General features: G+C 38.0%; 2 protein-coding genes across 5 annotated transcripts in view; one reads left to right on the top strand and one right to left on the bottom strand.

Moving 5' to 3' along the window:
• vav3b (vav 3 guanine nucleotide exchange factor b) overlaps positions 1–36,795 on the top strand; it is a 48,941-nt gene extending 12,146 nt beyond the window's left edge. For 3 of the 4 annotated variants that reach the window (XM_084410216.1, XM_084410215.1, XM_084410213.1), the window contains 19 exons: positions 370–469; positions 603–698; positions 4,157–4,225; positions 6,951–7,037; positions 7,135–7,220; positions 7,303–7,435; positions 11,623–11,732; positions 12,803–12,904; positions 15,208–15,305; positions 16,243–16,265; positions 16,634–16,667; positions 23,606–23,736; positions 25,823–25,888; positions 26,670–26,704; positions 26,812–26,928; positions 27,734–27,821; positions 29,547–29,655; positions 34,063–34,211; positions 35,936–36,795. In XM_084410216.1, the coding sequence (XP_084266342.1) occupies positions 370–469; positions 603–698; positions 4,157–4,225; positions 6,951–7,037; positions 7,135–7,220; positions 7,303–7,435; positions 11,623–11,732; positions 12,803–12,904; positions 15,208–15,305; positions 16,243–16,265; positions 16,634–16,667; positions 23,606–23,736; positions 25,823–25,888; positions 26,670–26,704; positions 26,812–26,928; positions 27,734–27,821; positions 29,547–29,655; positions 34,063–34,211; positions 35,936–35,977 (1,675 nt within the window). In that variant the 3' untranslated portion in view covers positions 35,978–36,795. The remainder of the gene's footprint in view (positions 1–369; positions 470–602; positions 699–4,156; positions 4,226–6,950; positions 7,038–7,134; positions 7,221–7,302; positions 7,436–11,622; positions 11,733–12,802; positions 12,905–15,207; positions 15,306–16,242; positions 16,266–16,633; positions 16,668–23,605; positions 23,737–25,822; positions 25,889–26,669; positions 26,705–26,811; positions 26,929–27,733; positions 27,822–29,546; positions 29,656–34,062; positions 34,212–35,935) is intronic. The other variant, XM_084410214.1, reaches the window with a different exon arrangement.
• Positions 36,796–54,290: 17,495 nt separating this feature from the next.
• ntng1b (netrin g1b) lies at positions 54,291–112,403 on the bottom strand. Its single transcript, XM_084410218.1, is given in 8 exon segments — positions 54,291–54,659; positions 63,940–63,984; positions 64,195–64,221; positions 69,625–69,797; positions 85,766–86,409; positions 111,908–112,183; positions 112,186–112,275; positions 112,277–112,403. Coding segments are annotated over 8 exon segments (1,551 nt in total). The 5' UTR covers positions 112,322–112,403; the 3' UTR covers positions 54,291–54,408.
• Positions 112,404–144,179: the final 31,776 nt, after the last annotated feature.

Here is a 144,179-nt window from a genome sequence, read left to right as displayed (position 1 = left end):
CTTACCCCACTGTCCATTCATTCATTCATTCATTCATTCATTTTCACACAATTTAGTTTGGACACAGTCTGCCAATGGGGTAAGAAAAATAAACTGAATGATAATACATTTTCCAAAATATGATTATATTTGTTTTATTTAATTTACATGACATTTATTGAAAATTCAAACAAAGCAATCATATTGAGGAAAAATGAATTAAATATGCTAGGGGTGACAGATTTTTGTGTAGAATCAAATTTTGTGTTCATCTGCAGAGTTTCCGTTGAATTTCTGCAGGCCTGGTTAATATTTAATATTTCTAGAATGATATTATTAAACACTGCTGATGTGTGTGTTTTCTGCTAACATTTACCCTTTCTGCTTTAGGCTTCTGCTTTATGGAAAATACTGCAGTCATGTGGAATCAGCCATTTCTCTGTTAGACTTCATCTGTAAGGAGAAAGAGGGCGTTCGACTGAAACTAGAGGTGCAGATCTGTTTCATTTTCTGTCATAGTTACAATATTTCATCTCATTTTATAATTTATTATGCACTTTTCTCATACCCAAAGCGCTAAAAGATCTTCTGTGTTTTCGTATTTCATTTACTTTATGTTGCAGGAATGTTCGAAGAGGGCCAACAATGGGAAATTCACTTTGAGAGACTTGCTTGTAGTTCCCATGCAGCGTGTGCTGAAGTACCCACTACTGCTTCAGGTACAGTAACATGCACCTATACACCCACACTATTATCATTATATATTGTCTTCTTTCAAGACTTTGAATTAACACTAGAGGAAAGCATATCACATTTTTGAGGATCTTAACTGCATACGGTACTGTGTTGGAATGAGCCTCTTAGATTGTCCTACTAAAATGTACCACATGGTGGCGCCGTCTGGCTGGTTTTCTCGTCATCTGTGACCACTTCACTATATGAACTTACAGAACTTGTCATCACTGCGGCTGGAAAGTTTTACTCTCCTGTTTTGTGCAGGGAAGACATTTCTGATAGTACAGGTTGCACAAATCAACACAAGAGGTCATTATATTAAAGTCAGCGTGAAACTGCAATCACAAAAAGTTTTACATTTATACTTTTGACGTATTTCTGAGCATTAGGGATATCCAAAAAACATGTGGACTTGTATTTTTTTTTTTTTTTACAATCTATGGTTGGGACTTTTTGATTTTATCACTGGGAAAATTTTATTTTGAAAAGTGATCTGTATATGACATATGTAGGGGGAGAGGGAAAGTTGTCTTCATAATCACATGCATTGTATTAGAAAATATATAATAAGAATAAATAGGGCTAGTTTTGAAGTGAATATATGAGTGGCTTTGAACTACTTTTCCTAAAGTGACCACCGGAGGTGTTATGACCAAACCACAAGTAATTCATTTATTTATTTATAAGAAAATTTCTGTAAATGTGCCAGTATTAGCCAATAGGCTAATTTCTAATTGTGGTCCTTTGTCAAGATGGACATAGTCTATTTTTTCAGTTGTTTTACTGTTAATTTAATAAATACCATGTTTCTCAAAGGGCTCACCCAAAAATGAAATTTCTGTCATTAATTACTCACCCTCATGTCGTTCCAAACCCATAAGACTTTCGTTCATCTTCAGAACACAAATGATCATTTTAATGAAATCTAGAGATTAAAAATATCTCCAATTTGGTAAATGGAAGATCAAACATGCAGGCTTGAAGTTCGAGAACCAATGAGGTTCATTCTTGCATGTCAAGCAATTACTGTTGAGCTTTCATTTACCATATTTTAGTGCTCTATGTATGTTTGCTGATCAGTGTTTAAATGTGAATACAAGCCTAAATGAAATCTGTGTCATATAAATGGATCATGTCTCTTCAGAAGACTTGAATTAAACCACTCAATTCATATGGGTTTATTTTATGATCTCTTTATGAATGTTTTGAACCATGCTTTGGGTGAATAGACTTGCCGTGGAGGAACAGAAATATCTCTGGTTTCATTAAAAATATCTTTCATTTGTGTTTCAAAGATGAAAGTCTTGTAGGTTTGGAATGACATGAGTGAGTAACTAATGACAGAATTTTCATTTTTGAGTGAACTAACCCTTTAAGTAGGCATAACCTATAAGTAAATAATATAATTACCACAGTTACCACACTAGTGCATGCTAAAGTTTTGTAAGCGAGAGGTCCTTCACCACAGGACAAAGATGACATGTGAACAGAAGTGTGTGGACAAGTGTTAGAGACGTGTCGCCACACACACAAACACACACAAAAGCAGGGGCAGGTGACGGTGCATGCTACCCTGTGCTCAAACACATTGTGCCCACTTCCTCTGGAATGACTCAACCATACTCTCTTTGTAATAGCGTAGCGTATCTGACTTTTGTTTTTGTTGCATTTTTGCAATTGTTTGTGATCTGAGCCACCCAAAGCACAGAAAATCAGATTTTTACAAACCCGATCTGAACCACATAAATATGTTGTTTCATATCTAATTAAAATGCGAGTTTGAAAAATAGTTGAACTCTAAACGTTCAGATCATATTTCATGTAATTTTACATCATTTATGATGTGATGCAAATGTAATGTCATGCTGGCATTCAGTGTGTAATAAATGGGACATGAGCAAACAAGAAAGGAGTTTCAGACACTGCATATTCACTATTGTGTAAGTATAGTAAATACAGTCTGACACTTAGGTTGTTTTCAATTCTCTTTTCGTCTTGCATCTCTTGCCGTCGTGTTGATGCATAAGTCATTACAATGGGAACTGATATGGATATTGACTATTGTACGCTGTTTTAACAAATTATTCAGAGTTCATCACTCGCAAAATGACAGTGCAGATAAAAAAATGAATAAATAATTGGTCTTACGAAGCTCATGGTGTCTGCAGAAGCACGGATCACCACTAGCAGTGAGTTTTGAGACCAAAATACAGATGAATGTCTGAAGAGACGAACACTGAAATCTCATTCATTTGTACTGTGGGTAATTGGGTCTCCATAAGCTCCTGCTCTGCATTATACCTCCAATACTTTTAGGAATATACACACACCTGAGTCTAGTTGCACGTGCACGTGCACACACACACACACACACATGCTTGAGCTTCCATCAAAGTCACAGCAGTGGCTAGGGTCAGAATGTAAATCTGGAAAGAGTGCTGAACTTTCTACTCACCTTGTTTACTTGCTGCGATTGGGCTGTTTGTCTCTCTCCAGCAGAATTCGATTCCACTATGAAAACAAATGCATGTTTCTGATGAGCTGCACAGATTTCATACTTGGAACAACACCATTTCTCTCCCAGCGTGTTTGTGTGCTCGTGAGTCTGTTTGCACACAAATCCAAAGGCCAGATTTGTTTATCAAGTTAATTAGTTATGTTATAGCATGGATCTCAAAAGGTTCTGTTGATGATTTTCTCCATACCGTGGAATAAATCTGGTTCAAATCAAAATGCCCATCATCCCATCAAAACTGACCTGGTGCGCTCATTAGAAACTTGGCACTGGGTCTTTCAGAACAAGTCCTTAATGAAGTGGTCTAGTCCAGAGTTTTGATGATGATGATGTGACCACATTCTGTGACACAGAACAGGGCCTGAACATAATTCTGACTCAGTTTCAATGACATACAGGGGTCTCCAAGTTAAAGAAACACATGCACTGGAGTAGAAATATTCTCTTTGCTTTCAGATGGTTTCATCTTTGTAGGCCTCACCACATGATTTGATTTGACTGACAAAAGGTTTTCAAATATTAATAATCAGTGAAGAACATTTGTACGGAGGCCCACAATTGATGTGGGGGAAAAACAAGATAGCGTGGCCACACTTTAACCAAACGAGGGGGGGGAATTAGTAGAACATGGCCACAATTTAACTAAAATGATGAAACACATTAATAAAATGAAATAAAAATGTATAAGTTGTCTTGTTTTCCCCCCGCATGAACAAGAAAAAAAGATTATGCCAAACTGCTTCTCTCTTTTCAAGGATTGCACTGTTTTAATTAGGCTTTTTTTTTCTTTCATTGTGGTATCTGGACAATATCATCATGATATTTTGACTTTGTTGTATAGATTTAATTTTAGAAATTAAAATCATGATCTTCTAAGAAGAGATGTATTTAAACAATTGACTTTTTTTTCTTTCACTTTTCATATAGGAATTGGTCAAATATACTAATGACACCACAGAAAAGAGCAACCTACGAGTAGCCCTTGATGCCATGAGAGTAAGTATCGATTTCTTATGGAATCTACAGCAAAAACGTATAGAAAGTACAGATTAGCAATTTTTTGTCATTATTAAATGCTTAAAGGTGCAGTAAGCGATTTCAGAGAAACACTTGATATTTGAAATCAACCCAAACAACCCCTCCCTTCATTGCTCCGCCCCCAAAAATGCACGAACACACAATGCAAGAGTGGATGTCTCTTAATCATAGCGAGATGATAAATTAACGATAAGGAAGAACAAAAAATGAACATACAGTACAGAAGTACACGCATATAAGGAAGAGTTGATTGTTAGTCACCAGCTCCAGACAAACAATGACACTCAAAACTGTCCTTTTACTATAGCTAACATTACAACAACAGCATATCTTGGTTCTGTGAAACATAGCAAAACCAATGTTTCTCACGAATGGAGCAGAAACAACGCAACCTCGGCGTCAGATTTCAGTCCTTCCCGCTTCTGTCTCACCTGCGCTGGAAAGCTTTTCTAATATTAATGCGGGTTCTAAAGCTCTTGCCTGATCTTAACCCTTCTTTTTTCAGTTATATTCCTCTGACCTTTTCTCTTTTGTAATCTCTCCCATCTCTCTTTCTACAGTCTTTCTTCAAATCTCTCCCATGGGCTTTAGTTTTGTCACTGTCATGAACCATGAATGGCTACTTGCTAGCAGGTTGCCAGTGGTATGTACTTTAGGTAGTACTGTGCAGTTTCATCAATGTTCAAAAGTACACTAGCATATAGATGGCCTCAAAGCTAACACACATGGACTAGAGGTTGAACGATTTCAGATTTTTTGAAGTCGACATTTATGTGATTAAAGTCGAGTCGACTAGTCATTGATGATGCCATTAATAAACAAATAAGCCTGAACCTCGAGCTGAGACTCGAACGCGGGTCGCCTCGTGCACAGCTATGGCATATATGACACAGCCTACGAGGCTATTGCTTCTACATAACAGCTTATTTTTTATCAGTTCTTTTGTCTTTGTGTCGTTATATTTCTCACAGATTTCTGCTCGTTCTAAATCAGATACAGATAAAGTAGCACAGTAAAGATTAGCTACATTTATATTAATGCAGAATTAGTGAAAGAGCGATAAGCGATTTAAACTATTTCTGCACTACTGAATGTTTCTGTGTGCGCACGATCTGCACGTGATGTGCGAGCTACAGTGTATGTGCGTTACAATGCAACAGCGTGTTGGTTTAGAACGGCAATTAACTTATGTGTACAATAAGCTATATAAAACGTGCGTTCACCTGATCAATTTTGAGCATCCAGATGGTATAATCAAACATATCTTGTGGAGGGCTCTCAGAGTATGCATTTATTTGTCATTTTAACTGTTGGAAACTGAGCGTAAAAGTGGACTTCAAAGATTTCTTATCCTGTTGCGCCCTCTGTAGGCCATGATCTGCGACTAGTCGACGTCAGGCTTATATGGCAGATAATTAAATTCGACTAGTCGACTTGTCTGTGCGGCTCCTAACATAGACTAAGGCTGTGTGTCCACCAAAGCTTTTTTCTTTCAGTTGAGACGCTTTGCTTGCTATGATACGGAATATCTGCGGAAGTGTTACTAGTATCTAATTTCTTAGATTGTTTGTTTCTGTGCTGTTTCTATATAAAAATATCAGTACAATGTAAAGTATTTGCTCTGGCTCTTGTTTTAAATTATTTTGTTCCGTTATTATGCTTGTTGTTGTCATCTGTTGACGTTGTACAAGCAGAATGTGATGGTTGTATTTGTCCCGCCCCTTCTCCACTGTGATTGGACGGCTGACAGTGATGAGCGCTGCGTTTTACCCAAAGTTGAACATTCTTCAACTCTTGGCGACCGGTAAAAAACGCAGAGCTCCCATTGAGAACAATTGGAAAAATATGCCAGCCGCGTGAAAAAATGCTTTGGTGGACACAAGGCCTTAAAGCCACAAAACTCTAATTTTAAGATTTCACACTTATACCAGCATTGATTTCTATTTAGAATGTGACATCAGCTCATTCCTGCATGTTCTTGGTAATGTTTTAATATCGATGAGATATTATGGGGTTCTATACGTGAAGTGATGTCAACGCCTCATATCTGTCTCACTGGCAGAGTAGGTGGAAAGCAGATTAATGGTTATGTGAGGATCAGTAATGGAACAGAGGCCTGCAATGATTTAATTTGTTGGAATTATACTCTCAGTGTCGATTGGTTTAGCCAAATGGGAGCGGTGAGAGTTGCTCAGACAGGGACTGAACTCATCTACCTGCCCGCCTGTAAAATGGTGTGTTTAATTTAGACTCATAAGTGAGTGTTTGAGCAGAGGCTTCCTTTTAAAATGGAAATCAGCCGAGATCCACGTCATCCCAGTGGGGTCTTTTGAAAAACCTCTTTTGATATCTGGAGATGTTTATTCTCGCGGATGAAATGAAATAATTTCCTGTGGAGAGATAAATACTGGATATATTTTTCATTAATTTCATAATTATTGTATTACTCATTATACTGTATTATCAATGCAATTTCAGTGAACTGGTGGTTTAAAAATAAGCATCAATTTCATAATGTATTTTTCTACATTTTAATGGTTTGTCTCTCTTTTACCAAAACTGTATTACCATTTTGCTTCTTCTGTTTATTTTCCTGTTTAATTAGTTAATTATTTTTCCATATAATTGTGTGTATATATGATATGCATAAATCTAGGTCATTTTCTTTTCCTTCATTAAACAGGACTTAGCCCAGTATGTAAATGAGGTGAAAAGAGACGTTGAGACTCTGAGGGAGATTGATCAGTATCAGAGATCCATAGAGAATTTGGTAAGTTGTACATATTAAGCATGCCCTCTGCTCCTAAAAACATATTTTACTTACGTCATCGTTGTTTTCCTGTCTGTTCATGAACTTCCCTTCACAGAATCAGTGCTTACTTTCTTACGGAAGACCGAAGGGTGACGGTGAAGTCCGTTTGGTGTCAAATGTGGACAAACGTAGACAGGACAGGTGAGGCTTAAGGCAAAAACCTTTACTGCAGTCCACTCCTGTTTTTACTTTCATGCCATGTCATGACGTGTCGATGCTGCAGACATATTTTTTTGTTCGACGTCGCTGTAATCGTCTGCAAGAGGCGTGGGGACAACTATGAGATGAAGGAAGTGATCGACCTCAATCATTTCAAGATCACAAATAACCCCACCACTGAAAAGGACAGCAGAAAGGTCAGTGAGAAACATAGTAACAGGAGGTTTTAGGCTCAGAAAACGTCACCCAAACATCAAACAGTCATATTGTTCTCATGATCCCAACATCTGCTCATATTCATCATATTGTTCCATTCTGAAGTGTTTTATAGAGGTCGGACTAGAATAGAAATCACTCGAGCGTTCTTGTCTTCTTCACACATGGCTCAACATAACTCTCCCTTAGATCTCTTTTGATCTGTTAGTGTCATAGAATAGTCTTTGCTGATTTTTTCCTCTGTAAAAAGTGTTTATGTCCTCCAGGATACTGTAGGATATTCTAGCGATATCCAAACCATTTTAAGGACGGTGTGACTTACCAAAGTGCTTTTTTATGCAAATTACCTGTGCTGTTGTAAGCTTTTTGAAACCTCACAAGTCAGTAAAATTTTCAAATGCAGTACATAGGAAAAGTTGAGGTCTTTATCATTTCAGATCGACTACACGGTGTAAAAAACCTTTTTAGATCAAATAAATAATGCTAAAAAACAAATGTTCAAACAACCTCCAGGAAGTACTGCTTCTCAGTGCAGTTTTCCAGCTACAATATGCTTTAATTATATATATATATATATATATATATATATATACATACACTGTATGTAAATATATACTGTGTATATATGAGTTGTTTTCCTGAAATGGCCATTTATGCGGTGTTGCCCTTTTTGTTGCTGTCTTTGCTCTCCATGTACATTTCTTATAGGAAGAATGAGATGAAGAACATAATACTGAAGTATTTAAAAACAGTTAATAAAGAAAACAACTTTCATAGAACTATCCGTTAACATCCGTTAACATTTATTAAGCCTTAAAGTTCTGCATAATTAAGGGCGTGGCCACTTGAGTGACAGGTGGATTGCCGCTGCTGTCACTACTAGCCGTTTGTCTGCAGTCTGTCAGCGTCACGTCACCTCAGCTAAGTTCACCTGCTGAACTTGGCTTCTCTGTCGTGTTTGTGCTTTTTTTGTGCTAAATTATTTTATACAATTTAATACACTCATTATACCTTTGCCCACGCCGCTGGATTCCGTTGTTGTCGAGTATCGAGAGAACAACCAGCGCTGGTTTTCCAGTTGTTTTCCTCTGTGAACATGCACTGATGGATGTCTGACAATTTCATTGCTTTTTGGAGTTTTCAGATTTAAAAACGTCTATAGATATAGAGGCTACACTCGTTCTGCGGTACCGTTGCTCTCACGGAACAGATGGACTATGCTGTCAAAATCACTGTCACACGCACAAGCTCACAGCAATATTGTAGCCTAAGTTACTGCATAATACATTTTTAACTAGCAGAATAATACAGCATCACGATACACATGGTCTCACTTTTAGACATGTCTTTTAACTATTATAGTATTTCGATGGGCAAAAACATGAACTTTAACTATTGGCTTTCAGGGGCGGAGCTGCGGGTGGGCCTGGGTGGGCTTAGGCCTAGTGACAGCTTGCCCACCCAGTCAGATCCAGGGAAATAATTGTTTTATTTAATTTCAATTCTTTGTAAATTATTGTAAATGTGATTTGTTTTTTCATGCATTAAAACATGCATCCTAATATTAATAAGAACATGCTAATTCGTCTCTTCAGTTATGTCACACATGGCAGCACCCAGTAGTAATGTTCTTCTTCGCGCAAATATCCGGATTTCAACTAGCAGCGCCCTTTTTATGTTATTACAAAAATGGCTAAACCGCTATTTGTGATACATTTAATGAAGAAAAACGTCTTGAAAATGGCTTTACATCATCAAGTCAGCTGTCACTTTAGCGCAAGGCCCTGTGCGGCCGCACACTTGGTACTGCCAGTAGCATATAGCATTAGCTCCTAAGCCTGAGCAAACGCGATCATGTCGCGCTAGGCGGGCGTGGTTTAAGCAACCAGACAGCTCCACCCACGTCCCGCCTCTTTGCCCATTTTCTGTTATCCGGGAGTGACGCGTGGTGACGCGCTGGCGACGCCTGGCTCCGCCCACTTTTGGCTTCAAAAATGCTCTTTAGAAACCTACGGGTGACGTCGCGGACACTACGGCCATATTTTTTTACAGTCTATGAACGTGACTTGTCAGAACTGACGCTACGCTTGATTTTTCTCACGCATTTAAATTTGTCAACTAGAAAACTATGCCTGTTTTTGTGAGTCAACTGTCATTCAACAGCCTAAAATTTAACAGCCAGACCTGTTCAAGCTGAAAAAAAGCACCAAATTATCAAGCTGTCCCTTAGACTGTAATGGTAAGTGTAACAGATCAGGCTATCGCATACTGTTGCAGACAGATGTTACTGCTCTTTATGAGGGTTGATGGATGGTGATGTATCGCTGCTGCATTTCAAGTCACATTCTGCATGCTGAACCAACTGTTGTAGAAAGACTTGGTTGCTTTTGACAGTAAACAGTATAAAGTCTGTGTTCATTTTGCAGAATATTCCATGTTGTGTGAATCAGAAGTGGCCATATTAAATTGTGTATATATAGAGGTTGCAGAACTGTGTACTTAGATTTTTTATTATTTTCAGTCTGTGAAGGCAGACAGCTCAACCTCAGGTTACCTTTGGTTTTCTGATGTTCTTTTGGGGCTTAGCAATAGTCGTACAGATGTAAAAATAATGCGGACGTGTCTTTAAACTTATGATATTTTTTTCTCTTTTATGCCTTTCAACCAAAAGGAAGGTTTCTTCTGAACAGATGGTCTGGTGAAATCTGTCTCAAGGAGACCTTGGCCAAGCAAAGCCCTGCTGGCTTTTCTGTTTGAAGTGCCTTTCTGCCACTCCTCAGGACACATACACACACTTAATATACTGAAGGATTTTATTCCTTCAACCACAAAACACACAGACATGGCCACATAAAAATCTTTAAGAATATAGTAAAATTTTATAATAACCATCATTAATAAACATTATAACATTTATGTAATGCTCAAATAATGTATACATTTACTTTAACACATTTACTTTTGCAGGAAAGAAAAGCTTGTAATAGTTATTGCAAGGGCTTTAATTATATATATATATATATATATATATATATATATATATATATATATATATATATATATATATATATATATATATATATATATATATATATATATATATATATAAAAAGACTGCTTTTGCTACTTTTAAAGTCTCACCTGGGTTTAATTTATAAATAAATTTGCTGATAAGAAGGTTTTTTTCCCCTTTTATTGAAAAATATGGATTTTTTTTCTGTTCACGTGTACTGAACACATCCTCATATTTCAGTCTTTTGATAACACACGGAACAGAATATTATGCTTTTCATGTTAAATTAGATAAAAGTATTTACTGTATTAAGCTAATTTAATTTCGTAAGTTAACGTAAACTTTGGCAGCTCATTTTCATATTCTCTATTTGTTAAGGATTCTGTCAGGTTTGTTATTAACCTGTTGATAAGAGTTACTATTGCCAGAAATACTTAGTGTTATTTTAATACTATTGATATACTATTATAGTATTTATTAATATTTTGAACTAACTTTTACTTTTATAGTTTTTCATTTAATTTTAGTTTTAGTATTCTTTTTTTGTGTTTTGTTCATTTTAATTTCTATTTATCTTCAATTAATTGTATAACACTTTTACTTTTAGTAATTATAGTATTTCAACTTATTTCAGTTCAGTTTGAGTTGCTAAGGCAACTCTTCTAAATTTCATTTACGTTTTGTATCTAATACTTTTACTTTATTACAGCTCTATTTCAGTTACTACAAATAATATTTAATAGTTTTAGTTTTACAACACTGGCCTGGACAGAGGCAAGGATGGGATGCTGCGAATGTAGTCTGCATAAATGCTATGCCACAAATGTACTTATGCACAGCACACACACATACACATTTTCACATACACACTGAATAGTTGCTGATGAATGTGTCCACTCACCCAAGGTTGCCTCTGGCTGTCTATTACCGTGTAAAATAAAATGAGCCCTTTCCCCCCGTCACCCACCAAGCCTCACCGCAATCTTCAATCACAGCTTTAAACCAAACACCACAACCCTTTAATTTTCCAGTACATCAACTTTTTGTGCCACTTATTACAAAAAGTCTTAATGTAAATGCAAAGATAGGTCTTTACATAAAAGTCTAATTTGTATCTTTTAAGCAGTTATTTTGCTTTGTCTTGTCCTCTGGCAGTGGTGCTACGGGTTCTTCCTCACCCACCAGCAGGGGCAGATTGGATTTGAGTTCCTGTTCAAGACAAAAGAGCTGAAGAAGAAATGGCTGGACCAGTTTGAGATGGCCATGTGAGTTTGAAACTTTGGTCCCAAAAATCACAATTCTGTCACATTTACTCACCCTCATGTTGTCACAAACTTTCTTTGTTCCGTGGAACGCAAAAGGAGAAAAGTTTTGTTTTGCTCTTCTCTGTGCAATTCAATAAAGAAGAACCAGAGCCTTCAAGCTTTAAAAACAGCACAAAAGGCACTGGAAGGTATGAAATTATGAATTGAAGTAATTCACTGATAATCTTCCCCTCCATTGAGCTGTTAACCAAATTGTTGAGATCCAACTTAAGATAACTGTTTTTTGAGAGCGAGTAAATGACCATTTGTAAATTTAAATCAAGTACTAATTATTTAAATGTGAAAATTTGAAATCGGGTGGGTGATCTTTCATACTTTCAAACTGCATTCAAAATAGAATAGTGCACATGACAATAGGAAACATCTGCTTTTTTTATGTTAGAGAGAGAGAAAATGTTTGCACACATCATCTTCTATTCAATATAGCACCCAGCATGATTATATCGATGCCATTTGATGTCAAGCAGCTTACTTCTCTCTAGTACATGGTGACATTCTGCACCTGGGATGCTGTTGAGATTTGATGGCACAGTGTATTTACAAGGGCTACGCTGAAAGAAATGAATAGTGAGAGAAGAGGAGGGAAACTAACGAAAGTTCTGATTTGGAATTTGTGTAAGTTCAAAAGAATACGCCACGCCTCGTGCAGAGAGTCTGAAATGATGTTTCCTCTCCCTCTTGATTTATATGTCACCCTTTAAAAAATGTGTTTCTGTACGCACACGTATACATGTGGTTGACTGCGTAATGATCTGAAAGGTGCATTCAAACAACAAATTACACCTGCTGCATGCACACCGCTCTCTTGATGCAAGAATCAATCTTAGAGTTGTTTGGGCAAAGAGATTCCCCAATGCTCTGATTCGTGCCCAGAATCTGTTTTTGGTTCCTGCCTCCACGGGCCACAACAGTTAAACATGCAGTTTAACTCACACAGTTAGTTTGTCATTTTTCCAATCAGTCAACTTTGCCCCATCGTTTTTTTCCATATTTCCCATTTTCCATTTCAGATCTAATATTCGCCCTGAGAATGCCACGTTTAACTCTCACCTCTTCAGAATGCACACTTTCGAGATGGCCACCACCTGCAGCTCCTGTCATATGCTTCTCAGGTGAGCTGTCATTACACTTCTGAGGCTGCTGTAAATTGTGTGTCAGATCATTAAAATAAAGACCTTATGAAATTGCTTGATGAGCACAGTTTTTTTCTGTGCTTTCTGTGCAGTGACATTGTAAATGTGTATAACATGATTGAAAGTATAGTTTTGGGGGTAGATGCCATATTAAACTTGACACAGATGAAAACAAGGCTGCGAGAGATAGGCCATATACTAAATGGAACCCCGCAATCTTCCTCCGAGTCCACGCTTTTGTGATGTATTGCCACTTTGACAGCCGGGTAAAAGTTTGCTGCGAAGCTCGTGGCCTCTGCAAAAGTGCGCATCGAAGGCGCATATCGGCAGTAAAGGGGACACTAGCGATCACCCTTCTGAAACCTAAAATGACAAATGGGACAGGGTGTGTCCAATACCCTCCAAAATACCACTGTCCTACAGGTTTTGGTATGCATCGCAGTAGCGGCTCCTGACCATAAATTTCGGTAGGGCAGATTCTGGGTCTTAGTGCTAGTTTATATTAAACATTTTGTAAGCTTTATATTCCAATTGCTGAATACGCAGACATACTTTTGGCGTTATTCAGCCTGAGGGTTACGCTCTAATTTTGATTGACAGGCTTTAAGTACACACGATACACGCATAATGCTATCCTAGAATTGCCTTAAAGGGGTCATATGATGCTATTTTCGAAGATCATTATTTTGTGTATTTGGTGTAATATAATATTACCACGTTTTAATGTAAAAAACAAACAAAAAAACATTATTTTTCACATACTGTATATTATTGTAGCCCCAACTTTCTAAAACGCGTAGATTTCTACAAAGCCCCTCCTTCCGAAAAGCGTAGTGTTCTCTCATTGGCCAGCTGATCCAGTGCGTTGGGATTGGCCCGAACATCTCAAGCGGGTGTCGGAAATGTAACGCCCCTAACCATAATGGAGCTTCAGCTTCCAAAGTCAGTTAATAATGTCGTCAGTTTTATCATATCAGTTTGAGCCTGAGTCGGATTCTGAAAATGCAGATGACCAATCCGATCGATCGGATACTCGTATTGCAGTACGCAAGCCACGGTTCAGCTGAACGTGACAAATGCCGCCTGGAACACAGCCAGTCTTGTTCTCTCCCAGGTTCACATCAGGAAACTGCGCTGCACACCCACGAACATTTGGGTTGTACTGTTCTGGAGCATTGTTGTAAATAAATCTTAACCACTGGTCCTAATTGTGTCCACTTTCAGAAGGGCAAATAAAGTGCTGCTTTTGCTTTCGCATAGAAACACACAGAATGGTCTGGTTTAGTGTCTCCACAAAATGGCAGCGACAACACTAATGAAGCCACGCCTTCTTTCTTTGAGCATTTGGGGAGCATTATGCAAATATTTCCACCTAGTGACATAGGTCGGTAAGTGAGGATTCGATCGAGGCGTTTTAGCTAGGTCTGGATCTTCCTTCTCTTTTAGATAGCTCAAAGTCTCCCACAAACAGATTTATTCTTTGTTACTTTGCAGATCTTATACATGGACAAACAGCTACATAACACACTAAAGAAAAAGGAAAACAAGAAAACTCATAAGTTGACCCCTTTAATGTAGTTTTTATTGCCTCTATTGATTTGTGGAGGAATTCCAATGAGGAAAAGAAAGTCATGTCTATTCTCAAAACAAACATAAAACAAACAACAGAACTATATAAAGCCTTTTCACAAGATCATATTTAAACTAAAGGATTTATATTTTCATTAATTTGATATGCTACTGATAATGATAAAGATTGTTGTAAATTTAAATAAATACATTTTTTGTAAATAACAATAATTTACTAAATTATTGTAGAGAGAAACAATGTCTTTAGAATCCCTTTCAGATTGATTTTTTTCCATCTGATGACACAAAAACATTGACAGCCAACCAGAATCCATCCTGCTTTAAAGCATTTAAAATTGTAGATGACAAAACAGCAGAGCTCGCTTATAACGAACAGAAAGTTAACGTACGTTCTTGTGGACGCCAATACAGCCGAACATGTTTATGGAGTTTTTATCTATTGAAAGTTTTTCAGCAGTTGTTAAACAACAGTATAATCCATTGAACAAATTGTAGTGGTTCCTCAAAGCCTTCTTTTTATTTCTGTCAAAAATTAAATATGATGCTACCCTGACTAAGGTCTATTGAAGCTAAATGGCATGGCCTAAAAGTCGATTTAATGGGGTCTGTAATAGTCATGTAAGGTACGTGTATGTAAATCAATAAATGTCAGCGTTGACCCTTGTGACCTTTTCTATCCTCATGCTCTTCAGGGGAATTTTTAACCAAGGCTATCTTTGTACTAAATGTGGAAACGGAGCTCATAAGGGCTGTCTGGGAAGACTAGGAGCCTGTGGAGGGGCAGGTAATGGTCAGTAAAGAGCTTCTCCATGTTGGCATTTCATATTTGACAAAAAAGGATCAAGAGAGAGAGAGCTACAAACACAATCACACTTCCTTAAATAACTTCCAACCTGGTTTCCCGTATACGCTCAACAGAATATTCCCTTACTATAAGAATAAAAGGTCAGAATTCGGGTATGTACCACATCCTCAAGGGACAGTGTTTTTGCATTCTGCTGCATTTCCCTTTTCCTTTATTTTTCAATACAAACATTTTGACCACTGCACTCACGTCCAAAAACATGGTGCACAAGTTAATAGTTAAACATTTTTATAGTACGTTTTTAAGATAATATACAAAGCAAGGAGTATGAATATAGAAACAATAACAAGAGCTAAATAAAAATAAAATAAAACAAGAACATAACAAATGCATAGAAAGGCATAGCCATAGAGAACTTTACATAAAGGTCTATTTTGCAGAAATATCCAGAAAGTACTGCCACACAGTTTGAAATTAATGATGTGAGTTTGGCTTAAAAACCAACAAATAAACGAATAAAAAAACATATACCCTCCAGTCGTATAACATTAAGGATTTCATTCAACTTCATTCAGAGTCTATTGATTTCCAGTTTAAGAGTATTATTATTATTATTATTATTTTGTTGTTGTTGCAAGGATCATATCCAGCAATAAAGATAGTTGTTTGGTGTCTGGGAGAGTAAAAAGAAGTTCACCTCATCTCTAGACCTTGTTTTTTTTTTTTTTTTTTTCATTCCCCCTGTGCCTCACGCTTAAAAAAAAAGCAAAAACGTGTTTTGTGTGAAAATTCCGTTTATTGTGGCTCTCTAGATATATGGCAACTAATTTAAATACAGAATTGCCACAGAATTGTAATTTGTACATGTACAGCCTTTTGCTGACTTTACAGTTTTTCTTTTACTCTCTCATTATGATCTCAGATGTTGCTGTTCAAAAAGCACAGGTGAGATAACCGACATTCATCTTAATCTAAACTGACTGTCCATACTGTACACTTCAAACATAATCCATGCCATTTCCAGACTGTGATATAACATGATCTTCCTCTATGTACATTTGGAAGAAGAGGAAAATTGTTGAGTAATGCAGTCTGAAGTATATGTTTTATTGTCCTTTAAAAGTATGTTTACTGTACTGACAGAATGCTGTCTTAAATAGGAAAGACAGAATCATTGTTAGATCGTTTGTGTCAGTGTGTAAAATCATTTTGACAATATTTTTACCAGTGTTGCTAAAAGATAATAATAGCTGAGTGTGTTCATATTGCATAGAATCTGTTAATGATATTCTCTCTCCTCTCTTATTTCACAGAGAAAGACAACACCTCGGAAACAAGAAGACCCAGGTAGGTGTCTTTGTCTTCAGCATGTTTCTGTATATAGACAGAATAGACGTTTTCAAAACTGCTGTAAAGATCTTTTATGTACTCTACTTCTGTATAGTCTTCTGGGAACTCTGGGAACTTAGTAATTCTGTGGATTCAGATCTATGTGGCGGTTCCAGATAATAACAAAACAGTTTATCATCAGAATGACTACTTTAAACAGCAGTACCTCGCTTTTTTGACCTTTTAATACATTATATGCACTTTTCAAATTTAATTTGTCACACATCGGGACCATTTTAAATGATCTAGTGAAGACCAAATAGTGATCAAAAATGGTGAGAAACGTAAAGAAGGTACATTCATCTAAATTTTGACCTAGTGTTGGAAAAAAAGTCCATGGATCTGTCAACTACATGTTTACTATTGGCAGTCTGACTCAGCTCCTTCCCGCACCTGTTTAAATTATTTATTTTAGAACTAATATCTTTGAGTCCACAAAGCAACAATTTAGCCTGTTATATGAGCCTGGTAAAGTCTGAGACATATCACAATCCCTTTCCCTTGCTATCTCTCCATTCACCTTGGGTCTATTTACGGTCTTATCAATGCAAAAAAAAAAGTCTGTATATTAATCAATAAAAAAAGTGGAAAAAATTCAAGAATTTTAAACTAATAAATACATAATTTATTGAATGAGAACGATCACACAATATAATATGTATATTAATAAAAAAATATCTAAAACTATCATTTAATTAAAAAACACAGTTATACAGTTATAACCATTTATTATAATGTGGACATTCTTTCGTGTTTTTGTGTTTTGTAAATTTTGTTGAAAGCATTTACCACCAAAACATTTTTAAAAAAGCATTACAGAATATTCTGCAAGGATTTACAGATATGATCATTATTAGAACCATGTCACAAATCATATGAGATTAAGTTATAAAGAGATTATATGAGTTATTAAATGTATGTGTATATAAATATATACATATTAATTTATTTATTAATTTGTAATATGTATGTGTGTATATATGTATGTATATATATATATATATATATATATATATATATATATATATATACAGTACCAGTCAAAAGTTTGGAAACACTACTATTTTTAATGCTTTTGCAAGAAGTCTCTTATGCTCATCAAGCCTGCAGTTAAAACCCCTTACCAGTCACCCCCAATTTTGGCAAGTGCTGCACACATGAAATGCCCAAAATAAAAAGGTTACTGCTCATAAGTAATTCTGAATAGAAACATAACACACATACATTTAGAAAGCCAACACTTGAGAGTTTATAGTTCAAGACTCAAAATTAACCAGACTGTTATTAATATTGAGATATATAAGCTCAAACATATTTTGAACTAAAATAATCTGGGATCACCAGTGATCCCTGACTGGTAAGGGGTTAAAAAAAAACAAAACAAAAAAACAAAAAAAAAACGTAATATTATGAAATATTATTACAATTTAAATAATGGTTCTCTTTTTTAATATACTTTAAAATGTAATTTATTTTTGTGATGCAAAGCTGAATTTTCATCAGCAAGTACTCCAGTCTTTGGTGTCTTATGATCCTTCAGAAATCATTCTAATATGATAATTTGATACTCAGTTATTATCAATGATGGAAACAGTTGTGCTGTTTAATATATTTTTTTGGAATACTTTTTTCAGGATTCATTGATGAGTAAAACGTTAACAGCATTTATTCATAAAAACAGCATTTATTCAAAATAAAAACATTTCTAACAATATAAATCGTTACCATCACCTTTTATCAATTTAACGCATTCTTGTTGAATTAAAGTACTAATTTCTTTAAAAAAAAATAGTTATTGTTCCCAAACTTTTGAACGGTAGTGTATATTGTTACAAAAGATTTCTATTCTAAATAAATACAGTTCTTTTTAACTTTTTATTCATCAAATAATCCTGAAAAAAGTATCTCAGGTTATAAAAAAATATTAAGCAGCACAACTGTTTCCAACATTGATCATAAATCAGCATATTAGAATGATTTCTGAAGGATCATAAGACACCAAAGACTGGAGTACTTGCTGATGAAAATTCAGCTTTGCATCACAAAAATAAATTACATTTTAAAGTATATTAAAAAAGAGAACCATTATTTTAAATTGTAATAATATTTAATAATATTACTGTTTTTTTATTATTATTTTTTTTTTTAACTGCAGGCTTGATGAGCATAAGAGACTTCTTTCAAAAGCATTAAAAATAGTAGTGTTTCCAAACTTTTGACTGGTACTGTATATATATTACAAAATTAATAAATAAATTAATATGTATTATGAAGAAATGAATACTTTTATTTAGCAAGGACGCATTAAACTTCGAATTGATCAGAAGTAAAATGAGCAATCACGTTTCTTGTAAAAAGCATTTTGAAAGTAAAGTTTTGCCAACTGTGTGGCAACCTTGTTTTGTGTTTTGTCATTCTCAGAAGTATTACTTGTAAACAGTCAGGAGAGCTTATCATTTTACTCCAAAAACACTGGCACATCATTTTATTTTCAGAATGGTGAAACTTCATGCTCAGCTTAAACAAGTGCTGATTTTCAAAATTGCTGCAGTTTTGTTTTGCTCTTCTGGGACTAAAAAACAATCCTAAAGTGCTGAAGGGGTGTGTTCATGTTGATGGGAGGAAGAAGTGGTCAAAAACAATGCATTATAGAAACAGCACAAAATTGCCCTGCTCATTTTATTGCTGTTTAATTTGAATGATTCATTTCTGATTTAACAGAGTGTTTTGACCAACTTGTTACTTTTAAATGAGCTCAAGTGTTCTGACAGCTAAAGTGAAAGAAGCTCACAGTTGAAGCAGCTTTATTATCTTCATTATCTACATAGTTCTCTGTAATGGATTAAAAAATAAATAAATAGCTTTGGCACATTTGGCCGTATTAATTGGAACATTCACTTCTACAACATTGTACTTATCAGTAACTACAGCTGATTGAGTGCTTTATTGAGAAGTTGTAATATGAACACATATATAAATGGAATAAATGGATTCTTTCTTCAGAAAGTCTAATGTTCACACCAATTTCAGCAGGTGGAACATCTCCTTGGTTCAGGCCGTTGATACATTGAAGATAACAAGTCAAGTTATAAGTTAACAAAGAACACATGATGAGTTGTTTTAGGATTACTAACTGCCACACTGCTTTGAGAAAACTGTACTTGTATCGCCGGCTGTGGTTTTAAGACTTTTGTCACAAATTTGACACTCCCGGTGAATATCATGTAAAACACCTGGGATGTCCTTTTAGTTACCTTCAGGCAATTGCCGCTGAGCACCAGTCAGAGCTGCCAGGGAAAATTCAACGGGCTGTAATGGCAGGAAAACTCCTCTGCGTGTCTGACAGTCAGTAGTGGTCTCATTACACCTTAGTTATTGCTACTACCATCTTATTGTTCATGATACAAAACACCTCAGCTTACATAGGGTATGATGTCATGTAGTAATGTCTGCTGAAATTCAGCCTAGCCATCAGAGGAATACATTTGATTTTAAAATATACTAAAATTGTAATACTATTTAACAATATTACTGTTTTTACTGTGTTTTAATTAAATAAATGCAGCCTTGGTGAGCATAAGAGACTTGAAAAACATTGAACAAATCTTACCCCATTCTTTTGAATAGTAGTGAAAATACATTTACATACACTTATGCATACATGCATATAATGGTCATATTTAAAGTGCCTTTATTATGCTATTTTAAAGTTTCCTAATTTTGTTTTGGAGGTCTCCTACAACAGGTTTACATGCATCAAAGGTCAAAAAACACTTTCATTTTCTCATAATATACAGTGCACATCACCACATTGCTCATTGAATCTCAACCGACTCGTTGGATGAATCAGTCTCTCTAAATCCCTCCTTTCCGTGAGCTTATACTGCTCTGATTGGCCAGATGTCCCAATCTGTTGTGATTGGTTTACTGCTTACAGTGCGTGTCATAAGGCACATTACCATAACTGAACCTCAGCTCAGGAGGCTTCCTCAGTCCTCAGCACTTGTACACATTGTAAAGACAGTAACGATGACGTTGATTTTACCATATCAATCAGAGTGCGAGTCCGATGACGAAACTTTGGAAGAACTAGTTATTCAACCCGAACCTCCATTGCAAGGACGACTTGAGCAGGACGTTTCTCAGTGATACACATTTTGAGGTACATTATGAGATGTTGCAATTGTAATTCCTCACTATCAGCATTAACAAGTGTACATCCATCAACAAATCGATGTGTGTGTAAATTTCTAATTTAACTGCATTAACTGTATCAATAACGGTGCATACATTACTAACTTGAATGATTGATTTAACATAAAATTTTGCAAAACAAATCTGGCTCCACCCTTTATCTTTACTCAAAGTAGTAAGAATGACTGACAATCTGCATTAATAGACACAGTTTTAGGTAATAGTGGCCCACAGCTGATTTGCAGTAGTATTTCAGTAAGACAGTATTAATGTGAGTTAGCCGGTTAGCCGGGGACCTACACAATATAAAATACAAACTACATATTTTGAACACCAGGTAGAAATATATATACAACATTAATTAATCATACTTACAGGTTGTGATTCTGAGGAGCAAGTTAGACCAAATATACTAGTCCATCTTTCAGGAGAAAGCGTTTTGTGAGTCCCGCGTTGAACTCAGAGATTTGAGAAGCAGTCGTCAGGAAAATGACGTGTTGTGTGCTGGTCAAGTTGTTCACGGGCAGACAACGTACAACATAGGCAGGCGTTATGCAAATGTCTTTTCTAGTGATGTAGAACCATCACACAGTAGGATTCGAAACACAAACGACTCGTATTGGCGGTTCAGAGTCGATTCTTTCTTTTGGGAGACAATAACTTAATTTATTGTGCACTTTCGACTTTACAACTTTGTAGAATGTTTACTTTCACAAACAGCTATATTACACACTGCATGAAAGGAAATATTCAGAAAACTATAAAAGTAGTTTAAATGAACTGAATCAATTATTTGAAAAAGCCTCACAAATTTGGCTTTTAAATATGAAAGTGAAGGCAAGAACCTTAGTTTAGTAACCAAAATCATTCAGTCAATTCATTCTAGTGGCTTAGATTTCCATAAAACTCTCCTATACATGTAAAACAACAGTTTTTTACGGTCTGCTTTAAGAACAGGGTACTTGGGAGTATTAAAATAAAAAACAACACGTTTATAGACCGGATACTAAGGCTATTTTATGCTAGAAGAACCCTCCATCCTCTCTCTAAGGCTTCGGGGCTGTCCTGGGTTGATTGTTGGTATGAATCGCACAGTGAAGATGCCTTTAATGACAAAAGCTCAGGAGATAAGGGAGATAACAGCAAACTAACACAACATAGTCCTGACGAGAACGGACAGGGTATGAAGGAGAACGGGGTATAAATACATGGAGCAAATAAAGGGAACTAATGAGCTAATTAATGAGGTGACATGTGAACTTAATGACTAATCAAACGAACTGAGAAACTGGGTCAAACTAACAGACAAGGAAGGCAGAATCAAAACACAAAGAAACACGACCAAAACAGAACATAACTCCCCAGTTTCCCCAGTTTATTAACCACCATACACGAGGCTCTAGAAAAAGAAACCATCTCAGATGATGAACCTTCTCTGTCATTGTTTAGTGCAACTGCCTCTGATTTAGTGGATGGGATTGTGTAAACAATAATTGCTGCTATGCGTCACTTTATTTGTCCTGTGTGAATGAGAAAATTGGACATTTGCTGTGGGTTGGAAGGGCCATCCACTGAGCTCCAGCACAGTGCTGTATAGGAGCAAAATCAGTGGCTGTGTTGCTTGATGTGAAATTAATTTCCATAAACTGTTTATAAGAGGCCACTAAGCATTTATTAATAAGTGTATCATAAACACTTTTCTTAACTGCTTTGGGGGCTATTTTTGTTGTTGTTTGTTTTTTGTCTTTGGGGAGAAATGTACATTCAGGCATATTTTGCCTAATTTCTCTCTGTTTTATAATGCTTAACTCATCCTTTTTCATAGTTCCCTATCAGTCAGTCATGTTCGACGTTACGTCATAATTGAACCGATGAATTGGGATCTCGCCTGAAGCCCCATTCACACCGCCAGTGACTTTGTCGCTGTATGTCGCTAGTCTCTGTACTGTGAAGATGCTTGTGGCGCTTACACAAGATGCTGGAATGCGCATTGATTGTGATGTTTTTCTTAGGGATCCCAATTCGTCAGTTTAGTTCTGACGTAACGTTGAACGTGACTGACTGATAGGGAACGTCTAGGTTACTAATGTAACCCCCGTTCCCTAAAGGAGAGAACGGAGACGTTACGCCTCGTCGCCACAATCCCTGTGTCCAATCCCTCTGAGTGACCAGGCACTGGCTTGTCTCCTCAGCGCAAACTTAATGAGTGAGTGCTGCACACTTCCTTATATACCCGTGGCACGGGGTGTCTATTGGCTTGTTTTGTTACCATTCAAAGGTGATTGGGCTCTCAGACGAGATCCCAATTCGTCAGTTCAGTTCTGAAATAACGTCTCCGTTCCCTCCTTCAGGGAACGTGGGGTTACATTAGTAACCTAGACATTTGTCATTTTACTGTAGTTAATGTAAATGGATTCGCTAGCCATTTGATGTATGTAATCTAAAATATTCAAAGAGAGAATGGGTAGGACTTGATTGTTTCCACTGGGAATTGACTGAAAGTGGGCGTTAAGTGGCAGCGTGAGGTGGTTGAAAAATAAAAGGGTTTGGTGATATTAGCAAAAAAGACTTTTCAGAAGTGACAGAGATCAAAAATATTTTCTTTGGAATTATCTACAAAAATGAAGCATGCAAAATGAGACCAGAAACCTGGTTTAGGTATAGGGCCAATTTTGATTTTATGTTAAATTTTGTTTTTACAGGTTTGCCAAAAATGCTGGTCATCAGAGATTATTTGGGGGTCCCTAGTCCTCAGGGTGGGCCGCCGCTGAATGCTCAGATTGGTGATGTCATAGAGGTCATCTGTGCTGATCCTCACAGCTCCTGGTGGCAGGTCAGATAAAGTACTGCAGTATGTACCTGCATATCTCAAAGCAAACAGGGCACACATAACCTTTTATACAGATATGTTTTGTGACATTCCAACCAAATAACAAATGCATTAACCAGTATTTCCATAGACATTGGGCTGTCGGCCCATTTAGGTTAATTATAAAAAAACAAACGACTTTACAAAATAATCAATTATTAATTAATTAATTAAATTAACTAATTAATTAATATTACTCTGCTCTTATTATTACTATTACTTATTATTATTGAGAAAACTTGAGTAGCTAATATGCTACTGTAAATACAAATACATCTGTACTCAATGCAGAGTTATTTTAGTGTCATTGAGATGCTATTAGCAGCCGAGTGTGAAGCGGCTGGGATGAGAATCAGCACCTCCAACTTCCATTTTATTTAAAGTAATGTTTTGGTTTTAGTTTTTTTTTCTCTTTTTAAACTATAATAGCCCTGACTCAACCTAATGCAACACAACTTTAGTATAACATACAAATGTTACATTGAATAGTCACTGAAAACAATACTTTTTCGCATTGCTTTTGTAATATGCACTGATACCTAAATGAGCCGTCAGATATAGCGACTGCAGAGCACAGTCTTTGTTCAGGCATGTTTCAGCACTGCAGTTTTGTCTCAAGCTTATTGTCACAGACTGTTCCTGTGTTATTTATTTCTGGCTCATGCCAGGCTGTTGTGGCTCTTTTTCTCTATGGTTGATGGTGGCACTAAAACCTCATCTTCCTCCTGGTGTTGCTCCAATCTGGCCGACGCGACTCAAACAGCTCGGCAGGGAATAGACACTTAGCGAGATTTCCCTTGCTTTATGCTGGGCTATTTCTGCCTGATAGCACACAGAGGTTAAAAAAAAAACACCTACAGGTCAAAAATGGATGCCAAGAGATTCACCGAGCCAACAGACTGTGACAGGCAGTGGCTAGACGTGCGTGTCAGCCGTGGTTCTTCACGCACTTGGCAGGTCATAGAGGGGAAGCGAGAAGCGGTACTGTTGAATGATAATGCACATCACTGGTTTATTTTATCTTGTGTGAAACGACACTTAACTCTTAATAAGGCTACTAAATCTTCAGGGTCCCATGACACCAAAGAATGGAATTACAGAGCACTAAGCATCCATCTCCCATGTTACTGGAAGACAATTATCTCTGTCCCGTTGCCAGAACAGTGCAATCGATCACTGTAATTTAATTTGATCCTTTAGGCTGCCAACTGTTTACTCTAATGGGGTAATAAGTTTAATCTTTATCATACGCTTATCTGTGGCATAACAAATATAAAGGGCTTTCAAAAGCTACGGCGAAACATTATTAAGCCAAATAAATCATGAATACAGTTCCAGTTTGGGACTCCAATTTAATTTGTGGTAGAGGTGCATTTTTCTGAAATTCATTTCATACTAGTTAGAGATGATCTTAAAGGGAGCCTGGAAAGAAAAGTATATATTTTTTCAGTATAGTTGTTTGAGAAGATCCTCATTACACCCTCAGTCAAACCTTCAGCCAAACTCACAATCAGTCATAGGCTGCTAAATTTTGGCACCTGGTTCCACCACGTTCACAGTGCATTATAACCTCCCAGCTGTTGTTTCATACTGAGTTGGGGGGAATTGTCTGTTTTTATCCCAAAATATACAGATAATTGTGGCTGAAGCCATGCAAGAAATGAGCCTATTTTAAAACTGGCATCCGGCCTGCGATTGCTCAATACAATTTTTTTGCGTGAGGACATAATATGAAACTCAGTCTAATGTAATTCATAAATCCAAATATGCTCGAAGCAGCAATATCAAACAATGGCTTATTGGCGAGTGTCATGATTCACGAGGTTCTGCTGTGGAAGCTGTATGATTATTCAGCATTAGGTGATGCTTTCATTCTGATGCCTAACGGAGTTTAACCGTGGGTAGGGGCTGAACAGTAATTAACTGTGGCTCTAAATGAGATTCACTGCTTGTTGTGAGCTAATTGTCTTAGATTTATTAAAGCAAAAGGGAGGGGTGAGCATCGCCTCAAGGCAAATATAATGCAATTAACCACCACACTTCCTGGCAGGGCAAAATCCTGACAACGCAAGAGACCGGCTTCTTTCCAAGTGATGCAGTCAAGCCCTGCCCATGTGTAAGTATTTGTATTTGGATGACTTGCATAATCATTTTAATGCTGTTGATTTGTATTTTTATCCGTTTTTTTATTTATTTTTTTTATTATTATTTTTCTACATTGTTCCAAAGGATTTCTTTTTCAAATAAATGCTGTTATTTTGAACTTTTTAGTCATCAAAAAATACTTGAAATGTATCACGATTTCAACAACAACAAAAAATTAAGCTGCACAACTGTTTTCAACATTGCTAAAAAAAAATCTTGAGCACCAAAACAGCATATTAGAATGAATTATGAAGGATCATGTTACACTGAAGACTGGCGTAATGGGATTACATTACTGGAGTAATTTATAAAATATAAATATATATATAGATTGTATTTATAATATGAAGTTTGCGTATATGGAATGAAACTCTGAATATATGGAATGGAATGAAACTCTGAATATATGAAATGGAACTCTGAATATATGGAATGAAACTTGAATATATGGAATGAAACTCTGAATATATGGAGAGTTTCACTTAATATTATAAATACAATAATTTCCTGACTGATATGCCATACACACTGTATGGATGGATAGATAGATAATGGATGGATGGATATATAGATAGATAGATAGATAGATAGATAGATAGATAGATAGATAGATAGATTCACTATCCAGTCAAACTTATCCATTCAAAAATATATAAAAGTAATAATAATATTAATAAATTATATTTGTCTATAATGGTATAATTGGTAGTGTATATATGCATAACATTGTTTGTAATGTGTCCCATGCTCAGGTACCCAGGACAGTCGACTATTCAGCCCAACCCTGGTAAGTCTAAATGTTTAACCACATTTACTCCAATATCCACATGACTCATAAAATAACCTGCATGACTACATGTGCTGAGCCATATGCCCGTTGGCTTGTGCGAGCAGGTTCGCTGGGCCCATAGAGAGGCACCATGCAGAGTCTGAGCTCATGGAGAGAGAGAACAGCACCTACCTGGTGCGATACAGGAGCCGGGAGAGCAGAGAGTACGCCATCAGCATCAAGTACGTCTAGCTATTATATCACTTCATACTGTTTGTTTGATTGCTCAAGCGTGTTTTTATTGCGCATAAAATTGGCGTGACGGATGGTCGATGAGGTTCTTGCACGAACATCCTTTTGCATGCAAAGCTTAGCTTTCTTCATGCATTTCCCTCTATGCAACCCAATACATAATGCATCACAAATTTGCATATAGCTCATTGTGTGGCATGGATGTGGTCAGTGAGTTATCACACTACATGCACAGTGTGGGCTTTATTACCTCAGAACATTTTATAGTTGCTTGTCTCATGCTTAAACCAATCACAGGTTCCCTGTCAAAACATTTTGTCCTCTTTATGTGGGGCTTTAGGTCCTGTGGGTGTGTTGACCTGCGGTCAGAGACTGACAGAACAATTCCACATCCTTATGTTATAGGAAGCTCACATTTAAACTTTAAAGGGATTGTGGTTTTTCTATAGCTGGTCCAATGTCATGGCATAACATGCCACTGGACATTACATCTTCTCCTGCTCATGACATCTTTAGATCCAGAATTAAAAGGATAGTTCACCCAAAAATGAAAATGATTTACTGACCCTCATGTCCTTTTTTGGGTGAACTTTCCTATCTTAGGTGTTAAAAGTGTTTTAATTGCACGTTTAAAGCATTTTAGTATGCACTTGTTTTTAATGTGCTCCATAAATAAACAGATATGTCTTGGCTTAACTTTTGTTGATCAGCCTATTCCCAGGGAAAACTCCTTTGAGATAAAGTGGAAGTACTGACAATCCTGGAATGGTTACAATGATTCTCTGCCATCTGCAGGTACAACAACGATGTGAAGCACATTAAGATCCTCACTAAGGAGGGCTTCTTCTACATTGCTGAAAGCAGGACGTTCAAGACTGTATTAGTAAGTGGGTTTGAGTTGCTCAGAAGCAATGGTCGTCATCAGCATTTGCTCTATTTATCATAACCGTATAAATACATATGTAGGGTGCTATAATTCAATGTCGCTATCTGTGCTGCAGAGTCCTGAGCTTTTTTTATCGTAAAACCAGAACATTTGCTGATCTGCATAATCCTGTATTTCATTAGCATAATTAATAACATGGGTCCAGCTATTAATCCATTAGAGACACCAGTACTACTGCAACCTTGTTACATGTTCTTTTAAAATGATAAAGTTTTCCCTTATAAAAAAATACTGTGGTGACAGCATGTAACAAGGATGGTAAAGCTTTGATGTATTCCATAGTACTGAATGATTACCAATTCATATATCATGGTACTGCAGGGTACATCAAAGAATACATAGTATTGTCATGGTACACATCCATAAAACCATATACGTATGTTTTTGTAAGTGTTGCTAGATACAGATCCTTTTAACTGTGAGCATTTATAAGCAATTTTAGCTGTTCCACTAAGATACACACTAAAATTCCACATCTCACAAAAAAAAAAGAATTTTGCCTATGCAAGGCTGGAAATTGCCACGATTTTGGTCGCATATGATCCCGAAATTGAATCTGTGCGACTTCAAAATTTATTTGGGAGTATTTGTTAAAATGCAAATAATTGTTGTGGTGCTTTTTTCTACAAATGCACTGGTTGACCAAAATCGGAAACTGCCTGGTTTGTTCTTCAAACACACGATCGCAAGCGTCTGGTTTATAGTTTCAATTTGGCTAATCTCTGTTCCGGACTTGCACAAAAACTGCATTGCAATCATTTCCCGAAATGTAATTTGTGTGAAAATATTACGAAGTCTGTTAAACAGGACGTTAACACACAGGCCAGAGATATGGGACACGCTGAACACGGGCGGAAAGAGGAGAGCGCAGACTCACAGCAGAGAAAATACCAAACACAGCAAGATCACTGTCCGTGAGGCTCGAAATATAGGAAGAAAAATAGAAATATTAAATTGGGGTGGGGGTTTACACGAATGTATCTCTGAAGGAAACTGACTGTCTTCAGCATAGTCTTCCGAGAGTGAATTTGCATTTTCATTCAGTCCATCTGTATTTGTTGTGTGCAGGTGTGTCTTATGCAACATAATTTCACAAAGCTAAAGTCAGACAATTTGCTCTAAGTCTTGAAATTATGCAGTCTAATTTAAATTAAAACAACTGCTCATGCTACATTTGTAGCATCTTTGTTTGGCTCGTGATTAAAATGCAGTGGTTGCCTCTAATTTCAAATGGCTACAGATGTTTTTATTTATTTATTTTTAAGGCCAGTTTGGCCTGTTATAGAGCAAACAAACAACTGATAAATTTGCTTAAACAAAGACAAAAATCGGCAGCCGGTATCGGAATTGGACAATTTGCTTGTAAAAAAACAAAAAACAAAAACAAATTGGAATTGGCAATGAAAAATCATGATCAGTGCATCGCTACCACATTCATTTATCTACAAACCGTGTGTTGTTTTTAAATAAAAGGAATATTTTAATATATGTAAATTGTGGTGTTTTGAGCCCTGCTACATGGATTTAACCATTAACAGAAATCAGAGTACCGTGAACATGCAGATGTGTTACATTTTTGAAATATTACCTTAAAATCTCATTTCAGCTGGCAAAAAACTTTGACAATCCCTATAATAAGCTTTTAAACATGTTTCTTTCTAGGGACTGGTTGAATATTACAAACAGCACTCTCTGAAAGAGGGTTTCCGTACACTGGACACGACTCTGCAGATGCCGTATAAGGAGCTCAGAAGTGGACTCAGACCTGTTGGTTAGTATCTACATTTCCCTCAGATTAACTCATTATATGATGGCATTAGTCTCTTAGCCCTGTTCACACTGATAGCGACTTGCAGTTATGAAGTGACCAGAATTCATTTTCAGGTAAAAGGGTAAAATATAAGGTAAATAAATGAAGGTAAATATAATCAAGTAAAAATAATTAAATAAATAAATACACTTTATATATAACTGCAGTATATTACAAGCTCAAAACCATTTTAAACTCACTTGAGGTACATGAATGGGAAAACCCTTCAGCAGAATAGTTGACAATTCAGTTGATATAACGTTAGGGCTTCCAGACACTATAAATCTGCCCTGGCTGACCATTAACTAGTCAAGTTAAATATTCCAGTGGGATTAGTTCCATCAAAATCTTGTGCCAACCTGGAGTGTTGTCACTCATCCACCTCAGTAATATGTTTTGTCCTAGCTTCAAAAGTAAGAAGATTAAACAGTCTTTTTTTCTTTTGATAAAATCAAAGCTTTATCAGGCAAACCAAGGTTAACAAATAAAGTATCCAATACCAACTCCATATCAAAGATATTACTCATTTCAGAAACTATCTTGGCCCAATATATTTGTAACTGATTACATGACCAAAGACAGTGAGTGTATCAATTTGTGTTTTGCACTTAAGGCATAGAAGTGAAAGGTTTATTGTTAAATGCTTGTCTATGGTTTGGTGAAAACCATATGCACAATTTTGAACGGTATAGCCTTAGCACAATTACATGCCGAAATTTTGCATATTTCCAAATACTTCCCCTTTCTTCTTCACTTATAGAGACAACAAAAAGTTCCCTCTCAAAGCAGGTCTAGAATTCAGAACTACATTTACCTCAGATGTAGCATTAGGAACATTATATAACAGACTCACTCACTGACTGTCTGAAATAGTAGTTTTTTTAATAGGAGACAGACTTCTGTTACTGTATTACATTATGAGGTATCTTTCAGGCTATAGTTTTTCAGTCCTCCCTTCGACCCTAGTAGTTGTAGTGCAGAGAATTTCAGCCTTGGTCTGTGCTTGCTCCAGACAAAGGAACTGAGCCATCCATTCACATCTTTTAAAACCCTTTTAGAGAACAGGATAGGGATAATTTGAATTAGATCCAGGATAAGAAATGTTTATTGAGCAGCAAATATTAGAATGATTTCTGTCAGATCATGTGGCACTTAAGACTGCAGTAATGATGCTGAAAAATCAGCATGCATTTATGGATATATGTGTGCGTTTGTGTTTGTGTGTGTGCTTTACTGTATATTGGTCATCGGCCACCCTGCTCTGTATCTGCATTGGGCATCAAAAAATCCTTATCAGTTGACCACTATTATAGTGCACGCAAGAAGGAGGTCAGGTTCAGGTTATCGCTCTGTGAGCGATTTCACTGTTCTGTATGATTAATCTTTGCACACATACAGAAAAGTTATAAAAATAATAAAAAATATATGATTTATACTTTTTCAATCATAAAGAGATTTAGTTAAAGAAACTGCAGTACTGTAACATTCTAAGTACTACTTTAAGCACTGCTGTAATTTATATGCAGACATACAAAATTGTTCCCTTGCAGAACGTTAGTCTTTAGATTAGTTGCCACAATAGAAAGACATATTCTTTGTCAGAGAGTTACGGCCAGTTACGCAGTAACTTCATCCAGCAGCAGGAACGTGTACTAGCAGCCTGTCGACCTCCAGTGTGAACTTCAGAAAGGTCCTCTTTTAATGGTAGGAGGCATAGTTTGTGCTCAGGAGGTATTTTTAGCTATGTCCTGACACCTCTCAGACACTTTTGATTCAATATAAATGTTGAACACTTGGCATGCTGGTCGTTGGGTGAAACTGTAAAGTGTGAATGCACACGTGTTGCTTTCATGGGAAAAACGTACGTCTTTACTCCAGCTCTCATTGCCCAAGATGGCTCCTCAAAGAGACTGACAGATGCTGTGAAGCGAGCCGTACACACTCGGCACCTGGCAGCAGGAAAAAGGCTGTTTGTGTCTGGCTCTGCAGCTTCAGGCAACGCAGCGAGAGAGAGGACTCTGCTAAACAAGACTCAAGTAGCACCGGCAATCTCCCTGACACGACATGACAGTTTGGTTGGAGTTACAGGAAAAAGCCATGATGGATGCTAAGCTTCCTCTCACCTGTGGGGACTTGGCTGATTTTCTCTCTCGCAGTTGAAAGAAAGAAAAAAAAAAACAGTCCCTGCACTGAGAAATGAAAGGGCAACTAGTGGAGACATGGAAAGTCAGCTTTATTGAACAGAGAGAGATGTGTCACGTAGAAAAAGGCTTAGCGAACGAGTACAGCTCTGTTGATATAAAGAATGGGATTGTGGGGATTGTGAATTGGGGGTTTCGCTGATCTATTTGTCCTTTTTTTCGTCAGCATCCTCGGCTTATTAGAGGTGTTTATACTCGACTGCCAATCTCGGTGACGCATCCTTTCACAAACCGCAGCAGAAAATCCAGGCCCTTGATGCATCCTGGGACATTGCTCTCGGTGGTATGCCGCAAACCAAAACACTTACAAATGCGGCAACAGATCAGTGGCCGTGTGTGCGCTGACACGTCTGCAGCCGCAGAGTGTTTGGTAAACACGTTGAACACAAAGGGAGATACCAGTGTTGGGTTTTATACACTAATGTGAGAAAAGTTATTTGCAATACAGATATCGCATCGGTTTCAATCCTGCATAGATATCGAACGTGTGAATAGCTGCACGATTTCTGAGTGTCAGTGTCGCAGGAAAAAGTAGTTGGCTCATCATCTACTGCTTCGTTCCCCCCAGAGGAGATGCAAAGCAGGAAGGCAAACATATTGTGGATCTGACGTTTGCTAGTTTACATATTAGAAAGTCCTGGATGTTCAGATGGGCGTTCAGATGGTAACAGGACTCGCGCTCTATCACAGCTGCGCCAGTGACAGGGCCAGGAGCACGCACTTGGCAAAAGCTATCACAAAACCTAGAGAAAAAAAATATCATCTTGAAAAATATAGGAATGGGTTGCTCATGAAATTCCAAACCTCTATGACTTTTTCTTCTGTTTTTATATCCCAGCCACCTCTGCCCCAGTAGTTTAGTAAGTGGTCCATAATAGTAGTCCATATGGCTGAAGTAGTCCAGATTTTGTTCCAAATCTCTTTGACTTTCTTTCTTCTGTGAAACATGAAAGTAGACATTTTGAGAAATGTCTCAGTGCTTTTTTGTCCATACAGTAAATATTCTACAAACAGTCGATATTCGATTTCTTCTGATCGGGTGTGTTGCTAATAAGGCTGTGTATTGCAGTGTTTGCCATCTCACTATTTGAGGACAGTCCACATGAACTCTCCAGAGCTGCTATGAAGGTTCACTTCTCAAGCATTTCACGGTTTCATTTTTAGAAAAGCTATTGTCATAGGTCTTGTGACAAACTAAAAGTTTGTAAAATGTACTTTGCAAATTAATAATACAAATAACAGTTATAATAATGCAATTTATTATAACCTGACAACCAAAATATGTATCCATGTTTAAATGTATACAGTATACAAGTACCTTATTTGTGAAAAAAATATAAATTTATATAAAATCTTTGTTTTATGAATTCAGCTCATTAGACACAATTTTTTATCATAAATTTATATTAAATGATCAAACAAAAATGTAGAAAAAATAAATAAACAGAATAAATAAAAAAAGAAACAGATTTCAAGCCCTAAATTAAAAGGTAGCTTACTCTGTGGAGTTTACTAAGCAAACCAGTTATGTTTGCATTCATTCTTGAGGTCTAAAAAACGTGGAATGCATTTCCTTCCCCAATTATGATGAAATTAATATCATAATAAATATTTGATCAAATCGTAAAACACTGAGACATTTTCCTAAATTTCTCAGGACTGGCATATTTCAAGGAGTGTGTTCATTCCCCGGTGCTGTGTGGAGTTCTTGATATTAGCTTGTTTATGTTTGTTCTGTTGAAAATGTCTCCGTTAAGATCTCTGGGTTTTTGTGTTCTTATTTTCTTCGCTCTGCTTCGGCTTGGATCCTAAGCTCCAGTGCTGTGTGGGCTTTCCGTTTTGAGTCCCACCAGCTACAGTTTTGTTCCTCCCTCCCCCTCACCCTTCTGGTCAGGTACAGCTATCAGCCACCTGTCTTATTCATTTCCCCCACCAGCCATCTCAGTCTTTTCTCCCTGTGTTTGCTTCAGCTCTTTTGTGTGTGAAAATGTCTGAGTATGATGCAACGCCATTTGTGCCCCGTTTTTTCCTCCAAATCTCCAATCATCTTTTTGCATGTTCACACGTTTTGTCCTACTTGGCATGTCTTGTGAAAACATTTGTGTCTCTCTCACTCTTGTCCTTTTTTTAACAACTTGTTTTTGTCTTACATCCCCCTCTCCCTCAGTTTTGACCCCGAGAGTGCTCGGCATTGCACTGGCACGTTATGATTTCAGCTCCAAGGATACTCGGGAACTCTCTCTGCAGGTGGGCGACCTGGTGAAGATCTATATTAAGTGTACTAATGGATGGTGGAAGGGTGAAGTCAATGGCCAGGTAAGGGAAAACACTCTTAAACACCTTTATTTACTGAGAAATGCTGTTGAAAGTGGATTGGGCTGAGCACCACAACACACTTGTAGCCAATCAGCAGTAGGGGTGCGTTTACACTCATGGTGGGTGAGGAGAGAGAGAGCAAGAGAGAGATTTGAAGAAGGACTGTAGGGATGAGAGACATTACAAATGAAGAATATAAGTAAATATAAGGTCAGAGGAATATAATTGGAAGAAGAAGGATTGGGAACAGGCAAAAGCTTTGGGACCCACATTCATTTTAGAAAAGCTTTCTAGCGCTGGAAACCTGTGTTTGTTTGGGCTGATTTCAAATATCAACATTGTTTCTCAGAAATCACTTAATGCCCCTTTAAAAGCACCAAAACCTCTAGTGACCTGCTTTAGTACTGGTGCTTCGTATTTTCTGCTTTTTTCCCGGAACTTCCACATCATGCAAACTGAACTCTTACCCTTTCATGCGAATCACAGTTTATGGTTTCTCAAAAGGGAACTGCTAGGCACATAGCAGCGAAAAAATACAGTTTTACAGAACAACAACAGAATTATATATTCAGCATAGTTAAGAATCGTGATCGTGATTATAGTTATCAGAAAATTTTAATTTTGTGCATTAATAATACTGTTTTAATGATAAACAAGATGGTTTATGATCTATTGTGTTTAACTGTGTTAACAAATTGAACCTTGCTGTAAAGAGAGTAGCTGTATTCTGTTGTAGTTACAGTACATAAAACATTAGTCAGATCTATACATTTTCATAAAAAATATCATTAAATCATTTCATTAATATTTTTTTTTAATAATATTTGATTTTCTAATAATTTATATGTACACTACTGTTCAAAAGTTTGGGGTCAGTACGATTTTTTTTTAAAGAAATTAATACTAAAGATGCATTACTGTCACTTTTGAGTTTTGATTAATTTATAAACATTTATAATGTTAACAGATAAATGCTGTTATTTTGAACTTTATATTCATCAAAGAATCCTGGAAAAAAGTACCTGTTCCCTCAAACATATTAATGAGCACAACTGTTTTCAACATTTATCAGAAGAATTGTTTCTTGAGCAGCAAATTATCATATTAGAATTATTTCTGAAGGATAATGTGACACTGAAGACTGGAGTAATGACTTTATTTTTATAATAATATATTTTATATTTTTAAATGGAATATTTTTAAATTATAGTTTATCTAATTTATCCATATTAATTACGTTTGACGAATACCTATTGATTTACATATGCTATATTTTGTCGTGATAAACAGCTTTCGGTAGTACCGAGTTTAATGTAGTACCCACATTAAAGGTAAAAGCATTTTGCAAATGTACCCCAGTTCTGAAAGCAATTGGACACAACCAAATGACATAGCAATATAGAGGTGTGACAACATGATTGAAATTTGAGATTGAAATTGAAGTTTAGCCCAGCATTTCCCATGCAATATCACAGATCTTGACTCTCCAAGACACCTGAATCATTCCTCAAGCCATTTTAGATTCACTCTCCTTCATTCCATACGCTCGAGTGCATTAAAGAGAGAGATGATTAACAGGGGGTGATGACAGCATGACTTTTAATGATTCTTCTGCACGTCATTATCAGATCTGACACACAAGAGCTCTCAAACTGCTCATCTAGGATGAAGAGATATGCTCTGTGACTCTTAAGTAATGTTTACAGATGCTTTATAAATTACAGGTGGGATGGTTCCCTTCAACCTATGTGGAGGAAGAGGAGTGACCAGTGCAGGAAGTCATCCTCACTACGCTGTGACAGTGATAAGGCACATGTTGGCGTTAGACAAGAAATGTAATCGTGAATAATGCACACTTACTTGAGCGAAGCACCACAAACACAGCAATTATCATCCTCTAATGGGATGCGGTGGACTGCGGTTGAGACCTGCAGCGTGATGCATCTGAGGCCCCGTCGGCATTGACTGTTTAATTAGTTATGAATGTCCCTCGCTGATCCACATTCAGTCCAGACCTCTTTTTCTCTCACTCTTTCCTTCCCTCTCACCCTGTCACCTCCTGAAATCTTCACACAGGGCCTGGGGCCCCCCCCCCCTCTCTGCCTGTTTAAAATTTAAACTCCATTTCTCTGCTATGCCGGACCTCCCATAAACTCAGGAGTGGCACGCAGAGAGAAAAGCCCTGAGCTGGCCGTTTTTTTCCCCCCTCCACTCGGCGACCTTTACGCTGTGCTTTCAGCTCACCTTGTGCTATAATTGATGAATTCATCCGCCCGTCTGACTCTGCAAAGTTTGGCTGGGGCGAGATGGAGCGCGGTGCTGTCACGAAGCCTTCCTCCCTCTTCAGCCCTGATAACACTTAGCAGCAGTGCTCTCTCGGTGCGCTCGGGGCGCTGCGCGGTGACAGGAGGCCTGCCGTTCAGTGTGATATCCATCTCACTGCACTGTGATCAGTCATCACTCTGTCTGTTTCTGAACCTCAGGTGCTCCCAAGCAGAATGCTGGCACTGATTTGGGACTGACGTCAATTCGTTCTCTTTTCATGCAACTGAAAGACATTACAGTGTTTGCAATGAGGACTAGAATGCTAGACACAGCAAAAAATGGAAGTATGAAATTACAAGTACAGTTCGAAAAAGTCTGCCAATGGAAGATGACAAAATGTACAACCATTTAAAAGTTTGGGGTTAATAAGATTTACTTTTATATATAATACTTTTATTCAGCAAGGATGCAAGTGAAAGTAAAGACATTAGTGAAATTGCAAAAAGATTTCTACTTTTTTACATACTGTTCTTAAAGATTTAGTTCACCCAAAATTGACAATTCAGTCATTAATTACTCGTTTCAAACCCGTAAGACCTTCATTCATCTTCGCAACACAAATGAAGATATTTTTGATGAAATCCGAGAGCTTTGAATTGACGAGAATACTTTTTGTACGCACAAAAACAAAATGCAGCTTTGTTGAGGCTTCTTTCAAAACCATTAAAAAAACCTTATCGACCCCAAACTTTTAAACAGTAGTGTATATCCAAGGTAATTTGAAAAAATATTGTGTCATTTTTCTTCTCAGGTAAGTTTATCTTGTTTTAAGGATGTTTAGATGTTTTTACTGGAGAACAAGATAAAAACACTGAGAATAGGATTTTTGCACTGTACTAGATATATCAGCTTCCCTTGAATTTGGACTTTCAGCACAGATTAACTTTGTTTAAAACATTTTTGTAAGTTCTTTGCAAAGGAAATCACTCTCTAAATGGACAGACATGTGTTACAAGCTGCTTTATATGCTAAAATCCAGGTTATGTCTTTTCTAAAACTATATTTACAGAAATGGCATTTTCACTGCTGTTGTAAATGTTGAAAAAAATAATTGTTTCTTAATGCACCTAACAGTTCATGTTGTCTGGTTTTCGTCAGAATAAATGTAAATTATTGTTTTTTTCACACTGTTTAGCAAGTAAATTTTTTATAGATGCATACAGGGTCCAAATGTAACTTTCTTTCCATACATTTTCCAATGGTGTGTGAGGAAATTTACTGGATATGGCCATGAAACTGTATTTTGTATTACATTTATTAAAATATTTTGTACCATTACAGTGGCATTATTTAGATGTTTTATTTTCTTTATAGATTATTTTCCCTTGTATATTTGTATTTCATTGAGTTGAGTGTTATTGAATATTTTTCCTCGTACTTTTGTTCTGGTGGCTTAGTGTGTGAAATATTCCAGCACACAGAGTTCTCATGGTAAAAATCAAACTTCTGATGGTAAAGGTTTAAAATATGTATTATGTTGCATTTCCTGATAAAGTTATGGCCAAGTTTATGCTACTTTTGGCACTTGGCAAAATCGGCTCTATATTTCTAAACGTGGTACTTTTATAAAAAAGTATGAGATAGTCATCTCTTTCCTTTGATTTGTCGAGTTCACGCGCGTGATCATAGGTACTAAACCTATGCGCGTGAACTCGACAATCGATTACTGTGGACTTCGACCGAAAACAGGATGTAAATACAGGTATGTGCGCTGGCTGAATAAACATCATTTTTTATATATTTCTTTCACATCTACTGCAGTCAGATTCACCCACATTCACTCCGAAGGAATCACTCACATGACCTGTGCACTTGTAATGACACATCAAGGATGTTAAGAGGCTAAAAGCAGGTTTAAAACTTGCCCCATTGAAGTCAACAGGGTGCAAATTTTAAAAAGAGGATAACACGGTGTAGGCAACACCGATTTTTGTCGTTGTTCTCTGTACTGACAGCACTCCAAATGTACAAAAAAATGAGCTCAATGTTAAAATTGACCGGAGTTCTCCTTTAACATGACTGTTATGCAGGATATTTTCATGTCCCCATCATATACAATTTAATATAATAAAATTATATAAATATCAACTGATACAAAATAGTAAACACAAAACTTGATCAAGATGTAAATGATAGAAGTCACATTAATTAAGATATATAAAAAATTTTCTATAACAATTTTACAACAAAAGAAAACAATTCTTGGGAATATTGTAATCGAACCAATTTACATGTTTTCACTTGTACCCTTTTCATTCTAATATATGTTTGTATCCCTTTAATAATACATTTAAGCCACTTCCTCAATGACATCATCCTCCAGGAAGTGACATCACTTTTGGAGGGAAAACAACAGCACAAAGAGTAAGTGTTAGCATGTTTTGTGGGGTTAGTTATTTTATCTGGCTGGAAATATCAACATTTTTAACAAAGATGCTAAATTATTTTCAAGTTGACAACCTAATGTACGATAACTCTCAATCCATAACAATGACTTTAACTTTAGCTGGTTATTACTGTCCTGTTAAGAAATACAACAATCTACCATTGTTTAAATAATCAAGTTATTATTGATGAAGTTTAAGTGGCAAAGATTGAGCAAAATGCATTTTTATCATCTGTACTATACAAAAAAATAAATAAAAAAATGTCTGCAAAAGGTAGTACCGCCACCCAGTAAAGCATGTCACTTTTCCTAAACATCAACAAATGTCATGACTGGGCTTTTATTTAAATGTCATGTGTTTTTTTCCTCAATATGTTTCCAAACAAACTGGGGGATATGTTTGATTATTTTACGTTCTTTTTCGGAATTTCAGTGCACTTGTCACTAATTCCCAACAAATCTCTTAATTCATTTTAGGACTGTAGGAGCTGAGTAGGAACAGTGGTGGAGATTTAACCTGAGGCATGTTAAGAAAGAACCATGAGGTGAGAGCAGCAATGATTGATGGCCAGCCTTGTTTGCCAGAGGATGGAAGCAGGTCTATCTCTCTCTACTTTTGAAAGCTGTGAACTGACAGCAGGAGACTTCAGAGGAAGCGGGGGAGAGAGAGAGAGAGGGAGAGAGAGAGAGAGCATCCCTCAATCTTATGACCTGAAAGTGTCACCTCTTGGTGTTGAATAAGAGACAGGAACGGGTGAAGAGTTATGTGTTATATGGGTGTGACTTACCTCACCACACTGTCTTTACCAATTCAGCAACTGTAGATGGGGAGAGTGTGAGGGAAACTCAATAAAGCCCCTGTATGTCTGATAGGAAGGACGGAGATTGAGCGCCTCAATTACTTTATCAGCACTATTGAGTAATTAAACACTTGCGGATCAAAGCTGTTGAAGGGAACAAACCCTGAGTGGACCACAATGAATCCCCCCCGATCCAACCTTGGAGTGAGTGAGGACGGGTGTCCTCATGCACTCACTGCCCCTTTGGGCTTTGCACTTTGTAATACACCTTCCATTAAACCTATACAGAATCCACGATGCATTGCAAGTGCATAGTGCAGTTGTACATACAATCCTTGAGTTTTTGCATTAACCAACCTCAAGAGGTTCTGGGTACTAACATATTTAACTGTTGCTCCTCTGAAGTTGACCGCAAAAAAACTGAGATTTCACTTTCGCTAGTCCACTTTCGAGAATTCTACTAACTTTGCAACTACATGTAAACCAACTCTCATTAGAATTAGTACTGTTAGGTTTGGTTTAGGGTTAAGTTGGCATGTACTTGCAAGGTTTAGTAGAATATCTGTTGTTAGAAGAAATTAAATTAGGAAGGAATAAATTGTTAGAAGAAATTAAGCCGATGGTTGGCATGTAGTGGGAAGTTCTGAGAGCGTTCCCTGTTAGCTGGGATGAAGCTTAAAAATCTTTGCGAATCTCGTGTCTTTAGTAAGGATTGGGCATTTTGACCACCAGTGTGTGGTTTTTAGACTGCTTGACAGTGAATGATTTTGCAAAGCAATTGGTTTAATTGATTCAGAGTTTCAAAAAGCTTTGTTTCTCCCATCACCACAGTATTTTGTCTACTTTTGCTCCATCAATTAAAGTAGTTCCTAATAAAGCCAAAGCAGAATCATTGCATCTCTGAACAACAAACAGTAGTGGCTTTTCTGTATGAATCAACTTTATTTAATTTTTTTACAACAATTGGGCTGTAAATAATTTATTGGCTGCCATTACAATGTAACCTGCAGAAAGAGTCTCTGAAAAACCCAGAATGCACAAAGCACAAACACAGACAAGTGGAATGATACAAACAGTGAAAAGTCCCAGTGCGGTGTGGACTAAATATCAGCCAATAATATTTAAAGATTGGAACTAACTGTAACGATGTAAATGCAATACCTGATAGAAGTATTTGAGTTCATAGTCATGATTTTTTTTTAAATGCATACAAATAATTTTCAAACAATAAATATTCATGTTTTGTTTTTCACTCTTTATTATCATAGTTTTGGACTTTAAATAATTAATTTGTATGAATAATGGATAGGTTTCGTATAGGCAATGGTAAAACAATAAAATAAATACATTAAATAACTAAAAATGTAATTTCAAGATTTTTCCTGTAATGTTTTCTGATCAGGTTATTAAGAAAGTGTAAACACAAAACTCTTCCCAGGCTTTCTTCTATTGCACAATGAGAGCAGAACTTGACAGGATGTCCCTACATCAAGAAAGTGTCATTTCACACCATCTGGTTTTATTGATTCTGTCTTCACACTCCTTTTTTACACCTGAATTTCCTTCAGGCCTCTTTCTCACTCCAAACATAGCAAGACAGACACACTTGTGTTTAAGTTATTTGAATGTTATAGCTTTTTTTCATATGATTCAGCCCTTGTTGCATTTGCAGACAGTCTCCCTTGTGCTCTGATACCACTACATATTTTCAAAAGAGGATAAATGCTTTCATTCCAGACACAGGGATCTGGGGCACAATATATTATTTATAGTTTCTGTTGGTGTGATACATAAATAATTTGTTCCAGAGGGCTAGTGGGGGTGGGATCGGGGGAGGTGATTTGCAATTTAAGTCCGGAGATGCTTCTATGCCATTGAGGTACTATTTAAAATACAAACGAGTGCTATGATATGCCTTGCTAGCATATCAGAGGGTGGTTGCAGTGCACCGTCTAAAGAGATTCTGGGCTGGAGACACTAACAGATTCAGAATATGCTAAATGGATTTTATAAGCAAGCAAGAATGCTTATGATTGGCTAAGCTGTTTGGCGGGCAATTAGTGATCTTGTAAAGGCATTTTTATACAGCAGGTTTAAGTCTGCCACATAAAGTCTCTGAGCCGCCTCCAAGTTCTGTTTAATGACACAATGGTACATTAAAACGGCAATAAAATATGCAGCTCTGACCTACCTCAGCCCCCAATACCAGGTTTCATTGTTATATATTTCAATTATATTATTATCTAAAACTTAGAATTAAATACATTCATATTTTCATATATTTCTTTCCGCTTAAAGTGCCCCTATTATACTCTTTAAGGTTCCTAACTTTGTTTTGAAAGTCTCCTACAATAGATTTTCTCATAATATACATTGCACAGCACCTCATTTATCAAAGAGTCTGAATACAGTTCGTTTGAAGATTCAGTCTCTCAAAACCCCTCTTTACCGCCAGCCTATCATATCGATCAACAAGTTCAGTATGGAGTACCGCAAGGCTCAGTACTAGGACCGTTGCTTTTCACCCTGTACATGCTACTCTTGCAAGATATCATTAGGAAAGATGGTGTTCGTTTTCAGTTACGCTGATGAAACTTAGCTCTATATTTCTTCGCGGCCTGACAAAATATACCAATTCACAAAACTAACGGAATGCATAGTTGATATAAAAAACTGGATGACTAGTAATTTCCTTTATACTAAATTCAGGAAAAAAACTGCAGTTTTAATTATTGGACCAAAACCTCCTCACGCAATAACCTAGAATACTTCCTAACACTTGATGGCTGCTGTATTACGTCTTCATTGTCAGATAAGAACCTGGGTGTGTTATTCGATAACAATCTTTCATTTGAAAGCCACATTTCTAGTATTTGTAAAACCACATTTTTTATCTTAAAAGCATATCTAAATCACGACATATGCTCTCAATGACAATTGCAGAAATGTTAGTTCATGCGTTCATGACCTTAAGGCTAAATTATTGTAATGCTATACTAGGTGTTTGCCCTTCACGGCTGATAAACAAACTCCAGCTGGTCCAAAATGCAGCACCTAGAGTTCTTACTAGGACCAGGAAGTATGACTATATTAGCCTGGGTTCATACTTTAGATTAGGGTCCAATTCTAACTATTAACTATGACTTTTGCCTCAATAAACTCCTAATTACTGCTTATTAATAGTTAGTAATAGTTAGGAATTGGGTGGGATTAAAGGTCCCGTTTTTCGTGTGTTTTTGAAGCTTTGATTGTGTTTACAGTGTGCAGTATAACATGTGTTCATGTTTCGCGTGTAAAAAAACACAGTATTTTTCACACAATTTACTTATCTGTATACCGCTGTTTTCACTGTCCTAAGAACGGGCTGATGACTTCCTTGTTCTATGAAGTCCCTCCTTCAGAAATACATAACGAGTTCTGATTGTGCCAGTGGTTCCTGTGTTGTGATTGGACAGCAGCTTAGCGCACGTTGCCCGGAAAGGTCACGCCTCTTACCATAACGTGGAGATGCATGTGCTCAGTGTTATTGGTGATTTGACTCCGGGATGAAAATAACAGCGTCTCGACGACATGGCGACAAACACACTCTACAAACGCAACTCTTCCTCTTCTCCGTGGGAGCGCAACAAGACCACGCCCCCTTTTTTGTGTATTCCTGTGGGCAGAGGTTAGTCAAAAAACTGTTCTAGTGACGTCATTAAAGAAGGAAGTAGAGGGATGTAGTCCAAACCGACCGTTCGGTGTAGGCGACTTCTGTTAAATAAAATATCTCGCTTGGCATTGAACTTTGAGCTTTATAATTTTACAGATATTATTTATACTCTAACAACAACATTACACACTAACTAAAGTTTGAAACATGGGATCACGAAGAACGGGACCTTTAAGGGATGTAGAATAAGGTCATGCAGAAAAAGGCATTAATATGTGCTTTATAAGTACTAATAAACCACCAACATCCTAGTAATATGTATGCAAATAAGCAACTAGTTAATAGTGAGTATTAAACCCTAAACAAAAGTGTTACCTACCCCGGTTCTGTCAACACTGCATTGGCTCCCTATTAAACATGGCATAACTTTTAAAATCTTGCTAATTACTTAAGCTCTAAATGGCACATCAGAACTTGAGCGAGCTCTTAACGCATTATAGTCCTTCACGTCTATTGCGATCTCAAAATTCTGACCAGGCAGTTGATAATACCTATAAGTATAGAATATCAAAAATCGACTGCAGGAGGTAGATCTTTTTCCTGTTTAGCACCTAAACTCTGGAACAGTCTTCCTGTTGTTCGGGAGGCAGACACATTCTGTCAGTTTAAATCTTGATCAAAAACACATCTCTTTAACCTAGCATATACACATAGCACACTATCACATTTCTATAAATTCAAATCCGTTAAAGGATTGTTAGGCTGCATAAATTATGTCAACAGAACAACAGTTGACATAATTTAATAATAATATTTATACAATTGAATTTCTGTGCGAAAGCCTTTATGTGTAAATGTACATTTTGTACAATCATGTACTTGTGCCTAAAGTCTAAATGTCACACTTTTTATTCCAGTGAATATATAATTATTTGGGGTACAATAAGGTCTCATTTGTTAACATTTGTTAATGTATTAACTAACATGAACTAACTATGAGCTACATATTTTATATTAACCTTGAATGGAACATTCTGTTAACAATAGAATGTGCAACTTGAACAGCCTGTATAGGGTTTTCAGCTAAATTGAAACCATAAAACAATTATGAAACACAAAACATATCTCAAAAGAACAAAAATGTCAAACATAATGTACAGTATGTATAATATATTTTTGGCCAACACATTGTGAACACAGATACACCTAAATCTACCCTCATTATATGTGGTGACTAAAGTTTTCAATTAGATGTTTGAAACCATCCTGCAAAGCCATTGCTACAGGGAAAACACATTGGTGTAATTGGACTTTTGATTCAAAAACTTAAGCTACATTTTGCAAGAGACTTTGCAACAACATCCCCGTGTAACAACTAGCCCTGGCTTCAGTAAGACAAATTCATTTCAGGAGTGCAGAGGCTAATAACTCTGGCGTTGCTTGGCGATTTGATCAAAGTTTGATCTGGCCAGTGTGGCTTTCTGTGTGATTATACCCTCAAGTGTATACATAACTATTAACAAAACTTATTCATATTCAGTCTTCACATAACACAAAAGTTCAATTAGAACACAAGGCATGTTTTCGTGACACTCACTTCTAAGTGCGTGTTAACTGCTGAATATTTGATGACTGAGTGACCTAAGCGCTCTGCATTATGCATTAATGATGCCGTGTCAATCAAACTCTCTTCGTGATGCCCGTTTGATGAATCATCGCTAAATACAACCCCAGATGTCTCCACTCACCACAAGTATCCTCCTGAACCAGTGGCATCAATCTCAGTACGGAATGAAACACTGGTTTTGATTTTTGATTTATTTATTTTTTACCACTGGTCTCTCTCATTATACTTGCTCAGAAGCATAATGCCTGTTCAAATTCAGGTGGTTTGTTTCCCCTCTTTGACTTTGTTTACACTGATAAATAAGCACTGAACCCTACAATCTTCATTTCTACTCTTCACTACGTCTCCATTCGCCTTCTCTTTATCTTTATTGTAATTTTGCAGCAACCGTGGCTCCATCAACATGCTACACATTGAGATAAAGGTTATATGCAAATGCACTCATTATATCTGATAAGGCGGATGTTGATGAAGAATGTAGTCTCGTCCTCATTTTAAGACCGAAGCGTTCTGAATTCTTTCATCCTTTTGGTTTCTAACCATATGGTTATTTTAGTTCAGCAGTATTGTTATATGCAATAGTGCTTAACTGCAGTTGAAACCGGATTTCTTGTTCATTGTGTGAACTAACCAACAAGATCATTGGATATAACCTTCCATCCTGGGCTGTTGCATAATGCCTGTGGTGTATGGTCACATGTCTTTTGCAGCTTTTGATGTTTTTGCAGAAAACCTGAATTAAAAACCCAGAATTAATATTTTCCACATTTGATAAGATTAAGAATACAGTGCCTTCCAAAAGGAACACTGAAACTTTTTTAACCACCTAAACTGTGTTTCAATTGGTCTGTCATGTACTAATCTAAATTGGTAATCAATCAGTAAAACTGATGAAGATGTTCTGAACAGTCACCAGGCATCACTGCTGTCAAAGGGACACGTCAGACTGTGACATATCTGTCATTATTACAGTATGTAATAGTGTTGCTGGTCTTGTGTTGGCCCAGATCCGGCCCACATCTGCTACACGTGGAATCCACACGTACCAGATGTGGGCCGAATCTGGGCAGACACTATGTTGCTGTCTGGGATATTTACATATGCAATATTTGCAAGTAACACTTTATTTCAATAGTCCACTTCAGACATTCTACTAACTATAAGTAACTTTGCAGCTACATGACTGTCTGCTTAATATTTGCTAACACTTTATTTTGTTGGTCCCCCAATAGATATTCTACTGACTATAAGTAACTTGGCAGCTACAAGTCAACTTATTCTACTAACCCGAACCCTAACACCTAACCATAACCTAACAGTCTACTGAAAGTTTACTACAGTCTACTAATACTCTAATAAGAGATAGTTGACATGTAGTTGCAAAGTTACGTACAGTCATAGGCGTCGATTTTGGTGGGGACGGTGGGTACATGTACCCACCAGATTTCGTCATGAGTCATTTTGTACCCACCACTTTTAACTTAACGGCCATAATAATTGGACTTTGGGTTAGATTTTTTGACAGTTTTCAGTGGTTATGAGGAGCAATATGAGAGAGAAATTTGGTGATCGATGTTTAGGTAGCCTACATTAAACCACGTAAAGCTTTTTCACGTTAGGACATAAAGCCCATGAGAACCGTGGGGAGTCAACCCACAGCCGCTCTGCTGCCCTGCTGAAAATGTGAAGCAGAAACGCTTAATGTCAGATAACATCCATAATAATTTGACTTTTGGTTCGAATTTTTGACCGTTTTCAGTGGGTATTAGGAGCAATATGAGAGAGAAATTTGGTAATCATTGTTTAGGTACATTAAACCACGTCATGTCATGGTACTTATGAAGCAGAATAGTGGGTCATATGTCTAATGCTTTTTGAAAACTTAAGGCTTTCTTCTTCATAAAACGAGTCGGACATCTTCACATTTTTGTATACATTTTTTTACATTAGTAAGCTACAGGACATCATCTTTCCAAAACATGACCTGCGCGAAAGAGAAAAAAAATGAATGCGTCATTGCACCCAGCACTTCTGAAAATGCACTTCCGAATGCGTCTCTGTCCTCAGCACATTTCAAACCAAACTGACGCCCATGCGTACAGTTAGTAGAATGTCTAAAGTGGACTATCAAAATAAAGTGGAACCAAATAAGGAATTATGTTGAAAACCCCAAGTTTTAATGGTGGGATGCCATTATTCAGATTCCAACTTTAACACCTGGTTATAAACATTATTATCCCAATTTAGTATTTTGGGGGTTAAAGTATAACATTCCTCTTACCCTACTATCTGAACCTGTATGACCCTGAATGCCCTTCACTTAAGCACTGAGGTGAGCCAGAAAAACACAGTAGCTGCCTTCACAACAACAGCTGCAATCTGATTATGTTCCCTTATTACAGAAGAAAGGGTGCCAACATCTGAAATATACAGTGCAAGAGGCATGAAAAAAGATCTCAGACGCTCACTAATGGCTTTGACCCTGGTTAGAGTGCTTATAAAACCCTAAAACTGTCTCCTAAATGGAAATTGTATAACGGTGTCACATCTCCCTCACCTCACATACAACTACAACATTTGGAGTTAATCCTTTTAGATTTACACTTTATTGATTTACCAGGATGGGAAGTAACCTGATTAAACAAAACCTAACCAGATTAAATTGAAACAGAAAAAAATGTGTGCATTGTTATGGCTATTTAAAGAATCACAACCACAATTTTCTGGTGGCCATTTTCTGAATCAATTTTTAATAAGACAGGAAGTTATTGTTGCTCACCAGGCATATACCCCGTATATTTTTCTATAAAGACAATTAACTGACAAGTCACCAATGACTAAACTGTTGATTAATCAAGTTTTAAAGTGCCCCTATTTTTGTTTTGGAGGTCTCCTACAATAGGTTTACATGCATCCAATGTCAAAAGACATTTTCTAATAATGTACATTGCAGCATCACCTCATTTCTCAAAGTCTGAAAATGGTTTGTTTGAAGATTCATTATCTCTAACCCCATCCTTTCTGTGAGCCTACTCTGCTCTGATTGGTCAGATGGCTCAGTCTGTTGTGATTGGTCTACCGCTTACAGTGCATGTTAGAAGCGAAACACTCATTACCATATCTGAATTTCAGCTCCAGAGGCTTCCTCAAACATTACACGGTGATAAGAACAGTAACGATGTTGTCAGATTTTCCATATCAATTCCAGCACGAGTCCTAATTCTTTGGAAGTGCATGCAAAGTGGATTCACAGTGCTGAAAACAGTGTCTTCTCGACATGTCGGCAACACAAACCAAACTCTTCCAGGCCTCAGCTACAGTGTGGTAGTAAAAGTAGACGTCATTCACGGGCAGCCATAGGCTGGCATTATGCAAATTTGTGACATTGTTACATAGGAATGTAACAGGAAGTGAGACTGGAATTACTGACGACTCGTTTCAGGCAGTTCAGAACTGATTCTTTCTTTTAAGAGATAATAACTTTATTTGTCGTGCACTTTAATCTTTAAATCTTTGCAGATATTTGACCTTCACAAACAGCTATATTACACACTGCATGAAAGGTAATATGCAAAAGCATAATGGGGGCACTTTAATGGCAGAATCCATGTACTATATATGTCCCACCCTTGAGTCCTTGAAGAGAAGTGAAAGGCATGACACACACTGGGCCAACTGAAGCGAAGCTCCCTGTGGTTACTATCCAGCATGGAAGCGTCCGTGTCTTTGGTATGTCTTCTCCTATGTAGTCATGCTAGCGTAAAACACTTAGCACTGATCTCTTCATAAACCAACACAATCTACCACTAATGTGCACTCAGCATTATTCTTAGTGCATGTGAAGGTGGAAGTTTCAAAATGTAAAAAAAATTGAAAATGCACCATCGTTCAGAAGTTTGGACTCAGTAAGAATTATTATTTTATTTTTTTACCTGAAATTATGTTAAAAAATATATATATAGATATATATATTATTTAGCTAACACTTTACAATAATGTCTCATTTGTTAGCATTAGTTAATGCATTTTTGTTAATTAATAATGTTACGTTATGTTAGTCAATAAAGATGTTCATGTTCATTTTAGTTCACAGTGCTTTATCTAATGTTTACATACAGATCTGGATCTTAAAATGTATAAGTAAATTCTGAAATTAACATTAGCTATGAATAATAAATGCTGCAGAATTATTGTTCATTCTTAGTTCTACCAGAAAGACTTGAGAGGCAAAATACCGTATAGTATACATTTATTAACAGCCCAGCAAGCAATATTATATTAAGTTCTTTGGCGTTGGCCCCGTTCGTAGCTCGTAATCCGAGGGTGCGGAATCTGCATTTCCTGCCTGAAGTTTCCCCAACAACAACAACAAAAAAAGCAACACAACTGTTTTCAACATTGCTAAAAACAAGAAATGTCACTTGAGCATAAAATTATTATTTGCATATTATAATGATTCTATTATAAAGGATCATGTGGCACTGAAGAGTAATGATGCTGAAAATTCAGATTTGCCATTACAGGAATAAATTACATTTTGAAATATATTCAAACAGAAACCAATTATTTTAAATTATAAAAAAATTTTACAACATTACTGTTTTTTTTTTTTTATCAAATAAATGCAGCCTTGGAGAGCATAGAGACTTCTTTCAAAAACATAAAAAAAAAATTACTGACTCCAAACTTTTGAACGGTAGTGTAATGGCTTTTACTCATCTGATGAGTTAAAGCATGCAGTTGGGTCTGAGACCACACTGAAATTCGAAATCTGATTTAAAAATAAAGAAATACGTTTTAAAAAATCTATGAAAATAAATGTTATGACATGAATACGATTTTTCTCGTAATCATGATCGTTTTCTCCGTAGGTCATTAATCAAGTAAATTTGTGACATTTACCATGTGAACTCATTTGTACAAATGCTTTCTTTGCTTCCATTGAAGCACAAATTGATGAAATAATAGGTCTAGATTTATTTTTTGTATTATTATTATTATTATTAATAATAATAAATTAGAAAACGGAAGCTTTTTCACTAGTGGTCTCAGACTTTTGGACCCCACTGTATGTGCCATAAGGGAAAAAGTGAACTACATCTCTCATAAGCTGGTTTTTACTCCAAAAAGTGTAAGTGAGCAGCTGCCTCCACAAAGTGTCACAACCTGCTTTGAATAAGGCATTACAGTCCTGTTCCTCGGAGATGGATGTGGCCATTACTCTCAGGAAAGCATCATTCTCAGTAAACAGGCCACATCCTGGAGAAAAAAAGGCAGAATGTTTTACGGCAGTGTTGTGTTATCTACTCGGAGTCTCCTGTACTTTAAAAAAAAAAACATTGTGCTTCAATAATCATCCATCAAATGTCCACTCATTCTTGATACACTATAACCTTTAAAAGTTTAAAAAAGTTGGAGGAGAAGCAGGAAGGCATAAAAAGATGTTTTACAGCCTTGCTAAAATGAACCTCATGTTCTCTCTCATCTCAGGTGTGGGACATCTTGGCCTAGTAACATTGTCAGGGACAGTCTCAAGTGGGAAGCTCCTCATGCTGTCCTGCACTTTGAAAAATAGGACCTTGAGAACGAGCCATTAGTTTTGTAAGCCATTGAGGATCCCAGAGTGATGTTATAAAGACCATACTGAAAGAGATCTCACAGTCTCTGAGGCTTTTCATGTAATTTTGAAATAGCACTGTAACATTATTTGTCTGAAGTTTGAATGGATATACTCATGCCATTTTGTTTCCAACCGGTGACAAATAATAGCCTCAAAATTCATTCACAGCTTGAGGGAAAGTCGTCGAATTGTTTCACCTTTTTAGTATGCAGAGCTTTCGAAATGCACAATCAGGTACGCATTGTGTAAAAATAGCTGCTAAAATGTATAACAATAGTCTGGGTTGAAAAAGAAGCTGTTTTCTAAAGAGCATGCTGTTATTATCGTAAAGTATGAGGAATGAGGAACGGCATAGGCCCTCATTGACCCCTGATGTCCATCAAAAATAGAGGTGGTAGTTTGCTGGAGGGAGTTTGCATTCAGTCTCATTACAGACTCATTAGCATTCTGACTGCATTTGCATTCAAACCTAATGAGATGCAGTACAGCTTGTTTTTTGGGGGGGGTGCAATGTTTATACTCATTTATCTGGACAATCTTAAATTTCCATCTTGGAAGTGCAAAGTGTTTCTAATTATTTGACCGCATCTATAAAGCTGAGCGAAATGAGTCGAACAAAAACGGCCAACCTGGACCTAATCATCAATGGAATTTACAAAGGAGTAAATGGACATGGCAGTTATTTCTCAAAATAAAATGACATCTTCACTCATGCTTGTCTTTTGGGAGAAAAGTTATTAAGATCAAGGGCAATAGAGGATTTGATTTGATTGAAATGAAGAGGCCTAATCTCACTAATGTAATCTATCCAGCCTCAGACCCGCTTTCCACGTGTGTCACAGACACAGAATGACTTCATTTCCATTTAAGTGCCCATCGTGGACTTGAAAATGATTGCCGTATCACGACTGCGTGTTATGCCTCGCAGTGAGTGACATTCTCCAATCCATATTTCGTCAACACACCTCTCTTACTCATTCGGTTTGTGATTTACATTTGATTTCAGTCTCTGCTGGAATACTTTTATTGCCGTGCCCTTAGATCAAGCCCTGTTACTACTATTTTTATGAATAGATTTCAGTTGAAATTTGAACTATGTCAGAAAATGTGCCTTGACTATAGAGTACCAGCTACTGAGTAATAGTGTAATTTACATTTATGCATTTGGCAAACACTTTTATCCAAAGGCATTGCATTAAACGTTATTATTATTATTATTATTATTATATTTGCAGTAAACGTTAAGTTTTTACAATTTTTTTTTTTTTTCAGTTCATGCATCCCCTGGGTTACAAAAGCTTGACCTGTGCTACAGTTTGAGCTACAGGAATATTAACCAGCAATTGATGGCTACATTAAACACAATTCATCCAATCATTTTCCTTGTGCCAGTAAGATACACAAAGAGAAATCATTTAAAATAGAGCTAAAGATAGTATATATTCAATCTCAAATTAGCTGTTGATCTCAAATACATAAAATTGTTTAATATTATAAAATTTTAATAATTTTCTCAGAGTAATTTATTCCGGTGATGCAAAACTGAATTTTCAGCATCCTTACTCCAGTATTCAGTGTCATATGATCCTTCAGAAATGCTGATGCTCAAGGAACATTTCTAATTAATATCAGTGTTAAAAACAGTTGTGGTGCTTAATATTTTCTGCTTAATACAATAGAAACCTGTTTTAACATTTTAAATGACTTTCCTGTCACTTTTGATCATCGATTGAATGCATCATTGTTGAATAAAAGTATTGATTAAAAGACTATACATTTTGTGGCTATTTGCCATTATATTTGCAACAGTAAAGTTGCAATGTTTGAATTTGGTAAGTTGCCATCACACCAGCAGGATATTGATACTGTCATCTGGTCATTATCGGAAAATAAACCCTGATGGGTTTATTGTGTGATAATGACTGGCTGTTCATGATCCCTTATGTATATCAGTTCTTACTGTACAATCGCTGGTGTGAATGGAATCTGTCTATGAGGCCCATAATGTTAAAATTCTGATTTCATAAAACTGACATAGCGAGGGTGAACAATGGACTACCTGTTTTTCATCCATATACATTTTTAGGTAACACTTTATAAGTATACAGTAATAAAGTACTTACAAATCATTTGCAAACAATTAGTGTATAGTTAATTAATAGTTTGTATATTACATTGTTCATAATATTAATAGGCTATATACAAATAGTGAGATCTAATTTTCACTGAAACTAATTAGCTCATATGTAGAGAGTTAGATAATGTTTTTTATGCTTTGTTAACAACTTATTAACTGTAAATAGTTCTCACTTTAGATTAGCTCATCTAAACTGAGAACTATTTACTCCTAATAACCCATTAATAATCCCTTTAATACGAGCTATAATTAAACAATAATAATTGTGTTAATTACAGTGACAATGAATGAAGTACTCACTATTTGTATATTGTCTATTATTATATTAACAATGTAGCCTACATTAACTATAAACTAATAATTTGTTAATGATTTGTAAGTACTTTATTACTGTATACTTTTTATAAAGTGTCTCCATTTTGTTGAGGTTGTTATGTTATGTAGTTCAAAATTTGCATACTTTGGCAGGTGAAGGTTTCTACGGATTCAAGGCGGATTTTTGTATTACATGTTTGTTCACTATCGTCATCTGTTTGGGAGAGTGCTAACCATTCAATTCTATTCCCTTGCAATTTGTAGGATCTCTAAAGCAGTTGCTAAGAGCTTTGAAAACACGGCTGAGCTGCCGAAAACACACCTGAAAGAAAAAAGCACCTGCTTTCTTGAAGATTTTCTTTCACAAAATGGCCATAAACAGTTATTTTTTATCTTTAATTCACAAACATAGTTGGCTTCAAGCAACAAAGGATTCCTCACCAAAGCCCTTTGGTGAAACCTCCCGTACAGTTCGGTCGGTGAGAATATAAACGCATGTTTTAAGCAAAACGATTAGCAACTGAACGGGGATATGCAACTCCATCAGGGCAATATTAAAAAGACCCAGGCAAAATTCTACAGGTTGTCACAGCGGTGCAAAAAGTCACATTGTTGGTTGGACAAGGTCTCCTTGTTCAAATTCTCATTGTCATGAAATACCCCAGTACAAAATTTCAAGTGTTGTCTCTCATGTTACTGTACTGTATATTTGATCATTTCTGATAAACAGGATACTTTTTTTTTGTGTGACAAACATCAGGGGTATTTTACATGACTTCACATAGATACAGGAAGAAGAGACAGGGTCAGGAAAAGGTAAAGTGTGAGAAGTTTGACAACCAGTCGTGGTAGCGTGTGCGTAAATTTCGGTGACAGTCAACGAGTTCATCTTGATTCATCCTCACGTCAATGATTCGTCGCCAAACAAATCGTATTTCAGTGTCTCTGCGCTCTTAGGATTGAGATGAAGTCTTAATCTGACGGATGGCTTCAGAGCAATGTAACAGTGTATTTGATTTCATCCTAACATTTTCAAAAAAAGACAAAGACAGTCATTAGTGTCAGCGATTGTGTGCTGTTGTTCTTGTTTGTTTTTTTCTCTCTCTTGCAGTTTCTCTAGTTTTTTTTTTCTTCCAGTTTATCCATCATCTCCGGCAAACTTTAATTGACATAATACTGAGTAGAAAACCTTGTGGTTTCCTAAAAAGGAGGGTTTTTTAATATATTTTTCTTCCGCATCAAGGGAGCATTTCTTTTCAGTCGTTGTGTGTCCTCTGACAGAAACTCAGGATTGGAGCCCCTGTTGAGAATGTCTTTGGGGCGAACACTTTCCCCTCAGAGTGATGTAAGGCCCCGGGTGGCCAGCAGAGAGGGGATGAGAGATAGAAGAGCCAGCGGGAGAGTCTGGGCCGCGGGTGGGGGGCGGAGGGCTGTCTGGCTGGATTGCAGCTCCTCGCAAGAGTCACCCTGGCATTGGGTCTTCTCGCACAGTATGCCGCTGAAACCTGCCGGACACTGGCAGCGCTGGTGGTGGTGACACACACCGCCGTTCTGACAGCGCAGGAGAACGTTGTCACACACTCGAGCTGTGGGGAGCAGAGAAAAAGAGAGGTGAACACATGTCGCTTTCCACCCCTCGCCAGGAAACACTTTCCAGGAAAAAAAAGTGCATCCATCAAGATGATCATCAGGTTGCTGTGTGTGTGATTGTTTATGATGGGCGCTGACAAGAGGCTCAGCGGTTACTTTTAAGGACACCACAGGGGATGTTAGTCCCACTGTAATATTGCAGAAGTGATATGATTAATTATAGAGTGGGTAGGTGGGATTTGGGGCAGGAAATATATCGTTGTGTGACACATTTTTCAGTGTGTGACCAAAATTGCAAAATCTCTGGCATTAAGCTACCAGGGAAAGTCTAAATGCTGCACTGCAGGTTACTTATGTTGACTAGTCCTTTTAGTATATGAAGGTTGCAGCAAACACAATCAACACCAATTGTTTATGAACCGTTCAACAATGCTTTGATGCTTCTGTAATGGAATCCATAATTTAATCATTCTGAAATGAAAAAAAAATAAACAAACCATTTATAAGTTTTGAGTTCTTCCCCCCTCCAAAAGTCGAGTTCAAATTGGTGTGCAATAAAATATACGCCATAATGCCAATCCAGCCCAGATTGCTCTAATCTCCCTTCCCTTGACCTGTAAACAACCTCTTTAGTGGAAAAAAATAGGATTGCTCTTCCATTGTACTTGCTTCAATTATCAAGGAAAATATTTGCTTTGGTAGGAGAGACATGACTATTTGCTCAGAAACTGAAAGTAATCACATGCTGCTTTCATTCAGATGAATTTCATCTAGGGTCTCTGAGAAGCAGGGACAGAATTGAAGAAAGAAAAAAGAAAAAAGTACCATCTATGAGCAGTAACCCTGCTAAAAAACCCCATTTAAAGCAGCCCAAGCTTAGGTTTAGCTGGTTTAGAATGATTTCCCAGCCTGGCCAAGCAGGTGATTAGTTGGTTTAAAGGAGAACTCCGGTCAGTTTTAACATTGAGCTCATTTTTTTGTAAATTTGGAGTGCTGTCAATACAGAGAACAACGACAAAAATCGGTGTTGCCTACACCGTGTTATCCTCTTTTTAAAATTTGCACCCTGTTGACTTCAATGGGGCAAGTTTTAAACCTGCTTTTATCCTCTTAACATCCTTGATGTGTCATTACAAGTGCACAGCTAATGTGAGTAATTCCTTCAGAGTGAACACGGTGAATCTGACTGCAGTAGATGTGAAAGATATTAATAAATATGATGTTATTTCAGCCAGCGCACATACCTGTATTTACATCCTGTTTTCGGTCGAAGTCCATAGTAATCGATTGTCGAGTTCACGCGCGTGATCATAGGTAACTAAACCTATGCGTGTGAACTCGACAATCGATTACTATGGGCTTCGACCGAAAACAGGATGTAAATACAGGTATGTTCACAGATCCGTCATTCAAACCATGTTGGTTCAAAAATTTAAAACTGTTGTTAAAGTTGGCATAAAACAGAAGTCTTTTCTTTCCTAATGTGATATATTCAAGTGAAATGGCTTCTCAAGCAATGGTTAGTTATTTTGGTTAAAGATTACGAGGGCACATAAATTAAAAAAAATTTTGATATGCACAGATACATCATTTATAATAAACACTGCAATATTCCATTAAAAAATAAGAATTGTCCATTTTGATTTCATGGTGACTTTAATGATGTTGAAGCTGGTGAAACAATAACTTCTGCTGTCTGATCGCTTCGAAATCAGATTAATGTAAGATTGCTGTAAATAATGAACATGGTATCTGAATGCTATTTTGATGCTATGTTCTCTGCTGTTTTTCATTATTTCCTGATTGATTCCATCACAGGTTTCCTCTTATTTTATACTTCGGGGTTCTAGCGCAATAGTATAATGCGCAATATATACAAATGTATATATAAACGCCATATATACAGTACTGTGCAAAAGTCTTAGGCATGTTAATACACCCCCCCCCCCCCCCCCCCCCCCAACAATTATTAATTGTAATAATCCAGTGAGATTTGTGTATGCACAAGGAGTCTGACAACAGCCGGTATGATCTGATCTCACCATCATCGAGTCCATCTGTGATTACATGAAGAAACAGAAAAAACTGAGACAGACTAAATCCAGAAGAACTGCGGGAACGTCTCCAAGATGCTTGAAGAAAACCTTCCTGCAAAGCTACAGTACTGTGAAAAGTACTGGCACTTGTGTTAAAATGCTGTAAAGTGAGAATGCTTTCAAAAATAAAGTCACAAATTGAATTTATTTAGCCGGTGCCTACTCGTGAACCAGTTCTTTGCGTTTCGACAGCCAAATAACCGGTTCTCGGCCAGGAAAATTGGTTCCAGAGCAGCTCTTTGCTGGACTAGAATCGTTCTTTTACCACGTCATGCTTACGTTGGGGGCTGGGGGCGGGGTTATTGTCGAACTTCTTCTGGAACATAACCTCCGGCGTCTATAGTAATCCAGACGAACAGCACAAATGTTTTCTAAACGTCTTCTTCTGACCCCAATATAGGATCGCAAAGCCAGGAGAAGCATTTGCAGAAAGACAATGTAGTCCGCCATTGTAATTGTTATGCTTGAAGTTGGCGCAAGCGTTTCTAGGAAAGCTAAGGCAACGTACACAGTGACGTAACGACGTCGTTGGCTGGGCTCTCTAGTCAGTGGAAAAACAAACAGGTTCTGAGAAGGTTCGCAAGTTGAACCAACTTTGAACCAGCACCAGTTCCGAACCAGTTCTTTTTTGGTGGAAAAGGGGTATGAGATGTTGTGCTATTTCAGCAATATTACTGATTTGACTGCATTGACACTATTGGATGGAAACTGAACTGAGCTGGATGATGACATCACTGTTTCTCCAGAACTGACTTTTAGATGGATTGAACTCATCCCATAACTGATGAACCTTGCACACTTATTGAACCGAACTGAATCAACACTGAACTGACTTCAGCTGAACAATGAACATTTATTTTTGTCTTTTTACAGCTGCTTTACAGCAGAATGGAATTCTTTTTTTGCATCATTGAATCATTATTTTCCTGTTTATCACTGTAAAGCTGCTTTTAAACAATCTGTATTGTATAAAGCGGTACAGAAATAAAGGTGAGATGACTTAATCACAGCTAAAGGGCACTGTTAGGTCTGTGACATGGCCATAAAAGGTTACTACACATCAAACAGCTTTTCTTCACTATACTTGCAATCCTACTACAATATAAACAAACCGAAATACATCACAGTATTCACTTTTAAGCATTTTAAGTGCTGAGGGCGATTTTAACACTGAAATATCACTTTTTATATCCTATCTCTCCACGAAAAGCCCATCTGGCATGGTTTAACGGGTGCTCAGAAAAGCTCAATGTCCATTTTGAGTGACAACTCTAGAAAGATTTTGCTGGGATTTAAACTTTAAATCTCCAGGCTTGAAGTTTACTTTGTTCACTATGTATGGGATTATCCAAATGCTGACAGGCCTCCAGAGGACCATACAGAGCTATTGTCTTTCCAGCAGCATCTGTACCCAAGATTAGTTTTGAGCACAGGGTGCGGTTTAAGTGTACTCGGAAGACAGACTCGCTGCTGCTGCTTCTTTGACTGCTTCTTTCTTTAAATATGCACACGCACTGAGGGAGCATTGAACACACACGCTCACGTCTGCCCTGGTCTTCATCTTCATCGTGAAAGACGTGCAAGGTCATCCGTCACATGTAGCGTACAGTGGGATGGATTGCATTTACACTTGTGTTGCGCTTTACCTTCTGACCTAAGAAAAAAAAAGAGGTGTGAACCCTGGCCGAGGTCTGTATCTCCCAGGGAGACATATGTGCTGTATTGCACCTTCACAGACTACAGTGACTTTTTCACACGTCAATGGAACAGAACAGGCAGCTCTCGACTTGAGCAATAGTGACGCACGCATACGGCAGAGAAGAGGTTTCAGTGTTCCTTATTGACACGAATAATCATAAAGTGCCATATTTGTCTGGGTTCTGTCACTTTGGGTTCTGTCACTTTGGTCTAGTTTATTCTTGGTTTTGTGACAGAGCCCTGACACTCCTGTATTTTCTTGTCTTTGAGCGCACGGCTTCGTGCACTCTCTTGTCTGTATGCCTTGTTTCACGTTTGGAGCGTGGTGTTCGGATGCCGGCACTCATGTCTAGTTTGGTTTTCGGTTCTGTGCCAGGATTCGGACATTCATGCTTTTTTTGTCCTCTGTTGTGAGCGCACAAAATGAGCATTGGCTCGTTGTATTGTCTACTGTCTTGTATGAGTGTGCGGTTTCGTCCGCGTGTGTTGTGGAACACAGAACATGTAGAACGCGGTTTTGTCATGTTTGGTGTGAGCACAAGTCAAGTCGGTCCTGTTTTCCCCCTCTGGGTATTTTTTATTATTTTTTATTATTTTTATTATTACTGTATTAATAAAAGCCCATTGTTTTCGGCACCTGAGCCCTCGCCTCATCCCTTCACCCCAAACCTGACAGTACTGTGAATTAAACTAAGGATCTTCTTTAGTTTAGTTTATTTTCTGTTTGCTCTTACTGTTAATGTCTCAATTTGGTCACTTTTAATATTTAATCATTACATTCTCCTATCTTCTTCCAATATTGTCTAGATCAGTGGTTCTTGACTGATTTTACACTCAGATTTTACTTTGGACATTAAGTCATCCAATGCTGTACCAAAACTGGTAAACAAAAAAATTATTATTTTCTCTTGCATTGTTTTGTACTTAAAAATGTTATTTTTTTTTTTTTTTTTTTTTGAGGATGAAGGCATGTCACGCAATCCCACATGTTGGTTAGATATTATAGATAATTTTTTTCAGTCGATATTGGATATTTAATTGTTCATGCTCATCTCCCTTATTTTTACATTTAGATTGACTAAACGTTAGATGACGGCAAAGGTAATGTTACCCTTTTAAAAAACATTAATAATACTGTTAAATGTAATCTTTAGCAAATCTCAAAATGACCAGGGCTGCGTTCTCCGATAACGTTGTCTCTTAGCGCGCTACGAAGACTCAAAAGGTATACCTTAACTACAGGTATACATTTCCTACGTGTGTTCTCCGAACTATACCTTAGGATGTTGCTTAAGGTAAACCTTCTTAAGTTCGACCTTAGCAGGTGCTGTCCATGGTGGAGGCGCTGAATAGGTTGATATCGATGCCTCGATGATCGATTGTGCGCTCTTTCCTTCACAGCGGTATAGGTAAAGTATTGAGAAAACAATGTTCTTTATAAAGAAGCATTTTAGAAATAGTACAAACTGTATTTATCAGGGCTCATTGAAATATGTACATGCAGAAATAAATATGAGTATGTGTTTATAATTTAGCAAGTGTGCAATCCCAAACCCTCACGGCCATAAGTGTGTTAATGTTCTCCACAACGTATGCTGAGTAATTTTTTTTACAATGGTCTCTTCTGACATGGTAGTCAGTGGACTAAAGTGTTCTCTTATAAAGTAGTTGACATACACTAACTGGCTCCGCGGACGGCGCCGTCTTTGATTTAAAACAAGTACTCGCTGTCTCGCTGCCATAGCTATAAAGTTTGTGTAAACTCATCTTTCTTTATATAGACTCCTAAGCCTTTTCTGTCAAATGGTTCGCCAGCCGATGTGCCTTAGGATAGTAATTAAAAAAGCTAACAACCATTAGTGTATGGAAACTTTATTAATGAAAACACTTCCATACACTGGGTAGGCTATAACAACTTAAGTATTTTATTTGTAAAATTTTAAAGTAAAGTAAAAATGTAATTTTAATACCAAATCAGATTTTATATTAAATGTTCATATAAAATTTTCTATGTGTAATTAAACTGCGATGTAAAAAAGCTTTTTGCGTAGTGGTGGCCACTAGCGGTATGAACCGTCAGCAGCGATAAGGTATAGCTAAGAGCGCTCCAGACCAACCTTACGAACGTATGACTTACAGAAGGTATACTTAACTAAGAAGGTTTCGGAAAACACGTATTAACGATAAGGTACTTCTTAAGGTACAACTTAAGAACGGGGGTGGGCTGCGTTTCCCGATAACGTTATCTCTTAGCGTGCTACGAAGACTCTTAAGGTATAACTTAACTAAAGGTGTACCATTTCTAGGCGTGTTCCCCGAACCATACCTTAGGAAGCTGCTTAAGATATTCCTTCTTACGTGCGACGTTACCCGGTGCTGTCCGTGGCGATGGTGCTGAATTGGTTGATATCGATGGCTTGAGAATCAGTAATTCTCTAGTGCAGGGGCTGTTTCACTGCATTAAGTTATAAAAGAAGCACTTTAGAAATATTTGAAATTGCATTTATTAGGACTCATTGGATATTATAAAAAATAATCCAAACCATAATAGCCTATAATAGCCTAGCATATTTTAAAATTGTATCATATATTGCTGCCATGATAACCATTACATTTTTTTACGTGCTTTCTTCTCTTTCCCATTTTTGTTCGCTGAGGTGGAGCTGCGATATTGTTCTTGTAAATACTTTCCAGCATTTCAGTAATAAAGGTGTACATCTTACGTACGGTGCTCGGCAGTGATCAAAAAGGATTTAAACAGTGAATTTTAAATCTCTTCTTGTAAACTGGATTAAAAACTTGGATTCAGACAGCAATTAAATTACCACACAACCTGTTTGTCAAAAAACAGTAGGTACTAATTTGGCCAGGGATTTTTACCCGGGTTGGGTGAGAAAAAACACTGATATTATGGATTCGGCCGGCACTAAAATCACAGACTTACCCCTGTAAATGTATAAAATACCGTACGAGCCCATGAGAAACAATTAGCGTCCGAATAGGACTTAACTCACAATAGCCTACAATAGCTTTCACTGGCCTTTAAAAGCACTCTTTAATTAAATTAAATTAATAATATAATATATATATATATATAATAATATAATTAAAAATCTAACAACAATCAGTGTAATGACAATTTTATTCTTTGCATGAAAACACTTGAATTAGCCTAATTGAACACTGTCTGGGTGTATTCAAATTTCAGAATTATATTCGTATAGACCTGCAAGTGATAAGGTAAAGCTAAGAGAGGTCCAGACCAACCTTCAGAACGTATGACTTAAAGAAGGTACACTTAACTAAGAATGTTTCGGGAAACACGTATTATCGATAAGGTAGGCCCACAGCTTAAGGTGTAACTTAAGAATGACGTAGCGTTACCTTTTCCATACTGTTGGGGAAAGTTACTTTAAAAAAATAATGCGTTACAGTTATAGTAACTAATTGTGTTACTTTTTATGGAAAGTAATGTGTTACATTACTTTTGAGTTACTTTTTGCTTTTTAATAAAAAACAAAAAACAGGTCTATTTTTGGCAAATTTTGGTAAAGGCACTTTCACACCAAAAGTGCAAATGCAAAAGAAAACCTAAATTCATGGCTGTATGCAACTCATAAAAATTAAAATAAAAACTTTTAGCTGTGCTGCCATTCTCTAAGAAGTAGGAGAAGAAGATTTGACACTCAGCAATAAAAACAAATTGAAACACAAATGTGATGTTTATCTAAAGTCATTTTTGCATTTGAATTGGATCATTGAATGTCAGCTGCAAAGACATTGGTTAATAAAGTGAGATTAAATACATAAGTATATTTGTGTTCTTTAACATATTTCATTATTACAGGTTTGCGTAATCGGTTTTAGTTACTTGAAAAAAGTAATCTGATTATGTAAGTCACGTTACTTGTAATGTGTTTCCCCTAACACTGCTTTTTATTTTTCATTATAGACAAAATTATACAGAATTTAAGGTAACACTTTAGTTTAGGGTCCAGTTCTGACTATTAACTAGTTGCTTAGCAAGCATATTACTAGTATATTGGCTGTTTATTAGTGCTTATAAAGCACGTTAATGCCTTATTCTGCATGACCATATTCTACATCCCTTAATCCAACCCAATACCTAAACTCAACAACTACCTTACTGACTATTAATAAGCAGTGATTAGGAGTTTATTGAGGCAAAAAGTCATAGTTAATAGTTAGTTAATAGTGAGAATTGGACCCTAATCTGAAATGTGTCATTTTTTGGTAGATAGCTTATTGCTATCGGTCAGACTCTTAATATTTGTGCGACCATACCTCTGATGTTATCATCAAAATGTATTTTTTTTTTTTACTTACTGTATTGACCTATTTATCTAGCTGTATGAACAATGCACTCTTAGTTGCATTGTTTTTCCCCCTGCAGAACAGAACAGACCTGCTTGTTGCCCACCATTTGAAAAAAATCACTAACAGAATCAAAATAGAATATTGTGCCTGTTGCTTATCCTTACAAGCTATTTTAAGTTCCCATAAATCCCAAACTGTCTTTTGTTCATTTGATTTATTAGAATTAACTGCTCTCTAACTCATAAACAATTCTCAAATGTATCTCAGTGCCCAGTGCACAGGTCCCTTTGACATATTTTCCACTACTATTTTCTTCTATTTCTTACAATCTTTCTTTGATTAATGGTTTCCCCACTGTATTCATCCGCTGAAGAGATTATCGAGATGGTGGTCTGTTTAGTGCACATGCATTGATTTTCAGAAGTCTCTAAAATCAATGCATGCGCAGTAAATCTACTACCATCTCATATATTCCTCACATCTTTCTCTCAGATATTTGAGACTAATTACATTGAGAGGTTATCAGAAGACCCTGCTATCCAGGAGGTCATCATTAAACACTGCTGTCCGCTGGCTGCTTACTAACAGAAGGGTTGGACCTTGAAGATGTGGGTGTAGAACAACTAGACAGATTCCCACAATCCTCTGTTTTGTTCTGCTTCTGGTCCTGACAGAAAAGAGACCACTCTCTGTCACTCACAATCAGCAGGGGTCGCGAAAATGAGAAGCCTTCAGTTTTTCAATCCTCTTTTCTTAAACACTCCATAAACATCAAATGTTCATGGGTTTTAGTTCATCCTTAAGCTTTGAGACCATCTAAATGTTAGTGACAAAATATATTTTAGCAGCCTCCGAATAACATTAGCAACTATCAAATCATACTTCATGGCCATGACTTTTAACTTTTTTTCATAAGCATCTCATTGTTATTAACAACCTAACAACAAACTAACCACAGACGATGAGTCACACAAAATTGTTTCTCGGACTTCTTGTCTGTTGAGATTTGAGGCTAGACTGAAATCGCAGAGGAGATCAAAGTAGAAACAAAGGCGTTTTGTTAGTATGAGGCGTAGGAAAAATAAATCTGTGGTTGGTTGTTTTGCAGGCATTAAAACAAATAATTAATTTCTGAAAGTCTTACCTTGATTTCGGTTTGCAACTCCAAGTGAAGAAGCATTTGGCCGAACTTGATGAAATGAAAAATAAGAATCAATTTATTTCTAATTTGAAATAATTAAATTAGAATGAATTCTAATCAATTTTATGTCCATTTTATCAACAGACCCTCAATTAGGATGTTTGAGTATTTTTCAAATTCTGTTATATATTTTAAAGTATCTTTATTGATTTGAAATACAAATGATGTTTATTACACCATTACGAGTGAATAACTTACCAGAGGTGCCAAGATGGTTTGGGATACCTGGGGAAAAAGAAAGAACTCAGGTTACGTAAATTACATTTACAAATTACAGAAGCTTTTTACAGTAAATGAGTCAGATAAATATGTTTAAACTGCGATGCATCACCAATGCAAATCTAAACAAATGATGAAGAATATAGAGCCCGATCTCACGGGAAAACGTACAAATTCTACGAGGTGGCTTATTCGTACGAATTCATACGACCTGACTCGTACGAATTAGTACGTTTTGTGCAAAATCGTACATATTTGACGAATTGGCCAATTCGTATGAATTCATACGAATGACCTACCCCTGACCCCGCCCCTAAACCTACCCATCACGTGGGTTTAGACAAATCGTACAAATTCGTACGAGTCAGGTCGTACGAATTAGTACGAATTAGCCAACTTTTTATCATTCGTACGAATTCGTACGAATTGGTCGTGAGATAGCGTTGGAATATACCTGCTTAAATTCCGTCTCTGAGAAAGAGTGAGAAATATGCAGCCTATCATATCACACATACAGTAGTTTAATTGGTTTAAATAGACATATCAAGTAGTAGAAAATGTATAGGCCTATGTATCTTAGTTGATTATAAGGCTACTCTTGACAGAGAGCTGGTTTGGTTTCTGAGAGACGGAGACAGAACTCGGCTGTGTGATTTGTGATCTTGCTGTGCTTATTCCATGCATTCACGTATCATATCTTACAAGGTTTAAGTCATTTAAATATACATATGGTAGAATTTTTTTTATACATTTTACTTCCATTTTTCCGGGGTAAATCAAGTAAAAAGTACACACTGTGTTAATGAAACAAAACCACATAATTGTACTAGACATGTGGGAAGTTAATGTTGGAAAAATAAATACTCTGAACACCAAGTGAATTGACATACACTGAGAAAGTTAAAAAGTGTTCGGTTGTGCCCCGCTCTCCCCTACATGCAGCCTGCCAGAGTGTTTTATGTTATTTATTATTCATTACTTAGTGGTGCTATTAGTTAACACATTTTATTAAACGATTTGACTTTCCTATCCATCAGATTTGTTTTTTATATTATTATTTTCAACCATCAACTATTATGACAGGCCTGACATTTCAAACCGTTGGACCTACGTGCAGCTCTCCAGTCAGTCTATAGGACACTACTCAAAGAATAACAGCCCTGAATATCTCAGCATGCTACGGCTGCAAAACCACAGACCACCTCAGTGGTTTACACTTTATGTATTCTCCAGTGTTTTCAGCACAATGCTTGACTAGCAACAGTCACTGACAGCTATTTCATTGCCACATTATGTTTAGCCCTCAAAAGATTTCAGACTCAGACGTGGTTGAATTCTTGCGTTCAGCTCTCACGGCACATCATAGGCCTCATTACAGCGTTAGCGACTCAAGGCTAATTGGGAATTCTGCTCACCTGAGCTATGAATGACAAGTCTGGAAAACAGGAAGAAGTGGACAGCTGGTAGATGAGCTCAGTGTGCATTGATTAAACCGACGCACATCTTATTTATCACAAAAGTACCAAAACACACATAATTCTTTGCTTCTCGAGCACCTGTTCTTCCCACATGGGACACAACAAGAGCACAGAATTGAAAATCCGCCTCTGCACGCATAAGACCAAGATCTTAAGGTTCTGCCTGGTTAAGGCTGGCACACATTCATTATAAGTATGCTGTATGCAATGCTATATAATATTTGTGCATAAAGGAATATGATCAATTCCACAAAACTATATTTCATGTGGTTTGACATTATCATTCTATTAATTTCTGCCATTGCTTGTGATGATGTGGCATCGACAACCACTCATTATGATCAGAAAGTTAGGTTGATTACGTTTTTCCTGTCCAAAATCTGGAAGATAAATTAAAAGTAAAGCATACACCATAGTCCATAAAAAGTTAATTTAATAAATACACTCTCTCTCTCTCTCTCTCTCTCTCTCTATATATATATATATATAACTGCAGCAAACATCTAGTGCCATCTGAAATTTTCTTCTAGAATTATCATTTTTATAAAGCTTGTATATTTAAGTTAAGTAATTTCACTTAAATGACAATTAATAGGTAATTTGCATTGCCATTTAAGTGAAATTATTGAACTTAAATAATATACGAGCTGGATAAAAATGATCATTCTAGAAGAAAATTTCAGATGGCACTTAGAGGCTTTTGCATCTGAACTCTTCATATATATATATATATATAGTAATTTATCACATGTAAAATTTACAAGTAATTTAACAAAAAAATGTACACTGATGAGCCAAAACATTATGATCAGTCACATGTGAATTGAACAACGTTGATCATCTCTCAACAAGGCCATATATTAAGGTCTGGGTAGATTAGATGATAAGCAAACAATTAGTTCTCGTAATAAAGGAATAAAGGAATAAAGATCTGGCAAGGCGACTGTGTCAGAGTATCTCTGAAATGGCAAGGCTTGTGGGTTGCTCCTGGTCAGCAGTGGTGAGAATTTACCAACAGTGTCCGAAGAAGGACAAACCACAAACCGGCAACAGGGTGTTGGGCCCAAAACCCAAGGCTCATCAATGCACGAGGGCAACGGAGGCTTTCCCATCTGGTCCAAGCCAACAGAAGGTCTACTGTGGCACAAGTCAAACAAAATTTTAATGATGGGAGGAATGCGTCACAAGTCACAACACACAGTGCATCGCACTCTGCTTCGGGGGCCTTGTAGAGTTCATGCTGTTTTGGCAGCACGTGGAAAACCAGTTAAAGCAGGTGGTCATAATGTTTTGGCTCATCAGTGTATATTATAAATAAATAAAAAACACTGACAAATTTCTTTAAATATTATTTATTTTTAGTCCACTTCTTTAAATTTAGATGCAAAGTTCAAATTTAAATCAAATTCAGGAAGCGAACAGGAATTTAAAAGGCATTCTCATTTCTCATCTATGATGATTAGTAAATGAAATGTTGATGGTGCTAAAAATAAATATTCACCCATTACCCAGTGTACCCCATAAATGGCCTTTTTTATACATAGAGAGATCTCTTCTCTGCCTGGCAGTAAGCACAGCAGGACATTTTCTCTTTCACACGCAATGTTCCTTCCTGACTCTCTAAGCCCATCCCACCAAAGACATGGATTTCAATTTCTACTGAATTATTAGACGCGTGGTCACATGCAGCTATATATCTGCACGAGGAGGGTCCTGCCTACCATGAATCAACATAGAGATAAATTGCTTGTGTGATTATAGCAGAAGACTTGATGACAGATGAAAGCCATTACAGCTTAATTAAATTCTGCACTTTCATCAAATTTATCTTTATGCGAGAGCCATATGTTTCATAACCTCACATGTAATACGAGCTGCGTAGAAGTGGCGTGTCACTGCGATCTTGATCATTTGCAGGGAAGGGGGATGATGCAACAGTCGAAGGCTATTGATTTAAGAAACCTGCAGGGGCAATAATGTTATTCTGATTTCATATGCAAGCCTGTTGCATTGTGAATTTCTTGCCAAAACAGGTGCTAATATTGCTTTTGATATAGGTGGTCCTTGGTTTCCTCTGTTGGGCACAGATGTGTCCTGGTATTGGGTTTTTAATAACTTGCTGTCAGTCTGAGCTTTGCCCCTGCATTATGAGGGTCTTTATAACATGGGGAAAGGCTAGAACAATATTAAAGGCTTTCAAAAGCATGTATACTCATACACCCCCCCCCCCCCCCCCCCCCCCCCCACACACACACACACACAAAAGCACTTCAGGTGCACTAGATCTAATATAGCCATAAAAGATCATGCATGCATTGCTGCACAGTGTTGAGAATGCAAAGGAGAATATTCATAAACCGAAATGTCGCAGCTGCCTTCCACCTCGTGATGCAGCATACCATAAAATGTCCTTTGCTTGTGACTGCATAAGTATATGGCTTGTGTTTGATGGTAGTGACTTAGTTTTGAGTGGACCTGCACTGAGGGGGCCAGAGGGTTCTCCTCCCACCATCTGGACAGTGCTGAGCCTCTCGCTGTCCCTGAGCTACAGTTACTGACTTCATTAGATTTATTAGGGCAATGAGCCCCCTGCCTTGAGCCGAGAACTTAACAGATGTGCCACCACTCAATGCCAAGATAGCTAAGAAGCTAAAGAAGAGGATGACTTCTAGCTCTCAATTTTCAGAAAAGCAACAAAAAGTCCCTAACATAACATTTTAAAGTTTATACCATAAACTTTTTGTCTTAGGAGGCAAGGGAGGCAGTGCCTCCTCTAGAAAATGTATATATTATATTATATTGTATTGTATTTATATTATATTATTATATTGTGATTTATATTATATTATATTAGATATTGGATATAAATAGTCAAATGCTTAAGAGTCAATGATTGGATTATTATTGCACTGATTATTATGTTTCTAGCATGTTATACTGTATGTTTGGCAACTGTTCTTCTAATCCCAAATGAAGGAGTGTGTAGCTTTTTATTTCTTAAACAACCATGTAGGAAGACACGTCAAGGCCATATTCCAGGATGACAATGTCAAGATTCATCAAGCTCAAACTATAAAAGAATGGTTGGGAGGGAGCATGAAGAATCATTTTCACACATGAATTAGCATCTCTGCGTCCAGGCCTTAAATTCTTTGAAAGTCTTTGAGATGTGCTGGAGTAGACTTTACAGAGTGCTTGACTCTCGCATTGCCAATACAAGATCTTGACCAAAAATGAATGCACCGCTTGATGGAAATAACATCACAACATTTATTTCCATCAAGATGTGCATACATTGGTCAAGATCTTGTATTGACACCAGTTAGTTGTCGCTCTGCCTGCACCACAAACTTCTGGGTCTTCAGCTGCGCTTTGTCCCTCAACCCCTTCGGCTCCGTCAGGCTCCACCTTCCCTCCGGCTCCACCTCAGTCCTCCGGCACCCTGGTTCCCCCTCGGATCCATTGTGCCGCTTGTTCTCGTTGGCTCTTCAGCGCCGCCTGGGTCTCTGCAATCTCCGTCTCAGTCTGTCGTCCCTCTGATTTCGTCTGCCAAGTCTCCACCATGGCTTCTCCTTCCCTTGACTCCACTGTGGGCCTTCATCATGGCTGTGCTCTCTGGGTTCCAAACTTATCTTGTTTCAGCCACTTGCCAAGGAAACATTTCTCATTTTCATTTAGTTTAACTTGAAGTACCAAAACACTGTTGTAATAAAAGTCATAATAAAACACTGATTTCAGAAGCCCACCATATGCTACTGGTTTATACACATGCAGCCTACAGGCTTATTGTTGGTCTTTTTTTGTTGCTGTTGTTGCTCTGAAAGTAAAATGTCATTTGGAACAAGACTGAAAAGGTCACGTTTTGGTGCTTGATGGAGCACTATGCTTTCCCATGAGTCATGTCGAGAGAGAGATGGCAGGATGTACTCACAGATATTGGCAGTTCCCTTGGGGATGGGCAGGTAGGAGCCCATGCTCCAGGCTCGGCCCTGGAAGTGTCTCTTGCAGCGTGCACAATCCGGCCCCGTGGTGTTGTGTTCACACTCGCAGCCCAGCTTCCCTTTGTCAAAAACACAGCTGTTGGCATGGAGATTGCACTTGCACCTAGCAGGATGGAGAACAAAACATCATAATAAACGTAAAATGTCAGCCCAGGCTACCGTTTCTATGTTGGTGGCACGAACAAAGAACCAGACACAACGTTTGACGTCTTATACGAATCGTAATATTAATTTCTTTGCGATGGGTTTGGAGCTTCTTAGTGGCATATCCATTACAAATTCCAACCTTTAACGTAGGCTTCCCATGATGCTGCGGAAGAGAGCTTCATTATGCCGTTAAAAACAGAGCTCATTTGACTGTGCCCCTGCGGAGATACTGAATAGAAGCGTGGGTCACATCTGTGACACAAAAGCAGAATGAAAGCCTCTCAGTGGTTGGGCTTTAACATTGGAAAAGGGAAAGAATAAAAGAAGTGGAAAGTCTATCGACACTAACAGCACCTCTTCAAAGTTCCTCTGATGTCTGCTGGGAAAGAGATTTTGACAAAGAGTCACTGTTGTCTCAGAGTGTTTAGAGAGCATTAAATGTAGGAGGAAATCAGGCTTTCTGAAGTTTGGAGTTTATGTCAAAACAAGGATGCCTTCCAAGAATTTTATTTTATATGAAGGTGTCAGTGGTGTTATTATTTATCCTAAATTCCTAGTTAAAACAAAGAGAACTTCAGAGACACTGCGGCGATCACGGATGATTATCTTAGCTGCCACTCGAGATGAGTGGTCTCACTTTCCATATCTACTCTAAATATAATTTGCAGTCATTGATTTTGCCAGGAGACAAAAGGTTACAACCGTGTTGTGTACTTCTGACCTCCGCCTCCCTGTGTGATGGGCAGCGGTTAATGAGATCATTGAGCATTCTGGATATGCTACACCTCTCTGGAGGCTTTCTGTTCGGTATGATATCAAGGCAGTATTTGTTTTTCTGCAGTGCGTTCAAAGGAGGACTTTTGCTCTTTGTAGAACCGCGGCGGTGAGGATATGTGGCTACCTCCTGCTGTGAACTCGAGACAGACATGTTACAGAAATACATCCATTCCAATTGACTTTCTACTTTTCATGACATTACACATTAATGATTAATAACTGCGGGAAAACAACAGAAGAATACTCTAATTTCAGCTTTCATGATGGTCTATTAACGTCAAATGGAGCTACAGTAAATGCACTGACTTTGGATGGACCCGTTAAATGTTGTTAATTTAGATTATTATTTTTTTTTGTAAAATAAAGCATTCAGTATTATCATGTAGTGAACTTCTATGTATGTTTTGGCATTGATATGAATAGGCTACTTTCCAATTTTGCCATTACGGAAGTGCACTGATTCATTGGCTCTCTGGAGTATCATAAAAGGTAGTCAATTAAATATCTTCCACATCTCTAATCTGTGGATGTATCTAACTGCCCTTCATCTAGATAGTAAAATTCCCTAAAGTGGTGTGCTTTGAGATCTGACCCTCGGGTTAATTAAAAACCAGCTGAAACTGGATCATCAAGCCGATGTCACGAAGTTCAGTGTATCCGCGGAGCAGCGGCAAGGGACGTGATGCTTTTGCCGTTGGCATTGTCATATTGAAATTGGAGGGACCGTTGAATATCATTCTGCTGGTGCCGCTGGGAGAACGCCTGGCACGGCAACCGTTTGTGCTGGCAGAAAGATGAAAATCCATTTAATAATTCTTTATTGGCCTTTTTTCTTCTAGCTCTCCCAGAGTGGGCTTTGGCCATTATCTAAGAGTGGCACCACTCAGTGACTCATTTAACTCCACTCTCCTCCCTCCTGTTATGAATCCAAGACGTAAGTGTTTTGCTTTGCGCACTCACTCTCTAAAGATATGGCTCAGGGCGTTATGCTGAGCGGCATTGTCTGTGAGGTGTAGTTCATAACTCATATTCATGAATTTTTGCCACAAAGGGACTTCTTTTCACTATTTGAATAAATGTGAGAAACGGTTTTGAATAAAAATAATCTACCCTTCTTTTTTAACGTTTGAACAGAAGACGTGAGTGGCTTATGTTATGAAATCATATGATGCAATGCTGTCTAAATGTTAGTTCTCACACAAAGGTGTCTGCACTCCCATGCCCTATTACTATGAAACACAGCAACATCTAAAATATATGGTCTGTCTTCAGAGGAAGTAGAAAGCAGACTTTCATGTCAGTTCCTCTTGCTATGTTTCATCCTGACCTTGGTTTCTACTGGAATGTGTTTTCCTTTGGCAGTCTCTCCCATTTTCCATTTTCTCTATGTTTGAGTTCCCTATACATCAGTGCACAGTATTTAAGAGACACCCAATACTAAAATACATCCTTTCTTAATGCAATTGCAGTTTTTTGCCTGGTCCCAAACAGCTGTCTTTATGCCTCTGCTGTCTTTATGCCAATATATTTTTTCTTAGCATCTTTGGTAAGTTTATAGTTTTTTTAATTATTATACTCAATGGGCCCTATCTTGCACCCAGCGCAATTGACTTTGTACACCGACGCATGTATCATTCCTATTTTGCACCCGCGCACAGCGGACTTTTCCCTCCACAGACGCACGTCGGTAAACTAGGAAATACACTTGCGCTCCCGGGGGCGGTTCAGCGCAAAGAGGAGGTGTGTTCCGGCGCAAATGTTCCCTGATGTTATTTTGCAGGTTTAGAAAACAATTCCGCCACTGACCAGGAAAAACACCAATCACCGACAGGGGGAGGGTGTTGTGAGGTTTTGTGCTCGTGCACGGCTGCACGGCTGCACGCGAAGTCGGAGCTAAAGAAGAAGCTGGCTCAAAACCTCACAACACCCTCCCCCTGTCGGTGATTTGTTGGAACACTATTTGTTTTGGTTTTGAGTGGTTGGTGAAACCAATTGTTTTTGTGTGCAGATCTCAGAGCCTAGGCTACCTACAGAGATGCGTTTTTTTGATGGCATGATTATGGGGCGGGCAGCTAGCGGATCGGTAGGAAAGATTAGATGAATGTGATCTTTTTTTGGGGGGGCCTGAAATCACTGATACAACCTTTAAAGTCAGTGGCGCGTTGCGCATGTTATTCATATGCTATTTTAAAGGGACACTCCACCCATTTGCATTAAGCTTTGCATTGTTAGAAACCCAGTCATACTATTCATAGATGCCACCTACGTCACTACAAATAGAACGCCGCCATATTTGCGACCGACTCGCCCGGTATGGCCGCCCAAACTGCCCATTTGAATGAGAGAGAGAGACAGAGATACCTGGAGAAAATTTCTATTTAGGCTCCTCCGATCCTTATTTGTTACCGCCAGTTTTCTTTAGTCCATTATTATCTGCCCCAGTATTGCCCCAATTGGCCTTTCATGATGTAGAAATACTTAAAGTCATAGAGCTTCATGGCGCGCGTTCATGAGAGTCGAGGCGATGTCATGAATGAATCTATGAATCTTCAGCTGTTCGGCATGAATGAATCTATCTAATCCGTCCATCAGCACAGCCAGAGACATCAGCCGAATATCATAAAAGACTGCCATATCTGTCCAAAAGAACAGATGTTCAATTACAGAGAAGGTTTAATATACACAAATATCGAAAGAATCTTTCGAGTCGAATCTTTTTGAATGATTCGGCTGCGATTAAAAGCTATCAAGAGGTAAGCTCACCAGTGATTATAATATAACGACTTAAATTAGTTTGTTCGTCACATAAAGCTATCATATGAATAAATAACGCTATTAATATAACGGACGAGTCGTATTAGATCACTTTTATGATACTTTAGTGATGTTTTTTTTGTCTTTTATTATTATTATTTTTTGCGTGACAGCCCTCAGTAGGCTAACGTTACTCATTCACTTTCATTACATCGACAACAAGAGTCTCCATTAGGCTACATATTCAAAAATGTCCCTTTGTCTTCCACGGAAAGTAAACAAGGATTTGCACATTAAGGTGAGTAAGTTAAATGACGGCAGAATTATAATTTTTGGAAGAACTATAGTCCTTTAATATGCATTTCAAGGCTGAGATTATGCATCGTCTGCAGAGCTAACGTTAACGTTACTTACACAAAATAACATCTAAAGCGCATGTGACAAAGACAATTTATGAACTTCATAAAAATATTTATTAGATTTAGGTAGGTATTAACTAACAGACAGACAGACAGACAGTTATATTCAAAACAACCCCAAATCTTACTAACTTACCATGATAAAATGCATTTTAACAGATCCAACAATAAAATGAAGACAAAACATTATCTGTCGATATCTGTCTGTATAATGTTGGCCACTGAGAGTATAATGGAAATATAATTAACCACAAACCAACATGAGACTTCAAGTCTTTTAAATAAATTATTCTCTCTTCTCTCTTATTTTGGTATAGAATAAAATACCAGTTCAGGGTTCCTCTTTCGGCTGCAGGCATTACTGAGATCGGTCGCAAAGATGGCGGCGCAAAGCTACAGTGACGTCACGTGAACCGAATGAATTGAATGGTCGTGCAACACTCTCTCATTTTCCCCTGAGACGGGAGAAATCCGTTATTTACCTTTTACACTTCATCCTACAATGATAGGAGGAAGTGTAAGAGGGGGGGATTTATGTTGAGACTACAAGCACTAGTTCCTCATCTTTCCCAGGGGGCGGGACCCGTTCACGCTACAGACCTATTACAGATCAGTGGGTGGGACTTTACTCTCTGAAACTGAAAGCAATATCCTCCATCTTGTTTGAAGCTAAGCTAACAGGCGCTGTGGAGACAGATGTAAAGTTATGACAATAGCGGAGGAGAGTGCTCAATATGATATAGAAGAAGAGGATTTCGGAAGTCTGATGCTTGAATCAGGTGTTTGTGGCTACCTTTACAAGCCGCATTATAGCGAAGAGCAGCCGAGGCAGAAGACCTGCCTGCCGCGGACGAGGAGCCCGGACTGGCTCGAGTTAGGGCGGACTGGTGGCGCCGGTGATCTCACTATGCAACTCATAGACTGTAAGATGCAACTACGAACACAGAGATAGTTTGTCTGCGGCAAAGAATTTAAACGATGACGATTTCTCCTGGACGAAATCTCTGAATCAGACGAGGACACGGACGTTTGTGTTGAGAACTATCCTAGTTTCGCACCGCATATGTTCTGACTGAACATCCAGGTACCATGCAATAATTCACCTTTTCGAAAGAAATACAAACGAGGAGTAATGAGTTCGCCAACTAACTAGACATTTTGTGTGAATGTGAAATGAATTTCAAGCTCTGGTGGTAGCTAGCTGTAACGGGGTATGTTGTTACGGGAAGAAGGAGGCGGGAACCGGCGAACATTCAACATATTTTAATGATAAAAATAAACCAAATACAAAATGAAAGTAAAAGCCAGCAGCCCCTCACGGACGACTGCTGGCAAGACACAACATCAAATAAAAATCAGGCCTGTCCTCTCTCGCTCTTCACTGTCGTCGCTCCTCCTTTATGCTTCCGCTCCTCCGTGAGAGATGCGAGACCGGTGCGTCGCGCAGGTGTCACTCATTTGCAATCACGCCACCGGCCTCGTGCCGTTCTCCCACGGCCCTCGACCTCGTCCTGCTCGCCACACTAGCCTTGTAGACGGAAGAGTGATTTCTCTTAGGCAGATATGCGCTTTCTGGATTAGTGGGAGTGGCTTGCGGAGCTGTGCAATGTGGTGCATTGTGGGAGTTGTTGTCTTTCATACAAATGCGTCCTGAAGTTATTTTTTGTCTTTCCTCGGTCACGAAGGCACCAAATTCAAAATGTATTTTACATTTCGACTACATATATGACCCACTTTAAATAAAAAACAATGTTCAAATGGGTGGAATGCCCTTTTAAGGGCGCATGCTTGGCCATAATCAATGTAGCGTGTGCACAACGCGCATACACTTTGATTCTCTCATCTACACAGAAGCAGCAGTTTTCATTTTTGCAAATCATACATTATTACAATAGATAGATAGATAGACAGATAGATAGATACACAATTTATTATTAAAGCATACATCTAGCTTAAACATTTACCTAAATTATCATACGCCTGTTTAACCGAAGTTAATTTGGGTGGGTTTCTCCATCCCCAATGTAACTTCTCTCTCTTTTACAGCCTTGCTCTCCTCGGCTGTGAACCGTTCCTGGCGCACGCCTGGCAAGTCCGCCGTTACAATAGCAATCCGCCATGGAAAAAGCACGTCTGCTCTTAAAGGGAATGTGAGATGTCGCTCTGATTGGTTTATTTCACGTCATGCCCAAACCACACCTATGAATAATGAAGCTACTTCAGACCAACCCATTTTAGATTTGCATCGGACCCGCCCACAAAGTTACTTGAGTTTCGCGCTTGATACTTGCGTTTCAGATCGTTAAAATAGGGCCCCTTATCTTTTATAAAGAAAGCAAATTACAGAAGCTATTGTGTCAATTTCTTCATTATTGTTATTGTGCTTGAATACCATAAGTATATCTCTGAACAAATGCATGTTATATTGCTGTGTTATTACTTAATGGCCTCTGCAAATGAAACTAAATAACAGAGTTATTTTGAAGCTGAAGTGCATTACAGGCTCATCTCAGTCCTGCTGTTTTCTATCAATTGTCAGCCTTATCTTGTATTGTTTGCAAATGCCTAAGGCTATAATGTGAAGTCTTATCAAGCAAAGTTCATTGTTAAAAGATGAGATCATATTACATTTGGATGCAAATGAAAGGTGTACATTGTAATTTATTAAAATGTTTTGAACAAAGAAATAAATACCCAGCTAACAAAAATCTGTTCTAAGAACATGCTAATGTTCATATTAACATAACCATTTAAAAACGTTATTTCTATATGTTCCCAACATTAATGAAACATTACAATAGGGGTTCCTATGATGCATATTTTTTGTCTTCATTATCATAGACAAAAAAAAACAACAACCTTTGTTAAACATTTTATTCAGCAATTTTCTTGACGAGACTCACACTTTTAAATTTGTTCCTTTTCCTCGTGCACATTTACATTTCCCTTTCTCCTATTCTCACTTGTGTTTACTTCTCTACTCCATGCGGCTAGTCGCTCAACAAAAGCTGTTAGGGCAGATGTCGAGAGCCAGGCAGGTTCTCCAGTAACTAAAGTTAGTTGACATACTGTACAAAAGCGAGCGAACCTTCAGCTACATCTATGAAGTTCAGGAAGACGGACAGGTACGGGGTTTCTCGCAACTTCCTTTTTGATGAGATGGCTGTCAGATGTCTCTGTGCCTCCTTTAGAGTTTACATTTGGAGTCCAAGTCTGCTTCTCACTACAAAGACATCTAAGACTCTTCTAATCCTCAAGGCCAGAAGGTGAAGAAAGTTTCCAGGGGTCAAACAGCATGTAAAACTATATGATTTTTACAGACACTGGTAAAGTTTCCTTACTGTACTGTACATGCTCAAAATTATTCTAAGATAAATATTTAAGTTCTACTTACTGGTGGTGTAAGTTAAAAGTTTAAAATGTACACATTTAAATTGTATGTAAAATCATGATTAAAATTGGTAATCTTTAAATTGTACATTTTGAATAATTGAGAAATATTTAATTCAAATTATTAAAAGCATGCATGAACTCATAAAACTTAGAAAACTACATTTGAAAAAATACAGTTCATGGCAGTTCAGCTACATTTTCTTTGGCATTAATAAACTAATTGAAGTTATGCAGGCTTCTGCTGCTCAGGATATACTTTAGTGAAGGGCTTCATGTGGTCATGTGATCATGTTATATTTCCATGAGATGACCCGCTTCATGTAAATATAAAACAGATTTTATTATACTGGCATGGCTGTATTCATTCTCCTAATTTAAAAAATCACTATACCAGCTAACAAGGAACATTTTCAGAACTTTGGCTAACGTTCTGGCAAAATTCTCTCGAAGGTATGATATAAATACTTCCAGTAACATTAATAGAATGTTTGTCCAAAGTTATCTGGTCTTTATTAAAGTTATCAAAACGTTAACGCAAAAACATTATATATATATCGCTCATGGAAGTTTGTTTCCAAACAAGTTGCAATTTTTTTAATGTTGCTACATTATGTTTCAGAATGTTCAGAGAACATTTAAACCCACTGGAGTGGATGCCTATGGATTACTTTTACGATGGATGAATGTGCTTTTTGGAGCTTCAAAAACTCTGGCACTATTCAATGCATTACAAAGCTGTATATGACTCTGATTGTGTTCGGCTGAAAGAAGAAAGTCACAGTAAAACTGATTGATGAAATATTGATTAAACGTACAGAATGTAATTTTTATCGCTGCTAGGGGTCGCTAACCTCTTACAATAACAAAGGCGTAGTTTGATGACGCAACATTTGCTAAGAATTATGGATCTTGTCGTCAACGTCAAGCCGACCAATCTAATAATGTTTATGGATGACTGAATACATCGATGTTTTTATCATGACTGTGATATGAAGCAGTTCGGGATTGCTAAGAGACAGCTATCAGCTCCACACGCGACGCGAGTCCCGCGGATATAAAAGGAATATGGACATGTCATTCTACCGAACTACACGCAAGTGCAGAATTACTACTCACAGGTCAGTTTATTAGACAAATTAAACTAGTGAGGTAACGCAGCGCTGTTTCACTTGGTCTAACATTACACTATCACACTAAACTGCATTTGAATGTGTTGAAATGTATGTGTTAGTTTGTCTGTATGAGACTAGCAGTTAAGCTAGATCAACATTAGAATAACATACAGATCATATTCTAACATTTTATCATTGTTGAACTATATAACATTGATTAGTTTTATGTAAATGTGCTCACCTGTTTAATAAAGTACACGTAGGAGCGGTCGAAGTCTCGGACGGAGCTCTCGGCATCTCGAAAACACCGCGCTGATATTGATTCTCGTTTTAGTTCTCCTTTTTTATCCAAAGTCTGCTTGCCATGGTCCATAATGTTTGAACGAAACAACAACAGCGTGCAAATAGACATTGCGAACTACACAGTTGTCCACGTCTGTCGCCTTGGTTACTATCAGAGGGCTCTGGTTGCTATGGCAGTGCGAGCGGAAACCAGGGACAACGCGGATATGACGACATTGACGGCGACAAAACGGAAATAAAGAAACGGGACGTGTCTTCGAATTAAATTACAAATTTCTCCTGGTTTGAAAGTTGTTGGAAACAGTCGGGATAATGTAAGTACACAACAAAAAAAAAATATATAACATAGATATAGTGATTGTTGCTATTTTTAAAGCAAAAAAGTTACATATTGTGCCTTTAAATGTACAGGGTATTTTCGTCAAAAGACAAAAACTATGACTGAAAAAAAAAAAGTGTAAATATAACACTGCATTTAGACTGTCTATCTATTGTAAAGCTGTCACCCACTATATAATAGCAGCTCCAGTGAAATACCACAAGCCTAGCCTATGTTATTTCTTTATTCAGTTTTACATGATACTACAGCAAATGCATAAGTATCACAATTGCATTTTGACATGCCCAGTGCCTCGGGTGTACTGAAACTTCAATAATGATCCTAAAAGTCATGGCCACATTATTCACCATTGTGATGCTGTTGAAATGAGGATTCCTATTAGGACTGACTGACTCTGCGCGGTGGCCAATTTCCTCTCTCATCTGGGTGGAATGTAATACATCTCAGGCAAATTGTTTGTGTCTCACCTCAAAATGTAGTCGACCCTGGAGGGGCTCTCCAGATTTCAGGGGAAATATTAGGAATTCATCACAGCGTAATTCGCCTACTCCGATTATTCCACTGCAACCAAATCCGATTTGAATTTGTGGCACTCTGGTTGGCATTGCTGGGAGCTACGCCTGCAATTTGTTTCAACGACAGGCCCTATTATAGAGCATTTACTCTGATCTGCATGAATATTATGCTAATAAGGGACTCCGTCCCATCCCTGCTTTGATCAAACACAACCTCTTCCTCATCTTCAAAGCTGCTTGGATAAACAGTGAAGTCGGGACACAGCACATGTGGAAGTATGTGATAAAGTGCTGTGATTATTGATAAATACAGTGGTGGAACGGTTTCTGGAAAATGGGGAGTTAAATGGTGCGTAAATATAATAGAAAAGACTGACGTTAATGTGTTTAATTTTCAAATAATCTAATTTGATCAACATATGCATCTGTATTTACATTCACAAGATCTGTTAAAGAAAACTCACTTAATTTTGATTCCAAAAGCAGCTGGGATAAATGAATAATGTAGTGTTATTTTTGAGATCGTGAAAATGTGTTGATATACAAGTTTACTGCAGTGCCTCAAGGGAGAGTTTATGTTGATGTTTTTTTCTTTTCCAGTTACTCGTTTATTATTGATGATTGCAGCAAAGCTTCTCATTAGGCATTATTAAATATATTAGATGCGAATCAAAAATTATTGGCAGGAAACATGACCAGTTGTGACAAACATTTGTACTCAAAAGCTCAGCCTATGACTTTCAAATCAAGCCTCATGTGAACGGGGCAATTTGCAGTTTAAAAATCTGAATTGCCATTCATTTATGCTTCCGAAGAGTTCACAAGGGCAGGCCATCATCGACTGACACCTTCTGAATAAAATATTACATTCAATAAAATAACTAATTCAATGTTTATGAATTAAACAGTTGTTGATGGCTTCTGAAAAACATTCTGAAATGTTTTTATCTCTGCTGTGGTTGTGCATTAGTGTGAGTTCAGCGAACATAATTCACAAGAAAAATGAGTGTTGAAGTATTGAACTTGGTAGATCTTCGTGCAAGATGCTGTAAGTTGGCACTCTTTGACATGTGAAGCATTTATTTTAGTATTACAACACGAGAGTCTGCTGGGATGCAGCTTTTTTTCAGGGATTTTTTCTTTGGAGCGTTTCATCAGAATAATCTTTCCTCAGATCATGCATATTTAAATTGAGCTAAAAGATTGCAATGGCCTAAAAATATATTTTATTGAATATGAAATCATCTTAAAAGTGGAGGGATCTTGAAAGCCGCTGTTTAGATCATGAGCCCTCGTGGCCTGTTTTTGTTTTGCTGTTAAAAATCTACTGATCAGCAGTCAATGAAGGTATAGTTCAACTAAAGATGAAAGTGTCGTCATTTACTCACCCTTATGTCTTTCCAAACCTGTATGACTTTCTTTGTTTTATAGAATACAGAAGGTGAATTCTGAAGAATGTGATGGTTGCTGTTTTCTATATGCAGTTACAATTAAGGAGAAATGGGCTTTCAAAAAGGATGCAAAAGCATAAATAATAATAAAATAAGTGGTTCACACAGCTGTGCTCAAAAGTTTACACACCCCTAGCAGAATCTGTAAAAATATTAATATACTTTAACAAAATAAGACAGATCATAAAAATTGCACGATATTTTTCATTTAGTACTGCCCTCCAAAAGCTACTTGCATGTTTCCCAGAAGACAACTATCACAAAATATAAAAATAGTCATTGATCATCCATGTAATGTCACAGTATTAAGAATCAAGCATATGTACACTTTTGAAGGGGGTCATTTTTATAAATTCAGCTATTTTTTGTCTTGTTTACTATATGTCAACATCTGTTGTGTGAAATATCTTATTCAGGATACTAAATAAAAAATAACATGCAAGATTTATGTCACGGTTTAAGAAGGTAGCCTATAAATAACTACAGTATTTATTAAACATAAGCCAACAACTCAAAACTATGTGCCTTGCACAAACAATACTGGATACAAAATTTGTGAAGCGAGGAACTGAAATGCAATGAACAGCTGTGATGATTAAATTAATATACATTTTGAATACTGAGTTAACTGTTTGTATGCAGATATAGTTGGATGTACTTAAACTGTATATTCAACTTTATAAAATACATCATTTTCATTCTTATGGTGAACTATCACTTTTATAAATAATGTGTTTGCATGCACGAATTTACATTATTATATTTTCCAATTTGACCGTGTAAAAGCATAATATAAATGCTAAATGTACTCTTGTATCAAGTAAACAGTTTAAGCAAAACATGTTTAGCACATACACATTTTTGTCCAACTTTGCATGTCACCTTAACTGGCATTCAGACAGGTTAATTAATGGTGACTGGTGACAATCTGATGGTTTCAAAATCTCATGCAAACTTGATTTTCTTGTGTTTTCAGGTTTTAATTGTCTTATTTTTCATTCTCGGGGTCTTGTACAGATTAACACACTCAATCTTAGTTTTAAAAATGTTTGAAGGCTACAATTTTATTAGATTTTATCATTAGAATGTGAATGAAAAACAGCCAATTAATTTACAACCTTACATTATTATGGAGCTGCAGTTATGAATGGAGTTATGAATCATAATGGCACTTGTTTGTTTTATGTATTTTCCTTCTATATCTCTCTCTTCTAAAGGGACTTTTGAGGCATTGCTTCAAAACTACTAACCCCATCCAAGTGAATAACAAAAAAAACAAAAAAAAACCAAGCCTGGTCAAAATATCTCCTCTGTAATATTCTTCTCTGTGTCAGAAATTTTGGGGATTAAATTGAATTGAAAAACCCACAGGCAGGAGAAGATATTGGATGTACCTCTATTCCCATGTGACTTGCCTCAGGAACTAATAAATGGCGAAAATATGGTGACTGCAAAGAAGCAGATGCCTCAGATTGTACATTTATTTAATCGTAAACATAAGCTGTTTGCTGAAACATACATCACTTTTCCTTTCTTACCATTACCTAATGAAGTTCTTTTTGCTTTATGTGAAATATTCTTTTTTGAAATAAGTCAAAAGACTTTCTCCCTTGCATTGTTAAAAGAGAAGCTCAAAGAAGCTTTTATCAAAAAATCGGTTCGCCAGTAAATTTTAATTGATGCATCACATTTATGGTCTTATTGAGTGAAAACGGAAAGCAGTATTTTTGAAGTATGATGACTCAACTTTAGCTTTTAATGAACCCAAGATTTCCGTTGAGGATAATTTGGACTAGACTGTGCGAGCCATAGTTCATAAGGAGACTATAGGTGGAGATCCTTCCCAACATCAAGCACTGCACCCTCCATACCTCCCTCTTCTCACAGACTCTCAACACATCAAAGCCAAACAACAGCAGCCCCACATGCCTTCATTAAGACATAGAGCAGCCACTTATCTCCTCTTTGCTCTATTTAAGGTTTCAAAAATGAACATGAGGGGTGCTGACAAACTCATTTTAGATCTGCAATGTTTTTTTTCCCACAAACATATTTTTACATGATCGGACTTCAAAGTTGACAGTCGATCTGAACCCCTTTTTATATATATATTTTCTGGTGTGCGTAATTCTGTTACTGACAAAGGACATTTTGTTAATGAATATGGACGTACAGATATGAGAGTGAATAAATGATGGGCTCTAGGATATTTTTTGTTTGTTTTTTAACATTGTATTGTTTACACTACAGTGAAGCTGTCTGCATCAGGTAAAACAATTTGCCAAATGTCAAACATTTTATTGTTTTGTTCGTTTATGCCTCAGTGATGGACCATGTGCATGAGTTCCCAAGATCTATTGGCTCATTCAACTCAATAAGCAAACAATTCCTGACAGAAGAGGAGTATTGTCTACTGTGGCGTGCATGTATATGACTTCCTTTGAACTATAAAATGAGTTTGAAATATTGTGCAATGGGTCTTCAAATGAAAACGTATCAGTCTAGTGTTCTCTAAACTCTAAAGGTGTGCAATATAAAGGATCAAAAACCACGCGCCACCATCTACATAAAATACCCTCAGTAATCATTACAGATGCAAAGTCATATTAATGTCGCCCAACAGGCACACTTGCATGGTGATGTGTCCCCAGTGGTTATTATTTAATCAGCAGTAAATGGTCTTAATTAGTAGATTAGTCTCTTTCCAATTAGTTCACTCTGTAATTGCCCTAATCTACGACTGCAGTCCTTTGAATCCTAATTTAGAGCTGTGCATTTAGATTCACAAGGGACCTATCAAATGCGTCATTATAAACCAAGTTATTCTCACATAAACCAGCTGCTTATGAGCAATTCCGGCCCAATTTGGAGAGCAGCTGCTGTGTTTTTGTTTCTGTTGTGCCGTCATTTGACTTGTGAAGTCAAGCTGCACTTTTTGCCTTTTTATGCAAGCTGAATGAGACCTTTGAGGTCCATTTAATTTTTTATTGCCCATTGCAATGTCCCTCTTTCAGCATGACTTCTAATTTTAGAGTAGAATGAGAGTGGTCACTCATTATGCTTATTCTGTCATTTGACACAATGTGGAATCCTGCAAAAGAGCCAGACAGACGGCCGTACGCAAGTCGACTTACGCCAAAAGAGTAACCCTTGAACTTGACGCACAACGTAATGACGAACGCGGTTGCCCAGCCCTTTTTGAATCGCGAGAGGCGTCAGAGCTTACGCTACTCCTACTGTACATCCTACGTCATACACATACATCATCAAGTGTTACTCTTTTGGCGTAAGTCGACTTGCGTACGGCCGTCTGCCGGAAGCTAGTTATTTTAGTAGATAAAGTTTTAAATATGGATTTTTTTCTTACACGAACGCATCGCTTCACTTCAGAAGACCTTTACCAGAGCCGTTTCAAGCAAAAATGTTGCCTGGTCTGATGAGTCTCGATTTCTGTTGAGACATTCAGATGGTAGAGTCAGAATTTGGCGTAAACAGAATGAGAACATGGATCCATCATGCCTTGTTACCACTGTGCAGGCTGGTGGTGGTGGTGTAATGGTGTGGGGGACGTTTTCTTGGCACACTTTAGGCCCCTTAGTGCCAATTGGGCATCGTTTAAATGCCACGGCCTACCTGAGCATTGTTTCTGACCATGTCCATCCCTTTATGACCACCATGTACCCATCCTCTGATGGCTACTTCCAGCAGGATAATGCACCATGTCACAAAGCTCGAATCATTTCAAATTGGTTTCTTGAACATGACAATGAGTTCTCTGTACTAAAATGGCCCCCACAGTCACCAGATCTCAACCCAATAGAGCATCTTTGGGATGTGGTGGAACGGGAGCTTCGTGCCCTGGATGTGCATCCCACAAATCTCCATCAACTGCAAGATGCTATCCTATCAATATGGGCCAACATTTCTAAAGAATGCTTTCAGCACCTTGTTGAATCAATGCCACGTAGAATTAAGGCAGTTCTGAAGGCGAAAGGGGGTCAAACACAGTATTAGTATGGTGTTCCTAATAATCCTTTAGGTGAGTGTAGTTTTGTGCATGGAACCTCGCAAAAAAAAAAAAAACTTTATTAATTGATAATCTGCCCCCGTAATCATAATTTGTGTGAAAAAGAATAAAAGTCGTTGGTGTTAAACAACTTATGGAAGCTTGTTTCCGCCACAGAATAAAAAATGAAAAAGGTAATTGCGACTTTTTATCTCACAATTCAGATTTTTTAATCTCACAATTGCGAGTTATAAAGGCAGAATTGTGAGATATAAACTCGCAATTCTGTATTTTTTTCTCAGAATTGCATGTTTATGTCTCACAATTCTGACTTTATAACCCACAATTGCGACTTTATATCACCCAATTCTGACTTTATAACACATTTTATTTTTTCCTTAGAATTGGACTTTATAACTCGCAATTGCGAGTTTTTTTCTCGCAATTCTGGCAACTTTTCTGACAATTGTAAAATAAAAAGTCACAATAATCTTTTAAAATGTTTTATTCTGTGGCGGAAACAAGCTTCCATAACAACTAGTGTTTTGTTTGTTTAGTGCAAAAATGTTTTTGGAGTTTTGCAAAAGTGTAGGTAGAAAAGTTTTTCCAATGAGCCTAGATTGAGTTTGTCTTCTTACCGAAAAATTAATAAAATTATTTATCTCAATCATGCATAAAGGTTTTAATTGTACATTTTATTTGCATGTTATTTTTATACTATTTTTATAGTTTTTTTTATTTTTTATTAATTAATTAATTAAATTTATTTATTTTAGAATTAAGCAAAAATGATAGAAACCAAATGGGCATGTTCTGTGAAATTAAGACTCAGTCTCATAGAGGCATTACCTTACCTGCCCTGCACTTTGATGTCCGAGATGGCGTAGAAGTATCTAGAGAGGTTGTTCTCATCTACCATTGTGGCTCCGGTGGCAGGCCGTAGAAGTCTGATGCGAAGGTCAGTGAGGGTGAAGAAATCCCTTAGGTTCTTGGTGGTGTCCAGCTGCCCATACAGAGAAGCCATGTTGTGCAGTCTCGGACCAGCAAGAAGGGCGAAGCGGTCTTTGATCTCAAAGCGTACAGTTTTGTCGTACTTCCACACATAGCCTGTCGAATAGACCTCAGTGCAGATGATTTCAAGCATACTGCTTTGGGTCAGCTGATGTACAGCTTTTGGCTCCATAGTAAAGGCATCCAAACAGTCAGCTGCATAAAACTGGTACGGCTGCCACGTACGACCGTAATCCAGCGACTTCTCCAAAACTAATTGCTCAGGTCGGCCAGACTCGAAGGTAAGGACAATGTCATCTGTGAGTTCTATTGTTTTGTTCCAGGACAGCGTGATGTTGACCTGAAGGGGCTTCGGATATTTCTTCCAGGAGGTCGACTGCCAGAATGTAGTGGGGTTTCGTCCTTCAGAGTCAAACATGAGCTCGGGCGGGTGGGCCAGCTCCTCGGTTTCAGCGTCGCATTCATTATTACACATGTATGGATTTTCCTGAAACACACACAGACCGGATTTGTTAATTTTGCAGTGAGCTAATAGTAACAGGTTTGCAGCTAGACACTGGCACTCATTTAAGGTGAACAGAGGGAACCCACACTGAGATGTTTGATTCTCCACATGAATCACGATGTTAATGAACATATTCTTTGGTGAAAACACTTCAGTCTCCATTAACGCAATAAGTTGGACGTTTTCCTGAGGTGACTGCTAAGCACGGTGCTCAGAATGGCCATTGTGTGCATTCGGAGTGGTGTGTCTCACGAGAGCTGCTCAGCGGTTACCCGCTCGCTCGCAACCACCCAAATTGCTAATGTAATTGATATTCTTGCTTGTTGGCCAGTTGGAATGGGAGTGGAATTCAGATGAGTGAAGTTGAAGGTACACACAGAGCTCCATGCATTTTTCATGTGTCTGTGTCTGCCCTGCACCGCTGAGCCGCTGTTTCTCAGATCAACTTTTTCATTAACATTCAGCACACCTCTGAGCCATAGCACAAATGACAATCAGCCATGAACTTTGAGGAGACGGCCATTAATTTCCGTCTTGTATACATGTTTGATCGGCCGCAATTGTCATAAATCTTGTTTTGTTTCAGGCACAAACAGCGGCGGAATGCAATTACAAAAGATGCATAACATCTAAAGGCTCTTGGGACAAAAGATTCAGCTTTGTTTGTGCAATAATTTTATCCCCATCGCTGCTGTCAGTGGAAGAACGGACAGATTGTGATGCTTCCTCACATCAAATTAATTATCTACTCTACGTTGTTGGATCAAAATGTGTTTCCCTTGTTTGTTTCATCCAGGAATGTTCACAGGAAGATTTGATCTGAGATTCTATGCTGAGCAAATACTGTTTCACTCAGGCACAAGTGTTTAGTGAGGCAGAAGGATCACATCTACTTTAACAAAACATTCATCAACTGGAATTCATGTCATTCCAAAACCATATACTGGTTTTCATGGAACACAAAAAAGTACATTTCTGAAGAATTTTTACACAATTCTCGCCATACAAGGAAAGTTCATAGTAACCAGGTGCTTTCAAGCAATGAAGATGACATTAAAAGCACAATAACAGTAGTTTACAATGTATGTGTCACATTTCATATGTGTCATATTCAGAATTGATTCCAGAAATTGAAATGTACTAGCAAACAGGATGCAGAATCGCAATTTAAAACAGCCCACTATGCTGCTTGAAGTTGCAAACTGGAATTTGTTATCATATTATTTGAATGTATTATTGTAATCATAAACACACTGGTCTATAGTACAAGGTTTTACTGTTTACTGCACTTTGATACTCTTCTAGTTATTCACCTAGCAAATAATGAATCAGAATATTGCACATTCACACAAAATAGCTGGCTTCCAAGTTGAAAAATAAGGTGTATATAAACTTATACTTGGCTTTTATGTAATTATTTACATTAAAATAAAATATTATATTAAAAATTCCAATTTTACACAACCATGTCTTGCAGGTGTATATGAGGAACAAGATGCAAATTGCCATTCACTTATATTTATTTCAGTAGATTACAGCACACAAGCCTTTCTTTCTTTCTTTCTTTCTTTCTTTCTTTCTTTCTTTCTTTCTTTCTTTCTTTCTTTCTTTCTTTCTTTCTTTCTTTCTTTCTTTCTTTCTTTCTTTCTTCGTTGTAGCTCAGTAGTTCTTGGCCGCTATAAACAGTCATTTGGCAAGAGCAATGTAATGATTCTTCAAAAGCATCTAATTTTGTGTCCCACAGAAAATACATATGGGTTTAAGAACAACATGTGGGAGATGAGGATCATTTTTGGCTGTAATCTTCTTTTTAGTCTTCATGTTACTGAACCATCGGTCCCCCTCTGTGTGCATTTAAAGTAGAACAGATTTACCACCTGCACACATATACTATCATTGATTTCTTCCTCCAACCGCATTACAACACTTACATACCCTGATATAGACAATACTGAGTGGCTTAATGTGACAAAGAGGGCCAGGCCTTCCACTGGATTCTCCTGCAGTGGCTCCCTGACCAAAAGCTGCTGCCTTATCCCGATCAATACGCTCTCTCCTCTTAACACTTGGGGATAGAGTGACCAATGTTGAAGGTGGCCATTGAAAAATCGATGTAGATTATATCCTATTCCAAGTATGGTCTCTGTTAGAGGAGGAAAGACAGTGTAGTGGTGCTCATTTGAATAGCTGACATCTCCATCAGCAGCACTGGACCACAGCATTAATTTCCAAAGCTGCTCTCTATTAATCCCTGTTGATTAGAGAACCGCCATAGAAGTGTGCATCACAGACACTTCAACATAAAGGTCATGTTAGACTGGTCGCTAATGAGGTCCTGCCTCATAAAGCCAAAGGGGCAATCCAATATTGTGTCTCGGATTGCGGTCCAATGGTTTGAACTGGGGATGTTAGGGCATTCATCATACGATCGTGTATTAATTGAGAATTTGTGAGCTCCAATGAAAGTGTTCAATGTTATTACCCCAACTGATCCAGAGCAGAAAAACAGGTTGTACATTTCAAACCTAAAATGAATTATGGTACAGAATTGGAAGATTATTATATATAGTACCTATTTTCACAAACTAATTTTTTATAATTTGGCCACAGACAAGCATATGAATTACTGTTCACTGAACACAACCTCATCTTTTGTAATTCTGACAATAAACCAGTTATTGTATCACTAGAACTGAATCTAAATTCTGTTGAATAATAATAACATTTAAGCTTCATTAAGATTATATATTTTCTTTTATCAAAACACACTTTGATCATTATTTTGATTACTACATCAAAATATTGTTTAAGTAATCATAGCAACAATAACTGAAATAAAAAAGATGATCAAATAATAAATACAAAATATTCACTACGGTTCAAAAGCTTGGGGTCAGTAAGATTTTTTTTTTATACTTTTGAATAAAAATATTTTATTCAGCAAGGATGCGTTAAATTCTCTAACTCTAGAAACCCAACAACAACAAACAACAAAAAAACAATAGCAGATGTGATTGACATTGAGATTGAGATTGTGAGACTGACAGGCCTATCCCTGTTGATGTGGTCCGGGACAGATATGTGGATGAGGAACATAAATTCATTGGCCAGTGACAGCAGGACCTGATGAAGGTCCAAGCTGCCCTACAAATCAGATGATGGGACAAATGTTTAAGAATCGCAGCCCAGATCACTGACTGAAGCCTGTAAATTCCCCATTCCTTCTATGCACAGAATCACTTACCAGTACCTGCAACCAAGTTTTAAAGAACAAATGGTTTCCTGTGATAAAATGCACTGAAAAACATGCATGCAATTTCAATGTTTTACGTAAAGAAAAGAAAAAGCTTTTCAATGAAATATAGCAGTATAGTGTAACACAGAGGAGGTTGTGTGATTCACAGTTTAGACTCTGATCAAGGTAAAGCCTGAGGAAGTCTGGCTTCAATGTCATTAATGATTAATTGTATTTATTAATCTCTCTTTTCTTCTGCTTTGACAAAGACAGGATATGCTCTATGTGGAATTTACGAAGGAAGAGTGTCAATATTTCACGAACAATTCAGTTTCTTTAAACATGTAAATCTCTGGGATGTATATTTGTACTGATGTAATGCATTAAAATTATTTGACATTGTGGTTATGAGTTAAGAAGGTCTGTAATACCCAGAGAAGGTTATTAGCATTCCCATTCATCTTAATGGCAGGGTTGTTAACTAAAACTATAATTTTTTTTTATTATTATTATTTTTTTGTTATTTGAAATACAATAAAATAAAATAAAATATAAATATCAGATGAAAATCTTAAACAAAACAAAACGAAAATTAGAAATGTTTCCTTGTCAATTAACTGAAATAAAATAAAATTGTAGCTAAAAAAAAAAAAAATATATATATATATATATATAAAAAACAATAAAATGACAAAAACACAACAAAATTACCAAAGCTTAAACTAAACTGAAAATGTAAACTGAAAATATAACACTAAAAGTTAACTTAAAATATTAATAAACACTATAATAGATGCCAACATAAATCATACTTAAAGAAAAGCAGTTACTATATCTATGTTGGTTGCAAATATGGTCTATTCGGAACTGCTGAAACTGGTCATAAGCAATTCCAGTCTCACTACCTGTTACATACGTAACAATGTCACAAGATAATGCTAGCCTATTTCTAATAGGCCTGTAGACAGCATCACAACAGACTGAGCCATCTGACCAATCAGAGCAGAGTAGGCTCAAAGGAGGGGTTTAGAGAGACTGAATCTTCGAACGAACCGTTTCCAGACTCTTTGAGAAATGAGATGATGTGCAGTGTATGAGAAAATCAAAGTGTTTTATGACCTTGGATGCATGTAGCTAATCCTATTGTAGGATGCCTTCGAATCAAAATTGGAAACATTTAAAATAGCATAATATAGGGTCAATTTAAATGGCAGTCAATGGGGAAAGTTTTTAAAACCAGATGGTGAATTTCTGGTATCTACCAGCAGGGGGTAACGGCATCATGCTAACCAGCCAAACTTTGACCCTCTTGTTATGACCCCAAACCTGTGTCAAACGTGTGTCAAACTTCTTCTTCAGGTCCACTCTCTGAAACCAATGATTTCTGCTTTATCTGCTCTTCAGAAAAGTCACTTCTGCACTATGAGAAGGATCCAATTACAACAAGGGTCTTCACAAGCAACTATATGAGATTGAGTCCCCAATCTCTCCCAGAGGAACAAAATTGCTAAGGCTTATATTGATGTAGGGTTATAGGTTAGCCCAGAATCACAAGGATACATCACATCCTGCCTCACACAGACCTAAAGCAAGGTTTCGACAGCTGAAACTAATGCAGACTCTGTCCAGGTATGGCAATCTTAGCTATGTCTATGGTGATGTTGAGCCACGCTGGCTGGAGGGGCCTGATAATGGAGAGGGCTGAGAGGAGGGACAGTGAGAGATTGTAGGTGCTGGCCATTTGACAGAAACTCAATAGCACTTTAATGGTCCATAGTCATCGAGGTGCTTTACTGCAGTGCAGGACTTACCCCACTGACCATGGGAGAAATGAAGCAAAGCGGTGGTGAACTCTGAAGTCAGCGAGACTTGCACACGCTGCAGAATAAGATCTGTGGCGTAGGCCTGACAGATTGCCAATAGGATATGTGGAAATCACTTCACTGTCCGTAAAATGAAAACATTATGATAAGATCCATGGCCTAAGTAAATCCCCACAGGATCTCAGCGTGTTAGATATCTGTGGCATTAGGTCACACAGAAAACACAGATCTGATCAGGTGCAGAAAAAAAATGATGGATTTGAACAGTTGTGCTGCCATTTTCTGTCAGTAATCACTCACCCTCATGTTGTTCCAACCCCGTAAGACTTTCGTTCATCTTCGGAACACAAATTAAGATATTTTTGATGAAATCTGAATGATCCTGATCACTCCTCCAGGATTCTGTGTTGTACGTCACACGCATCACACACATGACCAGCGTCGGCCAATAGTGAGCCTACGTGGTGACGTACAACCCAGACGCGCTGCGCTGTTACACTACGTGAATTCATTCAGACCCACACAGACGAAAATGAATAGTTGAATAAAGTCGTTATTTTTGTTGTTTTTTGCGCACAAAAAGTATTCTCGTCGCTTGATAAACTTGTGGTTTAACCACTGTAGTCACTTGAACTATTTTAACGATGTCTTTAATAACTTTTCTGGGCCGGCAAGTTTCGATCCCATAGAAGCCTATGGAGGAGTGAGCCAGCTCTCAGATTTCATCAAAAAATATCTTAATTTGTAGCCTGGGAAAACCCAGACAAACTTCCGGCAAATTTAGATTTGCTCTGCAAGTAGTCTGGCAAAGTTCAGTTCAGTAGTAACTCAGTTACTACTGAGAATGGTCTGGTTTTAACCAGGCTACTTAATTTGTGTTCCGAAGATGAACGAAAGCCTTACGGGGTTGGAACAACATGAGGGTGAGTGATTACTGACAGAATTTTCATTTTTGGGTGAACTATCCCTTTAAATACACTTCCGTTCAAAAGGGTTCACCAAAAAAATCCTGAAAAAAACAAAAACATAAAAAAAAACCTATTGATAATAATAATAAATGCTTCTTTAGCACCAAATCAGCATATTAAAATGATTTCTGAAGGATCATGTGACACTGAAGACTAGTGTAATGATGCTGAAAATTCAGCTTTGACATCACAGGAATAAATTACATTTTAAAATATATTAAACTAGAAAACAGCTATATATTTTTTTAAATATGAATAATGCAAAATCCAACACATGTCAGGCATACCTAATTCATGGTTGCTAATAGTCTATTTTTTTATGTATTGGTTCTATTTCTGCGTTGCGCAATGTAGCCCCGCCCACACCAAAATCTCTCCCCATGTATATTAATCATCCAACATCCACGAGGACAGACTGATTTTGTAAGTTTAGAAACTTCTGATATTACATAACAAATCCCTCATTTTCCACAAGGAAAACCATAACAAAGGAGGATGCCATCTGGAGAAGTAATCCAAAGTCATAACAATAGGTTGGAATATGTTTTATACTGTGCGAATTTGAGAGTGTGCATGCAAACACCGAACTCTTCCACACTCTGCTCTGTTTCTGTTTGTGCTGCGTTGCGGAGCATTTTTTCTCATGTAGTGTGGGCTGATACATTTTCTTGTCTCGTCTGATTAGGACACGGTGCTGTTTTAATGATTTGACGTGAGCGGTGGAAGCAGTGGTTGCATCTAAGCAGAAGTGTACGCATTGCTGTCTTTCCTCCATGCCATGCAGTGTGCCCTTTAGTAAAAAGACTTTGAGAAAGCAGGGACTCTGAAAACAGCAGAAGGAGCCTAAGCTTTGAAGTGAACTGAAAATCAAGTGCAACATGTTGTTAGGCTTTAGACTAATTGGGATTCACAGAGCATACAGAGACCAGAGGAACTTTACATTAATTAACAACTGGCCTCATTATCTATCCCATGGGGCTTCGTCCGGCTGGGGTAAACTTATCACCACTTCATTATCCAGAGGGGGTGGAAGAGGCCGGATACACCAAGCTGTCAGAATTAAATCAACAGTCCTTCCCACCACTTCATGTGCTAGTCTTTCATGTTTAACAGCACATGGAGTTGGGTTGGGATTACTTGTTTCCTGATTTGATTGATTTTTCCACTTCCTGGCATTAAACAACAACAACAACAACAACAGCAAAACTATATTGTAAATTAGTAAATATTTATTTATACGGTTTAATTTTTTTATTTTATGTATATGTATGCATTTGGTAAACACTTTATTCAAAGCTAATTACACTGCAAGGATATAATTACAATTCAGGGTTTACATTTTATCATTACTGTCACGTTTCTGTTTGTGTTTGGACTTCCTCTATGTTCACGGTGTTCAGTTTCTAGCCACTCCTCCTTCATTAGTTCATCCCAAGCCTGTTTGTTACTATGGTTTCTGTCACTGAGTTCATTTGTCCCAGCTGTGTCTCGTTTCCCTCATCTGCTCTGTGTATTTAAGCCCTGTGTTTTGTCCTGTTCAGTGTCTGTTGATGCTAATGTTAATCTGATTGTTCTGTCCTTGTTCTTAGTCTCCTGAGTGTTTGTTTAAGTTTATCGTTAATAAAGTCTGCTGCACAGAAATCTTGTTTCTTTGTTGCTGCAACCAGAAACCTAACAGATCGACAGACCACAACTAAATTCTGGATTTAGCAGCAGCCTTCATCGATCTCCACCACCAAGGACTACCTCTTAGGGATTACTCTGGCAAATTCTGTGAGTTGGTGGAATTTTCAAATCTGGATGATCATCATCATGGCCGCTGACATTCCAAGGCTTTGTCCCAAGATGACCGCCATTCCAAAGCTTTGTCCTGAGATGGCCTCCATTCCAGAGCCACGTCCCAAGATGCCGCCATTCCTGAGTCTCTTCATGTCATGCCTGCTGAGCCTGAGCTTCTTAACAGCATGTCAGCCGCGCCTGTGTCTTTGGAAGAGATGGCCGCCGCGCCTGAGTCGGCTACAGAGGATGCAGCGCTCATTGTTGACACGACTGTTTTGTGTGTGTGTGTGTGTGTGTGTGTGTGTGTGTGGGCAGCGCACACATCGGCTCCGGCCCGTGGGCCCTCGACCGTCGGGGCTGCCGCCCTTCCAGAGTCTCGTCCCGTCCCGAACCAGAGCCTTTGGCCGAGATGGCCACCACCACGCCTGAAGATTCGCCACGGTCCCTGAGCCCACTTCAGCCCACAAGCCAGCTACAGGGTCCAAATCTCCACCCAATAATTTTTTTTTATGCTACCCATCTACAGAGACTGTCCCTGAGACGCTCAGCCCTGAAGGGTCGACTCCGCCATGGCCGCCTGATGGGTCGGCTCCGCCCTGGTCCCCTGAGCTGCCTGCTCCACCCTGGACTCCTGAACCAGCGACGCCCTGGTGGCCCCCTGAACTGCCAGAACCTTCCGGGAGGGGGAGGTAATGTCATGTTTCTGTTTGGACTTCCTCTATTCACTGTGTTCAGTTGCTAGCCACTCCTCCTTCATTAGTTCATCCCAAGCCTGTTTGTTACTATGGTTTCTGTCACTGAGTTAATTGTCCCAGCTGTGTCTCGTTTCCCTCATCTGCTCTGTGTATTTAAGCCCTGTGTTTTGTCCTGTTCAGTGTCTGTTAATGTTAAGCTGGTTGTTCTGTCCTTGTTCTTAGTCTCCTGAGCGTTTCTGTAAGTTTAAGTTTATCGTTAATAAAGTGTTTCCTGTTTCCTTGTTGCTGCAACCAGAAACCTAACAATGACATGCTTTCCCTGCAGTACTAAGTCAACATGAATGGATTATGTTTGATTAATAATACTCAAATGTCTGTCAGTCTTGATCCGCATTTGTTGTGACAAACTGTTCAAGAAGTGCCTTGAATTAACTCATTTTAATCTACTGAACCGGCAGCACAAATTGTTTGTTTTTTTGTATACACTTTTTTTTTTTTTTTTTTTTTTTTTTTTATGCTTATTTGAGTTGTTGCATGATTTACATTTAAATACAGATAACATTATGCACACGTTTCTTAGTTCTACCATATAATTTACTGGTTTTTATCAGCTCATTTATAATATGCAAATTGAAGAACATTTCCAGTCGCATCTAAATATTCATTTTAGCAAAAAATACACATGCAAGCCTAGAAATTAATATATTTATTTAAAAAAATATTTTTTTAAATGAAGCTCGTTTTGTAAACTAACTAAAAATCAGAATTTCTTTTTGACATGATTATTATTTTTTTTTACTGTGCAAATAATACTAAAATATGTATTCAAATGAGTAAATAAATTGACATAAGACTCCTTGTAATTCACCTATATAGGCTTATATGGAAAACCATTTCCGAGATAAGAAATAAACCTGCTTAGGTAAATCATATTTATAACAAAAAATTTAGATACTAATTGCCCTATATGTCCAAATGTTTATCTCATAATTATGACCTTGTATCGCATAATTTCAACATTTTGTCATAGGTATGACTTATCAAAGGTTTTTTTTTTTTTTTTTTTTTTTTTATGTGGAAGAATAGGTTTCCTTAGGCAAAATGCAAGTAATTGACAGATATTATGCCTCATCGCAGCTGTCATGAATCTATTGTTACCCTTTCTCCTGGTGCATGTATAAGGTGTCCTTGAGGTTCACGTGTGGCACATGGCAGGGCTGCCATCCAGCCAGTGACCTCTGAGCCCATCATCTCCATTGTTCACCCATACCACAAGATAGCTGTTATGTTTGCCCTCCTTGAACTTTCACATCCGCCCTCCCTGACACTTTACTCCCCTTTACCTCTTATCTTATTGTATAACATAAATGCAGCTCTGAGTCATATCTGCTCTGCCTCTTCAGTATTACTCGACAGTATATTTTCTGTTAAACAAGTGACCCTCACTAATAATTTAAATATGTCACACTTATGAAGAGAATTATACAAAAGACTCTGATGGCTGATTAACCATCTGACTATTCATGTATTCTTGATTGCCACTTTAATGCAGGGTTAGTCATAGAAATTTCATAGCATGATTAATGAGATGAGCTAGTTTCTCAAATCAACTCAATTCTAGTGGAGAAAGTGAAGATGGGTTTAAGCAGTGTGACTCATTCTGATTAATATAATGTCCTCACTTACACTGTTGAAGATCCTCTTCCCAGAATCTTTTTGACTCCAGATCTCAAGGTTTAGCTGGCTAGCATACTCTGCTAGTTATAGTTTATGCAACTAAACCATCTGCTTCTTTTTAGCATCTCTCTCTATTCATGGTTGGACATTAAAAATTAGCTGTTTTATTCTAGCTATTTTGTTGTTGCAAGAAACATCCATCCATTTCCCAAACTGCTTGTTCTATATACATGTAGGATTACGGGTGCAAGAAACAAATATACTATTTATAGTATTTCCCAAAGCCTACGACATGCTCCCTTGAAAATGTAAAAGTATTATTTGTAAATTTTTTGTGCTTTGTTTCTGAGTGTAATGTGAACATTGCACTGGCTTAATGGGCGCTTGCATTGTATTTTACACAGCTTTGCTGGTTACAATGATAACGATCACATTTTGCTGCTAGTCGTGTCAGAAAGTTAAAGCAAAATAATCTTGAATACTCTTGAAAATGGGTAGTGGGGTTGTAAGCTACTGGATTTATTTTCTATCTTCCATCAACCAACCAGAATTCCCAAGTGAAAAATAAATATACTAAAATGTATTTGAAATGCATTTGTGTTATGCTAAGTATACAACAAATACATTTACATATCTATGTACTTAATATGAATACCCTGCAATTGTACTGTTATACTTAAAGTCTGCTAAATTGGAATTGGAACTAATTTTGTGCTTAATGCACATTTAGTTATCCAGAAATCGTGCTGAGGTCCAACTAAAGATACTTAAGTATATTTGATTGTGCTAAACTGAAACTATTGCAAATATACTTTGGGTACACTTTAAATATATCTTGCATTTAAAGACTGATATTATACAGTGGCCATTCTATCCTTTCTAAAAGTGACATTGAAACACATTTTAGGCTTAACATTAAGATATATGCATTGTGTAATGAAGTACTTCAAATAAAGTTTAATGATAATATTTATATCAGTAAGCCTCAAGTGTCAAATGTTAATGGTTTTGTAGTATACTTAGTATTAAATAAATGTATTTTAAATACATTTTGGTATAGGTTTGTTGTCATGACGTTATTTTAATGCAGCTTCCCTAGCTAAAAACAATGTATTCGAAGAATGTTTTGCTAACAGTAATGAAAAAGTAATGTAATAACGTAATGAACAATTTTTCCTGGGTCTTTTTTTAAAGGGTCCTGTGTCAGCTGAACAACTGCCATTGACATGAATGGTAATGTAAGCTATAGCTTTCTCCAGGCATTATAGATCAATCCCAGTTTATTTTTTCCAAGAAGCTCTCCATTACAAGTCTATTCACCTTCAAAAGTGCAAATCTTTCATAATAACAGCCTGTTTTATACATCTCATGTGTAAGGTGTTTTCGCAACTGTACATCAAGTGAAGTTAGGCTACTAATAGATTTTAGGGGAGAATCCTTTTTTTAGCTTCCAATCCTACAAATTGCAAAGCTGTCACCACCTTGTATTACAGTTTTTTACAATTGCTATGACAGTTTTTTCAATACATTTAACAAGTTTCCTAAACTCTTAACGCATCAACACACCTAAAACACACAATTGGCAAAACGGTTAATTTCATGCTCAAAATCACACATTGTAAACTAAACTCCAAAACTAATTTTCAAAATACAATAATACACTAACACAATACACTATGTCTAACAAAACACTGCAAACATGTTTCAAAATCAAATAATTATTCAAAACATTAACACATGTTCTCTTCCAACAGGAACATTTAGTCAATCATAACACAATGACAAAAAAAACACTATCATCAGCTGAAATTACAGAAACTGCATTATTTTATGTGTCAATTCTGCCCTTATACAACAGACAGTATTGTATTGATCATAGATTGTGTTTTGCACTGCAGTTTTTTGAAGTTGCTCTACATTTTTGTTTTGTTTGTAATGTAAATGCATGCATTTTGTTGTAGTTTTTTTTGCAGCAGAAATTCAATACAACAAAATAAATGACCCTTCTTAGAGTAGCTTTATAGAATGTATGGTTTATGAAAAAAAGAAGACAGAGACAGAATTGCTGCAGTAACGGCTTTATTTGCAACAGGACATTTCTGCAAGATAACAAAAATATGCAATATAGCTGCCATTTACAGTATTACTGTATGTGAAAATACAAAATATACAAACAGAAAAAGCCATCTTCTAATCTGCATTAGGCCATATGTTCTCATCCACATCACACCTGATATCTTCCCTGGCAAGGCATCTTGGGAAGAATCTTTTGGCATGCCTTATCCACCCCTGGCAGTGTTCAGCTGTGATGTCTTGGTATGCAGCATCTTTTGCATCCAGGAGGGACATTTGGTCCTGTGGACTATGGTCAAAAACCTTTCATCTCCAGGCTGAGAAAACTCCTCAATGGGGTTGAGGAAAGGGAAGTAAGGGGCAAGGAAAATGGACATCATCCTCTGATGGGCGTCAAACCAGGCTGTGACTAGACGGAATGGTGGAATGCCACATTGTCCCATATTTGCATAACTTCAATCAGCTGTTTCTCAGTAGCAATGGAATAAAATACAGGGGATATATTTGTGTTTCAATTCACAATATAAGCAGCTGTTTATCTTGACTTTAGCCTGTAAGGTTAGGTTTAGAACATGGTGTTATCTGTTCTGACATACAGTGTTAAAGCATTGGTAAATTTGGCAGTAAAAATCCATTGTTTTGGTCTTGTTTGAGCTTGTGTGTAAAAGAAGTTCAAGCATTTTAAATTTGTGTTAATTGTATGCATTTTGTGTTAAAGCAACAAGAAATGTGTTAATAGTATAGCTTACACAGATGGATGTAGTGCTAACTGTGTTAAGAGTTTTGGAAAATTGTTAAAAGTATTGAAAAATCTGTCATAGCAATTGTAAAAAACTGTAATGCACAAAGGAATATTCAGAGTTATTTTCAACCTAGTGTTTTAAGTATTACATCTGTGGTATTCTGCCAAATTTGACAAAGATAATTTCAACACTTCCCTCAGTTTTAAGGAACTAGGAAATGCATTTACAGTAGACAAGGTTGACCTTGTGCATTATGGTTATTCAATCAATTACCCATCAACACACCCTCTTATAAGTCTATCTCCCTTTAGTGTTTAACTAAAATTAGGCCAAATAAAAAAAAATTGTTAATTGAAATAACGCTAAAATAAAATATCAATATTAGATGAAAAATGTATAAAAACGTTTAAAAAAAAAAATTTCTAAACTGAAATAAAAGTAAAGTGTGTGTGTGTGTGTGTGTGTGTGTGTGTGTGTGTGTGTGTGTGTGTGTGTGTGTGTGTGTGTGTGTGTGTGTGTGTGTGTGTGTGTGTGTGTGTGGTGTGTGTGGTGTGTGTGGTGTGTGTGGTGTGTGTGGTGTGTGTGGTGTGTGTGGTGTGTGTGGTGTGTGTGGTGTGTGTGGTGTGTGTGGTGTGTGTGTGTGTGGCTATAACAAAATTACTACAATTAAACCAAAATTAAAATCAGCTTATTTAAAATATTCATAAATACTATTATGGTGTTATTTCAGTATTTATATTCTCCCTTCCATCTCTTTTTATCAGTTAGTTCTTAAAATTCTGACCATCCAAAAATAATTGTCTTGTGTTCTAAAAGAGACACCAGGGCTATAATTGTCACAGGACCGTTTAAAATAAGACAGGCTATATTTATGTAACTAGCAAAAAGTCCAGTCACACAAATTTGTGTTTTATGCAGCAGTGGTTTAGTATTTTGGTTTCAAAGACCACATCCTTAATGTCACTCTTGTCAGTTCTGTCCTTCAAACTAAATTTTCAATATCAATGATTTTTCTATAGTGTTTGGCAGAACACAATAAAACCATTTGGCATACATTCAGGCAATGGTCACCTATATAATGAATGCAGATTTTAAGTTGTCACAAGTATATTAAAAGTGGCCAGTCTCCCTTCACTGCCAAACCTTCGCATCACCAGTGCCTCTGCTTCAGCCACTCAGACAGGTAGGCAGATCTTCCTCAGGCCCAACAACACCTCAGGCTGACAAGTCCACACAGAATAGTGGAAGAATGACACTTTTTTTTTTTTTTTTTTACTTTTGACAAAGAAAAGTCTCAAGCCATTAAAGCAAATGTTGTCCCCACATGCCACATGAATCGCAGCAGTGTTTATGACTATGGCTTTTTATGAAGCATGTTACTCATAAACTACCTCTCCAGAAACTGTCCAAATGAAAATGTCTTTCTGTTGCTTTGGTGCTTTTGTATTTCTCTGAGTGAAGAGGCTTTCAGCATCTGTGACCCCTGTGATCCTGAACAAGCCTTCAGTCCAGCACTCGCTGTCTTAGGATGCAGGTCTGACACATGCTCATGAGGCTCTGCCTCAAAGACTGCCAAGCCGCTCAGATCAGAAGGAGGATGGGAAAATCACAGTGCCAGCCAGCAGGCCAGACTCTGAAAGGAATCCCTTGCCGTCTGGAGCGCGTTGCTGGCAGACAGTTTGCGCTGGATTGCCAAAAGCCCTTACTTTCATTAATTTATTTGCTAGATCTTGGCTTCATCTTGGCTTTTTGGGGAAATGAGACTAATAAAGCAAGTTGATTCTTGGTAATTCATGTCGGGTTGGTATTCCCATAACAGCAAGAATGTTATGCACAGTGTGTGGTGGAATAAAATGTGAGGAGTAAATAAATGTGGGAAATCTTCCTCGATCTCTCTACCTGCATTAACAGCTATATTCTATGTAATAACATCATTGTGATTCTTAATTAATAAATAAATAAATAAATAAATAAATAAATAAATAGACAGATCCTTTAGTTCACTGAAGGGGAACTCACGATGCGATCGAAAGATGCTGTGGGAATGCCTGCGTTGTGAAGCACGTGTGTTAGAGATGCGCGGATGGGCTATTATTTCATCCGCAACCGCATCACAAAAATCATCATCCGTCCGCCATCCAGCCGCACCAACGTTTTTGACCAATTTTCAAAACCGCACCCGCCCGCCATCCGTTGATTTGTGTATACATATATTTTTCATTTGATTGGTTCAACCGCCCACCACCCGCCCGAATTTAATTAAAATATTATTTTTCGTCACGTCATCCGCCCAATCCGCGGTTTATCCGCGGAGTCCGCGGCTGTAACCGCCAACCGCGCATCTCTAACGTGTGTATTTAGTCCAATGGCGTGATGGAACTTTATAGGCGGGTGATGTCATGACCAGGAAACTGTAAAGCACACCCAGACCAAACAGCGCTAGCTTCTGTGTCTTCAGCAAGTGCTCTATGTTGAAATCGCTTGTCCCTTTGGTGTTCGTCTGTCTTAGAACAGCATTTTGACTATGTTAGAACAGAAGTTTATCACCATTGTAATGTGACATTATAAATATGGCGAGCAAACAGCAGTTTAAACCATGTGCTTCTCCCTGCCCTCACTATATCACGGGTGGGGGTGAATGTGAACATTGTGAGCGGTTATCGTTAAGAATGCTCCGCTCACGCCGGGCACTCTTTGATGAGGACACCTTGGCGCGCATTCCTCGTGGCTCAGGTCCCGCTGCTGCTGAGGCACATTGGCGACTTTTGTAATGGGGTTTGCAGATGGATCTGGTAGAGGGGTTAGAGATGGGCCCTGCCCTTTCTCTGCCCTCACCTGCTGGGTCCAGTGCTTTATCTCAGAGTCTGGAAGCACGCGCAATGGTTTCTTCCACCCTGGGTGAAGCACCGGTACTGCAACTATCCAGCTCTGAGGAGTTGGATGTTATTAGTATTGAGACAGGAGATACTGAGGACTCTGAACATCATACTCCTGTATATGAGGAGCTGTAACGTCTGCCCATCATAGAAGATCCAGAGAAATTTCTCACTCTCAAAACTGTTTTTCTCCCTGCCATTTAGTCTCTCAAAAGAATTGGAGAAATTGGCCTCCCTTAAAATTTGCACCTGGCATGGTGAAAGCTTTTCTCCACCAGAAGCCAGGTAACATTCCCTAGGTCCCCACTAATGTGGTGAGATCCATTGTGCTGCAGGCCTTCTGTCCTCCTCCTTTCCGGATGTCTGACCAAGAGAAGCTGAATCTGCTTTGCCCAGTCAGGGCATTAGATGCTAATGTCCACAGAGCTGCCCTGTGGCGAAAAACTGACTAGCTGTTTGTGTTTTGGGTCGACCCGGAAAGGGTTCCCAGTATCTAAGCAGAGGATGAGCAAGTGGGTAGTCAAGGCAATCTCACTTGCATACGAGTTGGCCAGCCAGCTTTCACCTATGGCTGTCCGGGCTCACTCCACTAGGATATGGCTGCTTCAAAAGCTTTGCTATCGGGAATTTCCCTCTAAGATGTATGCGATGCGGCAGACTGGTCCTCGCAGCACACATTTGTAAGATTTGGGCTCTACTCCAGGGTCCCAGGTGCTTTCGTCTTAGTGTGCACATCACGATTTCACACACACAGGCACTTGTTAGTATAGCGGCATGGGTATAGTTATTCCCACAGCATCTTCAACGCAGCGCGAGTTGCCCAAAAATGGAACGTCTCAGGTTAAGACTGTAACCATGGTTCCCTAAAGGGAACGAGACGCTGTGTCACCCTGCCATTCTCCCTGCATGCCTGTGATCAACTTGCTTCAAATTGCATAGATTCTTTGTATAACATTTTTTATTATACACACATGAATTCACACATGAAAGTGTTCTTAATCTTGTGCTGTTTCTTTTTAAATTACCGACTGCACACCAATTTGAATATATTCATATAAGGGTTTACCACACAACCATTCATTTACTAGTCTCAGCCTCAGACGTTATGCCTATGGACCATTGGCTGAAAGTCTGATGCACTCAAAATGGAAAGAACTTCAGGAGTTTCGAAGTTGTCATTCTACAGGATTTCCAGGAGATGTGTGTCGAGTTCTTTAACAGTCCGTCTGGAATCAAAGACGTGACGCCAAACCTCCTCATGGAAGAAGGAAGCCGTTGTGTTTACAATGAGCATTTATCAGAATCAACGAAATGCTGGATTTTCAAAAGTATCTGAAGTTCACGGCACAGACTAATGCGCTATTAATTACTTGAATGAATGAATTATTGGTTGCATGCTGGTCTGTTATTGTAGGGACATCAACTTTACATTTCCACGCCCCTAAACATGACGCTGAACAAAATGAATTGTGCTTGGTTGCTTTACATTACAGTCTTTGGCCTGAAAGCTGCTATGGAGTCTAGACCTTCTGCTGTCAGTCTGAAGGTTTGGATACGTAAGACCAGGGCAGCAATAACGCATGAGCTTCCATGGGTGAAGTGTGCAGGGGCCTACACTGGGAAGGGGCCTACTGGCTGTTAAAAGCTTTTCTGTGATGGGTAGAGTTAGGGTAGGGGATAGCATATACAGTTTGTACAGTACAAAAATCATTTTGTCTAAGGAAAGTCCCCATAAAACATGGAAACCCAATGTGTGGGAGTGTGCATGTGTGTATAGCTTTTTCACACTCTTCATTTCTGTCTGCAAACTCTTTCACTACTCTTCACATAAACAATGGAATTACAGATCCTGAAAACCATCAGTCTTGTTTATACATCCCTGCATTATTAATCTCTTTATCTTTGCATAATCACTGAGAAATTAAATGTCTGGATGCTTCAAAGTCATATGTCCCTGCTCAATGCCATTTTATCCTCATCCAAATACAACCTAAAAGAGAAAATACCATATGGCCTTGTCAGGGCTTGTCATGATGTCATTGTCCGTAGAGTGTTTTGAACTTAATTCAGCGACTGACAATTGAACCACCAAACAAGAGGCTCTATATATAGCTTTGCTTATCATTCCTAAACAAAGCCAGTCCTGCCATAAAGTCTGTCAATATTCAGATGATCTCAGAGCAGTGCTAAGCTGCACACTCATCCTCATTTTCTTGCGTAAGCTGCCTGTGGAACACATTGTAATCTGGCACCTCTGTTCACATTCATGCGTTCTGTAAGAGCAGGTCATAGTTGAGAAGAATTATAGTAATCTAATGACTCCGAGCACTGCTGCCATTGTGCTACAAAATTATTTTGCTCAAAGTTCTTTTGCTCTGAGCTGAAGGACTCTCACTTTGAAAATATTTCAAATTTGTATTAGCATTGGAATGCAATTTCAAATTGATGGACCAAGATTATATTGTGCTCTTCATATTTGTAGCAGAGAGGCATCTGTTGAGCTTCAGTTTTAAAGCAGCTATTTGAAAACCCTCCATATACGATCCATCCGTCCATCCATTTTGAGTCAGGACCTTGTGAACTGTTTTTAACCAATTGCCTTTAGATTACATCTCAGCCATTAAAGATTGCATTTTGTGCATTTTTCTGGGACACATTTTCACATTTTAATTGGGAATACTTGCTGAAACTTAACCTTTGAGTACACAAGCATTTGGATTACCTTAAAGCTAACACACACGGAATGAAAGTCACAAACATCCTAATTTAGTTTCCATATGGTCTTTAAGTTACGTGTGCTTCATTTACTTAATGTATATAGTGGCATTCAGCATCCATAGAACAAGCCATTAGAATTTGATGAAAAAGCAATTAAGTTTATTTATAATGCAAAGTCTTTCCTTTGAGATTTTTTTTTCAGCATTCCTTGAAATGATTTAATATTCCCTGGACTTCGGCAGTACCAACATCTCTTAGGTGCACTGCTTGTCCCACTTTAGTAGTCATAAATGATCTGTAAAATCTTGCAAGAACATCCTTGTACTCATGGCCCCTCCTCAAAACAATTAGAAAAGATGTAGAGTAATTGAACATTTTGTTTTAATTAACAAGATTAATGTGTTATGCTAAACCCGGTTTATTAATAGTGAGATCTAGCTTTGTGGACAAAATTATGTTGTGAAGCCTAAATATCAAACTACAATGACTAAGAGGTCTTTCCATATGCCTGTTTGCATGATGCAGTGAATGGACAAAGGGAGAGAATGTTGCATTGCTTTGTGTTGTATGCTGTATTTTTGTTGATGTTGCAAACAAGCTGAAGATGTAAGGTTAGAGAGAACTAGAGGAGAAAAGGCTCATCTACATGTTTTTGGACACACTCCCTTTTTGCAGCAGCTAAAAATAATATCAGGGTTAACTCCCTGCTGCAAAAAAACTGTCCCATACACTCCATCTTCTGCTATGTGTGTGTGTCCAACTCCCACTCCCACCTCTGTGTAGGTGATAAATGAGTGAAAGCAGTGATAGATCATAAAACACAACAGATGCATTGCTATTGTGGAACCACAGGTCATGTTGTCCTCATGCTCAGGCTTCATATAGAGTGAGGTAATATTTAGAAAGCACAAATTATTGGTCTAAAAAAAATGTTTGTTTTCTCTTTGTAATAATAGTGTCCAATGTCATAATACTAAGAACACTATGTCCAGCAGCATTATGGCCATTGAAACCGGGGGAACATGTCGTCTCAGAAATGGTCTCTAAAATGGCTTCTAAAAATGGTATCTTTTATAACTGCTCATCAGTTAAATTATGCATTCACATATATTTTGTCAGGTCACACAGTTCCTGAAAATTCAGTTATCAGATTCTTTGATTTATTACAAAATACAAATATAATAATAAAAACCAATAATGTAATATTTATAAAAAAAAAACTATAAAAATGCTATAGTAAAAACCTGTTATTTGGTTAACTGTAAGTTACCAAACAGTTCACTAACAATCTCTTGTCTTTTTATATTATAAAGGTGCTCTAAGCGATGTCACACATTTTTTAGGCCAAAACATTTTGTGTCACATACAGCAAACATCTCCTCACCATCCGCTAGCTGCCTGTCCCCTGAACACACTGTAAAAAAAAAAAACGCGGTCTCTGTAGACAGCCCAGGCTCCACAAACAGCAAGAAAAAAAAACTGGGCTAACCCGCACCACGAAACTTAACAAACTGTTCCAGCCAATAACCAACAAGAAGGATTCGGGGTGGGGTGGGGTGGGGTGGGGTTTGGGGGTTCAGTGCGCGGATGAGGAGGAGGGAGGGTCTAGCTAGCCTCCGTTTTGTTTGACAATGCTTTAAAAGTCAACAAGAAGTGACGTCACCCAACATCACTTAGAGCACCTTTAATATAAAATTAACATAAATAATTTATTTAATATTAATATGAAGTCTAGAGATGGCTGCACCAGTCCAAGGTTTTTCCATACTTATTTTCTATGCAGTATACTGATTATGCAAATGCAATAGTGACCATGAGACAAGCTTCCCTTCTCTTTAGTGATATTAGAGACGATACTATACTGATCCACAATGGAATATAACTGCTGGCTGGGCTCATGAGATGCCTTTTGTGTTTTTAGCTTAGATTATTTTAAACAATCTCTCTTCCCCCGGAACATGTTTAAAGTCTTGCACCGCAAGCTACTTAAAATTCCTGTCATGAATCTACCTGTGGGCAGACTTTTCTGAAATCTAAGATCTTCAGGAAACCAGTAACTTCAATAAGATAAATTTGAGTCATAGTTCCCCACAGACATACTTAATATTCGAGAAACAGTAAATTATCTTAAATACACCCTGTTGTTCACTTATAGACAGAGGAGTCACATTGACTTTTCTCATAATAATGCCTATGTTTTATAATTCAAATGCTTAATGGAGATTTATTTGTATTTAAACTGAGTGTCTACACCAAGTGCAAATATCCCGTCTTGCTGGCAGAGGCTATTTACACTAACTTCATCCACCAGTGTCTATTTGAGCCAGACAAAATTACAAAAGAAACTCATCTGATAACAGCGTAATGTAAGGTGTTAGCTTTTGTTGAGAACGACCCGGGTTATAATTTTTCCAAACTCATTCTTCTCCCTTATCCCATCATGTATCAGCTCGGAGAGGTATTTATTTGAAATAAAAATAAAGAAAGTATTTGAAAAGTGGAGGTGCCCAATGGGGATTTGGGAATAAACTGATTATCGGGTTGGGTTAGGGGTACGTGTAGGGGAGGGCTTTAGGGGCACATACAAGTAATATCCCAATAAGGGAGCATCCATTTATGATTTGAATCAATATCATCATATACACAGAATATGTTGTTATTATCACATACTGTTTTATAATAAACTACAATACACTGAGGTGCAAATAGTATCTGCCCCTATTTGCACCAAGTATAAATATCATCTAACTACTATTTACCCTTAGTGCAAAGAAAATAAATAAATAAATGGCAATTATAGCTATTTGCACTTAGTGTAAACAGCGTTTAAATATTTACCTCTGCCATATTTAAAGGTGCAGTCAGTCATTTTCTATTGGGTCAAGGGTCAAGCTTTATTAAGATCCCCTTTGGGCAATTTGGTTGCAGCACAGGCAAACAGACAACAAACTGACACATACAGTACATCATGGTAATAAATAGCAACACATATTACAAATTACAAAAAATACAAAGAGTACCTAAAATATAAAAAATATAAAAGACCTTAATAAATACCTTTAAGACTTATTTAATAGTCTGATTGCACTCGGAACAAAAGAGTATTTGTATCGATTATTTTTAATCTTTGGTAGTCTGTAGCGACGGCCTGAGGGCAACATAGAGAGCTCTGGCTATAAGAAGTGTTCACTGTCTAAAAGCACAGAATGGGCTCGACTCAAGACATTTCTGTTAAACAGAGCTGTCAAACTTCTTTGCTCTTTACCTATAATCTTCCCACTGTTATTGACTAATTTATTTAGTGCATTTTTGTATTTCACACTAAGATTTCCAAACCAGCAGCTAATGGAAATCTTAGTGTGAAATACAAAAATGTTTTTTTTTTATATATTTATATTTTTAAGCAATATTATTGCTTTTGTTGTGCTGATTGATACAACAGTCATCTTGGACTAATACTCACACCTATTGATGTGAATGCAGAATCATACTTAAGCAAAAGTGTTGTGTCTGATGCAACTGTGGAAATACATCATAAACAGTCAGCCATGATTAATAAAGTTAGATAAATAAATCTGTAATCAAGTAAAAGTGAACCATAATATTTCTTTATAGGGCAACCTGCTCCATAAAGAATACACCTGATTTTATTATGCAGCTTATATTATATGACTATTATGTTATACTATATGTCTTTATCTCATGTAAGCAAAAAGATGACTCCACTATGGAAGCTTGTTTCTGCCACAGAATAAAAAAAATAAAAAAGATAATTGCGACTTTTTATCTCACAATTAAATTTTTTTTATCTCGAAATTGCGCGTTTACATGTCGCAAGTTCAGATTTTTTTTCCCAGAATTTCGAGATATAAACTTGTAATTGTGAGTTAGAAAGTCAGAACTGCGTGATATAAACTCACAATTGCAAGTTAGAAAGTCTGAGCGGTAAGATATAAACTAAAAAATTCTGACTTCTTTTCTCAGAATTGCCAGTACATATATATTGCAATTCTGACTATAACATGCAATTGTAAATTTTAAGACATAAAATCATAGTTCTCTTTTTCGTTAGAATTGGAATTTAGTTTATCAAAAGTACCATTTATTTCATGGTTTGAAAACATTTTAAATTGCATGTAAATTTGTATGTTTGAGTGTGAGTGTGTGTGTGTGTGTGTGTGTGTGTGTGTGTTCAGCTATACCCTACGATGTGGGGACATTTTTTGGTCCCCATGAGGAAAAAAGCTTATAAATCATATTAAATTATATTTTTTGAAAATAAAAAAATGTAAAATAAAATTAATGTTTTCTGTGATGGGTAGGTTTAGAGGTAGAGTTAGAGTTACGGGATAGAATATACAGTTTGTACAGTATAAAAATCATTACGTCTATGGAAAGTCCTCATAAAACAACACCTATGTGTTTACTTCATTGAATTTATGTTCTACACAAGGTGAACTGTTGAGCATGTTGGGATGGGGCCCACATCAGTGCTTTATTTCCTTGTTTACTTTACACCAGTCATCTGTGTTTTTCTATCTCACATTAGGGGGTTACTCATAAAAATTTGATAGCATCTTAAATTAACCATCTGCTGTTCCTTTTCCCTTTATCATATTTGATCATGCCAGGAAGTTTAAGCTTCTTAGCAAACACAACTGATTGAATCTTTTAATGGATTGAAGCCATGGTGTGCAGTTAGTAAATTAGTTTAACTGTGTAATTATATCAGAAATATAGCACTCGCCTCCCACTATAAAAAGCCTAATGAGGCATCAAGAGAAAATATTGCTGAGTAACAAGATACTCTGTGTTTTGTACCACCAACCACCGAGCATTGCTATTGTGCCCTTGAGCACTGCACTTAACACAACTCCTCATTGCTGTTACATGACACCCCTGTTTCCCCAACCTCACTTCCCCCAAGGCACGATGGAGTAGAAAAAAAATCAGCTCTCATTGTTTTATCAACATGGACCTCCATGACTGGCTTGTTACCTCAAATGATGCTGACCTTACATAAGTTAGAATGGCCTGAGGCATGGCCCCACTGTAATGCTGACGTTCATTAGACTGACTGTCAGTTTGTTGTCAGATTATGTGATTGGGTATAAATCCTGAGAAAAATGACAGAGACATATTTTTCACCATAACAATGTAGTAGAGGAAACATGTTGTCTAGTAATGTGACAACTAGTCTATTTTAATCCGGTGAATATTTCTCAGGGTTGGTTTATTTTTGAAAGAAAGTTGCTGTAAGGTAGGGTTGATGTGGGATGGGGGAGGGGTATAGCCACACTATATGGTGTAAGTTATCACAAGGAGAACCTGCCTGTTAATTGCTTTACCATTTACATTTAGCCAAAAACGCCTATATTTAGGAAAGCCTTTTTCCGCCGCGGAATAATTTAGCAATTGTGAGAAAAAAAATCTGAATCAAAAATCTGAAATCGGAAAAATCTGAAATCTGAACCTTTGGTTCAGCCCATGTGACAACTAGCCCCTGTCTCTCCTGTACACAGCTACCAAAGGTCCATTTACGGCATTCCGCTTTCTGACAGTTTATTACTGCTTGACACTATTTCTTGGATGCACTTCTGTATAAAGCCACTCATAAATAAAATACATTACCTTCAAACATGTTAAATAATTGACGTTTCACTTATATCAGGTGATCCGTCACTCTACATGCCAAGAGTCTCTCGCTCTTTCTTTGGGTTGATTTGCTGATCCATAGTTTGTTGTAAATGTCATTGAAAGGTGTCTCAACGAAAAAGATATAATGGATTATAATGGAATGAAAAAGATTTTTGTATGAACATTTTATGTTCATAAAATTCTGATATTAACTGTACTCATCATGCAAGCATATGAACATCTTGCTGCAGTTCTGTTGACCATCTGTGAGATTTTCACAGAATATGTTGTGAATTCAGTGAGCATGAAATAAATTAATATTTAAAGAACATTTTATGACCTTGCCTTCTTTCAGTGTACACCAAGCATGGATGAAAGTTTATATGTATCACCTATTTTACCCTTTAATTTAATTTAATTTAATTTAATTGGCTGCTAAAATTGTGACATTTATTATTATTATTATTATCATTACAAGGATATTTAGATTTTATTATTTTAATATATTTTAAAATGTTTTCATGTTTATATATTTTAAAATGTTTTCATGTTTAATATATTTTAAAATATTAAAATGTATTCCTGTGATGCAAAGCTGAATTTTCAGCATCATTACTCCAGTCTTCAGTGTCACGTGATCCTTCAGAAATCATTCTGAAATGCTGATCTGCTGCTCAAGAAACGTTTCTCATTATTATCACAGTTGAAAACAGTTGTGCTGCTTAATATTTTTTTTGTGGAAACAGTAATACTTTTTTCAGGACTCTTTGGTGAATAGAAAGTTTAAAAAACAGCATTTCAAAATCTGTTTTTAAACATTATACATTTCTTTACTGTCACTTTGTGAAGTTAGTTCTAAACAAACAAACAAACAAAATCCTGACCCCACACTTTCAAGACGTATGTACATTATACTGCTTATTATGTGGCTACATATCAAATAAATAAAGGGGCATGAAATTGAAACGGAGTAGAAATTGACTGTGGATTAATACGACAGAAAACTAGAAAGCTATGTAGGAAATTGATTGCCTGTGTGACAATGTTTAAATATATAGTGTTAGCACTGTTCACTATACAAAAACTTTGACTGCTGAATTTATCAATAATTGATCACAATTGATCAATAAGTATCAAGTATTCCGCCATGTAATAATATAGGCAATGAAGTGTGTTTTGCCTAATGTTATTGTAAACCAGTTAAATGGTTCTCTTTGACACCCATCAAGAAGTTCATAAAACTGTTTCAAACTCACCAGGGCACAGTACATTTCAGGTGGGTCTCCACAGGTAATGTTGGGTGGGTCCAGAGACACTCTCAGGTATTTGGTCATATCAGTGGCTTCAGGCTGGCAGGCCATGTAATGCCAGGCCAGGCGGTCCTCCGCGTAAACCTGGGACTTGCAAACATCATAGTGCCCCCATGAAGCCGGGTAATGCTGCGTGGCGTGACACCAACTCACCCACAGGGTCTGTAGTACAAGCACTGGCAGCAAGTACATGGTTGCGCCTTTCTTTTGATGCCTCATTAAATGGAGTCTGATAAATTATAAGCAGGTAGAGGGTGACGAGGCAGACTGCCTCTGCGGTAACACTGAACTTTAATGAGGAGAAGAGGCCGGCATCAGTGCCAGCTTTGACTCAGCACCCTTAGGCTGCTCTAATTTCATTTATTTGTTTCTTTTTGTCTGATTGTATTGCAGGGGCTCTTGAACGTGTTTTGACAAAGTTGCGGTAAGTGCAGGTCACCGGTGTGAAAGAATGATATTAATTCCTTCTTGAAGCCATTAGTGGAGGCCATTTAAGATCATCTGCCTGTCCATCGCCATTTCCAGAGTGCTCTCCGCAGTCTGTGGGGGATAAGAACAAAGAAGATGAAAACAAGAGTGTATCAGTGGAGGAGCTGTCAGGATTGGTGTTGTGCAAATAACGAGGAGCCCAGTGGAAAAGGTGAGGAGGTGCAGGTCAAGTGCTTTCTATTGTTGAGAGAGACTTCATAGAGAAATATCCTAAAAATACCTGCTTATTACGGAAGACAAATAGCCAAATATCCCTGCAGGCACAAATAGACCGTCTAAGTCTGCACATCTCTCCAACGTGCAACTCTCAATAGTCTCTCAGCAATTTGAGATTTCAAAAATTCAGTTCTAGTGTGAGGCAAGCAGTGGCGGAATGAGGTCATTATTTTTTTCTAGATATAGAAATGGTATGCATACTTCATATTTTATAGACCTTAATGCATTTCATAGGCCTTTTAATGTCAGAGACAAAGGCCCTTGTTACTAGTGCTACACTGCGGAAAATATTTTGTCAGGTGGTCTAAAATGTGCTTCATGTGATAACATAAAAGTAACTGGTTTTATATACAGTAAGTAAGAAATATTTAATTGGATTTATCTGATATGACTGAATCAACCAGGCCAAAGGTTACAGCAAATGAAAGTCATTTTTAAGAGTCAAGTCAGGTTGAAATAGCTGTCAGCCTAGTTCACCCAAAAATGAAATTTCTGTCATCACTTACTCACCCTCATGACCAGGGGCTGTCAAGCTCGAAATTTAGCAAAATAAGTAGAAAAAAAGTTTCAGCAAAGTTGTCTATATTCAAGCACTGCATTTACATCTCCTAAAGTAATTTGATTACTTTGTGTGATTAACAGACGGACATTTAAGTTGGTGTTCATAAAATCTCACTTCTGTCATAGCTCTTAATTTTCATTGGTGTGATATTTGTTTTAAATGTTTAAATTTGGTACATTGGGATCAGATACAAGACATAATAAACAATGACCTTTGCCATCACTGACGTCAAACCTGGTGTGACACATTTTAACGCAACATACTTTAATATACATGAACATTAATGAGATTTTAAAGGTGCTCTAGAGGAACAGATTATCAATTAACAATGGCTTTTAAGAAATGTCTGCCTTTTCCTCATGCAAAGCTATCATATGGTTTTAGAAGACTTGACATATAGCATGTAAGTAAAGGCACGTTCACACGAAGGATGATAACTATAACTATAAAGTTGTTATAATTGTCCTAACTCTATGGGAGTAGCAAAGTCCACACCACAACTATGACAATAAGATCCCTATCTGTCAGTCACTTCAACTTCGACACTAGGGGTCGCACTTGGGAGCCCCAAACTCCTCTGAAACTTCGAGAAAAGGTCAATGAGAATTGGTGAGTGGAATTTGCATGGCACTCCCACTGAACATACGGTTATAAAAGGGAGACGATGTGCATTTCACTCATCCAGATTTGTTCTTTGGAGCTGAGTGAGTGTCACCTATACCCAAGCTCAATCTATTCATCCTCTGGAAAGAAAGTGAATTGCTGGTGTGACAGCGTATTGTAATGGTCTTTCTCATGGAGAGGGCACGGAAAAAGTTCACCTGGGTGCTTCAGCAAGCCTGAAAGAGCAGTTTCCTATAAAAGAGCAAGCAAAGACAGAGAGCGTCTTTTTAAAGATGCTTATCCACCAGTGTGTTTCTGGGTGCGGTTGATATCTCTCATCCTTGGATGGCCACAATCTTTGTCGTGCGTGTCTGCATCGAAAACACGCTGAGACAGCTTTCGTGGATTGCTCATGTCCATATTTGCAAGAACATGACCATAGCAACACTGCAATTGCAACTCTCTTTTGTGGTAAGAGAGAGAGTCACCTCACAAGGCCGCGGCGGCTAGCGCTGATGACTTTGAACATTTTTCGTCCAAGGCTAAACTTTTGACACTGAAGGCTTGGCTGGACTTCCACCCTCGGGTGTGGTCGCTCTTTTTGAGTCTGATGCAGAGTTGGCAGCCATGCTTGTCCTGAGCACTTGCGGCTGGATGATTGGTTTCTGGGTTCGGAGCGTGACCTACCGCCATGCCACGCCCCGCCCCGCCCTGTCCCAGTGCCTTTCTTCCCAGAAGTGCATGAAGAGCTGACAAAGTTATGGAGGGCACCTTTCACTGCCTGGTCCCACTTCACAAGCTCTTCCACCCTCACTACCCTCGACGGTGGGATGGCCAGGGGGTATATGGACGTTCCACAAGTGGATCAAGCGGTTGCTGTGCATTTATGCCTGCAAAACGCTGCCACCTGGCAGAATCCTCCCAGACTCCCGTCAGGGCCTGTAAGTTCACTTCATCTCTAATGGCGAAGGCTTACAGAGCTGCTGGACTAGCTGCCTCCGGCCAGCATGCCATGGCCATCCTGCAGATCCATCAGGCTGAAGCTCTAAAAGAGCTGCTCAAGGATATTTCTAAGCTGGGCGACCAACTTTGCTCTCCGAGTGATGAAGGTCATCGTCTGCTCGTTGCCAAGGGCGTCTGCCTGAGGCTGCCACATAGGCTCCGCTGCAGCACGAGCCAACAGCCCACTTGTCAGGCAAGCACTAAGAACCAGTGGAGGGCGAGGTGGAGAATATTTGGTTTCATTTCTTTTTTTGTTCTGCCACTCACCCAAGTGTCAGCGGTACCCAACATTTCTAAGAAACAGCAACTTCGTTATTCTCTGAGTCACATAATTTGCAGCCCGGACATGAAGGACACAGACTTACCATCATGTTCGGTATCCTCATGTTCAGACACTAAGGGAAGTTGGCATTCACATTCTCAACTGTCTCGAAGACTGGCTGATCCTAGCTCACTCTCAAGATTTGTTGTGTGCACACAGTGACCTGATGCTCAGGTCAACTGGGAAAAGAGCAAGCTCTCCCCAGTAAAGAGCATCTCTTTTCTCAGGATGGAGTTGGACTCGGTCAACATGACAGCACGTCTCACGATTGAGCGTGCTCAGTCGATGCTGAACTCCCTGAAAACATTCAGGAAAAAAACAAAACAGCGGTTCCACAGAAACTATTTCAGAGGCACCTGGGGCATATGGCGTCCTTGGCGGCGTTTAGGGTGATGCATATGAGACTGCCTCAGCATTGGCTACAGACTCGAATCCTGAGATGGGTATGGCGCAGGGGTACACATCGCGTGGCCATCACAGCCATTGCTTATTCAGCCCTTTGACAGACCTTGCATTTCTAGAGGCAGGGGTTCCCCTAGAACAAGTGTACTGCATGTTGTGGTCACAACAGATGTGTCAGACTGCCATGTGCAACAGACAGAAGTCGCTGCAGGCTACCCACATCCCAGACTAACTCAATCACACAGCGGACGGACTCTCATGACGAGTTACGCTACAGGCGTAACCTGTAATGATGCAATGGATGATAAGTCTTTAGGAAAGCACGACCTGATAATTAGATTCCTCAGAGGCGCCAAGAGGTTAAATCCTCCTAGGCCACACCTTATTCCCTCATGGGATATCTCTGTAGTCTTGCTGGCCAACAGGGAGCTCCTTTTGAGCCTATGGAGTCAGTAGAGCTATGTGCCCTCTCTTTGAGGATGGCACTCCTGACCGTGCTCAATTCCATCAATATGGTTGAGGACCTGCAGGCATTATCTGTCATCGAAACGTGCCTTGAGTTCGGTCTGGAATTCTCTTAGGTGATCCTGAGACCCCAGCCAGGCTAGGTGTCCAAAGTTCCCACTACCCCTTTTAGGGACCAAGTGGTGAGCTTGCAAGCGCTGCCTCAGGATGAGGCCGACTCAGCCTTGTTGCTGTGTCCAGTATGCGTCCTGCGTGTGTACTTGGACCGCATGCAGAGCCTCAGAAGCTTTGAGCAGCTTTTTGTCTGTTTTGGTGGACGGTAGAAGGGAAAGGCTGTCGCCAAACAGAGGATGGCCCATTGTACTGTCGATGCCATTGCCTTGGCATACCAGGAGCATACCCTTACCATACCCTTAGGAGTCCGTTCCCACTCCACGAGAAGTGTTGCATCCTCTGGGGTCCTACCAAATGGCACCTCTCCAACAGGTATCTGTAAAGCAGCAGGCTGGGCAACACCCAATACTTTCGCAAGATTTTAGAATCCCCAGGTTGAGCAAGTTGTTTCCTGTGTGCTATTGGGTACGAACAGGTAAGTTATGTAGAACGGGCCGGGTGTATCGCTTGGACACAGCTCCTTTCCTCTCCCTGAGGTGATAACTTGTGCTTTTTTGTCCACGTTCCTGTTCCCTGGACTGGCAAACCCTAAATTAATTTTCCCTCAGCACACTGCAGCAGTCGAATTGAGTGGAGGAATATGACTTCAGGCCCAATACTCATGGTGCATGCCCTTTCAGGTCAGTCCGTATATTTGGGCTAGGTTCTTCATATGTAACGATTCCATGAAGGTAATCCCATATGATGTATTGTCCATGATATGGTTTCTCTAAAGGTAAACATGTGTCTTCCCCTAGGCAGAGCTCAATCTCTGCCGCCAGTCACTGCATTTGTAGTGGTTCCTCCCTTTTCATCTAGGACCTACCGCATGGACTTCTTTCCATGTGTTGTACTTCCTGGTTGGTAAGTCTATGTGACGTATTCCACATATTAACCTCCCTTAAGGCCGGATGTGGTCACCGTAGTATCTCTAGGAGAAAGAGTGCTTCCCAAGCACTAATTCTGGTCTGCACAGATGTGAGCTATTCATGCGTTCACACTTACAAATAAGCCGGATAGAATAAATGGTATGCATATTTGGCGTGCTGTCCGAGGAGAGGGCTCCGGGCTTGGTACTCGGCCTGAACCCAGAGTACTCCCCCCCCCGTATTCCTGGCTGTGGAAGGAACAAGCCAGGAGTGCTAGTCGGGGTGGTGGAGGGATGCTGAAAAACTGTAGAGGAATGTCGGTGAGTCGACTGAGTGAATACATGCTTCCTCTCATGCTGATAGGATAGACATGATGATTGTTGATGACAAGTTAATTGGATTGATTATTTGAACGTGCTCCTTCCGAACTTTGTTTAATGAAACATCATTTATTTGAAAAAAAAAAAAAGAGTCAAAAGACCAGTTGAAGCGACCTAGTAAGTACTGTCCTTCCTGTTCGCGCAGGGTACAAAGAACTACATAGCCTAGCTTACGTGGGGTGGTGAGTAGGTTACGATGTTGGGTGGACATCTGCACTGCCAAAACCTCATAACAAGGTTAAGCTGTTATGGCAAAGTGACTTGACAGATAGGGAACTGTTACTGTTGTAACCAAGACTATAACGGCACAAAGGAACATTATCATTGTAATTTTTTCTTGCTGATGAACAATAGAAACATTGAGAGCCAATCAGAACCCACCTGACTTATATGAGCTTGAACATTTAAAGCAACAGACAACATACAGTACCTGCAGTGTGCACTTTTAATAAACAGAAAATGCTCCATTGGTTTGGACACTAATATTGTTATCTTAATAGTCTTAATTATCGTTCTTGGTGTGAACAGACCTAAATCGAAGCTACTTCTTTTATGGCGCTTTTTCACATTTTTGGATTTTGAAAGTCCCTGATCACATTTCACTTTCATTGTATGGGAAAGAGAATTGTGAACATGTTGCTAAACATCTCCTTTTGTGTTCCACAGAAGTAAGTCAGTCAAACAAGTTTGGAGAAAGATGAGGGTGAGTAAATTCTCTGGGAGAACAAGCCCTTTAGAGTAACTTTTTCACTTTTTACTGTGTATTAGTAACTATCAATCATTTAAAATCAATGATGCATGCATTGGTCATACAGTATGACAGAACAGGTCTCAGATTGCACTCCTCCATCATATCCATCAAAACAAGGAATCCTTGCTGGTGGGGTATGATTGGTTGACTTGATTAAGTCCGTGCCCCCTCAAATTGGGGGACGAGCCATGATAGATGAGACAGAGCAGCCTCTAAATGTGCTTTGTCAATCATGCTGATGTCTAACAAGGAGCCAATTACCACGTTCAGCCCCCGGCACGGGGCAGGATGTGATTAATAAGACATTACTGTATAGCCGTCAGCATCATGAGTTTCATAAAAAATGTCAGTTATAGGACTGAAATAGTGGCTGCTCTAAAGCACAAGAACAGGCGATAAGTAAAAGGCGGCAGTCATGGATAGAGGGATAGATAAGGTGCGGTCCGATATCACACAAGTGTTTTATCACACTCCTAATCCAGATAAAGCTTCAGACTCCCAGTCCTGTGATTGGGTTACAGTAGAGATGGGAGAGACTTTTTTCCATGCACTTAACACTAGGAATTTGAGAAGTGTGAGCTTATCAGACTTGCATTAGAGAGAAAACTAATACATTGGAGGCTGATAAGAGAGGAACGAGAGCTTCCTGGAATTTTTTAGAGATGAATGGAGACCGTGGAAGTGTCAGCTCATCATAAATAAACTGAGGGTTTTTCCAAAATCAGTCAGAGTTGGCTTCCTCACGAACTATCTATTGATATATATATATATATATATATATATATATATATATATATATATAAAAACATCCTACCTCTCTGCCTTGATATCATTATAAATAGTGATGTAATATATATCGGTACCATAATGGTTATTGGCCAATGCTAATTTTATATCAGCAGTATTCAGCAGCGAATATCTGTCTTTCCTAATTTTAGTTATATTGTTGTGGTGACTAAATTCACTTTTAAGCATCAGCATTTAAGACCATCATACTGATGATGATGATGATGACGATGATGATGATGATGAAACCTAAAGTTCCAAACTCATTCTTCCCTGAAATAGAAAAGGAGAAATTAGAAGCTCCTTTGAGGGAAATATTATCAATGAATAACTACTGCAAATGCATACAGGTCATGAGGTTTATGAACCACTTTTATGATAGTTTTATGGTTTTGTATCTTTGTTTTCTTTTTTTTTTTCTTTTTTTTTTTGTAAGTTATGAAAGCTTCAGTTCCTATGAATTGTAATTTCAGATAATTTTTTTTTTTTTTTTTTTGAGAATTTTTGAGAACTCTATTCTTCAAAATGTCTCCCTTTGTGTTTCACAGAAAAATACGTGCGGTTGAAATGACATAAGGTTGAACAAATGATATGTTTTCATATTATTATTATTATTGTTATTATATAATATTTTCATGTTAATTATATATTTTGGGTGACCTGTTCCTTTAAGAGGGACAAATACTATTTGAAATATTCTAGTATTTCTCTTCTGCAGTTTTTTATTCATTTTTACGTCTGGATTCCAACAGCAGGAAAATAAGAGATGCTGCTTTGAAAAAAGTACCATGAATGATTTACAAGTATCCCATATGTCCAAGAAAAAAGTGTAGTGGTGGCTTGGGTATTTTTTCATTCCTACTTTTTTGTTTTCAGAACCTCTGAAAACACCCTCCTGTGTCCACTTGTATTTTACTCCCCAGGCAACTGAAGCATACCAAAGTATTTTTTAGTCAGTCGACACTCATGGCTCGCATTGGTTACAGACTCAGGTACCCTGTAAAACCACTTTGGATGCTTCTATTTACTCAGTAGTCTTTCCACTATCCTTGTTGTCCCTCATAGTGTCAATGCTGCTGACATGCCTTGATCATTCCTGCTTTTTCCCTTAACCCCCTATGCGCTGTTCTCTTGCTCTCAGACACATATTACTGCATGCTTATGTTAGCCTTGTGTGCAATGGGACAGGAGCTGTTCGGGTGCTGAAATTGAAACAAGCCCTAACAACTTAGCACCTTGCGGTCTTTTTTTAAGGTTGTGAAGCTTTGTTTTCTGTCAGTTTCTGAACTGACAGATTAGCATCTGCTCTAGTGTTAATGATGCCAGTAAGAAAGCGAAGAATTATCTACACTCTTAAAAATAAAGCTTCCAGAAGAATGTTTCATAGCAAGACCCATTTTGGGTTCCCAAAAGAACCTTTCAGTGAATAGTAACCTTTTTGTTTTTCTTTGTGAAGAACATTTTAATAATCTAAAGAGACATTTTCCACTACAATTTGAGCATTGGAAAGGTTCCATAAATGTTTTTTCATGGAACCATAGATGCATGCAAAATACAGAACCTTTATTTTAAGAGTGTACATTTCAAATTTATAAAATAACTGCTAAACTTTAGAGGAAACATTCACACATCAAAAGTGCTTGGAATGTTCCTCTAGACCTGTAGGAATCAACCTGTCCACGACTAATGCCAATCAGCCTGTCGCTTGCTTCACATCGTCACCAAACCAAAGGAACATACATAATTAACTACCTCTTTCCTGAAAGGTTTGCATGCTCTGACACACACACACACACACACACACACTAAGTGACGTGGTATTAAGTGCTACTCGCATTCCCATACTGATGTACCGCCACACCGCTGAGATCAACACAGTCAGGTCCTTCCAGTTTACTTAATTAAAGTAACATATCTGTTTTGAGCACCAATTAAGAGTGAAACAAATGCCAGTGAATGAATAATCATTAAGGGAACAAAATGTGCATTGATTTTGAAATGCATCTTTTCTAATTTAATTAAAACATCCTATAAGGTTTAGACATTCATGATTAATGGCCAGTTACTCTTATTATTAAAAAGTAAAGTTTTTTTCTAAATAACTACAGAATAAAAAGGGCTTTTTTTGAACTTAAAATATCGGTGCATCAAACCTTAAACGCCTTTTTTGTTTACACGTGTAAACAAGAAAAAGTGCAACAGGCGAGGCGTATAAGAAAATAGTCTTTAACAACAAAAAGAACTAGACAAAACACCTTCATTCGGAGACAAAACATTGTTGATCTTCTATGTCTTAACCAATTTCGCACCTGGAACGCTCGTGCGCAAGAGGCGTGGAAAGGTAATGGAATAATATGAGCTCAAGTTAAGAATTACAAATTGAAAATGCGATATGCATTCCTTTAAATATAAAAGCAAATAGTATCAGTATAATTGTAAGAATAGATGAACTGTGCAGTTGAGTTTTACATTTTGATAAACCCGTTCAGATCGATTATTGGACAAATTAGAGGTGTAGCTACGTCAGAAATAAAATAACTATTTGCACAGGGAAAAAAAGCACCTGAACGATCTGTTTCACATGGAAGCATAGAAAATTACACAACGGTAAGTTTGTATACCTGCCTCAATTGATTTCCTCCAGATATGCTGAGAAAATGCCTACACATAGATGATGATTACTCTTTTGGTTCATGCAACATGCGAGCGACAAAAATAACCCACCTTGACAGTTTTCCAGACAGAAAACATCCAATGAATGAATCCGGTCTTTATTGATCAGATCATGTCCCAGAGATTTTACTCCACAGCAGTTGACTAAATGCAACGCACAGGTTCTCCTACACGTCTGTCAACTGTTCATCGGAAAGCTGAAAATACTTTACAGATATGAAGTCCCGCCTTTTCAATAAAAAGTCATTGTAATTAAACTCAGCCCGTAAAATGCGAGTCAATACGGCCAAAACTCCAGTTAGATTTAGTTGCTGTCAGCGCTCACCTACCCTGTCCGGGAGAGAACAACTAACCTGCTGAAAGCGATCATCTCCAAATGTAAGTTTGAGGGAATGAAGCGTATTCAAGCCGCGCACTTAAGCTCTCCGCAGGGTCCTAAAGTGCCCGCAGCCGCGAGAACATTTGGACATCTGCGTAAACAGGTTAAACTGCCAGATGCCTGTACTGTACATACATAGCCTACTATCAAGACTGCCTATCCAGGTTAACATTTTGTCCAGTATGGGACGAATTTAAGTTCAATAGGCTATATTAAGAAAAATAGCCAGATGTTGATTTTGCTAAACATAGCCTATTCATTAGAATAGCCAGCCTGAAGAATTTTAATAGTCATTAATTTGATAGCAAATATAAAAGTGCTAATGAAAAGGTCTTTGATTTTTTTTTTTTTTTGTTGTTGTTGATCTTTTAAGTCTTAGATCGCTACAAGCAGACATTTTTTTTAAAGTAATTGACGGTTACTGACCTTTTACACAAATAACTAAATAAATATTGTTTTCCGCTGACCTCTAGGACTGATGATGAACCTCTTTCCTCAGATCAGGTTCAGATATGCGCATGTTGAATGAGCAGCAGTGACACTTCCATGTACATCAACACCTTCTGTAGCCTAGTCTGTATCTTTACTTACAGATGGGTTTGCTTTTAGTGCAAATTACCTCAAAGTAAAGTTAAAACGTTTCTACAGCAAAACAAGATTTTAAACTATTGGTTTGTACAACCATACAATGTTGTAGGCTAGGCTACAACAGTTAAAATCATGCATGTTCTCTTCATAGTATCTTCCTTATATTGCAGATTTTTAGATCAAATCATACAGCCACACAAAGAAAAGGATTTTTGTTTTGTTTTCTTATGCTATGAAAATAGTAAATGAGAACTGGCAACCCCAACCTCCAAAAATGACATGTTCCATACCAGTGCAGTATTCCAAGTCTCTCCGAAGCCATATGCTAGCTTTCAAATCTCTCACATTCAAATGTACCTCAAATTCTTGTGCCTATCATAAGCAAGGCAGATTTTAATGTGCTAGATTTGAAAGCTGTCACACGGCATCAGAAAACTTGGAATATAGTGAATGAATCATATGGATTTTATGGTATGTTTTGTCCTTTTTTGGAGCATGAAAGCCTCAGTTCCTAATCACATTTGTTGCATTGAAATTCTCTCTTCTTGTATCCTATAAATCCTGGTTAGGTTTAGGGTTGCAATTAACCGTGGAAAAAATGCATTGCTAGAACATGAACTGTCTGAATTTGATTCATTTGAAAATGTATTGATTTTCCTCAACAAGAGAGGAAATTGTACTCATACTGCATCATATGATTTTGCCATATGTTTAACTACAAATCATTAGAAGTTCAACATGAGATCACATGAAAGGTTGGATTTGTACATTTTTCATTTTCAGGGTGTGGACAGTTACCACATGAAAAAGAGTGAGCAGAATTGCAAAGGTTAAAGGGATAGTCCCCCAAAAATAAAAATGAAAACACCTTGATGCAAAACTGTATGAGATTCTTTCTTCTGAGGAACATAAAATAATATATTTTGAGAAATGTCTTAGTTGTTTTTGTCCATATAATGGAAGTCAGTGTTAACCCAAACATTTTGGTTCTTCAAAATAGCTTCTTTTGTGTTTGAAGAAAGTCATACAGGCTTGGAACAACATGAGTACCAGAAATGTTATATTTCTGGGCGAACTATACCTTTATAGTGTTGACATCAATAATTTCCTATTTAGATTTCGTCAATATGGTGCTACGATTTGGTACATAGAGAGTGGGTAAATGTGTTTAAAAGAGAATGAGAGAGATTGAAACAACTGTGGTGCGGTTTGTTTAAATGTGTACATTTAAAAGAACAGGCTCTAGTCTAAATGGAGAATGATTGTAAATGATTTATCATTGAAATACAAACGACTTTAAAATCATGTCTTTGCTGATAGAGATCCAGTGTGTTGTGATCTCGCGTGTGACTCAACAAGCACTCATTGTTATTGATTACCTAAGCCATTTATATGCAACAAAGCCCTATAAACCCATTAAAAAGTTGCAAGGCAATTTCCATTCTGATGAAGAGGATTTTGCTGCAGCCGAGTCCTGAATAGCTATTAACATTCGACTGAAGCGGTGAGCGTCAGAAGGTGCATCCTTTGCTTGCAGTCAGCGTTGTGCTGTACTTGACATTTCTATTAAATCTTTGATCATTGAATCAGCATAACCACTGGCTACTGTACCAGTCAGCCACATGAGCTCACATCCTGAATTTGAGTGGTTTGCTTCGATTGGATCAATAATGGGATCTATGGATTCTGCCAGTGTTCTTGTTTTGCTGCTAACTGTCCATATTTTCTGATAGCCGAGTCTCTTTTGATTTATTCCAACTGGATTACCTTACTAAGCGGAAAGTTTGAAGCTGTTTGGTTGATTTGTGTCGTTGTCTTGTTGACTTCTGCATGCATCACTTACCATAATTCCCTGTTTTTTGGCCTGACACCTGTTATGAGGGACTGGAAAGTTTTGAATCCTTGTTTGGCTTCAAAGAGGAACCCACCTGCCATGGCTTTTATCAGTTACAACCTCCCACACAATGTAAGCAACACAGAGTGCAGTTGAGACATCTGGGAGCTGCATTGTTCTTGTTGCTTCATGATGAGTAAGACCTGAAAACTTCATGAAAACACATCATCGTATCAAACCATGCACTACTGGGCCACTGGTCCCTTCCCCTAGCAACTGTCTTTATTTTAGTGTCTTGTGCTGTCAGTTATATTATGTAGTAGTATAGTATAAGGATTCCTCGTGTGTCCTTCTAGTAGGGCACTTGAGGGATGCGCTCTGATTATTTCTGCCTTTCGAGTATTTAAACAAGGTAAGATCAATATAAACAATTTCGATTTTTTGAGGGGTCATAAACCAGGGTCCAAAACTGAGTTGAGAAAGTACAGTAAATACAAACTAAATAAAGCACTATATTTCAGTTTATAGTCACTATTGAGGAACTAATAGTGACTATAAACTGAAATATAACATATGGTTTTAGTCAAACTGGGCGGGATTGTCTCTCACAAATAGTCATTTTAGTAGTATTTATATGCTGTTATAGTTTTTATTAATATATATATATATTTTTTATTGTGCCATTTTTGTTGTGCTTTTGTCATTTTTATTAGTTTTTGTTTTTAAAATTGTATTTATATATAATATGTGACCCTGGACCACAAGACCAGTCACATGGGTAAATATTTTTAAATTGAGATTTATACATCTGAATAAGCTGAATAAGTAAGCTTTCCATTGATGTATGGTTTGTTATGATAGGGCAATATGTGGCCGAGATACAACTATTTGAAAATCTGGAATCTGAGGGTGCAAAAAAATCAAAACATTGAGAAAATCACCTTTAAAGTTGTCTATTTATGTTCGCGATTGTGCTGCATTCACTCACAAAAATAAATGTTTGATATATTTAGGGTATACAGTTTACTAAATATCTTCATAAAACATATACTTAATACTTAATTTCCAAATGATTTTTGGCATAAAAGAAAAATCTGTAATTTTGACCCATACAATGTATTGTTGGCTATTGACACACATATACCTGTGCTACTTGTGAATGGTTTTGTGATCCAGGGTCACATATACTATATTTCTAAATAGTTTTATTATGTTTTAATTTCAGTTTTAGTTTTAGTTTTATCTCAGTTAGTAATTTTAGTACTAACAACATTTTCTCATTGTCGTTTTATTAATTTTGTGTCAGCTGTACTGAGAAACTGAGATTGAGTTATTAATATGCAAAGTAAAGGATTTAATGCCACTTTCATATGTATATATGGCTGATGAATTGTCTAAATGTACTCCTCATTGGCAGGTGCAACATAATAATTTGGATTTTTAAATTAAGAGAAGGGATATGAGGATAAAAGTCTTCTCTTTTTTTCATGCAGTATAACAAATCTAATTTCTGGAGCAGAATCAGAATAAAGTGGTTGTGAGCTGTCTGACTTTGGCTGGTGAAGAGCAGGCATCATGCCCATCTCTCAGGCACCTGAGCCATATTGCCTGCTATGATGGATGGCATCTTTTATTTTGACGAGCAGAACATTTTAGCACTCACATTCCTCTAGATCCTTTCATTAGGGACTTTTTTTATGGCAGCAGCTTTATACCTCATGCTCAAGCTCAACTTTAGTTTCATTAGATCTTAAATTCTTCTTCCACTTCTTCCACTTTTCACATGGCTTCTAGCAAACTCCAGCCGTAACATAAGGTCAGGCTTTTTCAGAAGCTTCCTTACAGCCATTTTCTCACAAAGGCACAATCTGTGAGGAGTGCATCCATTTAGCTACAGTCGGCTTGCTACAAGGAAGTTTCAGAGATGTGCCAGTTCTTAATATCATTTTTCTTGCCTTTTTTTCTCATGACCGCAGGAGTGATCTGAACATTTTTTATTTCTGAGATCTCTCAAACTGACATTATTGTTCAATCAAGAGACTGAAAACACATGCTTCAAAACGTAGCAGAGTGAAAAATTGCAGGATAAATATTTCTGAAGAAACAATAAAAACAGCTACATACTCATAGTTCAGAAATGCCTTTTTATTTTAATATTCACTGTGATACCAAAGCAGAAAGTAACCAGAGAACTGAAACGAGCAATTTGTTCTTCGAAGTGAACGTATCTCACTCAGACTCCGCAACACTCATCATTTAAATGCCATGGACAATTGACCTTGAATTGGCATTACTATAAAAGAACCACAGTACTTGAGACAATACAAGCATTATAATAGGTAGAATTAAGTGGATGTCACCAGCGTAAATAATGAATGAAGACGCCACAGGGGAGGGCTAATTGGAGAGTGCATTTGCTGAAAAACTGCAGTTTTTGCCATGCCTTTTGCCATGCCACTCACAGAATAGAAATTCATCAAGCCAATTTATTTTAACAATGCCCATGAGGGTCGTGATTTGCTGGTTTCATCTCTCAGTGCAAGTAATCTTTGTAGATGTGTATGTGATAATATAACCAAATGAATCAGTTTTCTGTAAAACATAAGAGAAAAGAAAACAACTATACGACAACTGTGCGAGATTGTAGAAACATTTCACTAGAAATGTTATTTGGCTAACTTTGTTGTTTGAAATTCTTACATAGCCATAGCCAATTGCCATTTTAGAGAACAATGACATCATGTAGCTCACTAGAGATGTAGCCTGTTAATTGTCAGTGTTTTTTCCTATCCAGCCAGCTTCACATATTTATGTAATCAACATATATTCATTAGGTATCATCCAAAAGCTTATACAATTCATCCTGTGAAAAACGTTTTAAAATTAGACATTGCTTTACCATGCAAACGGTACTTTAGATCCTGTTAGCGGGCTTATTTTTGTGATATCAGCTTCAAATTTGGAACACAACTTGGTTAGATAATAGCTTTGTTTTTCTAGCAATTTTAGAATCCAAATTACTTTGTAAAACATTTTTTTTTTTGTATAAAATATTGAGTACATTTGCTTTACAGTAAACTTAAACCTCTATAACCTTTTTACACTTCCATTTTGAAGTGCTTTTTCAATAAACTGCAGAGTGCTGAGTGTCTTCTTAAAAAGACCAAGGTCTGTATTCGAAAGCATTACAACCATTTACTGTAGGTTCAGATATGCTCAAAAAGGGGAGTGACAGATAACAGGTTGATTACAACGCATACGAATTTTGTTAAGATCTACACAAGGCCCTGGCCTGGATCAGTTACATTCACAGAATTAGATTATAATACATTACAGAGAGCAACCTGCTACATGAGATCTAGAGATACTTACATGGATCTCAAAAGTCTCCAAAAATTGCATTCTGCCCTATTTTTTAAGGGTAAAACAATTTTGAGAGATGGGTTGAGGGAAAAGCTAAATGCAACCCATGCAATATGTTGAATGCAATATAGTGCTCTAATTTATCTGTTTTGTTCAAAGCTGTAGGCCTATATTATTTGACATGAAACATGCATCAAGGAAAATATTAGGCAGGAAAAGTAAAATTTGTAAACATAGCAAATTCAACATTTTGTCATTGAGAAATTATGCAAAAAGCCAATCTGTGATTGTCTTTGCAACATTAGGCTGTTGATGCAACAACCAAGCAGATATACACTTAATCCAGAAGAAAAAATGTCTCTAAATTCATTCTTAAAAGAGCTGTTTGACAACCCTCCATGTTCCAATTTAGAATAAATCAGGGATTAAACTCTGCTCTTTGATGCACTCACTTACCTCAAATTACATGCCTGTCTCTGTTGTCCTTTTTGTGTGCCCTTCAAAGAAAAAGATAAGCCAAACAAGCGGGTGTTCTCTAGCTCACTGGGAGCTCTGCTTTCAAAAGAACTTCTGTGAGTATTTAGGCTGTATTTAGATGGTAATGTTGATAACGATGTTTATCAGAACCATACTAGTGAAAAGGGAAAATCTCAGAATACTCTAGCAACTTTAGGTTATACTGCAATTTCATTTTAGAAGATGGTTGTGGTTAATCAGTGAAATGATTGCAAACAGCCGTGAATCGCTGCATATCACATTTCATCCATGCTATTTAAATGTGATCATCAGATTCTCACATCAATGGATCATCCCATCCCTAGCAGGGATATTAAACCAGCTATGTAATAACACTCTCTATAAGTCCAGTGGGGAAATGATCCTGTTCACTGATGGATTGACAAGTTTTCCAGTGGGATTTTGCTGCCTTGGTGGTCGGCTCTCTTTTTCATTTCATCCAAGATGAGACTTGGGTAAATTTTCACCAGAGTTGTCTATGTACCTGATAGACAGAGATGAATGTGTCTCATTTTCTTATATCGGTGTGGAATAAGCTTTTATCTCTCATCATGTCGAATGAGTCCTTTATATTGTCATACTCTTATGATTTATGACATGGTTATGAATATTGATTATTTATTTATAACATTCATTTTAAAAATGAACAAATACTTTTATTCAGCCATTGAATTTTTATTTAACACATTATATTTACAAAATGTTACAAAGGATTTCTATTTCAAATAAACACTGTTATTTTGAACTTTGACTTGATCATTGAATCCTGAAGAAAAAATTTATTACAGTTTCCATACAAATATTATCAATGTTTTCAACATTGATAATCATACTGAATGTTTCTGGTGCACCAAATCAGCATACGGGAATGAATGGGGATGAAGTAATGACTGCTGAAAATCAGGAATAAGTTACATTTTAAAACACATTTTTAAAATATATTAAAACCAGAGGTGTAAAGTCAATATAATGGATAAATAAATTAATGTTAAGTGAAATTAAATAGTCAAAGCCTACTTGCACTGGACATGCTGGTTTCAGCTGCAGCCATGTCCTCATCTCATAAATGAAACACCTGCGATTCAGCAACTACCAGCTAATGCACTCACATTCGTGTAAGACTTGTTGTCAAGTTTGGGTGAGTAAGGGCAAAACGCACAATATATAGTACCTTCAATGCCCTGTAGATGGCAATATCGCTGCGTTTGTGGCAGAAATAAACTGCTGCAGAAAAGGTTAGTTGCCTTGCAAAATATAACGAGTAACTGCATTACTCATTACAAATGTATTGGAGTAAAGAGTGCATATACATATTCAAAAATGTAGTCAATTAGAGCACTGATTCTTGAGAGTCGGGACAAAACATGTCCCACATAGAAAAGTCTAATTTATAGCAAAAATTAAGAAATTCATCATGATTGACATACTTACAAAGTTAAATCTAAAGGAATTCTATATACCTATCTGATTTTTAGAATAACCCTTTTTATCTTTTTGGGGAAAATTTGTTTAAATGTATGGTCTGTGGTTAGAAGGTCCATGTTATTGCACTTGTCCTCAGCAAGAGGTCACAATATTAACCATCCCAAAAAACTTTTAAAAAGCTCTACAATTATGAAAACATATATATCAAATAAAAAATAAGGGGTATAAATATAAAAAACAATGCATGGAGTGAACATCAAACAATATTTTCTATAAAAATCTGCCTATTAAAGTTGTGTCCTCAGTTTCTGTCAACTCCGTCAGATTTTTTCATAAAGCTCTTTAAATCAGGAAATAGCATGGTCAGCTATATCCCTGAGGACCCCTTTTCATCTCCCTGCCTGTGGTGAATGCAGCACTACCACACATTCTCTGGTACATTTTACATTTTTTTATATTTTAGACAAACAATGTCAATATTCCTATGGTCACAGCTGCACCATGTCAATACCATCTTTCTGTTAAGATACTTTTTTTTAAACCATAGTGGATTGAATTTAAGCATTTTAGTGAGGTTATTGGGACATCTAGCAACTGAGGATAAACTACCTAGCTGCAGTGTACAATACATGTTTTGGCAGGAAAATACATGCCCTTACGTCAACTCCGTCAGACGTCAACTCCGTCAGGTTCTATGTCTGACGGAGTTGACCTGTAAGCTGACGGAGTTGACAAATCCACCAATAACCTCTTAATGTGCGAATATAATATTATTTGTGAATATAGTGAAGGGTTAAACTGTTATTTCAGGGTTTTATTTACACATAAATGCACATACATAGCATGCATTACATTATTTAACCGTACGCATCTGACTTGTAGAGAACGGGCAGGCAGTGGTCTGCTTATTATTGTGTAACGTGTAACTTTGCCAGCACTTTAATATATTTATATATGTAGAGACAGAGATAGAGAAATGAGAAGCCAGTGTAGGGCTGGGCGATATGGCCCAAAAAAAAATATCCCGATAATTTTTTTTAATATCAGTCGATATCGATAATTATCACGATAAATGTCAAATCTTTATTTCTTTAAAGTTTAAAGGCAGATTTTTGCTCCTAAGTGAAAGATGTAGAAAACAGAGTGTTAATTGTGGTTTTAAACTACTCTTTATTGTCAGAACATATCATGAAAAACAGGTGAACATTTCACAAATCTGAGGTAAAACATTCAAACATTTTTTGCCAACACCGTCAGTTTTTCCGTCAACACCGTCAGTTTTTCATCAACACCGTCAGATCTTCGTATGTTTTTGTACATTTTTTGGGGGAAAAAAATATTCTTCCTTCAGTTTATGTTGTTTTTGTAATAAAGGACCATCTGATCTACATCCTCTTATGTTTTATTTATTTAAGGAATTTGTTTTTACAATATTGAAATTAAAATCAAAGTTTGAAAATGCAAATATTTAGAAATCTGAGTTTTCAGAAGAGTGTGAAATCACAACTTAAGTTTATATATTGTATTTTTTTTACATATCAGAGTAACTAAACACTATTACAATATACTTCAGAACTTTAGATTCTTGTTTGATTTGAATAATTAAAATTGTATACTTTTTAGTGTGTCTGACGGAGTTGACACAAATCCAGTTCTGAAGGGAAACATGTTTATTTGTTAAAAATGTGTTTTTATTTAGAACCTGTTCCTTTACATGGTTAAATAGCTAAGACCTTTCTCTGCAGAAACATATAAGTCTAATTGATATAGTGTGTATTTTTTTTAAAAGTTTTTTATAACGTGTTTTGTCCCGACTCTCAAGAATCAGTGAGAGGGTAAAAGTTGCTTATATCTTCGATACTCAAAGTACAAAGTAGCCAAAAAGAAACTTAAAGGGTTAGTTCACCCAGGATATTTTTAAATATAACTCCGATAGTTTAGCTTAAAGAAGAAAGTTATATACACCTAGGATGGTTTGAGGGTGAGTAAATTCTGGGATAATTTAAATTTTTGGGTGAAATAACCCTTTAAGTACCGTAAATAATTACATTAATGCTGCCTTCACGTGTTATCGGAAATGTCCTACTTCCCACTTCTGAAGTCCTAATTATGAGATCATCACAATCATAAGTGCTTTGTTTTTCGGAAAGAACAAGAATCATGGAGGAGACCAGGTTTATTTTTAGGCAAAGGGCACACGCCAAGTGCTTAGTGCCCTTTCTAAAATCCATGTTTATGGTAAGTGCACGTGCTGAGTGCTTTGTGGACTTTCTAAAATCAATGTTTATGGTAAGGGTTATGTGCTGCGGGTTTCGTTCCCTTTCTGTGTGGCTCAAACCCTGGTTCTTCACCTTGGTGCGTGTTGTCGTCGCATGATGCTAAAGACATACACTTCCCTTACGGGCTGGGGAGCGGTCTTAGATGGCCGTCCAGCCCAAGGGGTCTGGATAGGCTGTCATCTTGATTGGCATATCAATTGCCTCGAATTGATGGCTGTATTTCTGGCCCTGAAATACTTTCTCCGGCAGTTAAGAGGCTACCCTGTCCTGGTACAGGTAGACAACACTGCACTAGTCGCTTATATAAATCACCAGGGCGGACTGCATTTGTGCAGTTTGAACAAACTAGCGCAGCAAGTTCTGCTTTGGGCTCAGGTGCACTCATTCTGCAACTGACTAGTGCACGATTGCAGACAGAGAGGCCTTAAATGCTGCTAGATCTGCCTATTTTTCAACCCTATTAGAAGAAAAGAAACAAAACCCTAGGTATTTATTTGAAACAGTGGCTAAACGAACGAAAAATAAAGTTTCAAGCCCAGACATTTCCAAGCAGCACAGCAGTAATGACTTTATGAACTTCTTCACTTATAAGATTGATAATATCAGGGAGAAAATTATAACTATGTCATTAGGATACGTACCAAAAACTTTAAAGTTGGCTATGATTAAACCGCTTGGCTGATCTCGAATTTACCTTTTCTGTCAAAGATACTAGAAAAGGCAGTATCTTCACAACTATGTTCCTTTTTAGAAATAAATTATATCTGTGAGGATTTTCAATCAGGATTTAGACCGTACCATAGTACTGAGACAGCTCTCATTAGAGTCACAAATCCATCATCTGATCGTGGTTGTATCTCGCTATTAGTGTAACTCGATCTTAGTGCTGCATTTTACACTATCGACCACAACATTCTTTTAAATAGACTCGAAAATTATGTTGGCATTAGTGGAATTGCATTAGCATGGTTTAAATCATACTTATCTGACCGTTATCAGTTTGTAGCAGTAAATGAAGAGATGTCTTATCGATCAAAAGTTCAGTATGGTGTACCACAAGGCTCAGTACTAAGACTGTTGCTGTTCACTCTGTACATGCTACCCTTGGGAGATATCATTAGGAAGCATGACATTAGGTTTCACTCTTATGCTGATGATACGCAGCTCTATATTTCTTCACACCCTGATGAAACTTACCAATTCACAAAATTAACGGAATGGTTAGCTGATATAAAAAACTGGATGACTAGCAATTTCCTACTACTTGACTCTGAAAAAACAGAGATTCTCCTCACGTAATAACCTAGAATACTGTCTAACACTTGATGTCGGTTAGGAACCTGGGTGTACTCTTTGATACCAATCTTTCATTTGAAAGTCACGTGTCTAGTATCTGTAAAACCGCATTTTTTCATCTTAAAAATATATCTAAATTACGTCATATGCTCTCAATGAAAAATGCAGAACAATTAGTTTGTGCGTTCATGACATCAAGGCTAGATTATTTTAATGCTATTATGGGTGGTTGCCCTGCATGCTTAATAAACAAACTACAGCTGGTCCAAAATGCAGCAGCTAGAGTTCTTACCAGAACCAGGAAGTATGACCATATTAACCCGGTTCTGTCAACACTGCATTGGCTCCCTATTAAACATCATATACATTTTAAAATATTGCTGATTAACGCATTATAGTCCTTCACATCTATTGCGATCTCAAAATTCTGGCCAGTTGATAATACCTAGAAAATCAAAATCGACTGCTGGCGGTAGATCCTTTTCCTATTTAGCACCAAAACTTTGGAACAATCTTCCTAACATTGTCCGGGAAGCATACACACCCTGTCAGTTCAAATCTAGACTAGAAACACATCTCTTTGGCCTAGCATACACATAACACATTATAGACTTCAATAATTCAATGTTAGGCTGCATAGATTAGGTCAGCTGGAACCGGGAACACTCCCCATAAATCCTGATGTACTTGTTACATCATAAGAAGGATGGCGTCTACGCTAATATTAGTCTCTCTGTTTATCCGAGTTTTACTGCAGTCCGCCGGATCCAGGCTGTATCCAGATCTGATGAAGGCCCTGCGCCTGGACACGATGACAATGCAGTCCTGAAGTGTCAACCAGTCCCTCCCCTGTGAAGGCCTCCTTCCCTTCCCTTTACCTCAGTACAGATAAAATGTTATCGGGATGATTCCAGTTTGCGTGGCTACGCAGACGCAACAAGAAGTTTCTGTATTATACATTTTTAAGGCCAGACATGTAGTTTATTGAGGATTGATTTGTAAAGAAGGAATACAAGCCTGCGCATATATATATTCAAAAGTGCATACCTTTGGACTGAACAAGTAATGCGCATGTGCGCGAAGTCTGCGTTTTCGCGGGTTTGCGTTTTTGAGGTTTGCGCAGAGATAACGGATAATCGTTTGCACCTTCGAACCGATTTCAGGGAGTGCGTTCTCGAGACACTAGGCACTGTTTTGTGCGGATGGGCGGCCGTAGCGCGTTAAGGGTTTTCCTGTTAGAATGGTGTTGTGTTAGCGGCCCCTAAGTTAATAACTAATGATCTTCGCAATGGAAGTGAATCAATCAATCAAAACTAACTTTAGCTGGACAATAACTTTATCCTAGAGTTGTTGCAAAGCCTAAACAATGTGTTACGGTAATTTCCTATTATCACTGTAAAGCTGCTTTGAAACAATCCATATTGTTAAAAGCGCTATATAAATGAAGGTGACTTGACTTGACTCAGGACAAGTTCCTGTCAATCAGGGCAATCTTACATTCCCGTAAGGGAATGTTGAATCTCACCTGATTCAACTCATCAGCTCATTAACCCATGTGATAATGAGCTGATGAATTGAATCAGGTGTGTTTGATTAGGGAGACAAAGAAAATGTGCAGTGTTGGGGGTCCTTCAGGAGCAGGGTTGAAGAACACTGGTCTAGACAAGAGTTCACACACAGGGATTGGAAGTTCCATCCCGTTGTATTCAGATAGATCTGTATACCTGTCTCAGGCACTGGGGACGATATTCCATCCCTGGCCCGAGTTATGGAATCTTCATGTTTGGCCCCTGAGAGGGACCAGCTAAGAGATGCTGGACTTTCAGTGGATGTAATAGAGACCATTCCGAGTGCTAGGGCTCCCTCTACTAGAAAAATGTATGCCCTTAAGTGGCGCGTCTTTGAAAGGGGGTGTACTATACATCATGCAGACCAAGTCCACTGCCAGATTGTTTCAGTGCAGGAGTTTCTGCAGGAAAAGATATCAGCAGGCACATGTCCTGCTACTCTCAGAGTATCCGTGGCCGCCATTTCGGCCTGCCACGCTCTTATTGACGGGGTTTCAGTGGGGAAACACCATCTGATCGCAGCTTCATTCGTGGTACTAGGCAACTGAGACCACCCGTCAGAGTGAAAGTTCCGTCATGGGATTTAGAGCTTAGATTCTCTGCCCGAGCCCGAGCCCGAGCCCGAGCCCGAACTTGACCAAGGGCCGGGTCGGGCTGATATTTCCCGCCACTATCCTCGGGTCAGGCCGGGCCCTTGATCAAGCATTTGTGTTTTTTTAATCATCAAGTTAGGCTACAAAGTTACAAAATGCAACACGTCACGTGTCATGCGCAGAGTGTGGCGTAAGTCAGAGCAGCTGTTCATTTGTTGTGCGGGGTGTAACCGGGGTGTAAACTATGTCGCATTTTATAGTTTGGATATTCATGGCTCACATGTCCTTGAGTCGACATCCCAAGCACATGTCTGAGGCCCTTCTCATGTCTGAGGCCCCACTACACAAACTTGAGGCGTTCAAACACTTCCAGTGCGACAGCGTTGGCATTCTCTTTCCCATAGCGCTGTTCGTGCAGCATTGAGTGTAGCTTTTGAAAGGCAACGTCTTGGGTTACTTGAGTGTTCAGGACATTCTTCAGACAAAATGACCTGATGAGCACACCTGTCACACATCTATTTATAGCCTTGCATTCCGATTATGTCATCATCAGAGGTTATTTAAGCAAAATTCTTGGCATGTTTGCCACATGTGTTCACAACTGGTCAAACAAAAATATTTTTCCCATAGCGCTGTTCACGCAGCATCTCGTTCCCGCTTTTTCAGGGAACAGGGTTACAGTCAGGTAACCTGAGATGTTCTCCCCTACACCATGTTTAATGTTTATGGCCTGCCCAACTCAGGAACTTAGGTATCAAAATTATGCCCGAGCTTCCCAGTGCTAAATATGACTTGAGAGGGCTTTCATGTCCAATTTTTAACTAGGAAACTCATATTTATGATAATTTCAATAGCATGTGAAGGCATCATTACTCAGATACTTTACACCACTGATTAAAACAGAAAACTATTATTTACTGTTATTAAAAATACTTACTAACCTAAACCATGGTGTATAATGTGGCCTTAGTGAAAAGTAAATTTCAGAATTTTATAATATTAAATAATTAATCAGTGATTAATCAGTGGCTAAGCCAAGCATCATTATTACTGTTACATAATTATGGGTAGAGATTTAAACAATCCCCTTTAATAAGTACTAAATGCCTGTGTCTAACTCATTTTTGACAGTTTGTTCTACTTGTTCTACTAAGCTTGAGGAGGAGAGGTGTACTAATAGTTTTCTGAATAATCCGACTTACAGTGGTGGATGATTTAAAAGAATCGCAAAAAAAAAATCATGTAGAATAATTCAAGATAAATAATTCAAATAATGTGAACTAAGAGTTGCAAACTAAGAATAAAAGCCAGAGATAAGTAGAACCTGGCACATTTTAAAAGTTACTTTTTAATTTTTGATTTATTTTCAGCTTACCAACATTTTATAAATTGGCTAAACCATCATTCTGGCTTCCTTCATTTACATGCTTCAGGGCATTGCTATTCAAATTAGCATATTATATTGCTTTATTTAGTCAAAAATGGATTCTTGCCAGGGCACAAGAGCTCTGTTATTAAAATCTTTAAATTTAAGTCTATTCAGAATCACAGAATCACAGTGTTCAATAATTATCTATGGTCTCATGCAGACTCATGTGTAAGAAGGCTGTAGCTGAAGCTCTATAGAGATATAAACCAGTGGGGCTTGTTTTAATTCAGATTAAACATAATTTTGAATTCTGATTAGGTCAACAGTACATGACCCTGAATATCATGACTGAATGAAATTAAGACGTTTGTCCCAGTACCAGGTTGTATTAAATGGACTAAAGTTTTTATTCTAATATAACAAATGTTGCATATCTATGACCCACTCTGTGTTTATTTTTAATGAAAATGTCTCGGTTACGTATGGTAACCCTCGTTCCCTGAAGGAGGGAATGGATGAATAGGCCACGTCGGGACCGATGAATAGGAATCTCGCTAGAGAGGCCAATCTACTTCGAGTGAAACTAAACGAGCCAATGCACATTGGCGTGCAATCATTTGCAACAGCGCGGTTATATGATGAGCAGCAGGTGCGACTGTACTTCAGTTTTTTGCTGAGGAGCCGAGTCTGTGAGCTGGCTGCCCCAGTGGACCCCAGCAGATGTGGTGATGGGACGTGGCGGGAATGGGAACGTTCAGGGAACGAGGGTTACCATACGTAAGCGAGACATTCCTCTTCAGTCGGTCACTCGATGCCACGTCGGGGCTGTTGACCCCCATCCAGCGCCCTCTGCAAACCACTTGCCCCTTCTTGCCTGGAAGGACGATAGGAGAGGGCTTACACAGAGTCATCTGTCACTGTTGTTCCGTGAAAACCCATACAGTGAGATTATTGGATAAACACTGGGAAAGCATGCCCTTTCTGTTAGGAAGGAGAACACTGCGGAACCCACATTCTTCCCCGAAGGAGTTATGTGTAGATATACATATGGACTAACCCGAAGGTTGTACTGCATATGAACTACTGGGTGACTTAGCCCAAGGGAAATACACAGGCTTCCGTTTAGGAGCAGCCGTGGAAGAATACACATATGGGATCCCCGCAGGGTCACACATATGGGACCCAGCCTAGACCCGGTTCTCAAGGATTCAACGGATAAAGGCCTTGCGCCGAACGCTCCACCACGTCCGGTCCAAGGGTGTTGGAGGATTCAACAGGTTTTTCACTCTGGAGCAATAAGGGGCGCACAGTAGGGGCGCAGCAAGCCGACAGAGCCGGGCCTCTCAGTGCTTCTACCCGTTTAGGGTAAGAACATGGAAGGAGACCGGCTCTACACCTAGGCTATAATATCTAGCGAACATGTTAGGTGTCGCCCAGCCCACAGCTCTACAGATATCTGTTAGCGAGGCGCCATGTGCCAGCGCCCAGGAGGATGCAACGCCTCTCGTGGAGTGAGCATGCAACCTGAGCAGGCAGGGCACGCCTTGTGCTTGGTAAGCCAAGGCGATGGCATCCACTATCCAGTTGGCCATCCTCTGCATGGAGACAGCCTTTCCCTTCTGCTGGCCTCCATAACAGACAAAGAGCTGGTCTGAGGTCCTGAGGCTTTGAGTTCTGTACAGTCGCAGAGCGATAGTGGACATTGCACGACCCACAGACCATGCGGTCACCTTCGTCGCAGGGCGAGGTCCGTCACGGCACGAAGTTCCTGGAGAACTTGGGGATCATGACCACCCTCGTGCAGGTCCTTCAGTGCCTTGGCCTGATGGACCTGCAACAACGCCATGGTGTGTATGGCAGAGGTGGCTTCCCCACAGGCCTTATAAGCCTTGCCGGTTAAGTCCGACAAGTGCTTACAGGCCCGGGAAGGGAGACACGGCTCTCCCCGCTTTGTGGAGTGGAGTTAGGGCACAGCTGCATAGCAATGGCCCGCTCCACTGGAGGGATGCGCATGTACCCCTTAGCCGGCCTGCCATCAAGGGTGGTGAGTGAGGTCAAACTGAGGGAGGTGCCGTCCATGACCCAGTGAGCTCCTCATGCACCTCTGGGAAGAAAGGAACTGGGGTGGGTTGCTGAGAACCAGCATGCGCCACCCCGAGAAACCAATTGTCCAGGGGCTCGGGACACGGTGGAGGGTTCCACATGAGCCCGATCCTGTTGGCGGCCCGGGAAAGCATGGCCATCATCTCCGGGTCTGACTCGGGAACCCGTCACACCCGAAGGGGGCAGCGCCACCGAATCGTCATCCCTGGAGAAGTCTGACCCACCCTCCAATGCAGCGATCGACATCTGATCATCTTGGGCAGCGCCGAAGAACACAGCAGGTACACACCTCGTGGATGGTCCAGCGCGTTTCGTCGGCTGCTCTACTGGCTGCGTAGTGTGGGAGGGATGAGGGTTCCTAGGGGGTTGGTTCCCCGAAGGAAGCGCACTCACCGTTATCCTCAGGTCACCCGCACTACTGCCTGAAGTAACCCTCGGAGGATGTTTAAATCGTGGCAGAGGCACAGGGATTCCGCCCCTTTGCAGGAATGAGAGTCTCGACCGTAGCTCTGAGATGGTCATCCTCACACAATGGGTACATGACTCATCCACGAATGCTGCCTCAGCAGGTTCAATGGCCAGACATGCGATGCAGCGCTCATGACCATCCCGCAATCTCAGGTAACGACCACATCCAGAAACACACAGGTAGTGACATCTTTAAAAAGACACACTCCACCCATGTAAGCTCTTTCAGGGACTGCTTGGTGCATGCAGGGGAACGGTCGCAGCGAACACAGACAGGAAATATGCAGCCTGTTGTGCGCTGTCTCTCTCACCTGCGGTCTTACCACCCGTAAGAACGGCCTTTCAGCGCTCTTGGCGCACCGTACCAGCTGTGAAAACAGCCTTTTTGTTTTTGCTCAAAAAAACAAAAAGAGATAGAAAGAGAGAGAGAGAGAGAGAGAGAGAGAGAGAGAGAGAGAGAGAGAGAGAGAAAGAGAGAAGAAAGTTGACCACACTGCTGTGCTTTATTGCCCGCACCAGACACGAGAGGTTCTCCTGAAGAGCTCACTCGTTGAATTCCACCAATGTAGATTTAACCGCATCGAAATACTCGGCTCCGAAGCAAAAAGCTGAAGTGCAATCGCACCTTCTGCTCATTATATACCCACGCTGCGTGGCAGAGCAGCTGTTGCAAATGATTGCACGCCAATGTGCATTGGCTCGTTTAGTTTCACTCAAAGTAGATTGGCCTCTCTTGCGAGATTCCTATTTGATGGTCCCGACATGGCGTCGAGTGACCGACTGAAGAGGAACTTCAGTCTGTTTCTCACACAAAGCTATCAAATGGCTTCTGAAGAGTGTAATATAACACACAAGTAGTAAGAATGACTTTTATGATACTTAACCCTGTAAAACCGTAAATATGAAATAAGTAAGCATATGTGTTTTTGCTGATTATCATAATTGATACACAAGGCGTTATGGCTCATATAGTATTATATATGAAATATGGGTACAACTTTATTTTGATGGTCCCTTTTGAACATTAAGTTGACTTAAGTAACTTTGCAACTACATCAACTAACTCTCATTAAAGTATTAGTTGACTGTCTACTTAATATCTGCTTACTATTTATTATGATGGTTCTCCAACAGGCATTCTACTGACTATAGGTATCTTTGCAAGTACATATCAACTTATTCTAACCCTACCAGTCTACTAATACTCTAATGAGAGTGAGCAGACATGTAGGTGCAACGTTACTTATAGTCAACAGAATGTGTTAAAGGGACCATCAAAATAAAAAGAAACAGAAATATGCTTACACTCAAGGATGAAAAAACACCCTCATTTTATTCAGAGGACCAAACAGAATAAAATTTGGCAATTTGGTGCAGCTGCTGATATTTAGATGGCCAAAAAGTAAGATGAAATTCTGAAATCTTGTAATGTAAATCAATGAGATCTTTATACCAGTATAGCAGTCAGAATACTTGTATAACATGCACATCAGTTGTCACTCTCAAGGTTATTTTCATAAACGAAAACTAAGACTAAAACTATTGGTCAAAAAACATTTTGACCATCTTTTGCAACTTCTCATGCATGACACTGCGTTCTAACACGCGGCACTCAAGTTAAAATAAGTTAAACTTTTAAAAGACGCGTCTCAAGACCTTGTGTTTTTTCTCCCATTCCACTGCAAAGCGTTTTTCAAAGCAAAAACGCTTTCTGTATGAACCAGCCTTAAGAGGCCGAAATGGCCAAATAAGTTGGCTATTTCCATCATGTGTAGACCTTATGCAAATACAGCTGTACCTTAATTCCAGGTAAAATAACCATCTCATGTAAAACTTAATAATAAACAAGATACCACACATGAGACAGGATACCACACTGAGCAGAAAACGGAAAAAACAAATAGCATGTCTATATTATAGCCCACAAATTTTGAGTATTTTTAGAGTAGAAGTAAACTAAATGTCTGGTCTGAATAGAACACATGAATATGAGTATAGCTATGAATATGTTCTGTTAACTCTGCTAAACTATAATTACTAAAACTAAAACTGAAACTAACTATATAAAAACTAAATATAAATGTGTTCTCAAAATAAAAACTAAACTAAAACTAACAAAAGCATTAATGAAACTAACTAGAACTAAACTGAAATTTATAGGAAATTTGAAAATAATATTCAAATAAAATCTAAACTAAAACTAACAAAACCATTAATGAAACTGACTAGAACTAAACTTAAATGTATTGGAAATGTGAAAATAATATTAAAATAAAAATTAATTTTAAAATGCAAAACTATAATAACCTTGCCTCTATATCTCCATATATGAAGCACAGCTCACACTTGAACACAAGTAAAATCTGCGTGGGAAACCTTTTTGCCCTCAAGTGAAACTTGCCTGAAATCACCTTGATTTCTATTGAAATTACTGGATTTTGCCTGTTTGTAATTGCACGGAAAAGAGTCTCCTTTTGTGTTCCATCCCAGGTGAAAAAGACGTACTGTTAAATGTATTAAAAATGCTTTATAGTGTTGTATTGTACTAAAAACATACTCAAGTACATTTTTAATACATTTAATAGTACGCCTTGTTCACCTGGGATGTAACAAGAAATAAAGTCATATACTGTAGGTTTGAAATTATATGAATGTGAGGAAATTAAGTATTTTCATTTTGGGGCAATTAGCCTTTTGTGGATGACAGATAATCCTTACTCATTAAAAAGTCAAGCAGTGCATGATGTTATGCACCCCAGAAAAAAATAATGTAGTAAATGTAGTAGAACAGTATCTTATTAATAGATGGCATCTCTTCACTTCTTTGTTCCAATTCCCTTCTTTCTTTATTCAATGTGGCAAGTCCATTACATGATTTTTCACACAATTATCCATTGTGACTGAACAAATGCTTGGTTGCTCGTTGCTCTTGAACCATGGGAAAAACAGCTCCTACAACTTTGTTGTAAAACTCCAAAAAGTGTGATTCATCCACAGTATATCTGTAGAGGAGCACTGATGCTGTGAGGAAAGAGAGGAAGAGAGACAGAGAGACAGAGAGGATGAGATCAAGGTCATCTCTGTCTAAAACGAATGAATCATGCATGTCCAGGCAACAGCAGGATGACTGCAGTACCTGACGTTCACATCCTGATGAAACCGAAGAAATGAGACGGGTGACATTTCATTGGTCATGGCATTGGCACATCTTCTGATGAAATTAAAAAAGAAGCGCTACTTAAACAAGGGGGAAGTTTCAGTGCAATTAACCTTTGAAATACACAAACCATATATTAGTTAACCATTTTAAGCAGCATGTTAAATTCAAAACGTCTCGGTTACGTATGTAACCCTAGTTCCCTGAAGAGGGAACAAGACGCTGCATTGAAACGCTGTGGGAACGCCCCTGCGTGATTGCGTCATGAAGCCCGTATGGAATCAGTCCAATGGTGAGACGGAACGTCATAGGCGGGTGATGACATCGACCAGGAAACTATAAAGCACCCCTAAATAACAACAGCGCTGGCTTCTGATAGGCTGAAGCAAGTTTCGCACGGGCATGCCGGGAGTATGGCAGGGCGACGCAGCGTCTCGTTCCTTCTTCAGGGAACTAGGGTTACAGATGTAACCGAGACGTTCCCTTTTAAGGGATTTCGAGCTGCGTCGAAACGCTGCGGGAATGCTAATACCCACGTCGCCATAAGAGCAAATGTCCGTCCTTGTGAAGTCAGAGCTCACATTCGGACGAAAGCACCTGCGCCCCTGGAGTGGAGCTAAAGTCAAGATTGTAGAACCTCATGAATGTGTGCGGTGAGGACCAGCCTGCCGCATCACAAACATCATATGGGGAAACTCTTGACAATAAAGCTTTAGAAGCAGCCATACTCCTAGTCGAGTGAGCTCGTACAGCCAAAGGTGAAGGTTGACCAGCCGACTCGTTAGCAAGTGAGATAGCATCAACCACCCACTTGCTCATCCTCTGCTTAGATGCAGGACATCCCTTCCTGGGTGACCCAAAACAAATGAACAGTTGTTCAGATTTCCTCCACAGGGCAGCTCTGTGGACATAAGCATCTAGGGCCTTAACCGGGCAGAGCAGATTTAGTTTTTCTTGGTCTGATGTCAAAAAAGGAGGAGGACAGAAAGCCTGCAGTACTATTGGTCTAACAATATTAGAAGGGACTTACGAACATAGCCTGGCCTAGGATGAAGAAAGGCCTTAACTATGCCAGGCGAGAATTCCAGGCACGAGGGAGAAACCGAGAGTGCTTGAATGTCTCTAATTCTTTTGAGAGACGAATAGCAAAAAGAAATATATTTTATAGTAATGTATTTCTCAGAAACGTCTTCAATGGTTGGCAGAATGGTCCCCTGAGGGCACAGAGAGAGAACGAGCACTGTGTAATTTTCTCTCAGCGGGAACTATCCTCAGAAGGCGTCAGGACTTCTTCTTAGACAAAGCCTTCTTCGCAATAATAATGGTCCTCAGATCCATTTTGCCCTGAGAGCAAATGGACTTTGCCTGAGAGCACTGCGTCACATTCTTTTTGTGGGGGAGCGTGATACGCAACATGATACGCTTTTGATGCACTCGGTGTGAGGAGCTGGTCGACGGCCGGGACTGCTCCTGCCCAGCAGTCCCTGAGACATGAATGCGGAGTGACAGGAATTTCTGGAACGCCGGCTTCTCTTCTTGAAACCTATCGATGACCATATTTACTGCATCACCGAATATATCAGCAGGGGAAAGCGGGGCGTCCAGAA

This window comes from Rutilus rutilus, assembly GCF_951802725.1.
Source record: "Rutilus rutilus genome assembly, chromosome: 6".
Lineage (NCBI taxonomy): Eukaryota > Metazoa > Chordata > Actinopteri > Cypriniformes > Leuciscidae > Rutilus > Rutilus rutilus.
Note: the sequence above shows the minus strand (reverse complement) of the source record. Positions and strands in the feature narration are given on the sequence as shown.